We start from the raw sequence: 144,179 nt of genomic DNA, 5'->3' as shown, positions 1-144,179 counted from the left end.
AGTTGAAAACACATTATAGAAGAGTAGTTGCTAAAATGGGATAATATTTTTCTACATCGATAATGAACAAAAAACTAGGGAAATATGCTAAACAGACTAAATTAGTTCAGAGAATGTTCCTGTTAAAGTGTATATGAATAATTTTACTTTTGTGGTGACTTTTCTTTTGTATTTTCATTTGCTAATTTTCGTTTTGTAAATAAAGCAATTTAAAAATGAGACCACAAGGATTATTGTAGTGGAGTCCACTGTGTTTATTCTCTAATATCTCCATGTATTTATTATTTCAAATCACAACATAAGCTATGAGTATCATAACTCAAAGTGTTAAGAAAGACTCTTTGAACAAAACCTTCAGAGGGGCAAGGCTTTTATATTACCTGGTGGAGTAGAAAGGACATACTGGAATATCACTAATATTCTGTGGGGACAGAATATGAGGCCTTCCAGATCCTGCTTCAAAGAAGCATTTGCTGTCCCAGCTACAGGGAGCCAGCAGATAACATACAGCCCCTCGGAGCCTGTTTCCACTGTGAAGAGCGGCCTCATCAAAGGGATGCCCTGTCCGAGGGGCTTACATCCAATAACCAATCCAACTGCCCAACTCGGGATGACTATAGAGCTGCGAGTCCCCCAGCACGTGGTGCCTGATCTTCAACTGCCCGTCTTGCTTCAGCCTCTCAGTCACTTGCGCACGCAACCTCGCCCACGCCCCCGCCGCCGCCGCTGCCACCGCCTACTCACAGCGCAGCGGGCCCGCGGGGATGGGGCGCAGAAGCCGGGGCCGCCTCCTACCCACAATGCAGCAGGTCTGTGGGTAGCGGAGGGCAGGGGAGCAACCGGGGGGCGCGGAGCCAGGGACGGGCAATCATGGTTAAGTTTTTCCTAGGTTTGATAAAGTCTATAAATGGGCAAACCTAAGAAATGGACCCCAATTACAAGAAACATACAGGAAGCTCAATCAAGGTACCAGCTGAATTGATTAATTATAGTGACAGAAAAATCAGAGGAAAAAACTGACACAGAGGAATGAGGACACTTTTCTTGTAGGCAACAACATAGACACAGATTCACATGAAGTATCATTAGTTTTAATTCTAATCTGAGAATTTAAAGTGCACACATTATCTTCACTATGTTTCTAGTCTTCCTGAATGTTTTAACATATTTATAGTATTTTTCAGATTAACTATTAGATATTTTATTCCTGGTTGAAAGAAAATTTTGTGTTCTGGTTTTGTACTACGGTTTCATTTTATGATCAGAAAAGGGTTTGCAAAACTACTACTTAAAACATAAGATTACACAAGCAGTGCAGAAGCATAAGGAAAATGGGATTTTAAAGCAGCTTATCCTATGGTTTCCAATTTTTTGGACTTCCTGTACATAACTCATATATGAAAACTCACCTAAATGCTGAGATTATTAATTTACAAATGTCAACACCGACCTCTCAGAGTAACTGCAGGAAGCTCTTAAAGAATTTAAAGCTATTGGGATTATCTATGTAATTGTCTATCTACTTATCTACCTACCTTACCTATATTTTGAATAAATGCAACAACTCCCATATGTTACTTGCCTGCTTTGAAACACACAAAAGAAACAAGTGAACATGGCGTGTCATTATGGAATTACTTTTATAGCTTTAATTGTGCAAAATATATTAAACTTAGGATATCACATTTGATTGTATTATCACGTGATATTGATGTTTTAATAAAGACTGTAGTTTTTTAGAGCAGTTTAAGGTTAACAAGAAAGTAGAGATACCCCAGATCTCCTCTATCCCCATACATGCATAGTCTCCCCATTATCAACATCCCATACATTTGCTACAACTGATGAACCTACATTAACACATAATTAGGGAAACGCACGTTAAAACCACACAAAACACTACTGTGTTCTGTTAAAATGGCTTAAAAACACACTATCAAATACTGATGAGGATGCAGACAAACAGAATTACTCATACATCAGTGGGAATACAAAAATGGTAAGGTCATTAGCTTACCTCTTCCTGCTGCATGAACCCATACATTCTATGGGTATTATATATCTGACATTAAAATACCACAGAGTATTTCCACTGCCCTAAAAATCCTGTGTGCTCTGGCTATTCATCTTTTTCCTCTCCCTTCCTGTGGGAAACCACTATTCTTTCTATTGTCTCTATAGTTTTCCCTTTCCAGAATGTCAGATAGTTGGAATCATACAGTATGTAGCCTTTTCAGATTGGCTACTTTCACTTAGTAATATGCATTTAAGGTTTCTCCATGTCTTTTCATGGTTTGAAAACTGATTTCTTCATAGTGTTGAGTTCTAAACATTAAACAAAAGCTACAAAATATTCTAAGCTATTCTATCTGTAATGGCAAATGTATTTAAAAAATTTTATGCCACAAATTAGGAAAAGTTATATAATATAAAAAACACTAAATTTCAGAAGGTACAACACTATAATATAGAAAAGTTTTAAAATGGGACTTAACGTTCAACATGTATAAAACTAAAGAGCTCTACTTAGTCCACTAAACAGATAATTTTCCATACTTAAATCATTCTGTGGTAGCCTCTGCAGAGAAGATTTGTTTCTTAAAATCTTATTTTACACCATACTGAATACTAGATATGCTGGAACTGAGGAAGAAAATGAAGCCAAGCGTGGAAGGATTTTCAATCTCAAAAGGATATAGACATGGACTTATATAGGCAAATGGAAAAGATCAAATTAATGCAGCCCATAAAGATTATCATATAGAAAATAAGAATGGTAAATGTCAAAAAATGGAATTGGTAGCATGTAAGAAATGATGTTCTTTGCCCATTTAATAAAATTTGCTGGAAAACTTTCATATGTATCACTTTGCAGAATTAATCTTATCTCTGTACCAATTAGTGTTTAATCTCTGTACCAAGGGTGTTTAATGACTAAGAGACCTGCAAAACCCATTATTTCCAATTCAGCTTCAAACAAGCTGTACAAAAAACTGAAAATGAATGAAAAAACATTTGAGTATTCATTTTGGGCCAAGTCCCTGACTAACCCCTGCATAGCAAATGCGCAGGATGGCTCTAAAGGGTAACCAAGGCTTTGAAAACTTAACTGATATTGGAACCACCCACCCATAAAATGATACAGAATTTGCACTCTCAGCATAAGTGCTCATAATCTTATAATATTGAAAATGAATCAGAAACAGTAGCACTGTGACTGCAAAGGAAAGATACACTGAATCTGAAGGCAAGGAAGTAGAAATCCAATCTGAAAAGAATAAAAAGGAATGAATAAAGTCTCCAAGGCCTGTGGGGCACCCAAAGTTCTAAAACTCATGCAGAAAATATCTGAAGAAATAATGGCCAAAGTTTTCCAAATTTGGGACAGATGCATGTACAGATTCATGAAGCTCAGTGAGTGAGTTTTATAACACATGAACAGGATCTGTATAATAAGAAATGCAAGTACTGATTAAAGAAAGCAAAGACCAAAATAAATGGAGAGAAGTCACTTTCATGGCTTGGACTGCCCAACAAACTGAGGATGTCAGTTCTTGACAAAACGATTTGTGTGTTCTATGTGAACCCTTTTAAAAGCCCAAGATTTTTTTCCACATAAATTAACAAGTTTCCCTTAAACTTTATGTGGCAACACAAAGGAATTAGAATGGCTAAAACACTACTGGAAGAGCAGCAGGAAGTTGTAAGCATCACAGCATCTGCTTCTTAAGACATAGTTACCAGTATCTACAGCAAGCAGTACAGCATGGGATAGACACAAAGATCAGTGACACAGAGTGGCAGCACCAGAAAAAGACCCATACAAATGTGACAAGATGATTTTTTGACCAAGGATACAAAAGTGACTCAGTGGAGGAGGAAGAGCCTTTTTTATAAAATGGTGCTGGGACAAGTGGACATGAGTAACCAAAAATGATCCATCTAAACCTCACACCTCATACAAAAATGAAGTGGATCAGATAAGGAACTACATGTAAAATCTAAAACTATAAACTTGAAGAGAAGAGAGGAGAAAATCTTTGGGACTTAAGAGTTAGGTGACAAGTTCTTAGACATGACACCAAAGGCAGTCTCCATAAAGGAAAAACAGCTGGTATGTCTGGTTCATAAGAATTAAAAACGTTTGTTCTGTGTATGACCAGGTCAAGAGAATGAGAACAACAGGCCACCAACTGGGAGAAAATATCTTCAAATTACATATACAACAAATAATTCATATCCAGAACATATAAAGAGCTCTATCAATAATAAGCAACCCAACTAATAGGCCAAAAGCTTACACAGACAACTCACAAAGGAAATATGCAAATGACAAGTACAGAAAAAGATGCTTAGCAACACTAGTCATTAGGGAAACGCACGTTAAAACCACACAAAACACTACTGTGCTCTGTTAAAATGGCTTAAAAACACACTATCAAATACTGATGAGGATGCAGACAAACAGAATTACTCATACATCAGTGGGAATACAAAAATGGTAAGGTCATTATGGAAACTGGTGAAGTTTTTAAAGAAGATACATTCTTACCATATGACCAAACACTAACACTCTTAAGCATTTGCATGAAAAAGATGAGAACAATTTATGACAAAAACCTCGACACTGTCACAGCTTGACCTATAATCAAAAATCATGTGAAACAGCATAATGCCCTTGAATATATGATACACTGAACTGTTCTACATCATGAAATGGAATACTCAGAAATAAAAGTAGTAGACTATCAATATATGCAACAACCTGGCTGGGTCTTAAGGGAATTATGTTTGAAACAAAAAATGTAAAAATCTCACAAGTTTATATACCAAATGACTCCATTTATATAAAATTCTTGATGTGAGAAGAAAAATAGAGATAGGGAGTAGGCAAGTGGTCACCGAGAGTTAGGGAAAAGAACGACCTATGTAACAAGAGCCACATGAGGCATTTGCTTTGAGGACATCTCTTTATCTTGATTGCAATGATGGGCATATAAATCTATACATGGTAAAATGTCATAGAAATATACATGAAAACATAAGCAGAATGACACCTGCCATAGTAGTGAAATCTGAGGAAGGTCTGTAGTCTGGCCTATGGTGTTGTTCCAAACAACTTCCTTGTTCGGATAATGTGCTGTGATCACGTTGGGGGAGGTGCCTCATGGGGTTTCTGCAACTTCTTGTGAGTTTATGTCATCATTTAAAAGGGTTTCTTTTTAAGTTCAGCAAATCTTAGATAATATAAACTAAAAAAATTAAAGACCCCACGCAGACACATCATGATCAAACTGCTGATTCTCAGAGGTAAGGAAAACAAATCTCAAAAAGGAATGAGAAATTATGTCCAGCCTCCATTTATGCCAGTCACTGTACTAGGTGCTTTTACCTGTGTCTGTGACCTTCACAATTCCCATTATTTTAGGTAACATTCTCTCCTCTTTGAAGACGAGAGCACTGACCCAAAAGTGTACAAAACTGCTAAGAGTTGGTAAAGAATTTAAGCCCAGGTCTACGCTACTGAAGTCCAATTTTTTTGTATACATATGTAAACCTTCTCAACACAGCTTCCTAACTAATCAAGAACATAGTATACATACCAAGTGTAAGTATATACCCCTAACTGTTTCAGTACAAACTCAGAGGACTATAGTGTGCTACTCCTTTCTACCCTATACCATGTCAATGATTAAAAAGAAATTATCATGTTAAAGCTAATTTGTATCCGTTAAGATACATTAGATTACAAACAACAGTAAATGACTGGTTAATTGAGGGAAAATGATTTATTGAAGGGTTAGTAAGGATGCCTAATTAATTAAAGTAACAGCTAAAACAGCCAAGTCCTTCAAAAAAGAGGAGCTGAAAGGGCCAGTAGTGGTGGCTCAGTAGAGGCTGGCCTGCTTCACTTTCACTCTTCTGGGGCCTGAAACGTCTGTTTACTTGCAGGAGGATGTCTTACTGCGAGGACGCTTTTGGTCTGGCAGGTAAACGTTCTCATCCTGATGTTCTCCCAGCTCTCGGGCTCTCTTCTTGTGCTTGCTGATCATCTGAGCAAAGGCCCGGTTGAAAACGTGGCAGCTGAAGCGCTCACGGGCCGCATTTTCCACGTGTGCCTGCAGGACCTCCAAGCTGTGGAAAACCTGGTAGCAGCCCAGGCACCTGAAGCCGCTGTCCAGGGTCCCCAGCCCCTGGGGTGTCTTGGCCCTGGAGCCCTCCTCTTGGGCTGGAGGCTCCCCTGCACCACCAGCTGGCACCCTCCCCTGCAGGGCATTGTTATCCGAGCTGCACTCCATGTCAGTGAGGCGTTTCGGTGGAGACACATAAGAGGGTCTTCTCAGAAAAGTATTCTGGCTTTTTGGTGTTAAAAAGGCCCCAGATGTTTTTTGGGCCACTTGAGAAAAAACACACTGCACCAGTTTGGTCTTTTTAGAGGTGGGCTCTAACACTTCCACCCCACCCCACCAGACAGTCACATCTCTTTTCAGAAAGACACGCCTGTAATAAATTTCCCTGATGGGTGCTGTGTCCATGTGTTGTGGGAACAGAGAGGACTCACCCTGCTGACTCACAGGGACTGGAGAGGAGGTAGAGGAGGAGGTGGAGGAGGAGGAGGATGGAGAGGTGGAGGAGGAGGGAGAGGAGGAGGAAGCTTCCCGCTCCTCCCAGACCTGGGGCGGAGTCATCTCAAGGGCCCCAACACGAGGAACATCTTCAGGTAACTTGGTGATTTCTGGGAAAAGAAGTTTCAAACAAGAAAACTAGAGTAAGTGTGTGAAGTCTGTAGGAGTTGCGATGGTCATGACAATATTCCTATGTATGCACATGGCTCCCAAGTACACATGTATGTGAAGTCAAAGAATGCCGTGTGTGGTATACTTTATCTGAAGTATGTTTGAGGTGTGATTCTGTGGGAATGAGGGTGTGGAGGTCTGTGTATGTTCTGGGACATAGCTGGTGAGTGTTTCTCACATAAGGGGGTGATGAATGATGGTGTACATGTGTGTGTGGTGAGACAATACACATGAACAGGGATGGTACACGTTCTTATTGTGAAACAGTTAAGATGGAGTGTGTTGGAGGAAGTGTGCCTGGGCTCCCCAGAAGCGCAGCTCCCCGAGGGGCTGAAGGCTTTGAGCTGAAGGTTTTATGGGCGAGGTGGTATGTGGAAAAGAAAGACTGCACATGAAAGTGCATTCCCATCAGGGCATTAGGAGTTTTTGAGCGTGTACGCTGGCTCTGAGGGAGCTAAAACAAGCTACCTGTGTGAAAGGGTGTACATTATTATGGGTCAGTCTGTAGACAGCAGAGTCTGAGAATGACTGCGTGAGGAGGGAAGGTGCAAGTGTATATCTGTGTAACACTTGCAGAGAATGGGAAAGACTCATCTGGAATGAAGGCTTGTGCATATTAGAAAGTGAAAAGGAATAATGCGTCTGTACCTAGTATGGAGGAATATAGGGTATGTGTGTGTGTGTGTGTATGTGTGTGTGTGTGAGTTTGTGCTGATTTTAGGGAAGAGGTGGTAACTGAATTCCCACATTGTTATCAGCACAGCCCACTGCCTCACTCACAGCTGTCCCAGCGTGCACATGGGGAACTGTCCTATCCTTGAAAGCACATCCCCAATTTGTCCCTCCACAGAGGCCTCAGTCTTACTTCCTCTGCCCTGAAGCCCTTTTCTCTTTTTGAAGGAAATGTAGGGACTGGGCTGAGCAGCTCAGCTACTCATCCTGTCCAACCTTTGTGAGCTTCCTTATCATCCTCATCAGCAACACGAAGCTTTCCTCTACATTTCCAGTAAATAGATTATGCCTTTAAATTCACAAACTTAAGTAAATAAGTAGGTAAATCATTATTCCTGACAAAATAACAAACACACTCAGCCCCTCCCCTGTTTAAGAACTTCAGTTACACCTGCAGCCCAATGTTTACTTCTCAAAATACATCCACTTTCTTCTTTAGGTGGTTAGGGAGTGTCTGGTGGGTAACGTTGCTGTGGGGAGGGGAAAACTTAGTGTGTGTTGTTTTTTGAGAGAGCTCGTGTGCATACCAAGTTTGGCAAGTATAGTTTGATGTGTATGTGCCTGTCATGTTTCCTCAACAAGTTTAGGTTGTGAGTCTAGAGATGAGATGACCCGGATATGTGAAGGTGGTGTGGTGTGCTGGGTGACATGAAGCATAATTTTGTATTTATGGAGGCAGTGTATCTTGTATGTATTTATGAATAGCCTGTGCTTCATGTGCTGTGCAAGTTTCAGTAGTTACATAATATCTATTTGATTTATAGGAAAGACTGAGAATTTGAGTTACTTTCTGAGATGTGTTGAGACCACAAAAGTGTAACAGAGAGGCCACATGAAGGCTAGATAGAAGGGAGATCACCAGATGGATGGTGGAATTTGAGGATTATGTGAAGGGACTAAGAGCCTGGGAACAGAGAGGAGTTTTAGTGGCTGTTACACATTTGTGATGGTTTCATGCCCTATTAGTGTGAAATACACAGTGCTACAAGAGTGGGATTATCTGCGGGGTCAAAGACCATGGTACTGAAGGAATGAGGTCAGAGCAAATTAGAGGAATGTATGTGCAGAAAAGTTAGGGTGTGATGGTATAACATGTGGATATCAGCTTAGGTGTGTGCATATGAGTGTGAGCAGCTGTGGGTGTGATGGAGTATCGTGCCTGTGTGCTTATGAGGACAGGAGGTGGATGGAGGCAAGAACTGAGGGGCCACATTCAAATCTGCAGCCACTCTTTATGCATGAGAGGACGCACATGAAGGAGCTTTGCTCTCCTCTGTAAGACAGGAGGAAACTATGGGTTCCTGCGTGGGTGCTTCATTCTGGACCTTCCTGGCTCCCTCCAGCTGATTGTGAGAGATTTGTGACACTGTGACCAGTGGAGCACATCTGCTCAGGTTCAGTCTGAGTTAGTCTGCCCATTTCTCTGTCACTCTGTCAGCTTTGCTACCTTTTCCAATACGGCCCTGTCTGATACCCTTGCACTTTTGGGGACTTGTCCTTGTTGAGATTTCCCTTGAATCTCAAGCTTGTGCCTTATGTACATGCATTGACTCTCACCGAGAGCAGAAAGAAACATTGTCATCTTTCTGTGTTCTCTCATGTCTGGACAGGGGTTTGTATCAGCTTCTATCTCCAGTCGACCAGGGAATCTCAGGCTGATCTCTGGGCCATTCTCACACGTCCCTTTCCCGCCTCCAGGTAAAACACCTTTACTTACCGCTATTCTCGTAGTCAGAGAGAGAGGAGGAGTAATCTGAGGTAGAGGTATTTTCTAATTCCTTCTGGGGAAGATTACCAGGCTCTCCAATATGCTTTTGTTTCTTGAAGATCTCTGTTAAATTGAACGAAAAGTAAAGGAATATAGTCACTCTTGTTTTTTTTTGCTTTTCCAAGTTTTTTTTCCTTAGGTTTACCCGACTACATATGTCATTGGGTTAAACACATTATGTTTTCATTGTCACAGTCTGAATAAGGTCCCCCGCCCATATCCTATTCCCCAGAACCTATGAATGTTAACCTTATGAGGCCACTGGGACTCTGCAGATGTGATTAAATTAAGGAAGTATTTGAAATGAACTCCTTTCGATGGCATGGAAACAGAGCCCTAGGCTCCCAAGTTGCAGAGGAGGAGACTGTGACTGGGCCCAAAGTATACCTTTCTCTCTGGCTGAGCAGAGACACTGACCTAGATTTCTACAGGTCTGCTCGGCCTACACTTTAGCAGCTCTTCCCTTTTACTCACCAGCAGAAGAGGCTGAGTCAAGAGAGGAGCCAGACGTGTAGTATTCGGATCCACAGGGTCCATCATTTTTCTCGGGACCCACAGTTTCATCTTCCAAATACCAAGGCGGTGTACCCGATGCCTGGAGCTTTGAGACTCCTGGAAAATGGAGCAAAGTAGCAGAGCAGCTGGTTCCATTCTGTTCCCTCCTACTCTTCCTCCTAATGTACTGTCCCCACTTTCCCTCCCTCATGGAAATACTGATTTTGCCCTAAACATTTACCTTTGGCTTGGACAGAGAATGGGCCTATTACAGCTTTCCGGGTTACTCTCCGGACCCTGTAGTCCAGGCTCCTCACACTCACTCACCTTGCTTAAGACTTTTGGTACCAGTTTCTTTCCTCTACCATTTTTGTGTGTGTGTGTGTGTGCCCTTTGCATTCCCCCTTCTAGATTTACAACCTCACATGAAACAATTGAATTTTTATCTTTCCAGAATTTATTTTATATTATTAGTCACTGTCTTTGTTTTGCTGACCAAGCTCACTTTTCCTCAGTGAATTAAAATGACCTTCATCTCTGATGAATGTCAGGTGTGTGCATCGTGTGCACATTGCGGCAGAATGGTGTGATGAATGTCATGTGTGTTGTGTGCATAAATTCTTAACCTGATGGTTTAAACTAGGTTAGAGTTTAATGTGTGACTGATCTGGTGTTTGCACAGTTGAATTTGGAGTGAGTCCTCTGTGCGTGAGAAGGGTATGTGTGTTTTGTGTCTGTGTTTTAGGTCAGCATGTATCTATGTGTGCAGACTGCGTGTCCTACAATTATGGATTTGTGCGTGCATGTTTCACATGTTGTTAGGTGGCTTAGATGTGCAACAGAATTACTGGGAGTATTCTCTTTGAGACTAGTGGAATTAATGTACATTTGAAATCTGAAGTAGTGAAAGAACAGAAGGATATGAGAATCAATGGCTGTAAGAGAAAGAATATGAGTTTTCAGAATACAGAACTGTTTGATTCCAATGTAAATGAGGGCGCAGGAAAGAGTGTGCAAGAATAAATGTAGAGCAACATGTGATCGCATTACAAAGTAAAATCTTGAAAGATTGAGGTCTAAAGAGTTGAGATAGAATACGGACACGAAAGCTTAGCACTTTAACTCAGAGGCGTTCACCAAACAGACGTATGTCCATATGGCAAAAACATGTAATAGAATTTTCAGAATATCTCCTTTTAGAGTAACCCTAGACTGAAATGTAACCCAAATGCTCATAAAAGTATAATCAATAAAGACACTATATGCCAAGAATGAATGAACTACAGTCACATATAACATGGATGATGATTACAAACACAGGTACAGAGAGTGAAAAGAAGTAGACGTAAAGCATGTGTTGTGCACTCCTATTTTTATAACATTAAAATATAGGGACAACTAATGCAGCACTTTGGTAATCAGAGGAATTATCACTCTTTGGTTGGGACAAAAACAGATTAGAGAACTTAGATGCATGTGAAAGATGACAAGGAAGTGAATGATGAAGATAGGGGGTGCTGATGGGTCTGTATAGGGTTGAACTTGAGAACATCAGCTATGAGAAGGTACCTCTGTGCTGGGGTCTTGGACCAGGTGTGTCTATACTGAGGTCAGGACCTGAGGATCCTACAACGTTGGGCCTGCTTTAGGCTATTAGTGCTGTCACACCTTCTTGGTAAAATAACCTGTCCTTGCCCAGTTCATACCGACATGTTCTTCCATGTTTCTCTGATACACCTCATCCCCTTAGGCCCTCTTCCCCCATTTCCTCAAATAACTCACTGCTCTCCCCTTGTCTCCATGGGCTCGCTCCAATCCTTCTAAGTATTTTCCCTTGGAATTTACTACTTCTGCTGGGGGTTATATTAATGAAGATGGAGAAGCATCTTGAGTTTCTTTCTGTACTGTGCAGCCTGGTGCTGACTGATGAGCAGAATCACACAGTTCATCTCTGGGCTCTGCCTAGATCCCCACTGTCCTTTGTATCCCACTCGATAGTCCCTTCTTACCAGCACCAGCGGGCTTGTTCTCACAAGGGACACAGGAGAGGAACTCTGAAGCAGCAGCAGCAGCGTCCGTTGCTATCGGACCTGGTACATATTAAGAAAGGCATTACGTTAGAAATTACTGTCTTCCCCTTTGCTTATTCATGCTATACATGTGTGTATGTGCGAATTGGTGTGAAATTGTTTTACATGCTTCATAGTTTACACAAAATATATCTCTGAACATGCACTATTTGTACTGAAGTTGAAGACAGACTCACTTTCCAAGCCTCCCCTCAAGGCCCCACTGGGGTGTGCTGAAACCCAAATGTCACGTTCCCTTCATCTTCATGAGCCCCCACTGGGACGCTCGGTCCTGGTCCTGGTCTGTCCCCTCCCGCTGCTGAGCACTGGTTCTTCCTCATAGGATCTGTTTACTTTTTAAACCTCACAGTCACAACTATTTCAGTTTCCTATTTTTTCTAGAAAGAACCGAACTTTCTCAATTCAACCATTGTGGTTAAATGGTATTGCATGTACATATGTGTGCAAGTGGGTGTGTGTGTCCTGCTGGTTTCTTCCTTACATTTCATAAAGGAGCCTCACATTTACATCTCTATGCTCTGAGACAATGAAAGAAAGGTCTTCATGTTGGAGACAATCTAAGAAATCAAGTCATTTTGTACCTGACTTCACACTCTCATCCCCGCACCTCCAACTTTAGGTTCCCAAACTTTTTACCTAATTACTTACCTCTATGAGCCACACATTCTTCATAAACTGGAAAAAGTATTATTGTAAAATGTATAACAATACCCACTTACTTAACAAATGCCCTCAGTTTTGTAAAAAAAGAAATAAAGGGAAATACATTATATAAGAAAAGTTATAGTAATCAATCACTACATCTGTGATACAGTAACCCAGAGCGGCACCATGTCGGGAACACAGGTCCTACGCTACAGAGACAAGGACCTAGTCACAGGAACCTGCTCTTGACCCTCAGATGATCTATTCCCTAAGAAAGACCAGCGCACCCACATTTCTCCCTCCAGCCTTACTGCTCTTTCTCTCCCATAAGTAGGAATCCTTGCTCTTTTTCTTTAGAAGAGTTTTTAGATCCCCAATGCTCAGAGAATATCACAGACACACCTCCTGACATCCTGGCAGCTTTGAGGGAACGTGTGGTTTCAAGATGTTTCCTTTTCCGTTTACGCTTCATGGCTCAGCACTTCGAAGAAGTGTGCCTTCCTCCCTGGAACTCTGCTGCCAGAGGTTCAAGTGATGGCAGCAAAGAAACAGGTCAGTATATCTAACAACAAGCAACTGGAAAGGCTCTCTCCGCACTCACTATCCAAGAACAACAAGCAACTAGAGAGGCTCTCTCCGCACTCAGTCACTCACTGGCCTGGCCAGTGCTTAAGTACACCAGGAGGGCCATTATGATGTGAGACAGGGTTCCAGAGCATTCTGACACGGGCATCAGAGCAAACCAGTGATGGGGGGGGGCCCTTTTACCCAACACAAACTCTTATCAACTTGAATTTTTATCTTACACTTCATATCAAAACGTGGGAACCAATGATGTAGATTAAACAAAAGATCATTACTTCATGTATCTAGGGTAACCACATTGCTAAATTTCCCCAAGGGTGAGAATAAGGCATCACCTGAACCAGACTTAGAACCTTCTTGCCCCATATAACATGGTAACTGTCATATCTTAGCAGTACCATATAACATGTACACATAAAAGTTATATGTGGGGTATATGTGTATAGTGGGTTTGCGAACACCTTGTGATTCCACACAGCTCCAGCATTTATTGAATTTTCCCCACTATAGGGAACAGACTCATGTATTTCAACAACCCACAGTCTCTTTTGAAACTCTTTTCCCCATCACTTCCCCAGAGCCTTCAGGGAAATAGGAAGCCCCTGGCTTTACATCCATGGCCCTCATCATGAATCCTGTGCTTGTCAAGCATGAAGGCTTCATTCGCCAGCTTCTGTTCTAGGCCCCAGTCTCCTGGAAACCCATGGGATCTGCACAGGGTTTGAGCTCTAGTTAGCTCCATTCTACTTCCAACTTCCCACTGACTGTCTGCTCCCTGAGGGGCAGTATGTATTTCCTTCAAACTGAGCAGTTGCTCTAGAGCCAGGCAGTGATCCAGCCAGCTTCAGCCTTCTTTACCTCAAGCAGGTCCTGCCTCACGCTGTTCCACACACATGGGCTTGGACTCTTGCAGCCACTAAACGGTAGGCACATTTCCCAAGACAGTCTCAGCCTTGTCAGCTATTGGATAAACCCAAACCAAAAATTAGATACTATCTTACACATACCATATTGGTAAAAATTAGATCAACCTATACAAATAATTGTAAGGATATGGATTTGAAAATAGTCAATATTTAATGAAACTAAATATACATATGACCTATGAGCCTATAATCTCATTCTATAACATGATCTTTACAAGGGTGATATTCACAGCATTATTTATAATGGAATGGAAGTGGCATTTTAGTTTCTAACTCAGAAAGAATGGATAAGCAACATATGGTTGATAAATACAACAGAATACATTTCCAAGAATAAAAGCCACGCCCATTATACTATATGCCTACAGGGCAGGGCATCAAGAAGGAATTGGAGATCAGGAACAAAAAGAAAATATAAATCAATGAAATAACCATAAGCTAGTGACTAAGGAGCATTCTTAAGTTAGTAGTCAATAATTAACTAAAGACAGAAAAAATCTTTCTCAAAAATAAAATGGTTCAGATTAGGTCTAGAACTAAGAGAAAGAATTATTCTAAACATGCCCTATAGTATGAGCTTCCTATTGCTGTTATAGCAGATTACCACTGTGTAAGGAGCTTAAAATACAAATTTCTCATCTTGCAGTTCTGGAGATCATAATTCCATTATGGGTCTTACTGCCTAAAATCAAGATGTTAGCAGAACTGGTCCCACCTGGAGGCTGTAGGGGTGACTGTGTTCCCTTTTCCAGATTCTAGAGGCTGCCTACATTGCTGGCGCACCTTCATTTCCTTCATCTTTAGAATACATCACTACAACATCCACTTCCACTGTCACATGGCCACTCTCTCTCTCTCTTCCCCCTACCTCCTCCCATAAGGACTCTTATGATTACATCATCCCCACACAGGCAATCCAGGATAATCTGCCCTTTTCAAAACCTTGAAATAAATCCCACTTAAAAAGCCTCTTTTGACACTTGCACTAACATATTCATAGGTTCCAGGGATGAGGAGGTTGACTTCTTTTCCAAGGGGGTGAGTGGAGAGAGATTTTTTTCTCAGCTCCCACACCAAGACAAGCACAGAGTGTCAGAGTAAATTCACCAGCAGTAAAATACAGTAGGCTGAGTGAGAATGGAAATCCCTAATTAAACAAGAGCAATAGGAAAAAAAGAGAGCATAGCAACTAGGTAAACATACTGAGGAAAACAAAGGTGACTGAAATGAAGAAAAAAGAAACCTGTTTGAAAAATGTAACCCAAGGAATAGACAAAGAAGTACATTAGCATTCTTCATGCCATAGAACTGGCAACTGGCTTCAGTACAACGAGGGCGTAAAGACAAGATGACAAGCCAAAGCAAAGAAATAAAAATGGAAAGCGGGGGAGGAGGGGAATACAAAGCTAAACAAGGTCAAAACAGGATGAACAAACAACTTAGGACCAGAAAGAAACAGAATAACAGAATACATCTTTCAACTGAAAAACTGATAGACATATCTACTTGAGAGCAGTTATAAAGGGAAGGACAAATACACAATGAGAAGACAGATAAAAAAAGAAAGGTGAGATGATGTAACGTAACAATAAAAAGGTCAACCAATAAACCAATTATTCAAGATATACCACAGTAAAACACCCCTTGCAATGAAGACCTGAAACCACAAATTCCTAAATTGCAGTTATTTTTTTTCCTTAAAGGATAAAACAAATAAAATTCTTCAGGTATCCTAAGAGTAAAAGCAAGTCATGGCAAGTGCTAAACATCAAGCTGGCTTTACTCTTCCATAAAGCAACATACATTGCTTGAAAATAGTAGAGAAATAGTAGAGTATCTGCAGACGCTGAGAAAAGAAGGTGTAATACTGCAGTATGATCTGCAGACAAGTTGTTTTCAAGTGTAAAAGCAACTGGCAGAAATTGTCAAATGTGCATTAAAAAAAAATATTACAAGAGCCACTCCTGAAAAAGTCACTTAACTCTGCCATAGAGCCAACTCAAAACATGAATGGAAATGCCATGGAAAAGAAACAGAAACAAAACACAAATGCAATGCTTCATGCCAAAATACAGTACAATATTGACAATAAGCACCTGAGGGTGGAGATGGGAGTGGGAACTGATTGACCCAACTGCGTTGCACTAATTCCTATGAAGAAAGTTTGGATCTTGGGACCTCAAGGGCCAATCTAGGTCCCCCTATGTCATCCTTTTCTGTCTTCTCCTGTGCACAGCACTATCTAAAATCTAAAATTCCCTGTGCACCATGTTTGTCATCTCTGTGCTTTTGCTCAGTCAGTGTTCCCACAACTTGTGTAAACCAAGTGGAGAGTATATACACATGTGGCTGCACACGCAGAGCCGGTAACCAGGATGATATACAAGAGCCTGGAATCTTGGTTGTCTGTGAAGGGGAAGCCAGGAACTCAGGGAGGAAGACACGCCCCCTTCTGCAATGCTGGAGTTTTAAACTTACAGGTATGCAATTCCTAGATTTACTAATATTGTAATTTTAAAAAGTAGGGCTTGAAAGAACTGTGCCTATAGAGCCCATACATACGGTCCATACAGGATAGGCTTTGAAAGGTGAACGGTCTCTGCTGTCCCCAGCACTGGGACGCCAGCACTCAAAAGGCGAATGAAGGGGGACTATGCAGGTGGAAGGCAGTGAGGATGCCACGGGCCAGAAGGTGGCGCTACAGAGCACAGGCCGGGCCCCGCCTGTGGAGAGCAGCCGGTTCTCAGAAAGTGACGCTGATAGTTTCCATAAACACTTAAGAGCTGCCGCATCTGACTGCTGTTCCCTTCAGAGCGGTCGGCTGACAGTCGGGATAATTTGGGGAACCCTTGAGCTCAGGTTCAGGGCTTAAAATATGTGTCAGGACCTCCTGCAGGACCCTCAGAGTGCAGCGCGTTACTCACTGGCGGCAAACACTTGCCTAGAAAGAAAGGACCCAAACTTTTCAGTCAGATTTGTCACTGGCCACAACTTTGGTTAGAGAAGCGACAGATTAAGTCAGCCAATCTTCCAGTAAAAAAACAAAGCGTACAACCACAGCAGATGTGTCCTGATGCTTCCTGAAAATGGGCTCTGACAGCGGAGCCCTGCAAGGGCGCCACAGAGGCCGCGCCTGCGCAGCACGGCTGGAACGGGATAGGCGGTGGCAGGGAGCCAGCGCTCCCCGGGGGGCGGGGTCTGTCTGTCAGCGGGGGCGCGCGCGGAGGCCGGGCGGCTTGGCTCCTCGGGCGCGGCCGCTGCCCCGCACGCGCCCAGGGCTCCCCGACGCTGGGCCAGAAGCGTATGTCGCTGGGGGGCCGGCCCGGGGCGCGGCGCGGGCTCGGGGCTGGCGGGCGGCGCCGCGGACGCCCGCGCTCCCCCTCCCAGCGCCCGGCCGCGGCCGGCGGGCTGTCGGAAACCGGAGGTCGCGCTCCGGTTCCGCCAGCGACAGCCGCGGGGCCCTCCGACCTGTCCTCCTCGGCCTCCGGGCCCTCGGACGCCATCCCCGCCCTCTGCCTGTCTGGACCTTGCAGCCCTCCGCCCGGGAGGCCGCGCGGCAGGGCGGCCAGGGCCCGCGCACCGCACCTGCGGCCGGGACGGCCCCTGCACAGTGGCGGCGGCGCCAGGGTGCTCCGAGGGCGGGGATCGGAGCGCATGAGCTCAACGCCTCTGGGGCCGACCCGACAGGCAAAGAAATTCCCCTCCCCCAGTGGGGCCAGGTGGGGGAGGCCTTTACCGCCCAACTTTGAAGAGCAAAATACATCAACAGAACTGTTCCTGTGGCCAAAAATGGAAGTTTATATTTAGGAATTTAAGAATTTTGATGTAAAAGCTTTCTAAATGTGTAGGCTTCTCAACCAACATGCAGAATCTAATTAGGTACCTCAGATATTTAATGGAATTAAGTAAGTTTCCTGGTGCATATTAATTCCTAATCTAACATTTTTAGTGCCATTCCTGATGGAATTCACAAATTGCTTAAAAACATGCAAGAAAGACATCTCCCAGATGAGCATTACTATCTACAGAGAAGAGCTACACTCTGGTAAATTACATCACAAATTTAATTTTAAATAAAACTGAATACCTCCCTCCCCACCCCTAACCACTATAGCTGTTATATTATTGAAAATACTGACTCCTGAAGAAGACACCTTTTGTTCTTAATAAAACAAAGTCTTAAAGTAAAGATCATTTTACACTACATCAAATTGGCAATTAATAAAGTTTGGAGAATAAAAATGCTAAAATGTTATTTCTTTATTGCAGTTCTAATTGAACTAATTGGATAAATCTAAAGGGGACAGGTTTAATGTTTTAATAAGAATTCTCATTTCTTCAGCTATCTGTCATCATCTGGAATTTCTGATGATGACATTTTGTCATTTTTCATAGCTCCCTTTTACTACATTCTGGGAGTGAAATAACGAGATGCTCAGGACTAATGTACTGAATTCGAACTCAGTAATGGAAAAACAAAGTGTTTACAAGAATTAAGCTATGAGGCTACTTTACCAATTTAAAAGGTGGACATCAGTGACACCTGTTTAAAATCACTGTGTGCAATGAAACGGAACAAAAACATAGTATGACAAAGTGACTACAACAGTGACAGAATCCTGATGAGGTCATGATTTGGAATGATTCAGTTCAGGGTCTTGTCAGTAGATGGAACTAAATCTGAGATGGAATTAAATCTCACTGATCTTGAGCAATCCTTGTCACTATATACTCTTAAGTTTCCTCATCTGTGACAGGAGAAAGTTGGGTCAATGGTCTCTAGGTAATTATCCTGCTTTAATGATTTCCATATTTATCTGACAAATAAGAACTTCAATAGGGCCTGTGAGCACAGCAAAACTTAGCTGAGTCTGATTAAATTCTTTCAGTATTGCTGTAGGGAGGCAAATTGTCATAACTCCGTCATAAGAGTCAGAAATCTCAATAAAGTGGTAGCACAATATAATCAACTTACATATTTGGTGAGTCATCCCATGGAATCTATGCTAAAATACACAAACCAATGGAATCCTATTTATATTAATAAAAAATAAAATATCTATTTAAGAATGATCTTAGGAACCACTTCTCTAAACCTAAACCAGTTCAGGAGGAAGGACATGGAGACCCGGAACCGTGAAGAACTGCCTAGAGACAGAGTAAATGGCACCTTCACAGCTCAGATCCTGGCCTTTACATATCCTAAGTCACGCTGCTTTCTTTTTTTCTACTCTATGGTGTTAACTCTACTTTCTTATAAATAAAGCAATACAAGAAACTGAATGGCCCAAATTCTATTGCTCTGAATTGAACTGGAAATTATTATGTATAAAGTATACTACAAATTGTTCATGACATATGCAAAACCAGAACTGTTTAAATAATTTTACTATTTTAAATGAAGTAATTGAAATGTGTTTTTCTCTGCTCCCTCCTTAAAATGCAGTAAAGAGATTTAAGAAACAAAAATGCATAAACCAAAAAGGACAGAGAAGAGGAAAGGTGATTACAGAAATTAAATATAAAATTTGGAAGATGGATATATTAGTATTAGATGACTTAACCGAACTCTAGACTGGCCAGGGAATAGAGAGCAAACACCGAAGAATCAGAGAATAATTAAGGACTTTGGAGGAACAGCCCCCCTGAAACTGGGCTACAGATCCTCTGTCCTATCCTGTGGCTAAAAAATCAATTTTCTCCCTCAGAAGAAAATCAGAATTTTCCTCTTGGAGAGATTTAACAAGAGAGATGTAGAACTGGGAAACACATGGACACCAGTGAGGATGTGGAAACCAGACTGAAAGAGATTAAAGGAAATTCTTCCTATTAAACGGTGAGTTACAATGTCCTTCCTTCTACTTGGCCTGAGAATACCAGCAGCTAAAGTTACACCTTTTAAGTACTAGAGTGGATAATTCTTCTTCAGGGAATCTCACCAGCTCGAAAGAAAAACCTTAAGACATTGAGAGTTGGTATTTGACAATAAAAATAAGGCCCAGACCTAATACCTACAATGAAGACCAGCAAATCTATAAACTACAACCATGCCCCAAATTCCAATGGGCTATTTTAATGTTCCATAGATCTTTCTGAAAAAGTATAAAGACTAGATTAAATGAAGTTGGTGATTAGGTCAAAGCAATGATCAGATGAAAAGTGTTAAATGATTTACTAGCTTCAAGAAAATAGGGAAAGTAACACATCAGTAAAATTAAGTGGTATAGAAGGCTATAAGAACATCAGATTGTGGAAAATAACTTATTGAAAAGTTCAAAATCTAATGGGAAACAATTATATTTAAATGCAATTGCTGGAAAATAAAGTTGAAAAAATCTATAATCCCTTTATTCATTTGTTTAACGCTATTCAATGAACTCCTAGAGATATAGTAGTAAAGACACAAATTTTCTTTTTTGGGGGAAAGATATGATCAAGGTAAACAAAGGAAACAGTGTAAAAATAGTGTTAGAAGCTAAGAAGAAAAAAGAGGGGATATGACATTTTGGAAGAGGGCTGAAATTGTAGATTGGGTAGCCAGGGAAGGTTTCACTGTGACTTTGCAGGAGAAGACCTGAAGGAACCTAGACAATCTGGAATCCCAACATCTGAGATGAAAACATTGTACCAAGAGAGAGAGAAGAGCCAAATATCCCAAGAGCATGGATGGCCCATTCCAGGAACACCAAAAAGAAGTGTTCTGGAACTGAAAAAATGAGAGGAGTATAAACTAAGGGAGGTAATAGAAGACTGGTAAGCTCCTCTGACCAGACGATGAAAGGGCCACACTGAGATGGAAGGAGAGGCAGAGACAGTCTTGCCAACAGCCCTCCTTCCAGGACAGTGACCCACAGTGAGGAGGGAGCTCACACTTGCGGAGCTCTCCACTGAGCAAGGGGTGTGTGCCCCACGTCACGTACCCAATCTTTGGGACCTGTACTGGAAAGATGACCCCCCAAAACATCTGCTTTGAAAACCAATGGGACTTATTTCAAGGAGACTCAAAAGGCTATAGGATATTGAGATTCTGATTTTCAAGGGTTCACACATAAACTCGTTCACCCTGGGACCAGTGCAAAACCAGCAGTTTGAAATACGTCCAGACTGTATGAGATGGAGATTCATTGGGTAACCTCAAATAGTCTGTTGGAGGAGCTGGGGCCTGGTGGGATTCTCTCAGGCAACTGAAAGTAGAGTGTCTTCCATACATGTGCTAGATTAAAAACTCCTCTGGCTTTAACTCTGTATCTGGAATTCTTTCCTTTCAGAAGAGGACACACACACACACACACATACACACGTAGCTTGGCATATATGAATCTCATACTAACCACAAACCAAAAACACATAATAGATAACACACAAAAATAGTGGCAATGTTAGAGTAGGCAGTTAGAGAGACAGGAGCAGGAGAGGAGAGAGGAAGGCAGCCGCCCACCCAGTCTCTGGTCAGAGACCGCCTGTCTCCTTCAGACCAACCCATTCAGTGGTTCAGCACAAACTGATAAACAGAAGATACGGTCACTGGACCTTCCTGATTTTAGAGCATATGCACTTACGAAAGACCTTGTTGTTAATGACCCTGAAGCCACCATATCAGTATTGTATCATTTACATTAAAGTTTTGACCCCACCATGCATCTCTCTTGGATGTTCATGGGAAAAAATGACAAACACAAACTTATACAAAGAGGCTGAAGAGGAGGAAACAAGACATCTGAAAGACAGTGTGAGAATGAAAAAATGGGAGGGAGGAAACCAAATAAACTCCATAAAAGACACAGTGAAAAGCCCAATGAGTGGCTACCCACCCTTGGGGTCAGCCTGCTTCTCTGTCTCAGGAGTAGTACTGTCTTTTGCTGCGCTAAATAAAAACACCCTGCCGATTTAACTGTCTATTGGGTCTTTAAACTGAATTCTTTCCTTCAAGACAAGAACCCAGGAGATCCACAATGCACACTGCCCAGTCACAAAAGGAATCCAGCCAGAGTATTAAAGAAAAACACCAAACCACAAAAGAGCAAGAGAAGAAAGGAACAGAGAAGAACTATCAAACCAATCAGAAAACAATCAACAAAATCGCAGTTAAGTGCATACCTATCAATGATTATGTAAATGTAAATGGGCTAAATGCCCTAATCAAAACACATAGGATGTCTGAATGGATAAAAACAACACCCATCTCTCTACAAAAGATTCGCTTCATATCTAGAGATACACAGAAATTCAAAGTGAAGTTGTGGAAAAAGTTATTCCATGCAAATGGAAATGAATAGGACGATGGGGTAGCAGTAATTATATCAGACAAATTCAAAGTGAAGTTATGGGAAAAGTTATTCCATGCAAATGGAAATGAAAAGGAAGATGGGGTAGCAGTAATTATATCAGACAAATTCAAAGTGAAGTTATGGGAAAAGTTATTCCATGCAAATGGAAATGAAAAGGAAGGTGGGGTAGCAGTAATTATATCAAACAAAATGGACTTTAAACCAAAGACTGTAAAAAAGACAAGGGCATTACATAGTGATAAGGGGATCAATCCAAAAAGAAAGTATAACATTTAAAAATATTTATGCACCTAATGAAGGAGCACCCAAATACATAAAGTGACAGTTAACAGGCATATAGGGAGAAACTGACAGCAATACAATAACAGTAGGAGATTTTAATATCTCATGTCAATAGACAGATCACCTAGATTGAAAATCAATAAGGAAACATTGGCTTTAAATGACACATTAATCAGATGGACTTAACAGATACACAGAGTGCAGTTCTTCCAACAGCAGAACACATATTCTTTTCAAATGCACATGGAACTTTCTTAATGATAGACCACATGTTTGGCCACAAAATAGGTCTTCATAAATTTAATAATATTTAAGAAGACTGAAATCATATCATCTTTTCCAACCACAACAGAATAAAACTGGAAATCAGTTACAGAAAAAAACTAGAGAAAACACAAACATGTGAAGACTAAACCACACGCGCCTAATGAAAGGTTCAGCAAATAAAGAGAAAATTTTAAAAAATACCTGGAGGCTAATGAAAACAGAAACGCAATGATTGGGATACATAAAATCAGTTCTAAGAAGGAAGTTTATAGAAATACCTCAAAAAAAAAAAAAACCAAGAAAGATCTCCAATAAGGAATATAACCCTGTACCCTAAAGGAACTAGCAAAAGGAAAACAAAGCCCAGAGTCGGTAGAAGGAAGGAAATAATGAAGTGCAGAAATAAATGAAATAAAGATAAAAAAAGCAACAGAAAAGGTCATTGAAACTAAGAGCAGGTTCTTTGAAAAGATAAACAAAACCGATAAGCCTTTAGGTAGACTTACTGAGAAAAGAAAGAGGACTCAAAAAAAATAAGAGAAGACATCATAACTGATACCACAGAAACTCAAAAGGATGTGAGAAACAGCCATGAACAATTATAGCCAACAAATTGAATGGACAACCTTGAAGAAATGGAAAAATCCCTAGAAAGAAAAATCCCTAGAAACATACAATCTTCTCAGACTGAATTCATGAAGAAATAGAAAAATTACTAGAAGGAAATTCTGAATCAGTAATCAGAAAACTCCCAACAAAATCAAAGGCCGACGACTTTGTGGGAAAATTCTACCAAATAATGAAAGAGTTAATACCTTTCCCTCTCATATTCTTCCAAAAAACATAAGAGGAGAGAATGCTTCCAAATTCATTTTATGAGATCAACATCACCCTCATACCAAAACCAGACAAGTACACCATAGAAAAAGACAACCATAGGCTAATAACCCTAATGAGCACAGATGCAATAAATCCTCAAGAAAGTATTAGCAAAATGAATTAAACAAACATTGAAAAGATCATGCACCCTAATAAAGGGAGATTTATTTCAGGGATGGCTTGATAAAATGAAGGATGAAAATGATATAATAATTTCAACAGATGCAGAAAAAACCTTTGACAAAATTCACCCATTTATGATAGGGGTTCTGGGGACATAGGAAGACACGCGCTCACCTCTTCCCATAGACACACACTATCTGCAGCTCCTGGTGCAACAATAATTTCTGAAATACACTTGCAGACTAAGCACTCCTAAGTATGGGGCTAGTAAGAGACCGCCGCGTGGACGCGGGCAGGAGAGGCTGGGACACGGTCTCACCATGAACCCACCCCGGGACGGGCAGCCCAGTCAAGAGCTTCTCTCCGAACATGGAGAGTTTGAAGCCCACATCCGCTAAGTTTAGGTCCTGCCACTTCCAGAGGCTGTCACAAAGCCCAACTCACTCTGCTTGGACACAAGCTACCGAGTGACACCTCTCCCTCCATGGGGCCCTCCAGCCAGACCTTGACTTTCACCACTTTCACGCAGAGCCGCCACGCAAACAGGCAAAGACACGCCATTCCGGACCCAGCACAGTCTCCCTGATGACAGCAATTCTGCCCGCGGGCCCCTGAGTGGGTGCCGATCTTGGGCAGAGCCCCTCGGGGTCCCCGGCCCCTCAGAAAGGCTCTCGCGCTGAAGGGCCCGCAGAGGAAGCCCCGGGCCCAGGCCGCCGCCTTCCCGGCTGCAGCCTCACGAACAGGGCAGCCGTCCCTTTCACCGTCCCTGGTCCCCCGAGCTTTGGCCTTTCGAGGGCCAGTCAGCCAAACGCGGGCTGGGAAGCGAGCTGCGGCGGGCAGCACCGCTGAGGACACACCGCCCCAAACATGGCGCCCTGGGAACCAGCCTTCGAGGAAGAGGCTCACAGCTTGGGAAGGCTGCGCGGGTCTCACCCGACCCGGCCGCCAATCCAGGAGCGCTGGGACTCTCCACGGAGGAGGCTCACTGCTCACCCGCCGGGCTCAGTCCGAGCGGCCGGCACCCGAGCAAGGACACAGCCGGGGCCGCAGGCTGGCCACAGCCTCTCTTCCCGGGTGAGCACCATCTTGACCTTTTATGCGGACGGGCTTGATGCTCTACCCGGGCGGGCGCCAATCTGAAGCTCTATCCGGGCGTCCGCCATCACGGTTGTTGTAAAGATGAGCATCTTTTTCCCTTCTTCAGGGAGCATCATGCAAACCCGCTCCCTACGCGAGGCTGCAGCTCGCTGGGACCTCCGGGGGAAGCGCGTACTCGACTGCGGGCGGGGTTTCATTTGCCGCGCAGGGGCCGCCTGGCCCTGGAAGCCTTGGAGGGCTGTCTGTCCAGAAGATGCCGAGGAGACGGTTCTTGGCTGGCTCCCGCCTACTGGTCACCGTGGGTGCCAGGCTGACACCCACCTGGAGCCCTCCAGGAGGCCTATGTGCCTGTCCCGGAGCTTTGCTGAGGGGCGGGTTTCGGAATGGCCGCCGAGCCCCCGGAAGCAGTCTTTGCCCGCCCTCGGCCTTGCTCCGGCTTTTGGGGGCACATCCGGGATTCTGTGGCTGCTGCCAGGTCCACCTCAGAAGGCGTGGCTCTGGGAGCCAGTGGGCTAGGGGGTGGGTCCCGCCGGACAGTGACCGGAGTCGTGACTCGCTCCAGCCTCCAGAGCACAGTGCACTTGGAGCTCAGCCTTCCTAAAAAGGCACCTATTTGCTTATCAGCAGCAACCGCAGGGCAGGCTGCTGACCCCACAAGACCGCTGTCCTCCATTAGCCTTCACTGAGACGGGGACCATGGGCTGAGGCAGAGGGGGGTGAGTGGGGAACAAAGTAAGATGATGCGGGATTTGCTGTAGACTGCTGGGGGGCCCAGCTTGTATTTTGCCTTTACCCAGGTGTTGCTTTTCCTCCTCCAGCCCTAATGAAGTAATTTGCAACCTGGGCAATTGATTTAGCAAGCACCTAGTAAACAACCTAGTAAAAACAGGAAGGACTCCATCCTGAAGGTTGCACTTTAAAACCCAATTTTTAAAGTGACTTTGTTAACATAGTCTTTAACCAGCAGACAATAAGTCAGCTCACCTTGGAAGCAAAGCAGGCCCTCTTGATTGATATGCCCCCCAGAACAGGAAGCTGCTCTCCTGGGAAGAAATAAGAGTAGTACGTTTCTTGTAAATAACTTGTAAAACTAACAAAAAAATGTCTCTTAAAATATAAACATTTTGGGACCTCTTAGCAGGTCTGCATCTCTAGCCCTTTGTCTCTCAACTGCATATAAATCCCCTAAACAATGCACCACCCAGGGCTCTCTTTTCCCCTCTTGGCATGAGCCAGGAGCTCTATCCTCTCACTTTACCTCCAAATAAAAGCCTCTGACTTGCTCTCCTACCTTGAGTGCAAAGTTCATTCTTGGACTCTGCGAACAAGAACCCCGGCATCATCATCACAGCTGCAACCTGAGAGGCAGGCTGCTAATTACACACACCACTGTCCAAACACCTGGGGGGCCTGGCACTACCTTTGTGCTCTCCCGGCTCTGCAACCAAGCTCCATGAGCCTAACTAAAACTGTGTGCGAGCCTAACTGAAACTGTGGTTAACAATACTACGCTCTCTGTGTGAGGGTAGCTAGGAGAGTGGACCTGGAATGTTCTCTTTACAAGAAAAAAAATGTAATGTCTTTTTAGGAATGATTAGTATTATACTGCATAGAAAAGAATACACATGTCTAAAGAAAGTTTCAACCGTCTGGTTCCTGGAAGGTAATTTTTAAGTGTTTTGAACATCTGGTCTAACAGAATTTTTTTTGTCTACCAGAGAATGTGGGGGACATGATAGATAATTCTAACTCTGTGATGTATGCTGAGGACCGTGTGTCTTGTTGCTCTGTGTTTATTAAAGTTCATTTGACACACAACATTATGTTGGTTTCAGGTATACAACACAGTGTTTCAGCAGTCATATATATTATTAAATCTTCACCCCATCTGGTGTAGTGTCTGTCAACATAGAAAGATGTTTTACAACCACTGACTATGTTACCTATCCTATACTTTCATCACTGTGACCAATTTATATTATATTGTGATTCTGTGCCTCTTTATCCCCTTCACCTGTTTCACCCACCCACCCCAAGCCCTCCACCATGGTAACAACCAGTCTTTCCTCCATTTATATAAGTCAATTACTGTTTTGATCATTTTGTTTTGTTTCATTTTTAGATTCCATGTGTGAAGTCATATGGTATTTGTCTTTCTCCACCTGGCTTATTTCACAGAGCATAATACCCTCTAGATCTATCCATGTTGTAAATGGGAGGATTTGTTTTCTTTTTATAGCTGAATATTGTGTATATGTACCACATATTCTTTATCCATGCATCTATTGATAGACACTATTTTCTTCAATCTCTTTGACCAAGGCTTTATAGTTTCTATTGCATAGGGTCTTTCATCTCCTTGGTTAAATCTATCTCTAAGTACTTTATTGCTTTTCAATACTATACCATTGTAAATTAGATTGCTTTTTAAATTTCTTACAGATACTTTGTTTTAAGTTATAGAAATGTAACTTTTCTGTGCATTTATTTAATATCATGTAACTTTACTGAATGCAAATTTCTCTGACAGCTTTTTGGTATAGTCTCTTTAGGGTTTTCTATTCAGAAAATCATGCCATCTGCAAATACGCATAACAGGTGTTAATAAGGATGTAGAGAAATTTGAGCAACCTATCTTTTCAGTGGGTATATGAAATGGTTTTGCCACTTTGAAAGACAGGCTTGCAGTTTCCAAATGATTAAATATAGTTATCATATGACATAGTATTTCCAGTCCTAGGTATATAGATAAAAGAAAACATATGTCTGCAAGAAATTTGTATGTGAATGTTTAAAATAGCATTATTCATAATTACCAAAAAAGTAGAATTAACTAAAATGTTCATTGACTGATAAATTAATAAGAAATCAGAGTATTTTCATGTAATAGAATACTATTGGACAAGAAGGAAAAGTGACTTATTGATACATCCTATAACTTGAATGAAACCTGAAAAACATTACACTCAGTTTAAAAAGGCAATTTATACTGCACATATTGTATGATTTCATTTATATATTAGATACAAATATGCAAATCCATAGAGTCTGAAAGTAGATTAATGATTCCCTAGAATTAAAAGAAGTTCGAGGAAATTGGGAGTAACTCCTAAAGCATGTTGGGTTTCTTTCTGTGATTAGAAAATGTTCCAAAATTGATTGTGATGTTGGTTGTACAACTCTGAATTAAAACAGGAATATATACTTTATATTAATGAGTGACATATGAATTATACATCACTAAGGAACCTTACTTTATAATTGCAAGAGTGGCAACTATTGGGAAGTTGTGTCTCACTTCCCCCTCCCCTCCCCTTTGGTAACTGCTAGTCCATTCTTGGAGTCTGTGAGTCGGCTGCTGTTTTGTTCCTTCAATTTTGCTTTGTTGTTGTACTCCACTTTAGCAAGAACTCACAGTATGGTGCTGAGGGGAGTATAAACAGCTGAAGATATTTTTATTTTTATTTAGGTATCACTGATAGACGCTCTTATGAAGGTTTCACATGAAAAACATTGTGGTTAACATATTCACCCATATTATCAAGCCCCCCACCATACCCCATTGAAGTCACTGTCCATCAGTGTAGTAAGATGTCCCAGAGTCACTACTTGTCTTCTCTGTTACACTGTCTTCCCTGTGAACCCCAAACACACCATGTGTGCCAATCATAATAACCCACAATTCCCTTCTCCCTCCCTCTCCACCCAACTTCCCCCTCGCCTCCCCTTTGGTAACCACTTGTCCTTTCTTGGAGTCTGTGAGTCTGCTGCTGTTTTTTTCCTTCAGTTTTGCTTTGCTGTTATACTCCACAATTGACTGAAATCCTTTGGTACTTTACTTTCTCCACCTGGCTTATTTCACTGAGCACAATACCCTCCAGCTCCATCCATGTTGTTGCAAATGGTAGGATTTGTTTATTTCTTATGGGTTAATAATATTCCATTGGGTGTATATACCAATCTTGGATGAAGATATTTTTAGAAACAAAATTCTTCAGTATGGGAGAATAGCTAAGGTGCTTATGGATAAGGGCATGAATAAATAACGTGTGGCCCATGCTATGAGGTGTAATGCTATAAGAACAGAAGAAACAGATATACTTAGGCAGCTTTCAGTGACCCATTGGGGTTAAATCAAAACAGAAAGTGACACTTTTTAGTAACTATTCTTTGAATTAACAAAACACAGATACATGGATAGACATATTAATATAAATTCAGACCTAGCAGCAATTGTATTTGAAAGAGAAGAGCTGGTGGGTTTTGCTCAATTAGGGTCTGGAACAATGACCACAAAACTTTGTTAATTTTAAGATTTAATTCTGAGATTAGCATGTGGTTATCTATATATCAAAACATCATGGAAATAGTAAACACCCTTTTTCCTAATTATAAATTCCCCTCTACTCCTGGAACAAAAATATTTAACTCAACACTGAAATAAGCATTATACAAGTAAAATTCATCCAGAGTTAAGGCTTTCTAAGATTTTGAGGGGAAAATCTATTTTCTAACTGATCAGGATTGTTCATGTGTGTTCCACTCTGTACTTTTCTCTGTGATATGAATTGTCACTCATTTTACTGTCCTGAATTTGGATTCTCCAAACCCCAGCCATCATATGTTATCCACATTCAATGTACGGAAACATAAGTGACTCCATTCAACTCCCTTACGGCCAGGCTCTCATTCTTCATCCTATAAATATTATTTATGTTATGTATTAGAACATTATCAGAAGTTTGTGTTTCTTATGCTAACGTGTGTTCTCCACACACTATTTGTGTGAATTGTCCATTTTGATTTTTTTATGGCTACAATAAAGTAATTATCTGCTTGTGAAGCATTTGTCCCAAATATCTTCTTTCTCTTTGACGTTAACTCTGATGAATGCGAATTCTGAAATTGATTTTATGTTTACGCACATGAACAGACTTGTTTAAGTAGAGATATTTCTCTCTTCTCATAAAATTATAGACTGTGTTTATGCAAAAAATCCTATACTGACAAAGTATCAAAGAGAAAAATTATTATTCTTTGGAAAAATGTAATATAAGGCATCTTTTCACAATTAGACGAATTTTTATCAAATATTTGTGACCAAATCAATGTATAAATGGGGAAATAACTCATATTGTTCCAGGCCTTTATGACTTACAAAACAGTGGGAATATAAACAATGATTCACTACATGACACATAAATTACATTCAAAAGAGTGGGTGTAAGAAATAATCATTCATTTTATTCAAGCAAAACTTTTGTTCATATGATTACTAGTAATTTATGTATACATCATTCTCCATTTTTTAATAAAAATAAATGAATAATACTTTAACATAATACAGTTTGTGTGGTATAATTATTTTCCCAAATTGATTATTGAAATATTAATTTCCAGTAAGAAAAGCTCTTCCTGGGACCTGCACCTATTTATTAAACACTGTTCCCCAAGCACTTTAATCTCCCTGTTTCTCAGGCTGAATATGATAGGATTTGTGAGGGGGTCTCCGTGGTGTAGAACATGGCCATGAGCTGGGTTTGAATGGTTGACACATTTGAGACAGGACCCTATACGGCAAATAATCCAGAAATTGCAAACAGAATAAAAGTAGCTATCTGTGGGGAGCATGTCAATAGGGCTTTGTTCTGGGCTTCTACAGAATTCCTCTGGAGCATAGCTAAAAGAATGTGAACATATGAGGTGAAAAAATTGACAGAGAATAGTAAAAAAATGACAGCACTCACAGCAAGGGCCACAGACTCAGAAAATTGGACATCTGAAGATGATAAGTGCATGATTTGAGGCACATCACAGATATATTGATGGATCACATTGGACTCTGTGAAGGGAAGCCTAAACATAGCCCCTGTGTGGACAGCAGAATAAACCAGGCCACTGGCCCATGAGACACCTGCCACCTGTGTGCACATATGTGGGGTCATGGTGAGCCCATAGTGTGGAGGGTGGCAAATGGCCACATGGAGATCGTAGGACATGACCACAAGGAAGAAGATCTCTGTGGACCCAAAGAAAATAAATAGGAAGTTCTGAACAGCACAAGCTGTGAGAGAAATCAGTTTACTGCCTTTTAGAGAATTTGCAATTGAACTGGGGACAGTAACTGAGATGTAACCAAAATCTATGAGGGATAAATTGCCTATAAAGAAGTACACTGGTGAGTGAAGGTGTGTGTCCATAACAATGATGGTAAAAGTGAGAAAATTTCCAGCTAAGACTCCCAGGTAAATCATTAAAAACAGTAGACCTTGCAAGACTTGGAGTTTCTAGGAGCTTGAGATTTCCATGAGGAGGAATTCCCTGAAGAGGGTGGAGTTCTCCATGTTCACTAACATGCTCTTGCAACTTGTAGTCTATGGATATAGTGATAAGAGGTTCCTACAAGCAGAACTTTAGAGGACAAAACTCTTCATATGATCTACAAGCCCTGAAATGACTTGATTTATAGACTTTATGCATATCACATGTCTAATGGTTATAGAATTAGGATGTAGTAATAAATTTATAAAATGAAAGGCTTTTATTATAGGAAAACATGAAAATGCTAATAACACTGAATGGTATCACTGTACCTTGGCAGTTTGGTTTTCCTCAATCTGATAAAACAATCAAACTGCAATCCCATAAGGAAATAAGCATGAAGAGCAAAAACAGATATCCCTGAAGAATGAGATGAGAGGTCTCTCTTCCTGCAATGAGCACTTGTGCAGACAGACTGATGAAATGCCCAATTTCATTACTCTTCAGTTCAATTCAGTGAGCATCATCCAGATAGTTCTTTCTTGGAGGTGTGTTTGCGCTCTAAGCACAAGAATACATGTGTCTCAGGACTGTCTGACGTGTTTGGTGAATGCTTTCTGAATTACACAGCTGTACTTGTATCTCTGACCATCCTCAGGGGAAGTAATTGCAGCCTCCCGAAAAGGGGCAGGTCCTCTATGCCTTGTTTTCCATAGGCATTTTGGACAATCCATTGAGATTAATTAGACTGGCAAGAGTATGATTTTTAGGAGATAAATTTAGAGTAGGGATTTGTAAAGTTTAAAAAAGTATAAGCTCCTAAAAATGGCTTATGAATCACTGGTGGCTAAATCACTATATAACATATGGACAATATAAAATATGTGTTAAAAATGTGCAGTAGAACTGCATCAATGAGTTCAACTCTCACTGTAATAACAAGATTAAGAGAAACTTTCTGAAAGTCTCAAAATCATCACAATTAATGGCTCATGCAATAACGTTGAAAATTGGAAGCCACAGAATGAGAAAGGAAACTTGCTATTACAGCACAATTTAAGCTCCTAATCTAATGCTTAGGACAGTGTCTGATGGCTGACCCATGACGAGCTCTAATAAAAAATGATAAACAGACAAAAATGTCACAAAGTGATAGAAATCTATGGGATAAATTTAGAGAAAATAAAGTCACTGTGTGGAAAAGGACATAGGAGAGGGTCTCCAGTGACTCCCTGATCAGGGGAGATGGAGGAAAGTTACTGATGTCCCCAAGCAGAGCAGTGAAGAGAAGAAAGTTTCATTGAAAGATGTGCGGGGTTCAGGAGAAGATCCCCCTTCTTGAATTAATGTGAGGATGAGTTCCCAGGCCCATACAGGTTGTGAGTCTTGGTTTTTACAAACAACAAAACTGAAGAATTCATTTCAGATTGTTTCATATGCAGTAAGGGCTTGGATCAATATTTTAAAATAACTAGACCAACACTGAACATTGCTTCAGAGCAGCCTAACAAGACACAGCAACAAGTACAAAGCAGGTTCAAAATAATTGCCTGTGTCCCAGAAAAATTCTGAAGTCTGTTCATAGGAGTACAAATATATCCAGGACATGAAAATAAAAAAGAATACTTTCTGGAATCCAAAATAACAGGAATGCAGTAAAGCAACAAAACACCACGCATAAAGGAAATAATCAATCAAGCTAAAAGAATAAAGAGTTAACAGTTGTTTCTATTAGAAGCCCAGGCACAAAAATTGTATTGTATATGCACCCTATGTTCCCAAGTTAAGGATACTGGTCATAGCAGCATAGCTGTTTGATACTGCCTGTTGGGAAGCACATGAGACATATATAGAACATCACATCAAACAGAGACATAGTACAAAACCTTCTCAAGCACACATAGAATAAATCATAGGTTAAGTACCTTCTAGGATAAATAATATATTAATTACAAAACAATTCTTAGGAAAATAAAGAAGACTAAAATAATACCAAGTATCTTTTTCAAACAGTGGAATGAAACTACAGTAAATAACAGGAAGAAAACTGGTAAATTCAAAAGTCAATGAAAACCAAATGCAACATTCCTGAACAAAAAATAGACCAAGGAAGGAATCAAAATAGAATAAACATATTTTGAGACAAATGAAAATGGAAATACAATATACTAAAACTCATAGGATGGTGCAAAAGCAGATCTACCAAGGAACTTAACAGAAATAATTTCATAGATAAAGAAAAAAATCAAATAAACAAACTTTATATAACAAATAAAAAAGATTTTAAAAATTAGCAGAAGGAAGGCAATAAATATTAGAGCAGACATAAATTCAGGACAGGAAAAGAACAGGAAAGTTTAACAAAACAGTTGGATCTTGAGAAGGTATACCAAAATAACTTTAAAGTACATTAACCTAGAAAAACAGACAAGAAAAAATATGTAAAATTTCAAATAAATGAGCAATTATAAGTGATACTATAGAAATAGGATCGTGACACTTCTATGAATAACTATTTATGACAAGAAATTAAACAACCTACAAAAATGGAAAAATCCTAGAAATACGTAATCTACCAACAATTAACCATGAAGTAATAGGGAATCTGAACAGATCCATGAGTAAGAGTAATAAAAACTTGCCAATAATGAAAACCCAGGAATAAATAGTTTCACTGGTGAATTCAACCAAACAGTTAAAAAAGAAATAATATCAATTCTTCTTAAAATCTTTCAAAAAATTAAGAGGAGGGAAAGCTTCCAATATCATTTTATGAAGCCAGGGTTACTGTGTTAAGAACACTAGTATAAAAAAATAAAATTCAATTTCTCAGATAAATATGCATGCAAAAATTCTCCAAAATTTATTAGCAGACTAATTCAATAACATATTAAAATGATCATACACCAGGATCAATTAGGTTTGAACCCTAGGGTGTAAGAATTACTAAAGTACAGAAATCAGTAAATGTGATACATTGTATTAATGGAGTAAAACATAAAATCTTATGATCATCTCAAGAGATGCAGAAAAAAATCACTTTATAAAAGACAAGATTCATCCATAATAAAAACTACTAATAATGAAATAGAGAAGAAATGTACCTCAACATAATAAATACCATCTATGACAAGCCCCAACTAAAATCATAATCAGCGGGGAAAGTTGAAGCTTTTCCTCTAAGAACAAGAACAATAAAAGAATGTCTACTTTCACCACCACTATTCATGATAGTAATGGATGTCCTAGTCAGAGCAAGCTGGAAAGAAGGAAGAAAGGACTTTAAATCAGAAAAAAAGACAGGTAAAATTGTCTTTGTTTTCAGGTGACATGATTTTATATACAGAAAAGCCTAATGACTCTTCCACAAAAGTGTTTATCTAATGAAATAATAGAGTAAAATTGAAAGATATAAACCATTCAATTAAATCACATTTCTGTATATCAACAATGAATTATCTGATAAAGAAAACTACTCCCACTGTCAATAGTAAGAAAAATCATAAAATATTTGGAAGTTAAACTAGTAGGTCTGTCACTCTTATATATTACATATAATTTATTTATTGTATGTAATAATTTATATATAAATAAATTATAAATTATTTATTATAGACAATAAATTTAGTATACACAGGATATGGATGATGGTAGGTTATACACTGAAGAATGTAGTACCGGAACCTGAAGGCATATGAATAGAAACTATACAAAATAAGACATAAATCATTTAGGAAACTAGAAAAATGTCAACTGAATGAAGATATATAGTTATATATGTATATATATATATATATGTGTGTGTGTGTGTGTGTATATATAGACATATCATTGTATATAGATATGTAAATCTGTAGTTCAAAAAAAAGAAGAGTAAAGAATAATGGCAGAGATATATTTGAAAAATAATGAACAGATTTATACAAATGTGATTATGTTAAATTCACATTTCTAAGAACAATGCATTGCAAATACTAGAAACAAGAAGAAAATTTCACCAATTCAAAAAATAGTGAAATGATTCAAAACAAGTGATAAAGGGAAAGTCGAAAAGAGAAAAGACACAAATAGAAGAAAAAAGAAACTGCTATACATATAGAATAAATATAGAAGGAAAATATATTTCTCATTAAAATAATACAAGCTAGAAGACAGTTCTTTCATAAGAATTTTGTATTTTTACATATCTTCACAGTAGATAAATAAGTAAAAATTATCCCTGGAAATATATCGTGAAAAATACAAAGCAAAAGCTATATCATGGAAGACATTAGAGTGAAGAGCCCCAGGAGTCAGTCCCTCCACCAAAGAATAAATATTCAGCTAAAGGCGTTTGTTAGAAATAACTATTTTCAAGCACCAGACCCTAGTCGACCACTTGCGGCATTCCGGAACATGCTTGATGAAGAACAAGGCTGGTAAATTTTGGTGAGTTTCATTTTTTACATGGGGGCAATCAACCCCAATTCCCCATCCCATATCAGGTAAGCATGGAAATATGATGTATGTTCCTACTGTAGGCTGTAGATGCCAAATTAGGTAATAAGGACTGTTCCATTCAAGAAACACGAATATATGCTTTGTTTGACATTTGTGGTTCACTAGTGGACAAGCTTGGTGTAACCACTGTTTTAATAACTACTCTTAAATAACTTCTTGGCCAGCATGTGATGAAAAATGTGCTTAACTTCACCAATCCAGTGAGAAACAAGGAACATTATTCTGGAGTCAATACAGTACAATGTTCAAAATATCCAGATATCAACAAAACATTATAAACATTATCAATCACAGTCAGAAATGTACACCTTAGTCACAAGAAGTACAAAACACGGTCCTTCCTGGTAGAGCTACATCTTTGGATTCTTTTTTTAGTACAAAAGCTAGTATTATTTTGTTGACTTATAATACATTATTTGTGTCCTATATTATTTAAATGACAAAAGCATAAAGCAATGGCAATAAATGTATGTTAATGACGATACAGTGTGTAAAGTTTACTTAAGACAGTAATAACACAATTATGGGAAGAAGGAGCTGGATAAGAAGATAATTAATTCATGCTATTGAAACTGTTGATATAAGTTCAAACTTCCTTGGTATAAATTTAAGACATTATTTGTAATCCCCTTTGTAAACATTAGTGAACAATTTGAAAATATGCAGAATGGAAAATGAAAAGGAAACAATAAAAATAGTATACTAAAAAATTTATGAAACACAAGAAAGGCAGTATTGGAGGACTCAAGGGGGAGAAGGCATAACAAGTACAGAGAACAAGTAGCAAAATAATAGAAGTAAATTCATCTCTATTGAAAATTATTTTAAGTATAAAAGAATTAAGCTACACAATCAAGACAGAAATTGGAATAATAAAAAGTTAAAAATAACAGGAACTAACCATTCACAGTTTATAAGACATTCACTTTAGACCTAAAGATACAAATAGGTTGAAAACCAATGGATAGAATAAGATATACTTTGAAAATAGTAACCAAAATTGAACCTGAAAGTCAATACTAATATCAAATAGAATCAAAGTAAAATTGTTATGAGAGAAAACAGTAAATGAAATGTTGATAAACATTTTAATTCATCAAGATATGAAGATTATAAACTTTTCTGCACCACATAACAGAGCCTAGAAAAGAATGAAACAAGTATTCACAGAGCTAAAAGGAGAAATAGACAGCTGTACATGAAAGTTGGATATTTCAATATACTATTCTCAAAAGTGGATAGAACACCTAAATAGAAAATCAACAAAGAAATAGAGGGCTTGAACAATATTATAAATGAACTAGACATGAGTAATGTAGACATAACTTTCCATCTCCAAATAGAATACTTCTTTTTCTCATGAACATGGGACATTTTACATGATTTATCATATTTTATACATTAAAACAACTTCAATATTTAAATATTATTTTTGAAAGTATCTTCTCAGATGACAATAGGATAAAATTAGAAAGAAAAAAGAAGTAAATCTCAAATATTTATAAATATATGACAATTAACTACACTCTCAGGAAAACCAGTGTCAGAGAAGAAATTACTAGTGAAATTAGAGAATAATTTTATAAAAATGAAACTAAACAGCCTGTCATACTCATGGGATTCACTTAAAGCAAAGCTCAGAGAGAAAATTACAGCTTTCAAGAACTATATTAAAAAGACAAGAGATCTTTTATCAATAAACTGAAGTTATACCTTGGAAACTAGGGAAAAGAAAGAAACAAATAGAGCTTAAAGCCAGAAGAAGAAAATAACAAAGATTAAAGAAAAGATAAAACAGTGAATTGAACAATAGAGAAAAATCAGTAAGACTAAAAGTTGATTATATACAAAAATTTTTCTAAAAATTGTGAAAAACATAAATACAGAATCTAAAAATATTTTTTAAATTCTCTTCAAAAAATGCCAAAACCTTAATGGCAATGTCTTTGACATTGGCAATGATTTGTGGAAAATGACATCAAGGCAAGGACAACAAAGAAAAAAAATCCACAAGTAAGACTTCATGAAAAATTTTTAAATTTTGCACATGGAAGAGAATGACAGCAGAGTAAAAAGGCAAGTACAAAATGGGAGAAAATATTTGCAAATCAATATCTCACAAGGGATTAATGCTAAGAATATGTAGATACTTCCAAAAGTATACAACAGAAAGAACTCAGTCAAAAATGGGCAAGCGATTTGAAGAGCCTTTTCTTCAAGAATATAAACAAATATAAGTAACAGAAAAGATACACAACATCACTTGCCATTAAAGAATTACAAGTCAAAGTGATAATGAGCCATCAAAGCAAAAATTACATAATATTGACTGTTGATGAGGCTGTGGAGAAATAAGGAAATATATCCTGTTAGCAGGAACATAAAATGGCACAAACACCATGGAAAACAGTGCAAGACTTTATCAAAGGTTATTTATTTTTTTAACAAAAATACAAAAATAGAATTACCATATGATGGAACAATTCCCCTTCTGGGCATGTATCTAAACAATGGAAAGCCAGGTCATGAAGAGAGATCTGTGTGCATGTTTTCACCAGCATTATCCACAACAGCTGAAACATGGAAATGTCATGTGTCCCACAGATGAGTGTATTAAAAAATGTGGCACATAACTAAAATGGAATACTCTGTAACAGTAAAAATGGAGGAAATTATGTCATAGAGTACGACATGGATAAACCTCGAGAATGTGATTCCAAGGGAAATAAGTCAGTAACAAAAACATACACTACATGAATCCACTTATACGAGATACTGACAGTAGTAAAATCACAGACAGAAAGTAGGCTGATGATCGTCAGTTGTCAGGGCCAAAGCATGGGAGTCAGGGCTGAATGGGTTTTCAGTTTTCCCAGATGATAAACGTAATGGGATGGATGGTGATGGTTTCCCTGCAGTAGGAACGTTGTAGGAACTCTGACCTATGCAGTTAAAAATGGTTAAGATATTAAATTTAGTTATGTGAATTTTACTACATTAAAAAATGAACAGATCAACAAAGTTGACAAACTCTAATTGGACTGACTAAAAAAGGAGAGAGAAGATGCAAATAACAGCAAAAAAGAAATTGGGGGCACTACTGCAAGTGGGCGGGAAATTAGAGAAATTCAATGATTACAAGAGAATGCGATGAACACACAACTGCCAACACATTTGATAATTTAGATGAAATGGACAAATTCCCCCAAAAATGTATATTACTACTATAGGCACAAGAAGACTTATAAAATATTAGTGAAAAAAAAATATTAGTGGACATATAACACAAGAGATTGAGTTAGTACTTAAAAACCTCTCTACCAAACTAGTGCAAATCAGATATCTTTGCTGGCATAGTCTAACCAATAATTCAGAATTAAGATCAATGGTGCTCTACATCATCAAAAAGAAAAGAAAAAACAAAAGATTGACAAGAACTCTTCCTAGTTCTTTGTACAATGCCTGAATTACACTGACAATAAAGATAGAAAATGGTATCAAGAGAAAAGAACACAGCAAAGTAATATGTTTTATGAATGTTAATATGAAAATGCTCAAAAAATACAAGTGTTTGAACCCAAGAGTATACACCATAAGACAATGTTTAGGGATTTAGTTTAGGATTGCAAAGGTTTTTCAAGGCATTAAATCAATCAATGTAAAACACAAAAACAGAATGAAGGGAAAAAAATTCAACACATTAAAAAAATGAATTATATAAAATTACACACTATAATAAAAATAGTCAATAAGCTAGAACTAGAAAGCAAGTTCTTTAAAACAATACAAGACATTTAATATACCCAAGGCAAATTTTTTATAGTATTTCTAATTTTATTTTGTATTTTTATTGAAATATAGTTGATATACAATCTTATATTGTTCTCAAGTGTAAAACACACTCATTCAGTAGTTACCCATATTATTAAATCCTCACACCAACTAGTGAATTTACTGTTTGTCAACATAGGAAGATGTTACACAATCAATGACTATATTCTTCATGCTGTACTACCAACCCTGTGATCAGCTTTTGATCAAGAATGTTTGTGCTCTTCAGCCCCCTCACCTTCCCCACCCACCCATCCAAATCCTTCCACACACAGTAACCACCAGTCATTTATCAGTGTCTATGAATCTACTGCTATTTTGTTCCTTTTTTGTTGTGTTTTTAGATTCCACAAATAAGTTAAATCAGAAGGTATTTGCCTTTCTCTACCTGGTATATTTCACATAGCATAATTACCTCTAGATTCATTAATATTATCTCAAATGGCAGGAATTCTCTCTTTCTTGGCTAAATAATATTCCATGGTGTATATGTACCGCCTCTTCTTTATCCATTCATCTGCTATTGACACTTTGGTTGCTTCCATATTTTGGCTATTGTAAATAATGCAGTGATAAACATAGGGGTGCATATATCTTTTTGAAATAAAGATTGTTTTCTTCCTGTAAATTCCTAGAAGTGGAGTTACTGGGTTATATGGTATTTCTATTTTTAATTTTATGAGAAACTTACATACTGCTTTCCACAGTGGATGCACCAATTTACATTCTCACCAGTGTCATAAGAGGGTGTGCTTTTCTCCACATGCTCACAAATGTCTGTTTTTTCTTGTCTTTTAGATAGCAGTCACTCTACCTGGTGTGAGGAGATATCTCACTGTGGTTTTCATTTGCATTTTCCTGATAATTAGCAGTGTTGGGCATCTTTTATGTGTCCGTTGTCAATATGTATTTCTTCTTTGGAGAAATGTATTCAGTTCCTCTGCCCATTTTCTAATTGCTTTATTTTTTTTAGGTGTTGAATTATATGCATTCTTTATACATTTTGGAAGGTAACCCCTTATTGGATAAATCATTTATGAATATACTCTGCCATAATGCAGGTTATTTTATTGTTCTGTTGATGGTGTCCTTTGCTGTACAGAAGATTTTCAGTGTGTTGCAGTCCACTTGTTCCTTTCTGATTTTACTTCCCTTGCCCAGGGAGTTATGTCCAGAAAGAGAATGTGCATGCTTATGTTGTCTTTTAAGAGTTTGTTGGTTTCATCTCTCATATTTAGGCTTTTAATAAAATTTAAGTTTACCTTTGTGTGTGGTGTTAGACAGTAAACCCAGTTTCATTTTCATACAATGTAGCCCTCCAATTTTCCGAAGCCAAGTTATTTAAGAGACTGTCTTTTCTCGTACATTCATGGGTGGTTTATCATATACTGATTGAACACATATTCATGAGTTTATATCTGGGCTCTCTATTCTGTTCCATTCATCTATGGGTCTGCGCTGGTACAAAATTGTTTTGATTACTGTGACTTTGTAGTAGAGCTTGAAGTTGGGGAGCATAATCCTCCTAGCTCTGTTCTTCTTTCTCAGGATTGCTTTGGCTCTTGGGTCTTTTCTGATTTCATATGAATTTATGTTTATTTGCTCTAGTTCATTGAAAAATTCCATTGGTATTTTGACAGTGATTGCATTGAATCTCTAAATGCATTGGATAGAATGGCCATTCTGACAATATTTACTTCTTTCTATGCATCATCATTCAATAGATTTCCATTAGCTTGTGTCTTCTTTAATTTATCTCATGAATGTTTTATATTTTCCATATTATAGGTCTTTTACCTCCTTGGTTAGGTTTATTCCAAAGTATTTTATTCTTTGTTATGTAATTATAAGTGGAATTGTTTTCTTTTTCTGCTACTTCATTCTTAATATATAGGACTAGAACAGATTTCTGCATATTAATTTTGTATTCTGTAACTTTGATGAATGCAGTTATTAGTTCTAATAGTATTTTGGAGGAGCCTTTAGAGTTTTCTGTATGTAGTATCATGTCAATAGTGACAGTTTTACTTCTTCCTTAGCAATCTGGATGCCTTTTAGTTCTTTGTGTTGTATGATTGCCATGGCTAGGACCTCCAGTACTATGTTGGGTAAAAGTGGTGAGAATGGGATCCCTGTCTTGCTCCTGATTTTAGAGGAAAAGACTTAAGCATTTTACCTTTGAGTATAATGCTATCTGTGGGTTTGTATAAAAGGCAATCTTTATTATTTTAAGGTACATTTCCTCAATACCCATTTTGTTGAATTTTTTTCATGAGTGGATGTTGAATTTTTTTGTATGCTTTTTCAGCATCAATTGAGTGATCATATGCCTTTATCCTTCTTTTTGTTAATGTTCTGTATGATAGTAATTGATTTACAAATATACAATCCTTGCATCCCTGGAATGAATTCCATTTGGTCATGGTGGATGATCCTTTTGATGTGTCTTTGAATTTGCTTTGCTCATATTTTGTTGATTATTTTTTTATCCAATGTTCATTTGGGATATTGATCTATAATTTTCCATTTTTAGGGTATGTCTCTGGTTTTGGTTATAGAGTGATGCTGGCCTCACTGAATGAGTTTTGGAGTATTCTCTCCTCTTCTACTTTTTGGAATGCTTTAAGAATAATGGGCATTTTTCTCTTTAAATGTTCGATGGAGTTCAGCTTGGTAGCCATAAGTTCCTGGAATTTTGTTTGTTGGGATTTATTTGATTATTAATTCAATTTTGTTTATTGGTAGTTGTTTTGCTAAGAGTTTGTCTTTCTTCCTGGGACAGTCTTCAGAAGGTTATTGTTTTATAGGAATTTGTCCATTTCTTCTGGGTTCTCCATTTTATTGGCATATATTTTTTCATAGAATTCTCTAGTTCTTTGTATTTCTGCATTCAGTTTTGCTTTTTTTTGTTTCTGATTTTGTTTATTTGTGTTTTCTCTTTTTTATTGATGTGCTGGCTAGGGGTTTCTATATTTTGTTTATGTTTTCAAAGAATCAGTTCTGTGTTTCACTGCTTTTTTCTGTTGTTTTATTATTCTCTACTCAATTTCTTTCTTCTTTGATATGCCCCTCCTTCTAACTTTGGGCTTCCTTTCTTCCTGTTTTTTTTTTTTTAGTTTATGTTGTTGTGAGTTTAGACTGTTTATTTGGGATTGTTCTTGCTTTTTGAGGCAGGCCTCTACTACTAAGTACTTTCCTTTTAGAACCATTGTGGCAGCATCCCACAAAATTTCCCACAGTTATATTTTCATAAACTCTCACCAATTTATCTGAATTAAACAAAGAAATAATCAAATTTGTTTTGTAGTAACATTTATTAAAATTAACAGAAAACAAAAACACATACAAACAGCCACATTCAATATGAATAAATGTAATTATTGTATTTGAAGTGGAATTTCTTGTGTGTTTTGCCTATGTGGTGCCTCAAATCATAAGGGTTATAGTTGATCCTTAATGAATATGAGTTTAAACTTTCCGAGGGGAAAGTCTCGAGGCAAAATATCTTTGAAACTGAAATCAGTCAAAGGGAGAAATAAAGTGGGAGAAACCCATTTATTACTAATAAGCAGTCATCCTTTCTGCTTGCCAGTGTCTCTTGTGGCCTGGCTGCTGAGGAAGGGTGTCCCACCCAACCTCTCTGATCCAGATATTCGTCACTCCATCTTGTAATTACCTACTGATATGGAGATGGACTACTACTTGGAAACACCTTTTGGTATGGAGATGCACTACTATGACCAGGCGAGATATTCTGGAAATATTGCAGTTTTACCCACAACTTATGTGAAGATTTCTTTCAGTAAATAAAATGGAAAATACTTTTGACATTCATATCAATTGGATTTTTTTCTTTTCTCTAGCATACTTTACTGTAAGAATACATATATAACACATATAATACAAAATCTGTGCTAATTGACTTCACTGTTACTGTCTAAATTGGTAAATCTTTGGGTCAACAGTAAGATAATAATTAAGTTTTCAGGGAGTCAAAAGTTATGCATTGATTTTTCGATCAGCACCATTAACTTACATTGTTCACATAATTTTTTCAGTTTTCTAGGGATACAATTCATAGGCTATTGTTTAAGGTTCACAATATGTTGATTGATGCATTTATATATTTTTAAATCATTGCCACCATAACATTCACAAACACCTCCAATGCATTTCATAATTATCCTTATTTCTTTGATGAGATCATTATTATTAGCTGCAATCACCATGATGTACATTACATGTGCAGAACTTGTTATAGATAGAAACTGTGTACCCTTTAAACAATATCTGCCCATTTCCCTTCCCCTGAGCTCTGGTAACCACCACTCTCTATCAGTTCAGCATTTTTCAATTCCACATATAGGTGATATAGAAAATGTTTGTCTTTCTCTGACTTAGCATAGTGCCCTCACGTTACATCAAAGTTATTGCAAATGGCAGAATTTCCTTCATCTCATAGCTGAGTAATAATCCATTATACATGTATTGTTTATCCATTCATCTGCTGACGGACATTTAGGCTATTTCCATGTAGTTTCTATTGTGAAAATACTGCACTGAATATGGGGGTGTGGATATTCTTTGGGTTCCTCAAGAGTGGGACTGCATGATCATTTAGATCTATTCTTAATTTTTGTGGAAGTTCCATACTGTTATCTGTAGTGTCTACTAATTTGAATTCCCATGAGCAGCACACAACGGCCCCTTTTCCCCTCACCTGGGCCCACATTGGTCACCCCTTATAACTGTGAGACGGCCCTTCTGACAAGCGTGAGGTGACGGCAGCAGGTGGTCCTGTGTGCATGTCCATCATGGCTAATGATGCCGAGCACCTGTTCATGGATCTGTGGGCTACTATAACTGTGGCAAAACATGTCTATTCAGTGGTTCTGTCCTTTTTGTCCTGAAGTACAATTGATGTACAATCTTGTGTTAGGTTCAAACATACAACACAGTGGTTCCCCCGTTATCACATTGTTATATCCTCACCCCAACTCATGCAGTTACTATCTGTCAACAGAAAAATGTTGAAAGTGGAAGTATTGAAGTCTCCTGCTATTATTATTGCTTGCCTTTCCCCTTCTGATCTGTTAATATTTTCTTTATATGTTTGGGTGCTGTGATGTTGAGGTCATACATATTACCTTGTTATCTGTTATGTGAATCACTTATACTTATTTCAGTAGGTTTGGTTTATGGTAAATTACCTTGTTTTTGTGTTGACATATATTCCCTAATGCGTTCATTTTCCCTTCCTCATTGTTTTGCTTTTTGTGCATTAAAAAGAGCCAACTCTCCCTGCCTTGAATGCTAGCATGGTTTAGGATAAACTTCACCATTCAGCCTGGCCCAAGATTATAGGTACCTATGAAATTTGGCATATGTCCAAACCATTGTCTCCTTTTTTCAAACAGTTCCCAGGAGATTAGGGTGTGCCAAAGTCTGTCGGTGCTCAGAGGCAGCATAAATACCTATACATCCATTCAGATTCCAGAAGGTGTGATAGTGGCCTGCTCCATGGGCTCTCTGATGCAGGCTTATTAGAAGCCTGATGGTGGACAGCCACTGGGAAATTCAAGACATTAGGGCACCACTCTTGCTCCCAATGTGAGATACTATGAGCTAGGTGATTTTTGCTACTCATTCTGTAACGATCTATGGGAATAGCCCCTAGGAGCACTTGCGCATCTGTATAAAACCACCTCCTTGTTCTCTGTGGTCTTGGAGTCTCATGAATCCTGAGCACCGTCAGCTGGCTAAGATAGGGATACAGGATCCAGGATCCAGTCTTTGGTCTGTGGCCATTAACGCTGGTTGGTAGGTGTTGGACAAGTTCATTTCAAGAAGAATATGGAGACTTTATTGCTGGGTGAGCTGGAAGGAAGCTCCCACACAGTGGACCAAGTTCCTGGAGAAATAATTATATGCCCCATCACTCCCAGGTGCAGTTTAGTTAGAAATTTACAATCATGCATCAGCTTGGAAAGTGTGCAGCTAATCCTCATCCAGGGAGAAATTGTTGGCCTTATGTTTTTGCAGCTATTTCTCTGCTGAGATGGAGAATAACTGTACAAGTTGTTTCTACTTCTCTTTTATTGCTATCATTAATGTACAATTACATGAACAACATTATGGTTACCAGACTCCCCCTACCATCAAGTCCCTACCACATACCCCGTTACACTCACTGTCCATCCATGTAGTAAGATGCTATAGAATCGGTACTTGTCTTTTCTGTGTTATACTTCCTTCCCCGTGTCCCCCACACCTACATCATACATCACACTTCTCTTTGAGACTGCCTTATATTTTGATGTGGTCCCAGGGCACTTGCAATTTCAGTACCCACATTCAGCCTCAGGAATTGGTGATTTGGAACCCATTTCCTCAGTTGACAGCCATAAAATTGGAGCACTAGCTGTGTAGACAAGCTCCTTACCTTGGAAACTTTTCTTTATATCCACAGAGCATGCCAGCAGGAGGAAGTTTGGAGAAATTTCCACAGGCCTCCCAGGTTCCTAGAGGAGCCCAGTAACCTCTTCCATATGGGCTGTAGAACTGTCTCCCTCTGGGACACCTGGGAAAGCAGGCAGTCAAAACCCTTTGAGGGAGAAGCTGGGGGCTGGGCTTTTTACCTCCTATCCTTCTGAACAGCGCCTGTGAGGACATCTAAGGGAAGTGCCTGCACTTCCGCTAACAAGGGCCTCTTTGTAGAAGGTAGTCCTGGGACACTCAAGAATGCCAAGCCCATTGGCTCTCGGAGCTGGATGGTAAGGTGGCAGCTATAAAGGTTGGGCTTCTTGATATTCAGACAAGCTCCTTTAAGGGAGAAGCTTGGACTTGGTTTTGCTCTTGGAATAGTCCTGGGTGAGGAGGCCTGAGAAGAAGATATCACAACCCTTTATGGCTCCAAGGAGGATTGCAGTCAGCTTCAGAATGCAAGATAATTAGAAACCGACCCTCAGGAAGTAACTGGGATAATAGGCCATCTAACTTGTCCTAGGGAGAAACTGGGAGCTGAGCATTTTTGCCTGCTCCCTCTGCACTGAGCCCAGGACAGTAGTCGCAGGATGTGTTTACGTGCGTATTTAAAGACATCCCTTTTTAGTGTGGTCTTTGGGGCTCATGAGTGCTTAAATACTCGGCTCTTAAAGCTATGGGGTTTGGAAGCCATTCCTTTCATGTGTAACTACATCAGTAGGGACACTGACTGTGCGGCCCTCAGGCAGAGTCGGAAGATGACAGTTCCCTCTGACTATAATGTGCTCGCTGTTTGACATGATTATGCCTCAGATTTCCCCACCCATTTTTATACTGGTATTTTCTCATTTGCTGAAAGTGTGAGGGTCCCTCAACTAGAGTCTGGGTTTATCTCAGAAATAACAGATCTTTGTGTCACTATATATTTAGTGCATCTCTACGAGGAAGGAGGCGGGAGGCCCCTTTTCTACCATCTTGCAGGTGTTACAACCACGTAATTTTAGTGTGCTTTTCTGTAGGGTCATCCTGAGTGAGGTGGCCGAGGACATCCTAGGCTGTGCTGCCTGTGTGATATGCAGGCTAATGAATGAGACAGAATGCAGAACAGATATATTTATATCCTAGAAAGATGTGATTATAATATTGTTTTGTTTCAATTGGCAGTTTTATTTTTATTTTTTAACTTTCTGAATTATATTATTTCCATTATATCATAAAAGTAAAAATTTTTGTTTTAGAATTATTTTTATATTGACTCATGTTTTGACCTGTGTATACACTCATGTAACCTTCACCCAAATCAAGATTTCACCGATTCTCATTCATTTTCCCCCTTTCAAGATTTAATCCATCCCCCCTCATGGCAGCCACATTCTGTCCTTTATGTGAGACTATTCCTGTCTTATTTATTGATTTGTTTTAACAGTCCACATATAAGTGAAATCAAATAGTAATTTATGTTTCTGTCTTTTTTAAGTTAGATTAATACCTTCTAGGTCGCTCCATGTTGTTGCAAATGGCAAGGTTTCATTCTTTTTTATGACTGAGTAATTTTCTCTTGTATATATGTTACACATCTTTCTCCATTCATCTATTGATGGACATTTAGGTTTAGGTTGCTTTGTATTTTTGTACAAATACAATAGTATTTTGTACTATTGTAAGTAACACTGCAATGAACATAGGAGTGCATATCACTTTTGAAATTAGGGATTACCTCCTCAGATCTATTCTCAGAAGTGGAATTGGTGGATGGTGGATCGTATCATATACGCAGTTTGAGTTTTTTGAGAAACTTTCCACTGTTTTCACCCATGTGCATTCTCACCTGCAGGGTACAAGGATTCCATTTCCTCAACATCCTCTCCAGCATGTTATGTTGTGTGTAGGTGGTGTTAGCTGCTCTGACTGGTGTGGTCTTATCTCACTGTGCAGTTGGCCTTTTGTGACCACATGGACGGACCCAGATTTTATTTTGCTAATTGAAGTAAGTCACACAAAGAAAGACAAACACCACAAGACTTCACCTATATGTGGAATCTCAAAAAGAAAGAAATGAGCAAACACAACAGAAAGAGGCTCAGAGACATAGAGAACACATAGGTGTTCTCCATTGGGTAGCTGAGTGAGGGAATGGGTGTTAAAGGTGAAGGAGGAAAAAATTCTGTGAGATTATTTCATACCTTGATCTTGGTGATGGTCACATGAATGTCCTCACATAGAAACGTTCACTGAGCAATGCACTGAGATTCATGCATCTTTTTGTATTTACCACAGAAACAAAAATGACATAAATAAGAACCAGAAAATCTTTTTGACAAAATTTTTATCAGTAAACGAAATATGTAAACTCACATGAAATAAGCCTTCATACAAAAATTAATTGCATCTTTATACACTGATAATGAACTATGTATAAGAGAAATGGTTCCATTTATAGTAGCCTCAAAAATATATTTAGAATACATTTAACCAAGGAGGTGTAAGACCAGTACACTGAAAATTATAAGATTGCAATGAATGACATGCAAAAAGACACCAATAAATGTAAAAATATCCAATGTTCATAGACTGGAAGAATTCGTATTGTTAGAATGCCCAGACTACCTAAAGCCATCTATAGACTTCTTCTGTTGAAAGTATTTTATCTTTTAAAGTTTACTCTTTATGAAAATAATAACAGATGAGGTGAGGTAGTAAGGAATAGAAAGAAGGAAAGATGATGGAGAAATGGAGATTAAGAAAGAATAAGAAACAAAATCAAAGAAAAGAAAGGTGGAGGGGAAATATGTAACGAGTTAAAAAACTGGAAATTTAGGAACAGGGTCTAAAATTTTTTTAACAACAAACCAATGAACCTGTTGGTAGTTTTACCAATTTTCCTATTAAACCACATATGATAGATGTCTGTTATTTTCCAACATGAATTATCTTGGTCACATTAAATTCATCTGAGATTCTCCAATGGGGATTTATTCATAAATCTGGTTGGCATCCCGGCACTTACTGGGCTAAAGCTTATGCCTGTAGAGGGTGTGCGGAAAGATGGTGGAGTTGAAAAGTACGGCAGAAACACCCCTGCATGCACACTCCAAGGAGGCAACTGCGGAAGATACAACTAAACTGAGAAATGACCTGAAGACCGCAGAAGCCGTCGTCTACCTCCAGTGTGGAGGAGAGGACCCACTGCAAAGGGCAAAGGGCCAAAAAGGAACGGAGGGAGAGCGACGGGCCGGGAATCCCCCGCGGGGCCGTGCGCACCGCCGCCGCCGCGGCCAGCGGGCTCCACGACGACGTCCCGGGCGGCGCCGCCGCGCCTGCCGCCCCGGCTCGGGGGGCGAGAACCGCGCTATCGGCCCCGCGGCGGTGAGCCGCCCGCCCCCGGCCGCCCCAGGCCGCCCCAAGCGCGCGGACGGGACCCCTGGCGCGAGGTGGCGGGAGGGCAGCCAGGAAGACCGGGCGGGGCGTGGGGCGCGGGAGGAGCGGGAGGGGCGCGGCGCGGCGCCGGGAGGGGCGGGGCGCGGGAGCTGCGGGAGGGGCGGTGCATCACCGGCGCGGTCGGCGTCCCCGCGGTCGATGCCCGGGTGAACAAGACGGGGCCGGAGCAGGGCGGAGAGAACGGAGACGGGGGCGGCGATTCCACAGCAGGTCGCCCTGCGGAAGGAAGCCGGGAGCGTGTCAGACCCGGGCAGCTCCGGTCCGTTACAGGAGCGTCTGCAGCGGTTTCAGGCAGGTGCAAAAGCGTAGCCACGGTCTCAGGGGAAGACCCGTAGGACTCCCCGAACAGAGAGAAGTGGGTGCAGCAGATACAGCCGGGGTGCAAGCGCCTCAGGTGGTTTGATCTCAAGTAGCACATTGGGCAAGAACATGGAAGATCGTGAAAAGGAAGTAGTAAGAGAAAGGCAAGAAAATTGAAGACTTGTGGGACTAATGCAAGATGAAGAGGAAATGATCGGAAAACTCAAAGAAGAAATTGATTTGTTAAATAGAGACCTAGATGACATCGAAGATGAAAATGAACAACTGAAGCAGGAGAATAAAATTCTTTTGAAACTTGTTGGGCAGCTAACAAGGTAGAAGATTCAAGGCTCAATGTGGAAAAAATTTTTAAAACTACTGATTGAATGTTATTGTTAGTGGTAGGACAAAATTCCTATGCTGCCATACATTAAGTAAGTATATTTATTTCTAGAAAATAGTGGATGTTTATTTTCAAAATATTTCTGTTTCATTATTAGTTTAGAAAACTCATCACCCTATTTCACAAATAAATAACATCTTTCAGTTATTAAAATAATAGATTATCCATCTTTTGGTTTCGTGTGGTATTCAGATAACATATGGTTTTCACAACCGTATGAATATATTTTATCTAAGGTAATGTATTTTCTCCCATAAGGAATATACATAGTCTTTGTTTACATAAATTCAAATAATTGTGGGGAGTTATCTGCAAATGCCTTAGTGCTGCTGTGAACAACCTTTTATGTAAATATCCCATCATGTATAAGAAGAATTCATATTGTTAAAATGTACACACTACCCAAAGTTATCTATAGATTCAATACAATTCCCATCAAACTTCCAATGTCAGTTTCCACAGAAATAGAAATCAAAACTCTTATCATATGGAATAAAAAAGAACCTAAAGTTACAAATACTACTGAAAAAAGTACAGAGTAGGTATCACTCTTCTTTACCTCAAACTATATCATGAAGCTATATTATGCAAAAGAGTGTGGTACCAGCCAACAAAACCTTATAATAGACACTTAGACCCATGGAATAGAATTAAAAGCCAGAAGTAAACATACATATATGGGCAGCTAATAACTGATAAGGCAGCCAAGAAACACAATGGAGAAAGGATAGTGTCATAAAATAGAGGTGGTAGATGTGTTAACCAACCTTATGGTGTCAAATATTTTGCAACAAATATATCAAACTATCATTTTGCACACCAAAACTTATACAACATTATATGTCAACTCTATCTCAGTAATGGTGGGGAAAATGATACAATTATAAATTATGTGTGTCCATTTCTCCATAATAGTTACTATATCTAAATGAGAGACTAGTTTCAGGGATTTTAGTCCCTGTAGCTGGAGAATACTGATACTAAAAATACACAGCAACTGATAAGGAGTGTTTGTGGTGTGTGTATGTGTGTGTGTGTCTGTGTTAGAAAATGGTGCTTTCAGTTTTGATCATGTTGAGAGTAAGATGAGAGTACTTTACTGAACTAAATTAGATAACTAAACCAGAGACAGGTAGGTCTAAGAATGTACAGGGTCACAGAAAGAGGAAGAAAAGCAGATAAAAACATAGTAAGTAGAAGCAAAAAAAAAGACAGAATGAGCAAAAGCATAATTTTATGGAGAGAGCACAGGCATTCAATCACATGAGGAAAAGAAGAAAAACAAAGATCTATGAATAGACATTTAGATATAGATGTAAATGTAGATATAAAAACAGGTAGTATAGGTTTAGCTATGGATATGGATATGGCTATGAACATAAATTCTAATTATCTTAAAAGAGGCTCAGTTTATTCTTATATACTATAACTAGTATTCTCTGCTACTCATGAAAAGGTTTATTTTGGGGTTATATACTTTAAGTTCCCCTTGGATTGAGATACAACATATGCATATATAGGAATGTAGGCTTTCAGATAAACTAAAATCATGTGTATGTTTGCATGTTTATAAATTTCAGTGTGCGTAAGTGTATTCTATGTGTCAAATAAAATTATTGTCTATGAATTCTCCTTATAAATGTGTTCTAAAATGAGTATGGACTTTTTCTGTTTTACTCTTACACTCAGTGTAAACATGCTCAGTGACATAAGACCGTGCCAAGTGCCCCTTTCACCTCTGTGTTCCTCAAGCTGTAGGTCATGGGGTTTAGCATTGGGGTGATAACCCCGTAGAGCATGGCGATGAGTCTGTCCCTGTCTGGGGAGTGGTGACTTGAAGACGAATATAGGTGAAGATGGCTGTGGCATAGAACAAACAGACCACCAGGAGGCGGGAGACACATGTGGAGAAGGCTTTGTGCTTCCCTTCCACCGACTGGATCTTTAGGATGGCGGATATGACAGAAACGTAAGAGATGAAGGCACCAATTCCCGAGACACCTCCTGCCACTAAAACAAGCATTTCTGCCATGTAGGTGGATGAGCAGGAGAGGGCCACCAGTGGGGGGTCGTCACAGTAGTACTGGTTAACCCGATTGGACTTGCAGAAAGACAGGCAGAAGGTGGACACTGTGTGGAGGAGGGAATGGAGAAACCCTGCTGCCAGCTGGGCACAGCGAACCTTTGTCATGATGAGGGTGTAATGGAGGGGGAAGCAGATGGCCACATACCGGTCATAAGCCATGGCAGCGAGAAGGAAGACCTCAGTCCCCGCCAGGGTCACCAGGAAATAAAGCTGCAAAGCACATCCCAGGAAGGAAATCTGTGATTCCCAGTCAGGAGGTTGTCCAGCACCTTGGGGATAGTAGCTGATGGGCAGAACATGTCCAAGAGGGACAGACTAGCCAGAAAGTAATACACGGTGTGTGCAGCTTCTTCTCCATCCAGATGGCCAAGAGAATGGCCCCGTTTCCCACCAAGGTGACCTGGTAGGTGATGGCAAAGACCACAAAGAGAGGATAGTGCACCTCGGGGAGGTCAGAGAGCCTCGTGAGGATAAAGTGAGTCACGGGGGTGAGATTGTAGCCATCCACCCCTCTCTCCACATGATACTCAGCTCCCATTCTCCTTAAAATAAATATTTCAACGTGTCTAATTGTTCAAAGAAATTTGAGATCACAAAAATTAGGTGTGATGGAAGCTCTTGGCCATTGTAACTCCTTTAATGTCTCTCTGGAGGGAAGGAAGGCAAAAACTGGGTTAGAGAAAAAAGCCAAGGGAACTATTGATTAGAAATTTATCAAGTCATTGTGTGTGGTTGATGAGGAATATGTTACTTATATTTTAATTAAAGATTCCATTTATTAGACCTATTGTTAAAAACATCTCCTGACTTCATGCTCTTGCTTGGAATACTCATCCTCAGTTCCTTACCATGAGGAAGCCCTCTGAGACTAGAGATGTTTAAAAATTCACCTCCTCATTAAAACCATTGTGGACCTTTCACTAGCATTTGAAGTTTCATAACTCAGTGATATAGCTGTTTTGGATTCTTGAAACTAATGGGAATTTACCTTATTTTGCTTTTATTATTTCAATGTTTACAATTTTATGCACTATCTCAATTCTAAGTATCTCAAAGGCAGTAGCTATATATTTTACAATGTATGTAATTTTGGGGGGATATTGTTCATGTACAACATTGTATTGGTTTCAGATGTACAACAAACATAGTGACTCAGTACTTACCCACATTCCCAGCGAGTCTTTCTATGGTCCATGTACACCCCGCTACCAACCACCGTATTACTGTGTTATTTTTTATAACCCTTTCTTTCACTTCCATTCCTATGCCCAATTCATTTTATAATTTGAAGTCTGTACCTCTTTATCTGTCACCTTTTCAACCATCTTCACACCCCCATTTTACTTTATGTACAAAAAAACAATGAAAACAAATACATGGTAAATTATTTTAATAAATTTTACCAATGAACATACAATAAAAGAATATTTTACTTTTTTGTATAGGTGCAGATGAATAAATGGTGCATCTCCTGGTTAGACAAATTGTATCTGTTGTTAAGAATAAATATGGAAATGTTTTTTATAATAGAATCACAATAATTTAAGAATGAATTTTAACAGGTGTTCTCCAGAATTAGTATAGCTTGATAAATTGATGCAGCATACAAAGTATAAACTAAACAAGCTAGAAAATAGAAACAGACTCATAAACACAGAGAACAGACTGCTGGTTACCATGGACAGGGGCAAATGAAATAGGTGCATTAGATAAAGAATTACAAATTTCAATGTATTAAATAATTTAGTCACAGGGATGGAAGTAGAGCATAGGCAATAGAACTAATAATATTGTAATATATTTTTGGTGACATATAATCACTACACATTATGATGAGCATTTGGCAATGCATACAATTATTGGATCACTTTGTTCATCTAAAACAAACATAATATTGTGTATCATCTATTTCAATAAAAATTTTTAAAGAATAAAGGACAAATAAAATGTTTGATAGTGCCTAAGTATGAAGAAAATTAGAAACAAATATATTCACATGATACTCAGCTCCCATTCTCCTTAAAATAAATATTTCAACGTGTCTAATTGTTCAAAGAAATTTGAGATCACAAAAATTAGGTGTGATGGAAGCTCTTGGCCATTGTAACTCCTTTAATTTTTAAATTACATTTGTATGTATTTTAAGTCCTCATAATCATTTTGAAAACTATTTAATAAAGAAACCTAGCTGAAGGTCTAAAAATCAGTACTTCTATGGGTGGTTCTGTCACATTGAAAACTACTTTTTTAAATATTGAATGTGTATGACAGAGAGGGAGATGATTAGCTAATAAAATATAACCATCATTTCAGTGCTTCTGCCTCCACATTTATTTTGTCTGCTGGAGATTACTGATGATATATTGGCTCAGATAAAATATACAAATAATGCAAATTTATATATAATGATTTATTTTTACAAATGGAATAAAATTTTCTACCACCTTTCTTTAATGCAATATTTCATTATTTCCTTCTTATCCGTCTTCTGATTTCTTTGTTTCTTTTTGTCCTTCCTTCCACCCATTTGTCTGTCTTTTGAAAACTACAGAAAACATTCAGTTGACAAATTTTTCTATTTTATTATTTCTCTTATGTTTCATTAAACTAATACTCTTGAATATCTTCCTGAGGGCTACTACCCTTAACTTTAATTGAAATAAAGTTAATTGAAATATAGTTAACGTACATATTATACTGGTCTCAGTGTACAACATAGTGATTTGAGAATTATACACTTTGCTAAATGCTCACCATGATAAATGTAGATATCTGTAGATAATATCATACAAATATTCCACAATATTATTGACTATATTCCCAGTGCTGTGCTTTCATCCCTGTGGCTTCTTTATTTTATAATGGGAAGCCTGCACCTCTTTGACCCCTCCTCTCACTTAGGCCATCCTCCCGTCCCTCTTCTCCATGTGATGTATATTTAAGCAAGAATCACTGATGTTACTTGGATTATTTTAGCTTTTATATTCGCAAACCACCCCGGGTCTGTATCATGCTTTGGAGGAAAAGACAATGTATTTTTGTGATATTAAAGTCATGATATTTAGGAAAGAAAATTACAACACAGACCAGAAAGTGTTTGGATATAATTCAATCAACAGATGTTTAGTGAGCAAATGAAAATGACTGAACAAAAACACCCACTTTCTCAAATATCAAGGTTCTGTAAAGCTGCACAATTTCAGTTCTCTACATCTTTACACACTCACTTTTTTTGGTTTCATTAATCTACAACTACATGAAGGACATTATGTTTACTAGGCTCCCCCCTTCACCAAGTCCCCCCCACATACCCCTTCACAGTCACTGTCCACAGAGTCACTGTTTGCCTTCTCTGTGCTTCACTGTTCTCCCTGTGATCTCCCACACCATGAGTACTAAACATAATACCCCTCAAACCCCTTCTCCCTCCCTCCCCACCCATCCTACCACACCCCTCCCCTTTGATAACCACTAGACCCTTCTTGGAGTCTCTGAGTCTGCTGCTATTTTGTTCCTTCAGTTTTGTTTCATTGTTATATTCCACAAATGAGGGAAATCACTTGGCACTTGTCTTTCTCTGCCTGGCTTATTCCACTGAGAATATTGTCCTCAAGCTCCATCCATGTTGTTGCAAATGGTAGGATTTGTTTCTTTCTTATGGCTGAATAGTATTCCATTGTGTGTATGTACCACATCTTCTTTATTTATTCATCTACTGATGAACACAAGTTGCTTCCATATCTTGGCTACTGTAAAAAGTGCTGAAATAAACATAGGGGTGCATATGTTTTTTTGAATCTGAGAAGTTGTATTCTTTGGGTTAATTCCAAGGAGTGGGATTTCTGAGTCAAATGGTATTTCTATTTTTAGTTCTTTTAGGAACCTCCATATTGCTTTCCACAATGATTGAATTAGTTGACATTCCTACCAGCAGTATAGGAGGGTTCCCCTTTCTTCGAATCCTTGTCAGCATTTGTTGTTCTTAGTCTTTTTGATTCTGGCCATCCTTACAGATGTGAGGTGATATCTCATTGGGGCTTTAATTTGCATTTCTCTGATGATTAGTGATGTGGAGCATCTTTTCATGTGCTTTTGGCCATCTGAATTTCTTCTTTGGAGAACTGTCTCTTCATATCTCTGCCCATTTTTTAATTGGGTTATTTGCTTTGCTTTTTGGGTGTTGAGGTGTGTAAGTTCTTTATATATTTTGGATATTAACCCCTTGTTGGATATGTCATTTACAAGTATATTCTGCCTTACTGTAGAATGGCTTTTTGCCTGTTGATGGTGTCCTTTGCCGTACAGAAGCTTTTTAGTTTGATGTATTCCCATAAGTTCATTTTTTGCTTTTGTTTCCCTTGCTCAAGGAGATGCATTCAGGAAGAAGTTGCTCATGATTATATTCAGGAGATTTTTGCCTGTTTTCTTCTAAGAGTTTTATGGTTTCATGACTTACATTCAGGTTTTTGATCCATTTTGAGTTTACTTTGTGTATGGGGTTAAGCAATGATCCAGTTTCATTCTCTTGCATGTAGCTGTCCAGTTTTGCCAACACCAGCTGTTGAAGAGGCTGTCATCTCCCCATTGTATATCCATGGTTCCTTTATCCTATATTAATTGAGCACATATGCTTGGGTTAATATCTGGACTCTATTCTGTTCCACTGGTCTATGGGTCTGTTCTTTTGCCAATACCAAATTGTCTTGATTACTGTGGCTTTGTAGTAGAGCTTGAAGTCAGGGGGCATAATTTTCCCTCCTTTATTCTTCCTTCTCATGATTGCTTTGTCTATTCGGGGTCTTTTGTGGTTGCATATGAATTTTAGAACTATTTGCTTTAGTTTGTTGAAGAATGCTGTTGGTATTTCAATAGGGATTGCACTGAATCTGTAGATTGCTTTGGGCAGGATGGCAACTTTGACAGTATTAATTCTTCCTATCTATGAGCACAGAATGTGAACCATTTATTGGTATCTTCTTTAATTTCTCTCATGAGTGTCTTACAGTTTTCAGGGTATAGGTCTTTCACTTCCTTTGTTAAGTTTATTCCTCTGTATTTTATTCTTTTTGATGCAATTGTGAATGGAATTGTTTTCCTGATACCTCTTTCTGCTAGTTCATCATTAGTATATGGGAGTGCAACAGATTTCTGTGTGTTAATTTTGTATCCTGCAACATTGCTGAATTCAGATATTTGATTTAGTAGTTTTGGGGTGGATTCTTTAGGGTTTTTTGTGGTATGTGATCTATTCTTGAAAATGTTTTATGTTCAGTTGAGAAGAATGTGTGCCCTGTTGCTTTTGGGTGGAGTGTTCTGTAGATGTCTGTTAGGTCCATCTGTTGTAATGTGTTGTTCAGTGCCTCTGTCTCCTTACTTATTTTCTGTCTGGTTGATCTGTCCTTTGGAGAGAGTGATGTGTTGAAGTCTCCTAAAATGAATGCATCACAATCTATTTCCCTCTTTAATTATGTTAGTACTTGTTTCACATTTTTGAGTGCTTCTTTGTTAAGTACACAGATATTTATAATGGTTATATCCTCTTGTTGGACTGACCCCTTTATCATTATCTAATGTTTTCTTTGTCTTGTTACTTTGTTTCCTGAAGTCTATTTTGTTGAATACAAGTACTGCAATGCCTGCTTTTTTCTCCATTACTTGCATAAAATATCTTTTTCCATAACTTCAGTTTTAGTCTGTGTATGTCTTTGGGTTTGAACTGAGTCTCTTGTAGGCATTATATAGGTGGGTCTTATTTTTTGTCCCAAAAGACTCTATGTCTTTTGATTGAAGCCTTCAGACCATTTACATTTAGGGTGATTATCAATATGTATGTACTTATTGCCATTGCAGGCTTTAGATTTGTGGTTACCAAAGGTTCAAGGGTAACTTTCTTTCTATCTCATAGTCTAACTTAACTCATGTAATGCTATTACAAACACAATCTAAATGTTATTTTTTCCCCCTCCTTTTCTTCCTCCTCCAGATTTAGTATATTAGGTGTCATAATCTGTACTCTTTGTCTATCCCTTGTCTGACTTTGGGGTAGTTGATTTAATTTTGCATTTGTTTAGTAATTAATTGTTCCACTTTCTTTACTATGGTTTTGTTTGTTCTTGTAACAGCTATTTAGCCGTAGGAACAATGTGGAGACAGTTTGTGGAAGAAGGTAAATTCTCTCAATTTTTGCTTATGTGGAAATTGTTTAATCCCTTCTTCAAATTTAAATGATAATCTTTCTGAGTAGAGTACTGTTGGTTCAAGACCCTTCTGTTTCATTACATTAAATATATCCTGCCGCTCCCTTCTGGCCTGTAACATTTTTGTTGAGAAGTCTGATGATAACCTGATGGGTTTACCTTTGTATGTGATCCTTTTTCTCTCTCTGGCTGCTTTTAATATTCTGTCCCCATCCTTGATCTTTGCCATTTCAAATATTGTATGTCCTGGTGTTATCTTCCTTGGGTCCTTTTTGTTGGGAGATCTGTGCTCTTCCATGGCCTGTGTGACTTTCCTTCCCCAGATTTGGGACATTTTCAATGATTATTTCTTCAGAGACCCTCTTTATCCCTTTTCCTCTCTCTTCTGCTGGTATCTTTATAATGTGAATATTGTTCCTTTTGGATTGGTTACATGGCTCTCTTAATATTCTTTCATTTCTAGGGATCAGTTTTTCTCTCTCTGCCTCAGCTTCTCTGTGTTCCTGTTCTGCAATTTGTATTCCATTGAGTCTCCTGTCACTCTTCTAATCTGCTTTTAAATCCTTCCATTGTATCGTTCAGTTCAGCTATTGTATTTTTCAAAGTCTCTACATCTGTCTTGAATTGTCCCTGAGATCTTGAATATGTTTTTGTAGCTCTGTGAGTTCATGATTTTTACTTTGAAATCTTTATTGAGAAGATGGTTATCTTGGTTTCACTCTCCTCTCTGGTGTTTTAGGGATTTTGGATTGAGCCAGGTTCTTTTGACATTTCTTCCCTACTTGAATCCTATGAAATGATAACTTTGTGTAATTCACTCCCACTAGTGACCAGGATCTTTACTCTCTGGGGTGTTCACATTGGTTGCAGGTATGTGGCACTGGTGCCTGCCAGGATGATGGAGCTCTTTCCTGATTCATGGCCACAGTGTCTGCCTGAACTGCGAGGGCCAGTTAGTCAAGCATGCAGGGAGCAGCCTCTGCATAACACCCCTTTAGCCACTGTATTGGGTGCTGCCCTCCTGCTGACGTGGTGCCATGGAGGGTGTAACAGCTTTGTGAGCAGGTGCTGGCCTGGAGGAAGGAGTGTCTGGCTGCCTGTGATGGTGGGGGTGCCTCAAGGCTGCATTGTCAGCCAGGGGGATGGAGCTCCTGAAACTCCTGAAAGTTCCCATCCTGATGGGCTGAGTGTGCTGGGACAATTTTGTCTACTTATCCTTCCTCCTTAGTAGCAAGCTCTGTGTAATCCTTGCCCCTTTAGCAGCCCTCTCACTGTTGGAAAGTCTTTCAATGCATCTGCGTTTGTTTTGTCCTGTAGTGGCTGCTTTTGGGTACTTGTTCTATATAAGTGGCTGGAATCTCAGTCTGCCCAAGTGTTCCACCTGTCCCTGCTTTCCAACCCCTTTAATTTCCAGAGCACCATGCAATGTGGGTTCGTGGTCCTAGAGTAGATCTTCACGGCTGGGTATTTAGCAGTCCTGGGCTTCTACTTCTTCCCTCCTCCGTTTCTGTTCCTCCTGCCTGTGTGCTGGGTTTGGGGAGAGGGCTTGGGTTCTGCCCAGTTGTGGCTTTGCTACTTTACCCTTTTCCGTGAGGTATTCTGCTTTCCCCAGATGCAATGTCTGTTGGTGTTTCCTTCTGGTCACTCTTTCAAGATTAGTTGTATTTGCTGTGTTTTCATGTTATATGTGGTTTTGGAGATTATTTCTACTTCACTTCTCATGCTACCATCTTTCCTGCTCTCCTGAAGGATATTGTTTTTATAACCACTGAATACCATTATCATATCAAAGAAATTTAATAATATCATCTATTTTTATATTTAAATTTTCCCAGTTGTCCTAATAATTTTTTTGTAGAGGATTTTTTTTTTTGGTCCAAAAGCCAAGAAAATAATCATGCATTACATTTGCTTGTCATTTCCTTAGTCCCCTTTAATCTAAAACAGTTTTTGCTACCTCTTCTTAAAAAAATTCAAGAGTCCAGTTCTGTACCATGTCTCATTTTCTGGATTTGTGTGATTATTTCCTTATCATTGGATTCAAGTTAAATGCCATTACCAGTTTTGGTAATGGCATTGGATGATGTTCCTTCCCATTTTGTCATATCAGAGGTCTCATAGTGCCAGTTTGCCATATTGTTGGTGATGCCAACCACGTCTGATTACTTGGTTAAGGTGATAGGTAATCTATATGATGATACTCTATGTTTTGACTCTAATAATTTATCCTTGCCCCCTTTTACTTGGAATCCTTGCCTGAATTAGTGAATATATTATCTGTTATTATCATTATTTTTAATGCTCAAATTTTCTCAAATTTGGCTAATTGAAATTTCTTTAGTGCCCTGACCACTCCGTGTTTGAATACTTCCTTGCTCTTTATTACACACAATTATAGTTCACCTTGTGCTTCTCCCCAGTCCTGTACTCAGCTTTTTCTCCAAGGATCACTGTTTCCTGTTATTGAGAAATAATATACTTAGGAAGGAAGTTTATTTATACTGGAGAGTCATAACTTCTAGATTTTTTCAATGGACAGATTTTGGAAACCATCGTCAGTCACTCCATACATCCATCTATCCATCCTTCTTCCATCCATCCATCCATCCATCCATCCATCCATCCATCCATCCATCCATCCATCCATCCACCCATCCATCCATCCACAGAGTTCATACTGATATTTTGTTATTTTTAAAAAATTGGTATATTTGAAGCTTTATTTACTGTATAGAAGAAAATTAGAATACCACTTTAGGTCTTTAAAAATATTCTAATAGTGGAAAAAATTAAAGTAGCTGGAGGTAAATAACAACTTTTCTTGGTGACTCAGGTATATAAGTTTGTTATTTAGTGAGCACTTATCTCTGTTGTTAATGTAATTTTGGGGAAATGCTGTGACAACATTGAGTCAAAAAAGCTGCCTGTCAGTGAAGAGGAGCAGATTTACCCTTGGGACACATGTGCAGCTGTTCATGACGTGAGGCTTTCATTATTACAGCATTATTTTAAGGATGTAAGTACTCTTTTTTTCACATGTATTTTTTTCTGAAAAATTGATGGTTATTTCTCTCCAGAGTGTTATTCTATATTTTTTCTTATACAAAATATTCTAATTTGGAATCTAGATGTTTGTTAGAAAAAACTTAATGTGTGGATTGTAAGGAAATAGAAATCTTTAAAAAGTAAAAGAAATGGATTGTAAACAATAAATGAAAATTTCAGTTTATAGGTGTTATACCTTTGTTTTAAATGTTATTTATTATGAGGCATACAAATTCAGTTCAATGGAATGTAAATATTTACAAAAGCTTTTGATATACAAATATTTTATGAAGATTTTTGCCTTCTTTCACTTTTATTTAAAGATACATAGTATACTGTCATTATGATACTTCTAAAATGTAAAGTAGGGTCAGATTTAATTCATGCCTTTCTGGTTTCCTGTGAACTTGTTTTTTTTTTCCAGCCCTTTGCACCTAGGGGCTCTAGCATTCAGGCATCCTAAACCTCGGAAGATCAACTTTATTTATTTAGTAGCAATAGCATTGTTAACTTCTTTGTAAAATTTCCATACCACTTCTAGTGTTTCCTGAGTAGATTATTAAATGAAGTGTTCTTTCATCTGGTTTTTTTTTGAACTACTGTGTTTTGAATTAAGTAAACATACAATAATAACTTAAAATGCTTAAAATACAAAGTGCAACATTATTTTTGGTTAGCTAATGAGATTCGTGCTCATAATACACTAGATTAATTAAAAGAAAGTAGTAGTACAGGTGGAAGAAAGATTACTTAATCAGATAACCAGTAATTGGCCTAGTGATGCTAACAGTCAGAGTAATACAGTTCAGTTAGGTGGACAGAGGAGAAAAATTTTGGTGGATTCTTGAGGAGATGATGTCTCTAGTTACAGAGGTGTTGTATAGATTATAAGGAGTCCCAGATCAGAAAAAGTGGGTTGTCATTCTGATTCTTCGATTTCTTAGCAATATGAGCTTGGCTATATAAACACTCAAAGGCTCAATTTCCTTATCTGTAAAATAGGGCATATAGTGGTCTTTGATGCAGTAACCCACCAGGTTAGAAATTTCTTTAGATCACTTTATACATAATAAAGGTCAGTGTAAATGTAAAGTGTTGTTTTTAATATTCAAGGTAGCCCATTTAGGAGGGCTCAGGTTAGGCTTTATAATGCAGTTTGGGTTAGGTAATGAGGATTATGCTTCCACGTATTTTCAGAAGCTTTTAAATGAAATTTTCATTATTTTGAAAAAGGATGTCTTTCATACATTTGTTGCAGGTTGAGTTCATTCTCCTGAGTCCTTGTCCCCACTTGCAGTAAGAATTGAAATGTGGAGACACAGTAGCAAAGCAGAGGGCACGTTTTATTTGAATATACTCCAAGGGAGGAGTGGGCCAGAGTCAAGGTAAATGAAGGCCTTGATTTGTTAGGTGGGAGGCTTGTCTATTGAATTCTGGTTAGGAGGTACCTGTTTGACTGGCAAGGTGGGATTATTTGATTTATAGGTCCTTGTATACAGTCACCCCTCTCAGAGAGCATTTTTAGTCTATTGTGATCTGGTTGGGGAGGGGAGGAAGTTATCTCCCTGCAAAACCTTTGCTGCCTCCACATGGGAACCCCCCCCCTCCGGGCAGAGTTTGGGTGGCTTCTTCTTTGAACCTTATCTTCCCCTTTTCTGGCTGCTTGTGTCTGTCTTTCCACCTAACATTCCTAACACTTTTTTCTTGATTATTCCTTTGAATTTTTGAAAGCTTATATATATTATTTTATTATTCAGACACTAACAGATATCTTCATTTTAAAGATAATTGTACAGTTGTGCTAAGTTCTGCTTTTGCAGAAATTTACTACAACTTTCATTTAGATTTTAGTGTCCTGCCACACACTAGTTTTAGTTTTATCATTTTGAATCACTTTATAGTAAATGAGTAAAAATGAATCCTAAAGCCAAATAGAAAGAAATATAAATTGATTCAATCAAAATATGATCCAGACCTAGGAGTGAAATAATTTTGAGGGAAGGATTGATCTAATAACAGAGAGAAAAAGTAGTATCCTTTTTTGCTTCAAGGATAGTTACTCATTTTTAGAAAAAAATCTCTTTTGTAAAAAGGCTCTGAACTTGTCTGATTCTCTGTTATATTTCTGCTAGTGATTGTGAGTCTATTCTTGTATTAATACTTTTATGTACTTTCATAATGGTTATTGTATGTATACATGGTGTGCTCCTGGACTATATACCTCTGGACATTTAGGGCCATTTCTTATATTGGTTTTATATTCCATTCAGAGAGTAGCATATGCTACGTGTGTTATAAATGCTTACTGGATATCTTCCTGAATTACTCTAGCATAGATTACCAGAGTTTTGTAGCCAGAGATACTGCTCAGAGCAGAAAAGAGTACAGAGCAGTACCAAAGGGCACTGGTACTGATTATGGGATTACACTGTGTAGATTCTGCTTTCCTCTGATCAAATTTTACAAAGTTGACATGTAGAATTTTAGTCATGTAAGACTGTGGATTTATGGTCGACACTACAAGCATTTTATATGAAAGAGGCGATGTAGTAGCAAGGGAACCTGAACTTTAGAGTCAGATAGACTTGGGTTTGAAATTGGTCTCTATCACTTATAACTGAGTGATCTGGATAAACTTTTCATTCCTTTTTTGTAAACAACGATAATACCATCAGGTTTTAATAAATATTGAGGTTGTGAAGATGTAGTGTTAAGCAGTTAGCACAGCGGCAGTTGGGCATATCATTGAAATCTTCCTAAAATATTTGTCTCATGTTAGTGTTTTCATGCTTTTTTTGAACCTAGCAGATTACAAATAAGAAATGTAAAGCTGCATAGACAAATGACATTGTATTTTCAGTTTTAGAAGTTAACTGCTTTAATTAAAAAGATTAATTACATTTTCATAAGACATTGTCAAAGAGAACAGGTTGTTTATTAACTGACTACCAACTATTCTAAAATGAACTAATACCAGTATCTGCTTCTACTTCAAGCAGCTCCGAAGAATAAAGCAGAGATGAACAGGTCTCCTGTTGTTTTTCTGATTTTTAACATTAAAAGCTAGCGCACCTGCTGTGAGGATTTGATTTCTGTGGCTGCACATCTTTAAATCAGCCAGGAATGCATTTTGCACTGTGTAATAATTTCAACTCTCAGATGCTTATGAAGAGCCTTGATTTAATGTTGGAACTTTGTTTACTATTGTTTAAAGAAGATTTGGTCATCTTACATTACCATATGTTCCTTTTCAACATAAAAGTAAAATATAAAGGTTTACTCAGTTTTGATGGCTCTCAAATCTTTCTTCGTGTGTGGTCTCATGTCAGACCTTGGGCCTAATGCTGCTCTGGCTTCGCCATGTACATACTACAGACTCAGGGAGGTGAGGTCAAGTTCAGGCCCAAATGCTGTTCAACAGAGGCTAAAGGAAAATTCAAAGAAAATTATTTTAGGAAGAAAAATTTTAGCCTGTTCATAGGTTTAAAGGGAAGGAATTAGCAGGGAAGGAGGAGAAGGCAATTAACTCTCAAAAGGCTATGTATTTTGCTTACATAATCTTGGTTTCCTTTTTGTGCATATTATATGAAACCCTTGTTAATGTTAAGATACTTTTTAGGGTTATTCTTATGAGCACATTTTTACTTTAGAAAGATGTGTGGAGGACACATCATGGAGAGCAGAAATTGGAGTCAAGGAGACCAGTTAAGGAACTTTATTTTAAAGAAGTCCCTCCCCCACAACAAATGATACAGACTTGAATGTTATAGTGGGAATAAAGAGAGGTCAAAATCTGTGGCTTGAGAACTAATACATATAGTTGTATTAGTGTAAGGAAAGGATGTGATTATAGAAAATAACTCTTAGTTTTCTGATTTGGTGACTTAATAGATTGTAGAGTTTTTAAACCAAAAGGAAAAGAAAGATGCATGGAGAAAATGACAAGTTTTTGACCCACTGGTTTTATATTATCTGAGGGACATCAGAGGGGAGATTTCTGGTTGGCAGCTGAGGTTTTTTTTTGAGTTCTGGAGAGATCTAGGCTTGGAAGATAGTTACATTTACTGATTAAATCACTCAGGGAGAATAGTTTGAAGGAGAAGGGAGCAGCACTAAGAATAGAACTTTGAGGAATATAAACATTGAAGGGGCAAAGAAAGAGTCTTAAAAGGAGGTGTAAACTAAATGGTTAAAGAAATTGGAGAGAAGCCAAGAGAGCAGCACTGCAGAAGCCAGAGGGAAACAGGCAGGCGAAGGAAGCCGTTCGTGTCAGCGGCTGTAGAGAGGTGAGTACCCTGCAGGCCATGCCAAGTGACCAGCAGCAGCATAGTCCACACTGAGCTGTGGTATAACATTGGGAGCTTGTATTTTATGCGGTGGAGAAAGACTAATTCAAAATTTTTCTTTCATTATGTACAGAGATATTTGGAAGCTAAAACTTCATGAAGTTTCAAGTTTAAAGATACTGGCTTAGGGCTGTCAAGTCAAGTGTTCTGTCACAAAAATACAAAGTTCACAGTATTATAATAAAAAATCATTCAGGGGTTTATGTGGGTATATTTAGGTTTGTTTAAACTTCTTTAAAATTAATTGTATTTTTCTTTTTTCTTTTTCTTTTCTTTTTTTTTTTTTTAAGAGTTCTTGTCTCTTGGCAGTATCAGTTGGCTGGGAAGGAGGTGTTTATGTACAGACCTGTGGCCACACATTGCATATAGGTTGTCATAAATCTTACATGGAATCTTTACAGGTAAGTAGAGTGAAACATTTCTGGTGGTGTGTATCTTTCTAGGTATCAGATATTTTTACAGCAAATACATCCCATTTCCTCTTGAGTGATTTTTCACTGCTTGAACCATCCATCCCGAGAGTTCCTTGCCTCTACAACTTCAGGGATTTCAATTTTTTACTTCACTTTTGCAACTGACTTCCGTAACTATAATTTTAGACTTTGCTACTCTAGCTTTGAAATACTGTTTTAATACCCTACCACATCCTCTTATTATATTATTCTTCACATTCTCATTTTCACTGTCAAATGTTTGTTTTGCTTCTGACATGAAGCTCTCTAGTCCTTTAAACCCCTTTGCATTTTTCCTAGCATTAGCTGTTCCCTAAACTTACTTTCTTGTACTATCCCCATCCTGTTCTTAATACTGATCATTCCATCTACCTCCTTTGATTCTAGACCCAGGCAGCTAGTCCTGCTAGTAAAATTATAAAACTAGGTGAACTGGTACCTCTACAAGTTTGTAGTTTCCTATAATAGTAGCTTAGACTAGGATCCTGGCCTGTAGATACTACTTATCAATTCATTTGCCTGTCTTTGATCAGTTCTCTCTTCTATTTCCTCAGCAGCTATTGCAAACCTTTCCCTCCCTCATCCCAGACTCTTTGCCTAAACCCCAGAAAAGATTGTTGTCTCTCACATACTACCTTAGCTTCTTGCCTTATTTTTCTGTTCTTGATAAATGTCTCTGCATCCCAACCAAACCTTTCCTTTTTACTCCTTGAGGCAGTATTCCTTCTTCTGTTCAGGAATAATTTTTCTGCTATTGCTCTACTACTACTTTTTCCCCATCACCTCAGAGGCCTTTGATCTATCAGTAGGTAACTTATTTTTCTTCTGTATCTCCAGTTTCTGCCTACTCTGTCCCTCCTTTTCAGCTCATAAAGACACTCAAGTCCCTGCTATTCAAAATTACTTCGCTTGACCTCACATTTCCTTGTAGCTGCAGTCTTTCTCCTTCTCTCAGATCATCTTTCTAACAGCATTGTCTACTCTGATTTTAGATCCCTAACTCAGAAACAGTGAATTTCTGCTTTTCTCTCCCTAATTCTTACCTCTCACATTCAGTCACTTACCAAGTTCTATTGATTCTATCTCTTAAATTTTACTTGATTATATCATGCCTTTGTTATTCCCACTTAGGCTTTTTGTATATGCCTTCATCTCTCATTTTGACTTTTGCAATTTCTTTCTTACCAGTTTCTTTACTCCAAGTCTAATTTATTCACTACATTAGATCTTTCTAAGATGTAAATCTGATGACATGTCATTGGCTTAAAAATCCTTCGCTGACTTCTTCCTGACACAATAAAAGTTCACTCTTCTCTGAATGACATTCACAGCACTCCATGATCTGGGCTTACCTATTGCTTTCCTTTATCTTCCATCAGCTCAGCATTAATAAGCTAATTAATAGCTCACTAAGCACATTATGCATTTTTCATACCTTTGTATCCAATTTGTTCATTTAACAAATATTTATTCAGTGCCTGCTGTGTTCCAGATACCATGATAGACACTGGGAATACAGCAGTGAAAAGACAGTTTCTTCCTTAAAGTAGTTTAGTATGTATTACATGAGACAGAAATAAACAGTTGCAGTGTATGTGCTAAGTATTATGAAGTGTGCACAGGGTCTTATTAGAACATCTGCAAGTGTTGGAACCTTTGATGAAGTAAGGTGGTTGAGTGATGAGAGAGAAGACGGGGGAAGTAAGTAGGGGTCATATTGTAAAGGGCCTTGAGGTCCCTGTAAAGAATTTGGAATTCAGACAGATTATTTACAGAGAGCTATTAAAGACTCTTAAGCAGAAATAAGATGTGTTCAGAAAAGCCATTGCGGCAGTTGTATAGATTGCAGGGGTGTTGTGGGATTGCAGGAGAATAAAAAGAATGTGGTGATATCATTTACAAGATAAGAGGTGTTGGTGGCTCGGGTTTAGCCAAGGCAGTGGAGATAGTGAAGGGGTTAGAGATTTGAAATATATTTAACAGTAGAGTCCTCTGGACTTGGTGAGAGAATGCATGTGGAGCATAAGAAGAAAAAGTAGTTACTGTGAGAGACAATGGTGATCCTTGAAAAACTGTGATGAGGAAAAAGAGTCTCACATTACATAGATCATATTAGCAGTTGTATGGTTGGGAGACTAGTTAGGAGATAACCAGCAAAGGGGGTAGAAAGAAAAAGTGGATGGAAGGGCTGATGGGATTGATTAAGTTCATATTTGAGGAATCTGAAGGAGTTGCATGACTTTGTTCTTTCTGAGGTGGGAAATGTAGGTTTATTCAAGTAAAAAGGGGCAAGGCTTGGGTAGGTGAAGGGACTTGACAAGTCAAGTGGTTGGAAATGGGGATTAGAGGGTGCTTCAGAAGATGTAAGGAGAGATTGCCAGGCAGTATTCATGGCTTAGTTGAGGATGGAAACAGGTTATAACAAGGAGTTATTTCAATTTCCTCTAACAGCACTCAGTTCGCATGCAGAATTGAAGTCATACATTGGATTAATGCTGTGTGAAGGTTTTGTTAGATACATGTGATTAAAGGACATATGGATGGGGAATGAGAAGCATTGACAAGAGTTTTTGAAATGGTAGATCATGGTGTGTAGGCAGGATGGGAAAGTCCTGATAAACTGGGAGAAAAAGGAGGGACTAAAGGTGGTAGGGAGAGTTGGCAATCAGAATGTAAGATGTTTGCATTTTGTATTTCCAGATATGGACAATTTGGGGTCATTGCAGGACAAGGGGATGGTCATGGTAATAGGTTCTGGAGTTGGACGTCACTGCTATAGAATTTGGTGAGGTCAAAGAGCTGACTGACTAAGATACAAGACTGACTGACTACATACAGACATACATACATGCACAGGAGGATAGCAGGTCTTGGAGTGAAGAGGAAAACTGATCTAGGCACCAGAAGTCTTCAGCGATTGAGGGCAATGGATTTCAGAGAAAATGAAGGAAAAGTGTGGTATCGTTAAATAAAATGAGCCACAAAGACAGAAGAACGCAAGAGTAATAATCTCCAGCCTGCACTGGAGATGAGAAGGGCACTCAGGTGTAACAGATGTGGGGGAGTGAGTAATGCCTAGTTTGTGGGGAGGCTTCAGGGAACAACCTCATGTCAATCAAGGCAAAGAGGAGGATCTAGCCTTCTTTGAAATTAAGGCCCTACGGAAACTTAACACAGAATGTCCTTCAGTGACCAGGATCCTTGCCCCAACCTTCTAAAAACACTCTTCTTGTGTATTTTTAAAACTTAGCTCACAAGTCTCCTTCTCTGGGAAGCTTGCTCTGTTGTATTTATTACACTCATTAAAATATTTTTGTTTCTGTTTGCTTTTAACTGGTTGATGCTTTATGTGAAGATGTGTCTTCCCTTTTTATGTCATCACTGCATTTGACACATGAAAGGAGCTTAGTAAATGTTTGTATAAGTGGATTTAAAAAGACATGGTGTCACATTTTTAAAGATTTGAAAAAATGTCAAAAGGTAAAAAAAAAATAAAATTCAGTTCTTTTTAGTCAAAGTTTTTGAGATCCAAAGTATAGTCAAATGAGCACCTAGTTAAGAGTTGGGAAACCTAAGTTCATCCTGATGTCACTAACTACCTTTGTAACCATGGGCAGTAAATGCATTTTCTTTTCTTTGTATCACTTTCTCTCATTATTTTTGTCTTGTTAGTAGTAATGCTCATATTGTAGGATTCATACATATACATTAGTGCATTAAATACAAATTTTGAGACAAAGCATTGGGCTAGTGGTAAAATAAGAGACAGACTACTGGGAAAAGATTTATATAGTAGTTAGGACTACACAATAGCAATATTCTTAAATTGCAAAGTAGACCTGGGGTGGTGTCAGGCAAAAGAAAGGAACAGATGTAGCAGGCAGAATTCCTGCCTTAAGTTGTCTGTTTAGTCAGCATATATTGTTGTCTCTTATGAGCAAGAGTTTCCTCCTAAGTGTGTGCACATTATATATCTGTCTCAAAAATTATTTTTCTTCCTCTTCCTATCAGAAGCATCTGAAGTAGAAGTATTAAATTAATTCACCTCCTATCACACTTATGTTCTGAGTAATTTAACTAAATCTTCCTGCATCAATTAAACCTAAACCCACTGCATAAAATTCAGTCAGTTTTGTTCAGCAATTAGACACCTTAAATGACACAGCACATTGTTTAGCCTTAATTTACTCTCAAAAACTGCCTATCCTATATCAAAGAATATGGGTCCTGGGAGAATCTTCCCAGTAGTGATTACAGACTGTGAAAACAGGGGCATGTAGTAAGAGGAAAGAGATCCACTTTAATGTGGCCTACTTTTTGACTTATTCTTTATCTAAAATCCACATTTCACATTGATTGCATGATGATTTGACTGTCTTATCCTGAATGAAGAGCAACTAAATAAGAGACTTTGTTTGTGTTTTTATGACATATATTCGATATATCTTTTTTTGTGTGATTCATTTTATTTACTATAAAAGGTAGTAGTGTCAATTTTGTTTGTGGAATGGTGTTCATCTTATATCTGTATGTTTATTTCATTTTTTAGAATGACCAGGTTCTCCAGGGCTTCTCGGTGGACAAAGGAGAATTCACGTGTCCTCTCTGTAGGCAGTTTGCTAACAGTGTCCTTCCTTGTTGTCCTGGAAGCAATGTGGAAAATAACGTCTGGCAATGTCTTAGTAACAAAAGCATCCAAGATCTCATAAAGGAAGTGGAGGAGCTGCGGCGATGGCCGGGAGCCTTCCCAGTAAGCATCAGTGTGAGGCCGAAATATCCTGGTTGACTCAGCTCTGCTTTTCAGCTTTCATTTTCGTTCTGTTTCTAAATTACTGCAGAACTTTGTACATTTAGTAGAAATTGCTTTTAGGGGCTTTTCTCCTCTGTTTGTGGTTATTAAAAACAAAAATAAGAGTAACAGAACAAATTATAGAACCAAAGGCATTAGAACTAAAGGATGTACTTTTCCATAGTCTGAATTGTTATAGTTTTAATATGTATCTTCCAGATCATAAAATCCTATCAGCTTAGATATGGTTACACTCTTTTAAGATTTTGAAATATTTAACAACAAAGCCAAACAAACAAATTACATACATGTATCTTGCAATGTAAAGCACAATCTAAATACATAAAAATATACCAATTAGGCACATTAGATTTAGATGATATATTTCCACACACATGCATACTTTATGTGTGGGCAATTATAGATTTACACACGTGTGAATGCATATCTTTGTATTGGAGAAATAATTGTGTACTTGATTGAACCATTCACCATAAGTCAGTCAATTTTACTGTGGGATCTGGTGTAAGTGAACTCCTCTTTAATCTCATCCAGTCAGATTTGTTTATTTGATTTAAATTCTTAAATATTTCACCTTCATTATAGATCTATGATATGGTCGCTGAGAGAAGTGACAGCTGTGTCTGTTCTATGGAGTAAATTTATGAAAGCTATGAATATTTGACTTTTGAAACAGAAATTCATCATTGAAATCTGCTCAGAAAGCTTTCTCTCCTGGCATTTCCTTTTCTCAGTTGAAGACTGTTCTTATTGTGTGTGTGATTATTTTCTTTATAAACTGAAATTTTTGTGTTAATAATAGGCTTAAAGTAAGGGATATTGATATTAGTCTTTGAAAAATGTATTCAAATGAAAGTGCAGTTTTTTATAAATATGGAAACTGTTCTAAAATATACTTTTAAAAACATCCACTTATTTGTTTAGGATATAAATTTATGTGGTTAGTTCATGGTTGGATTATAGTGTTACCAATCACAATGTAGAATTATAATGAAAGATCTCTAAAATAAGAGAAAATGTTTCTTGATCTGTTTTACATTTGTGCACTAAATATAGTAGATAGCTAATGTACATTTGACTTTTTAATTTCCTAGTGTGTTTATATGATAAACATTGTACTATTAAACTATTAGAGAAAATGAATATAAATAAATTTTACATGTATGTTTGCATTTTTGGCAGTCAGAAAGCAACTTAAGTAAAAAAATGGAATCTGTAATGAAAGACATCAAAAATACCACTCAGAAGAAATACAGAAACTATAGCAAGATCCCAGGCTCACCAGACAATGATTTTCTCTTTACATATTCTGTTGCTAGGTAGGTAATAATAGTATACATGTCTGTATTTAGTTATTAGAAGTAATTGGTTTTATTATTGTCATTCATATTTATTTGAAGAAAGGATGCCTTTTTTAAATGTTGGTTGACATTATGGCTAGTTTTAAAACCTCCTAAAAGTATGAAAGTGTAGTTTTTCTTCATTTTCTGAAGTTTTTATTTTAATGAACTATTAGGTTAAGCTTTATTAAACATTATATGATATGTGGGAAAAAATATAGTAGCATTTGGGGACAGATACCTACCTCAATGCATGTGAATATTATATATACAGCATGTTGTTAAGAAATCCCTATTGAAGTACTGCCCAAAAGTGGTAATACTGAGAATTAAAAGATTGTAATATGTAAACCACTTTAATTTATTTAAAAAAAAAGTAAGAAGATCTTACTTTGTTTCATTTAAGCTAATGAAAGATCTAGTAATATCCAAAAATACTACAGGTAGTTTAGAAAATCAGGTAAGGGAGAAAAGCAAGAGAACTGGCATGTTCTAAGCCTCTGTTAGTGGCCAGCAGCAGGCTCAAGAAAACAGAGGTGAGTACTTTTCATTTTTCAGATCCAGTAGAATTAGTCTGATTGACTGAATATGTGTTCAGTACCTAAGAAACAGTTCCAAATAGGAATTTTAGAAAACTTAATTGAATGAGAACCATAACAAAAATGAAACTGGGGAGAAGTAGGTACAATTAAGAACTTAAAAACGCATTTTGCCAGCATCAGCATTGTAGACCCTGGATATCTCTAGATACATACTTAATGTTTTCTCCAAGTACTATTTATTACATAATAGGTAAAATGTAGAGAGATAATGTGATTTGAAGTCATGCAGCAAATTACTGGCAGAATAGGACTGGAATTCAAATCTTGAATAAAGGTCTAAAATATGTGGAAGTTCTTCTATTCTGTCCTAAGAAGGAGGAGTTAGCTTGAGCTGACTCTGGTATGGATGAAGATATTTTTTTCTCTGAAAACCAGTAACTTGTTCAGACAGTAGGTGGTAAGCTATACCAGTATGTGTTTGAGTGTCTCTGTGTATGTATATATACCCATTTCTTTTTCAAATTATAGCTCTAAAAATAGAAGTTAGTGTCGACATGGGGTAGAAGGGAAAGGCAGACCCTGGTCATGTAAATAGAAGCTGGGACATGGAGGAGTTTTTGTCTGGGATTTCCAGGTGGCCACTATGGGAATCTGGAAGCAGTCCTTCTCATCATTCTTTCCAGTGTAGAGATTTTCTCTTTTTTCCCCTTCCAAACTAATTTGAAGGTATTTGTGTTAGAAAATACAGAAAGTAGAGTCTGTTTTTCTCTGAGAACAAGAAGGCCCAGAAAACTCCTGCTGCCAGGGCATCTTATTCTTACAGCATCCATCCAGGGGGACAGGAGCAGAACACTGTGCTGGGGTTTTCAGCAGTGAGGGAAAATCAGACGTGGGGCATGTGCTGCAGTTGTGTTGTTTCTTTCCTCCAGGAAGTGTCAAAGGAACAATTTTGATGAAATGAAATATGGGCAGGCTGATGGTTAGGGCCTCTGACATATGGATTTTTATCCTTTGGATAGGTAGTTTTTGTGTTTTTAACTCACGTGAAAAGTTGTGTTGGAGATCTTCCAAACATAATCAGAAATAATTACATTTAGTAGTTTTCTTTCAGTTATTCTTTAAAATAAAATTCTTGGTAACATGTTTGTCATCCTTTAAAATATCTTACTTGATGATTAAATAAACAGAATTGTTCTTGTATTTATATTTTAATGAATATTTTGTCAAAGTATGTTGAAATAAAGGTTGGTATTCTGGTTCTAACATTCATTTATAGTAATTGATCATGTTTCTGTAGCTCTTTTAAAAGTACGATTTAGGAAATCTTAGTTTTAATAAGAGAATATAACCATTAATTTTTTTCTACAGATTAGGCAACAGAAGATTTGTGAAAACAAAATGTGTTGATCTCATTTATGTTCCCCTTGATGAAGGAACACATGCTGGTCTCCGCTCACTTTCTGTCCACTGATGTGAAATCCTTGTCCCTGCTTCCTTGCTGGTAGGTTTTTAGAAGTTCAGTGAGCAATGCAAATCGCCTGAAGGGTGGAAAGTTCCCTAGTCACACAGATGCCCTTATCAGCAGCAACCAGATGGAACTCTGAGCAGGAAGATTATCAATATTAAATTGTCCCCCCCACCCAGTACAGAGCATTAAAGCATTCCTTCAGAAATGGGTGGCAAACATACAGACTTAGGAATATTATTTTTAACAGTTTGTATTTTTAAGTAAATACATGAAAATAACATTTCAGACATTGTGTATTCAAAATAAAATGAAAACAGTTCAAAATGTTTTGTTTTAAATCAAATAAGGTATTTTTCTTGAATTCACTTGCCAAGTGCAAGCTTGAAACTGCCCTGTTTTGTTGTTAAGATGGGGGAAGTCTAACCACGAGTGTTAAATGCATATCTTAGATATAAACTAGCTTATTCATCTTTAATTGTGGCAACTAAATGTGTGTTTTTTATTAGTTGAAGTAAAAATACAACTTATGTTTCTGAATTTTCATTTATTTTGGCAAAATTGGCTATTTTACTGTTACTGTTTTTGTATAAATCTGTGAATTCTGCATTAATTTGATTTTTGAAATATCAATTTAACAATTATTTCTATCCTGTAAGCTAATAATCACTAAGTACTATAAATTCAGATCTGTATGAATGGTACTGATGTTTAGCAGTGTTAATAGTTACACAATATATTTTAATTAAACTGTAATATTAGAAGTCCATGAAAGAGACTGCCGTTAATTAAATGTGTTGTTCATAGCTGCTTTAGTGTTAGTGATTTTGTTTCTTAATACTGATTTCTAGATACCATCTAAGCTCCAACGAGTGACAACCATTTCTCTGCTAGGAAAATTGGTATGCCTTTGTGTCTTATATGACAGAAACTACCTAATTAGTGGCTTACAGTTGGAGTGCAAATGCTTTCATCAGATTCATATGCAGGTTTATGAAATGTGTTACAGTATTTTTCTTAAGGCCTACATTCTAGTATTTGCCAACAGTTGAGGTTTTGCAACAATTACACCATAACGTGTGCAGTTATGCAGGTGGAAATATGAACATGTAAGTAAGGGTAGATGAACTGTTTCCCTTTTTAGTTTTAAATACATAAAACATGATTATTACTGATATTGCATATACTATACTTTAGCAAATAATAAAGTTGAAGAACTTTACTATTTGGGTTGATTCAGACATATCAATAAAATAAATTTTAAAATATTGCTTCAGCCTAATGACTAAGATATATTTTAATGTTTTACTTACAGAACCAATTTGGAACTTGAATTAATTCATCGAGGAGGCAATTTGTGCTCAGGTGGTGCAAGCACAGCTGGCAAAGGGTCTTGTTAAGTAAGTATTAAAGAGAGCTACCTTCTTAAAATGTCTAATTACATCATTTTTGAAGTATATACAGGCAAAGTATTTTTTTTTGGTATATTTTCTACTTACCTTTATGTTATAATCAGTTTTACTAGTGATTCTATGCTTTAAATGGTTAATCTTGTACTTAAAAGAGTCATATGAATATTTAGCTCTTTCTATACTATGATTACTCAGTAAATTGATGTCATACTAACTAATCAGATTTACATTGGTTCAAAATAAAAAATAATGTAGCATTCTCAGCTGTAATTGTCCTCAAACTTAAGTTCTTTTGAAGAATTTTTAAATTGTGTGGATTTAAGAATATCTTTTTATAAAGACAATGTCTGTTCCCTAAAAATTCCTGTAGATTAGCTGCTGTTAATTAATGAAAGTGTACTGTATTTTGATGTGCACATTAAAATATATTAAAATTGTGCATGTTTGCTTTTGTTTATGAGTATATATTATAAAATAAGCATGATGATTCAATACTTTTTGTAAGGGTAAATTTGAGAGAAACGTCATTTAGTACTTGAAGTAGATTTTTCATGAGTATGGTTTTGATAATATCACTATTTATTCATTGTTTAGAGAATTAGTGTGAATACTAGGAGTAATGTTATTCCATGTCCTATACAGCTAATTACTGGTCTCAAATCACTGACATTAAAATATTACCTAATGTGACTGTGTAGGATACAAAAATTATTTAAAACAAATAATGTATTCTTTCTAAAAATTGAATATGTTTTCTTAAGTATTAAATTATTAGTTATTAAATATTACTAGTAATTTTTTAAATTAGTATATTTTTAGAAGATATATATCTTTTAAATTTTGGAATGATTTCAAAGCAAAAGACTGATCAAAAACATCTTGCATTTTCTAACATAAAGATACAGACTTCTGTGCGATTTCAACTGAGTTACTTTAAAATATTTAATCAGTTGTATTAGATTTTGATATTTTATTTGGGGTTATCACTTGATTCCTACAAGTTTAAGGTTTTGGAAGTTATTTTTTACTGAGTATTCAGTATTTTTTGATCTTTTGATGTATACACTTAAACTCTGCTTAATCAGTGATTTAATATTATTTTTTAAATAAAGGGGAAGGTGCTGACTGCTAAGGGCTTTAGCTTCAAAGTCTGTTTGAATTAGCTGAAACTGTCATTGCACTTACATAAGTTATTCTTTTTTGTTGATTTATTCATACCTGATGTTTTGCATTGGATGATAATATTCCAGAAAATGTTACATTAGGAAGCATTTAGTAAGGGAATTTCAGTTTTATATTCAAACACTCTTTCATATTTATTTTCTCTGAAGTATTCAAATTTACTCAGAGGATTGTAAATTATTAATTTATTCAGAATCCTAAAGTAGTGGTAAAATTCTAGCAGCAGCCACTTCAGTCATCATCCTCAATTTTTAATTTAAATTATTAAATTGATAGTTATTTTCAGATTTCTTCTTTTTATTTTCCCCTTAGGTAATAAGAGATTACAGTGTACCAATATAGAAAAAGTAGTGATGAAGCTCATTCTAAATATAAGTTAATACTGTTTTTAGTTTTCTTTTCTTTTCTTATTAACTAATACTAGTTCTTTTTTTCCCCCAACTTTGTTGAGGTATGATGGTCAAAGAAAAGTTTATGTGTTTAGGTTTCACAACATAATGTTTTCTTTCATTTTCATCTGATTTATTGTTCAATAGTTCATGTGTTATTTATCCTAATACTTATAAAAGCAATCAGGTATGTAGAATATATTGTATAAAATCCCACTATTTTTTTGCAAGTGTATAAACTTAAGCACTTGTTTTTCACTCCTGCTTAACTCAAACCTCATTTACGTTGAACACCAGAACTTAAATGGATGGTGTTTCATAGGATGCTAGGTCAAATATCTCATTTTTTTCATCTTCCAGTAGAACTTTAATGGTATTATTAAACAAAAATTTCTGTCTTTTCCCTAGAGAGTCATCATATGTCAGTATTTTCCTTTTCCCATTCATTGCTCTCCATTACCTTTTATTAAATATCTCATTTTAAAAGTGTCTTTTTAAAATTTCATATTTTGAGGAAAGACCGAAAATGATCCACTAATTAAACAAATGAAAGGGAACTTAGATTTTTTTGAATACTCCACAACTTTTGATGAAATTGAAGATTAGTTTAGTCAAGGTAAGATTTAATAAATTTTGTCTGGCATGGCTTCAGAGGCCTGACAGGTAATTAATACACGCACACACATGTCCACAGGGATGGGGTGGTGAGGGGTCAGAGGTGGACAGGAGATTGAGGCTTGTTCTTTCTACACAATAAAAGCAGAAAATATAATGGCTGAATTCATACTGAGAAATCAAATAATGTTATAGTGGAACAATACCCTTCAACACATTTATATTCAAATAGATTTTTTAAGTTTTATGGTAAAATTATCACTATCCAATCACTAAATATGGGTCTGCAAAATTTTCCACATTAAAAAAACGTGCAAAATTAATTTACACAGCAGAATACTACGGTATTTTAATAATACCTTACATTTGTATTCTCAAAGTTGTAAAGTATTTTCACATAAATTATTTATTCTTTAGAATGACTATGTGAACAGGTGTTAATTTCTTTTTTGTGGAAAAGGAAACTGAAGTTCAGAGTGATGCCTTGCGAAGTCATACAGCTAGAAAATGTCAAGTTCATACTTCACCCCAGGTCTTCTACTCTAAATTCACATTTGTAAGACATATTCCTTCCCCTTAAGTGTTCCAAAGGATGCAGAACCTTTAGGGCCTTAGTCAACGGGCTTGGTCAAGGACTGAGCTACACTGTTGCCATGGGATCTTTCCAGGCTCTGCCATGCTAACCCTCCTATTACCTCCTCTGTTTTCTCTTACCAACCTTTCTCTGCGGATCCTATTTTTGTGTTGGGCCACTCCTTCAGATATTTTCTCAAGTCCTGATTCCTTCCTCCTTGAATACCAGTTTGTTCTTATTTTTCACCAGTTTGTTGACTGGTCCTTCCTCACTTCTGCTGTGCACCATCTGTGTCAGTTCCGACATATAGCTCTGCTACTGAGTCCTGCTTCAGAGGCCTAGACCTCCTGCTTATCCACTAGCAGATCAGATTTAAGGACCTTGGGTTCAGTAGATAATGCTGGTTCTAGATCATTTATTATAAGGTAGAAAGTGTTACGTTCTAAAGAGGGATATGCATAAAGTTCCAGGAAGTTTGGAGGTTTAGGATCATATCTAGCTGGTAAAATGAGTGAAGATTATGGTAGACATGGGATATGAACAAGACTGAAATATAAGGGAATTTAGAGTTTTTGTTAAATATTGGTGTATATGCTGGTACTACCAACTTGGTTAGCAACTGATATAGGACAAAGTGATGGAAAAACTGAAGGCAAAATTTTTGTTAAGAATAATGTCTTATGGGGATTAAACAAGATGGCTGCGTGAGAAGTGAGGCAGAAACCTCCTCCCAAAACCATGTATAACACGAAAATACAGCAAATACAACTAATCCTGAAAGAACCATCGGAAAGAAGAATGCAACAGACAGCTTACATCTGGGGAAAAGAGAAGACCTCATGGAAAGGGTAAAGAAACCTGTGATCCTGTGTGACACAAGCCCTCTCCCACCTACACTCACCAGCGGGAAGAAGAGAAATGGAGGGGGGAGTGAGTAGAAGCCCAGGACTCCTAAATACCCACCCCTGGAGATCTGCTCTGTGAGCAGGAACCCACATTACATGATTCTCCTGAGATTAGAGGGGTTGGAAAGCAAAGACAGGCAGAATACTTAGAAAGACTATATTCTACCTACTTGTGGAAAACAGGTCCCTACAGCTAGCTACACTGGGACAAAAGAAAGGCAGGCACTTTGAAAGACTTCCTAACAATGAGAGGGCTGCTAAAGAGATAAAGATTATACAGAGTTTGCTGCCAGGAGAAAAGACAGGTGCACAAAATCATCCTGGCACACTAGGCAGAGCAGATTGGGAACTTTCAGAAGCTCCATGCACTTCATTCCCCTGGCTGGCAATGCAGTGCCAAGGCCTACCCAGTGCAATAGGCAGCCTGTGGCTCCTTCTTCCCAGCCAGCATCAGTTCACAAACCTCCTGACCCCAACATCATCCCAGGCCAGCCAGAGGCAGACCCACCTACAGCACCAACAAGGGTGTAGCGTAGAGAATCCATCCTGCCCTCTTGACCCACTGGCCTTGGCATTGGAGGCAGGCACTGTGGCCAGGAAGATGGGAAAGTGCTCTTTTTTCCCAGAAGGCACTGGCCCTGTGCACCTCTGACCCCCGCCTTTGCTCCAGGGGCTGGACAGCTCTGGAGAGTAGAGCTTCTGGGCACTAGAGGCCAGTGCCTACACAAAGTTACTATTCAGTAGGATTCATTAGAAATATGAAATGGCAAAAAGCCTGGTACAAACCAAAATCCCTCAAATACCAGAAAGAAGGCTAAGTAAAACTGAATCACCAATCTTCCTGATAAAGATTTCAAAATAAAAATCATAAACATGCTCACAGAGCTACAGAAAAATTTTCAAGACCTCAGGGAGGTTTTCAACAAAGAGACAGAACTTTGAAAAATATAGCATCTAAATGAAACGTACAATGGAGGGATATAAAAAGCAGATAAGATGAGGTATAGCAGATGATAAATGAAATAGAAATTAGGGAACAGAAATGCAAAGAACCTGAGGTGGAGAGACAAAAAAGGATCTCTAGGAATGAAAGCATATTAAGAGAATTGTGTAACCAATCCAAAAGGAGAAATGTTCATATTACAGGGGTACCAGAAGGAGAGAAAGAAAAGTAAAAAAAGGAGAGAAAGTGTCTTTGAGGAAATATTTGCTGAAAACATCCCAATCTGGGTAAGGAAATGTTCTCTCAGGCCATGGAAGTGCACAGATCTGCCAACACACAAGGGACCCAAGGAAGACAACACCAAGACAAATAATAATAAAAATGGCAAAGATCAAGGACAAGGACAGAGTATTCAGAGCATCCAGAGAGAGAAAAACACTAGATGCAAAGGGAAACCCATCAGGCTGTCATCAGACTTGTCAGCTGAAACCTTACAGGCCAGAAGGGAGTGGCATGATACATTTAATGCAATGAAACAAAAGGGCATCAAAAGAAGAATACTGTACCTGACAAGATTTTCATTTAAATTTGATGGAAGTATTAAACTGTTTCCAAAAATGCAAAAGTTGAGGGAATTTACCTCCCAGAAACCAAACCATCTCTCTGGTGCATTTCGGAGGGACTGCTCTAGATGAGAGTGCTATAAAGACTAAATAGCTGTCACCACAGAAAATAAAATCACAGTAAAGAAAGTAGACCAATTAATTGCTAAGCAAATGGGAAATTAAATCAACTACCCTCAAAATCAGTGAAGGGATACACAAAGAGGATAGAATATGACACCTAGTATATAAAGAGAGGAGGAGGAAGAAAATGGAGAAAAAAATTCTTTAAATTGTGTTTGGAATAGCATGATAAGCAAGTTAAGTTAGACTGTTAGATGCTAAAGACGATGCCCTTGACCCTTTGGTAACCACAAATCTAAAGCCTGCAATGGCAAAGTACATATCTATCGATAATAACCCTAAATGTAAGGACTGAATGCACCAAACAAAAGACATAGAGTTACAGAAGGGATAAAAAAAACAAGACCCATACATATGTTGCCCACAAGAGTCTCACTTCAAACCCAAAGACCTACACAGATTAAAAATCAAGGGATGGAAAAAGATATTCCATGCAGCTAAATAGGGAGAAAAAAGCAGGAGTTGCAGTACTTGTATCAGATAAAAAAAGACTTCAAAACAAAGGAAGTCACAGGAGAAAACAAAAGAAGGACATTACCTAATGATGAAGGGGTCAGTCCAACAAGAGGATGTAACCATTGGAAATGTCCATGCACCAAACATAGAGCACCCAAAAATGTGAAAAAATGCTCACAGAATTGAAAGGGGAAATAGAAGGCAATGCATTCATTTTAGGGGACTTGAACTCACCACTCAATACAAGGACAGATCAACCAGACAGAAAATAAGTAAGGAGACAGAGGCACTGAACAACACGTTAGAACAGATGGACCTGAGACGTCTACAGAACATGCCACCAAAAAGCAACAGGATGCACATTCTTCTCAAGTGCCCATGGAACATTTTCAAGAATAGATCATATACTAGGCCACAAAAAGAGCCTTGGTAAATTAAAAAGGATTGAAATTGTACCAAACAGCTTTTCAGACCCCAAGGTATGAAATTAAAAATAAATCCTGCAAAGAAAACAAAAAATCGCACAAACACACGGAGGCTTCACAACATGCCCCTAAATAACCAATGAATCAATAACCAAATAAAAACAGAGATCAAGCAATATATGGAGGAAATGAAAACAGTAATTCAGAACCCCAAAATCTGTGGAATGCAGCAAAAGCCATGCTAAGAGGGAAGTATATTGCAATACAAGCCTACCTCAAGAGAGAAGAACAATCCCATATGAACAGTCCAATCTTGCAATTAATAAAACTAGAAAAAGAAGAACAAAGGAGACACAAATTCAGTACAAGGAGGGGCATAATAAAGATTAGAGCAGAAATAAATAAAATTGAGGAGAATAAAACAATACAAAGAATCAATGAAAGCAAGAGCTTGTTCTTTGAGAAAATAAATCAAATAGATAAACCCCAAGCCAGACTTATCAAGAAAAAAGAGTCTACACACATAAACAGAATCAAACATGAGAAAGGAAAAATCATGAAGGACACCACAGAAATAGAAAGAATTATCAGAGATTGCAATGCAAAATAACATGCTAAAAAACTGCATAATCTAGAAGAAATGGACAACTTCCTAGAAAAATATCACCTTCCAAGGCGGACCCAGAAAGAAACAAAATCTGAACAGACCAATTACCAGCAATGATACTGAATGGGTAATCAAAAAACTACCTAAGAAGAAAATCCCTGGACCAGATGGCTTCACTGCTGAATTTTAATCAAGCGTTTACTGAAGACATAATACCCATCCTCCTTAAAGTTTTCCAAAAAGTAGAAGAGGAGGGAATACTTCCAAACTAATTCTATGAGGCCAGCATCACTCCAATACCAAAACCAGGCAAAGACACCACAAAAAGGGAAAATTACAGATCAATATCCCTGATGAACCTAGATGCAAAACTACTCAACAAAATATTAGCAAGCCGATTTTAAAAATATATCAAAAACATCATCCACCATGACCAAGTAGGATTTATTCTGGGGATATAAGGATGGTACAATATTCGAAAATCCATCATCAGACACCACATCAACAAAAAGGACAAAAACCACATGATCATCTCCATAGATGCCTAAAAAGCATTTGACAAAATTCAACATCCATTCGTGATAAAAACTCTCAACAAAATGGGTATAGAGGGCAAGAACCTCAACATAATAAAGGCCATATATGACAACCCACAGCCAACATCATACTTAACAGCGAGAAGCTGAAAGCCTTTCTTTTAAGTTCAGTAACAGGACAAGGATGCCCCCTCTCTACACTTTTATTCAACCTAGTTCTGGAGGTCCTCTCTACAGCAATTAAACAACACAAAAATAAAGGGCATCCAGATTGGTAAGGAAGAAGTTAAACTGTCACTGTTTGCAGATGACCTGATACTGTACCTAAAAAACCCTAAGGAATCTACAGCAGAACTACTAGATCTAATATCTGAATTCAGCAAAGTTGCAAGATAGAAAATTAATACACAGAAATCTGTTGCATTCCTGTACACTAACCATGAACTAGCAGTAAGAGATATCAAAAAACAATTCCATTCACAATTGCATCAAAAAGAATAAAATACCTAGGAAAAATCCTAACCGAAGAAGTGAAAAACCTGTACTCTGAAAACTACAAGACTCTTATGAGAGAAATTAAAGAAGATATCAATAAATGGAAACACATCCTGTGCTCATGGATAGGAAGAATTAATATTGTCAAAATGGCCATCCTGCCTAAAGCAATCTACAGATTCAATGCAATCCCTATCAAAATACCAACAGCATTCTTCAACGAACTATAGCAAATAGTTCTAAAGATCATATGCAACCACAAAAGACCCTGAATAGCCAAGCAATCCTGAGAAGGAAGACTAAAGCTGGGGAGATTAAACTCCCTGACTTCAAGCTCTACCCCAAAGCCACAGTAATCAAGACAACTTGGTACTGGCACAAGAACAGACACACAGACCAATGAAATAGAGTATACAGTCTAGATATAAACCCAACCATATATGGTCATTTAATATATGATAAAGGAGCAATGGACATAGAATGGGGAAATAACAACCTCTTCAACAAATGGTGTTGGCAAAACTGAACAGCTACATGCAAGAGAATGAAACTGTATTATTGTTTAACCCCATACACAAAGGTTAATTCGAAATGGATCAATGATTTGAATGTAAGCCGTGAAGCCATAAAACTCTTGGAAGACGACATAGGCAAACATCTCCTGAATATAAATATGAGCAACTTTTTCTTGAACCCATCTCTTCGAGAAAGGGAAACAAAAGCAAAAATGAACTCATGGGACTGCATTAAACTAAAAAGTTTCTGTAAGGCAAGAGTGATCATCAACAGAACAAAAGGCATCATGCAGTATGGGAGAATATATTTTTGAACAGCATACCTGACAAGGGATTAACATCCAAAATATATAAGGAACTCACACATCTCAACACCCAAAAACAAATAACCCTATGAAAAAATGGGCAGAGGATATGAACATGCAATTCTCCAAAGAAGAAGTTCAGAGGGCCAACAGGCACTTGAAAAGATTCTCCACATCACTAATCATCAGTGAAATGCAAATTAAAACCACAATGAATTATCACCTCACACCAGTTAGGATCGCCACCATCCAAATGACAAACAACAACAAATGTTGTTGAGGATGTGGAGAAAGGGGGACCCTCCTACACTGCAGGTGGGAATGTAAGCTAGTTCAATCATTGTGGAAAGCAATATGGAGGTTCCTCAAAAAACTGAAAATAGAAATACCATTTGATCCGGGAATCCCACTCCTAAGTATTTACCCAAAGAATACAAGTTCTCAGATTCAAAAAGTCATATGCGCCCCTATGTTTATTGCAGCACTATTTACAATAGCCAAGAAATGGAAGCAACTTAAGTATCCATTCAGTAGATGAATGGATAAAGAAGAGGTGGTACATATACACAGTGGAATACTATTTGGCCATAAGAAACAAAGAAATCCTACCATTTGCCAGAACACGAATGGAGCTGGAGGATATTATGCTCAGTGAAATAAGTCAGGTGGAGAAAGACAAGTGCCAAATGATTTTCCCTCATTTGTGGAGTATAACAAAGAAGCAAAACTGAAAGAACAAAACAGCAGCAGACTCAGACCTCCAAGAAAGGACTAGCAGTTACCAAAGGGGAGGGATGTGGAGGGCAGGTCAGGAGGGACACAGAAGGGGATTGAGGGGGATATGTTTAGTACATTGTGTGTGGGGTCACAGGTAAGGCAGTGTAGCACAGAGAAGGCGAATAGCGTATCTGTGGCATCTTACTACACTGATGGACAGTGACTGCAATGGGGTATGAGTGAGGACTTGATGAATGGGTGAATGTAGTAACCACATTGTTTTCTCATGTGAAATATTCATAAGAGTGTATATCAATAATACCTTAATGAAAATAAATTAATATGGAACAACAAAAGACTCCGAATTGCCAAGCAATCCTGAGAAAGAAGAATAACGATGGGGAAGTTACGCTCCCTGAGTTCAAGCTCTACTACAAAGCCACAGTAATCAAGACAATTTGGTACTGGCACAAGAACAGACCCATAGATCAATGGGACAGGATATACAGTGCAGATATATACCCAATCATATATGATCAATTAATATATGATAAATGAGCCGTGTATATAGAATGGGGACATGATAGCCTCTTAAAGAACTGGTGTTGGCAAAACTGGACAGCTACATGTAAGAGAATGAAACTGGATTATTGTCTCACCTCATGCACAAAAATAAACTTGAAATGGATCAAAGGCCTGAATGTAAGTCATGAAACCATTAAACTCTTTGAAGAAAGCATAGGCAAAAATCTCTTGAATATAAATGTGAGCAACTTTTTCATGATCATATCTTCTTCGGCAAGGGAAACAAAAGAAAAATGAGCAAATGGAACTACATCAAGCTAAAAAGCTTCTGTTCAGCAAAGGACACATCAGTAGAACAAAAAGGCATCCTATAGTGTAGAGGATATATTTGTAAACAATGTATCCGTAAGGGGTTAACTTCCAAAATATATAAAGAACTCACATGCCTCAACACCCAAAAAGCAAATAAACTGATTAAAAATGGGCAGAGGATCTAAATAGACAATTCTCCAAAGAAGAAATTCAGATGGCCAACAGGCACATGAAAAGTTGCTCCATATCGCTAATTATCAGGGAAATGCAAATTAAAATCACACCGGATGGCCACCATCCAAAAGAAAAGGAACAACAAATGCTGGTGAGCAGGTGGAGAACTGAGAAGCATCCTACGTTATTGGTGTGAATGTAAATTAGTTCAATGGTTGTGGAAAGCAATATGGAGGTGCATCAGAAAACTAAAAATAGAAATACCATTTGGCCCAGGAATTCCACTCCTAGGAATTTATGTGAAGAAAAAAGATCCCAGATTCTTAAAAACATATGCACCCCTGTTAATCACAGCACTATTCACTGTAGCCAAGATTTGGACGCAACCTAAGTTTCCATTAGTAGATGAATGGATAAAGAATATGTGGTACATAATACACGATGGATATTTTTGAGACATAAAAAGACAAGAAATCCTACCATTTGCAATAACGTGTATATATTTAGATGGTATTATGCTCAGTGAAATAAGCCAAGCAGAGAAAGACAAGCACCAAATGATTTCACTTTTTTATGGACCATAACAATGAAGCCAAACTGAAGACATGAAGCAGCAGCAGACTCACAGACTCCAAGAAGGGTCTAGTGGTTACCAAGGGGAAGGAGGTGGGATGGGTGAGGGGAGAGGGATAGAGAAGTGGATTAAGCGATATTATAATTAGCATACATAGTGTCGTTGGGTCACGGGGAAGGCAGTGCACCACAGAGAGAACAAGTAGTAAATCTCGCATCTTACTATGCTGATGGACAGTGACTGCAATTGGTTTTGTGTGGAGGGGGACTTAATAATATGGGTGAATTTAATAACCACAATGTTGGTCATGTTAAATCTTTGTAATATTGTATATCAATGATACCTTAAAGAAAGGAATATCTTATTAAAATTACTCAGTTAATTTCTTCGTTCAAGTAATTTCAACGTGGACATGAAACTCCATAGATTCGTAGGCTTTCAACACTTTTTTGCTATAACATTCTTAGTGTATTTCTCATGTAGTAATTGTTGAAACCAGTGGTTGGAGGAAAGATATGTCATTTGGTAAATTATTAACATTAGAGGATAAGTTTTAAAACGTTATCTTTAGATAAAAAAACATCTTTGCATATGGTTGGGTGAGACTTTCTGCTTTTTACTGTAGTTTTAAGAAGTCTTAATTTGTATCACAAATGGATTTCATGGTTTTATGCAAAGATTTAGAAATGAAACTTTAGTTAAGACAGAGTAAGCAATCCCTCTCTTTGACATTTTCATTTGAGGAGCTCTAACTTATTTGGGATATAATTTACAATCTTATCAAGAGATGATGCAAATATGAAAAACTGACCCCTGTATTTGTTTTTCATGGAACACAAATCCATCTTAAATGTGTGCAGGCAAGTTAAAGTAGCTTTACTTGCTCAAAGAGTGAATTTTTTGTGAGTTCAGAGTATGGGAGATTATTTTGATGTTAATTTCACCCTGCAGTAAGGCTGTATAAAGGTCTTGTTGAGTAAAATCCCAAAATTGCTCTTATGTAGTCTGACCTTATTCTTGAACACTGGTAAAATTCTGGTATATATGGTTTACTAAGTTTTTGTTTTCAGATTTAAAAATTATGAATTCTGCAAATATGTTTAATCACAACTTCTGTTCTTCTTGTTACCCCATAACTAGTGGAGAGTTTGTTTCCCAAATTTTATAAGTCAGTGTGCATAAATTAATAGAAAAATGTGGAGTTTGCCTCCTGACACAATTATTTATGGTAGACATGGTTTAGGTGCGAGCTTTTTCACCTCATTGATTCTGTTCCTCATGATCCTCAACCAAGAAAATCATTATATAAGACCTCAATTTTACAGTGTATATTTGAGTCTTCATAGATTGTAATCTCGACCATTACTATTTCTGCTTTTTCAACACTACCATCATCAAATTAGTGATGGTGGTGGTGGTGGTGGTGATGAGACCAGAAGCAAGATGAAAGTTAATTTTCAACTTTTTTTTTTTTTTTTAAGATTTCCACTGTCTCTCAATCTGTTAAGAGATTATGTTAGGACAGAATGGGATTTATTTCCAAAGACTGATATAGCTCATCTGTTTGGTTAATTTCAGGGAATTTTAGCTTTAATATTTGGGATCAGAGTTGTGGCTTTGACAATTCTTTAGTCTTTCTGAAGGTCCTTTGCTTTGTGGCCCAGGAAGCCAGGACTCCCTGCATTCATCATTCATGACTTGCATATTCTGGGACCTAAGTACCACATATAATAATTTCTGATGTCAGGGCATAGGCACAAGGCATCCAGCTCCTTTTTTCTTCAGTGTGAGTAGAACTCTATTCTCTGTCCCTCAGTTTTAAATGAGGTGCTCCAATTAGACCTAGATTCATGAAGTGTGCCCTCTTTGGTAAGAAGTAAATTAGGAATCCTAAGAACTGACCTGTTTCTTTACACTTCCTGGGGCTACCTATATTTGGAAGCAGAATTGTGCTCCACCCCACCCCTAACATTTTACCTTATTGTGAAAATGGGGATAATGATACCTGTGTTGATTATCTAACATGCCTTGATTAATAAAAGGTTCAAATGGTATTATCTAATGCTATATATCTTATGAATTAAAGTATTTTATATATATTACTTTATTATTATTACTATTATTACAAAAATTTTAACCCTTTAAAATTCCTAGCATGACTGCCACTTTATTCCCCGCCCTGCCCTGCCCTGCCTGGAGTGGGGAGGAGTGGCATGGGGAAAGTTCCTGCCACTCAGTGGTATGAGCTGCAGATCTTTCCTCCTTAGAGTTGTTCCCAGACCTCAGTTGAGGAGCTCTCTCCCATTTTTCCGCGGCTGATTTCTCATGGGCGTGTAGAGGAACCAGGGGAAGCTGACCCTGCTCAGAGAGGATACCCATACCTGTTACATTCACCTTTTGGATAAATGGATCAGAACCATTTCCTCACTTTCATTATTCAGTTACAGAGGAACTGAGATTTTTTTCCCTCATAGTAATTCAGAAAGTCATTTGGCTACTTGAGATTTTTTTCACTGACAATTATTTAACCAGTGATAACTATATTGATAGGACTAAAATCCTGAGTGGTCTGGAAATGCAACCCAGTTAATTTTACCTTAAGTAAATTTTAACAGTGGTACAACTTAAGATGTAAAGCTAAGTGAGCACTCAGCTGAGTAATCCATCTGAGAAGTGATGGTCACAGTGGAGTGGAGCAGAGGATGGATCATAGGATGCAGGACCAGTAGGACTGGTAACCAGTTGGCTATGGAGGATAAGGGCGCGGAAGACGCTCCCTCGTTTTTCCTTGGATGTTTGCATGGCAGTGATGTCATTAGCTTGAGTAGGGCCTATAGAAGGAAATGAACATTGGAGCTAGGTTGGGCTATTTAATCAGTCTAGTTTTGGGTATATTCATTTTATGGTACCTATTGAACATCTGAATTGCTAGAGAAATTTGTGAATTGTAGACTTATAGGTAGAAGTAGAAGTTGAACTTACGTGAAGTAGTGTGTGTAGAGTAAGAGGGAGGGGGGACTAGGAAGAACTTCCTTATCCTTTCTTACAGAGAATGCCACCTTTTCGGGTTCAGTAGAGGAAGAGGAGTTTGTAAAAGTAACTGAGAAGGAAATGGGGGAGAACCAGGGAAGAGTGGTACCAATATTTCCGGGGAGGAGTGAGAAAGAGTTAAAAAGGCATGTTAATATTTTCTGTGGAGTGGTAGTTTTATGTGGACACCTGATGTTTCTACTGTAGTTATAATCTCTAATTTTAGTTGTAATATCTCAAGTTTATAAGTATTAAATTTACTACTTGGAATTTAATCTCAGAAACCATATGTATATACATGTATGTAAGCATACCTGTCCATACACTGCAAATGTATGCTATTATGGTAATCGCTCTCATATGTAACAGGCCAGAAAGGTGATATTATCCCCATGGGACAGATAGTAAGACTAAGGTGATTTTCCCTAGGACACATAGGGCCAGTACAGAGCTTGGATTCAAATCCAGGACTTGCTGGCTCCTGCTAGACAGTGGTGCCTCCTATACGTGTGTTGAAAGCACAACACACCCATAAGTTAATTTAATAATGTTTCTTATTTCCAAACTCTATTATAAATATAGATCTAACTTTATAGTTTTAAAATGTGTCCTTCCAGAGAAGGAGTTATCCTTTTATTTTACTATTGTTCAAATTTCAATAATATGCTTTCTTGATGTGATGATTTTCAGCTTTTTAATACCATGCACATAGTTGATGTTTAATACTTCTCATTATTTTTTAGTTTTTAACTTTTTGATTATGATCTTAGGGTTTTCCTTATCCTGTGTGTACTACTGTCAATATTTGTTTAGTATTAAAGATATTTTTGCAGCTAACTGAATATTAGAGTTTAGTCTTACTAATAGGTCTCAGGCTAAATTTTGAAAACAGTGCATTGTATAAACATAGTAAAAGGTATTGATTGTTACTTGGCCAATTCTGTTTCCTACTGAAGTTATCTGCAATTTCTAGGAGTGTTTTTGGAAGGTAAATATAACTTGTTAGATATGTTATTCTTCAGTTCTAGTTAAAGCCAATACCAAAGACTTTTGTCATATATTGTTTGAATAGGTTTAGAAGATGCCTCAGGGTTTTCATAGGAATAGAAAGGTGTGTGCATGTGTGTGTGTGTGTGTGTGTGTGTGTGTGTGTATGTGTATTAAAAAAAGAATTTTGTACTATTCTTTCAATTATAAAACCTCCAAGGAGAACTGGACTGGGAGTGGTACAAAGAACTAGGAAGTAGCAAATCTTGAATTCTATTTTTAAGCTTTTCCTATAAATACTATGATAACTTGGCAAGGTACTTCCTTTCTCTTGGCCTATTTCCTCACCTGCAGGATGATGGAATATAAAAAGGTAAAAAGTTTCCTTCTAACATTATTGTTCTTTAATTATGGTGGAGGCTAGGAAAATAGGCAGATTGCAACATTATTTGTGTGCCGGCTGTGATTTTCAGTGTGAAACAGGTTAATAAAACTGCAACTTCTATGCTTCTGATTTAATTAGGTACTTTAAGGTAACTGATCTTGAAAGGAGATATTTTTCAAAGCTCGTTGATTTTGTTAACATTTATATAAAGAAATTGCAATGCTCCCCATCTTGCAACTTGAGTTAATATTTTTCTGCAAAAGGAATTTAGGGATTTTAAAAATACTTTTAGGTTTTAAGACACTTTAAATAGTATATGCTTGATCCAAGCAGTCTCTTACGTGTAATCGAACTGAAATAAAATAAAAATGATGAATATATCTTTCATTGTATTATTCTTTACTAAAAATGACTCATGTTCTCAGTGTTATCAGTGGAACCAATGGAACCAGGTTACTGGAAAAACTAGAAATTTGGGAGACTTGTCTCACAGCAGGAGATAACACTATTACTTAACCTGGTAGAATTTGTGTGAAAATTAATTGAGATAATCAGTGTAAAGTGATTATTAAATAGTGCTTGGCACATAATAGATGCTGAGCTATTGTTAGCTGTTAATGGGATAAAGACATTTTAAAAGATGGTTATAGACTATACACTGACTTAGAGACAGAGGTGAAGCACGGTGAAGTATTTGGATTTTTCTGTTTGTTACAGAGAGATCAGATTGAAACTTAAATTTGTGTGTAGAGTGTTAAGATTCAGCTCTCCCGCCCACCTCCTATGTCCTCTACCATGCCCTACAGAGTGGAAGAACATTTATTTTGTTCATCTTAGAGCTCTCATATGCCTTACAATAGCTTCCCAAAGTAACAACTACTGCTACCACCACCACTACCATATACCACCAACATAGAAGAAGAATACTGATGGATCTTAAGTTAAACCAAAAAATAGTTGATTTCTAAGTTAATTGCTCAGAGAAACAAAATCTTGTTTAGTTTTGATTATTTTAATTTAGATAATAAAGGACAATAAGCTTGTGCCATATGGCTAAATTTTTCCTGCTGGTTTTAAGAATTAATTTCAGTCGTATGTCAAGAACTGTTTGTTATCTGACATTCTAAAAAATGTCTTTTGATTCAGAAATATTTTTGAGTATTTGTGGTAAAATAATTTAATTCATCTTGTCCTTTATACCAAAAAAAAGATGTGATATGAAAGCAAAATTCAGGATTTTTTTCCTGAATAATTAAAATATTTTAATAAAATTTTTTCTTCTAAATGATGTGAGCAGAATTTTGTTGAAAGTTAAGACAGGTAGATTATTATGGTTTAGCTAGAAGAAATGAAAATAGCCAGAGAAAGTCCTCCTAAATACTTTTATTTCAATTATTTTTTTCTTTATGTTGAATCAAAAGATGAAGTCACAATTCAGTCTAAGGAGGATTTAAGAGAAAATATTAGGTAAAAAGAGAAATTCACCTAACAGTGATTTATATGGATGTTATTGTCCATATAACTTAGGGTAGGGTATTGAAAATAATAGTAATATTGCTTATGAGGTGACCATGATAGTAAGAGCTTTTGCAAGTTGTCAAAGCTGAACCATAAAGCCAAGGAAAAGTAGGTCTTTGACAGGAGATGAGAAAAACATTCCTGTGTTAAGATTGAGCATAAGGACAGTTCAGATTCTAGTAGAAATTATTTGGATCTATATTTCAGTTTACTGTAAAGAGAGCATGAAGTAATTTGTACTTAAGAACTTGATGAATTATAAAGATAGGAAACATTTCCCTATGAATTAGCTAGAAATTGTATCTCAATTTTTTTCTGTAGGAATTGTGTGCATTTTACCTTTTCTTCAATTTATTTAGATCAGCTGTTCCATGTATTAGACTTGCACATGCGGCTCTATAGTATTGATTCTGAATATAATCCCTGGAGAAAGCTTACACAGTTCCTAGAAGACATGAATTCACAGTAAGTATTATTGAAAAATTTAAGTAAATTAAACTGTTTTTGAAAAATAAGTATAAAAATAGATCGAAATTCTTCATAAAAGTATGAATTTTCCTTGTAAACACAGAAATATTTAATAAAAGTTGAAAGCTATTATACCTTTTGTAAAAATTGCTTAAAAATTCCTATCAAGTGAGAAAATCTTTAAAGAATCCCAGTGGTTTTTATCCAGAGAAAACATTCAAATGAAGGCACATAATGGCTTGTTGGCTCTCTTTTTATGTCAGAATTAAGCAGCGGGTTCAGGTAGCCATGGTCTAATCCCTCTACTGTAAAGTTCCGCATCAGCCTTTCACCTAGTGAGTTTTGCAAGCCCTAATGATTCTTGTCTAAATGCAGTATTTCATTAGGAGCAACAAAATAAACAACAAAAAGGCTTCTTTCTGAATTATTAGCTAAAACGTTTTTATAAAGAAGAGTTGTCCATAACAACTATTTGGTTACCCTGAAATATATTGGCTTAATTATTCCCAATTTATGAATTTTCAAAGAAATAAGTTGATGCCCTGTTAGTCGTCTATATGTCTTCTTTCGAAATATGCCTATTTGGATCCTCCTCCCATTTTTAAATTGGATTTTTTTTTGCTGTTGAGTTATATTAGTTCTTTATATATTTTGAATCTTAAACCCATATCAGACATATTTTAATATTTCCATGGCTTCAGTTTTTACATTTAGATCTCTAATCATTTGGAATTTATCATAATGTGTCATATAAGGAGTGGATACAATTTAGTTTTTTTCCATATAGCTAGCTATCAAATGTCCTACTACTTTGCCTTTTCTACAATAGTAAATTAAAACAGAACTAAAAGAAAAGAAAGGTGAGAAAGTACTTTGTACATTGATATAGAAAGATCAACACCAATACAATGTTAAGAGAAAAATCTGGGAGCAGAAAATGTGTACTTTATGCCACTACTTGTATAATCAAGGGAGGATGAAAAAATAAATTGGTATAAACACGGAGAAGACAAGTAATGACTCTATAGCATCTTCCTATGCTGATAGTGACTGCAATGGGGGAGTGAGGACTTGATAATATGGGTGACTATTGACACCACAATGTTGTTCATGTGAGGCCTTCAAAAGATTGTATATCAATTATAAATTTAATGAAAAAATGAAACAAAATTATATTTACTTGTTAAGCTAGAACAAACCAAACCCACACATATCTGAATATATCATAGATGACACTGAGGAGCTGTGGTGAAAGCATAGTCTTTATAATGAATGGTGATGAGTTAATTGGATATTTATATGAGAAATAATTAATACTGACTCCTACCTTATACAGAATATATTCAGATCTTGTCAGTTGTTTCTGTAATGTCCTAAGAAATGCAAAGTCAATGGAAAGAAAATTCAAGATTGAGCTTACATTTATTTACTATGTTTTATTTCCTTTGTTCCTGACTTTATCTTCTCTTTCAGACATCGACACTTTTTTTTTGAAGAGCTCAGCTGTGAATTTATTTTTGTGTGATATTTTCTTATGGTTACATTCAGATTATAAACTTTTGGCAGAAATACTATGGAAGTAATGTTGCATTCTTTTTAGTGTATCATATCAATAGGCCCATGTTACTGATTTGTCTTGTTATTGATGAAATAACTCCCTTCATTTGTCTAACATGGTATCTGCCAGGATTTTCCACTGTAAAGTTATTTTTTCCTTTGTAGTTAGAATCTTGTGGGGAGCTACTTTGAGGCTATTTGTATACCTTCTTACTTCTCAAAAAAAAAGCCAAAATAAAATTTCACGTGTGTTTTTTCTTTATACACAAAATTGGCAAGCTATGAGTATTTTGCATGTTATGGCTAAGGAAAGTCACTTTTCTTCATATTAGTGATTTTCTTTTCTCTGTAGACTATAAACTCAAGGATAGGGATGGTTTGCAAATAACATATGAGAATGCCTAACTCTGAGTCTAAAGATAATCAGCAAACAAAAGGTTTATTAAGTGTAGTATCGGTGAATTAAAGTTTAAAGAACAGCATAGGTCCTGTGCTCTCCATGATACTGATGGCTGGGTTGTATTCTTCTCAAGTCCTGAGATGTAGTACTCAATGGGGTAGTAGTAAAGCTGTGAACACGTACCCAGTCCTTACTTCATGCTAAGCATTTTTCACCATAACTGTATGCCCCAGGTACCATTATATTCCAAGTTTTACATAAGAGGAACCTGAGGTTTAGAACATTAGTTCACATGTTCTTTGGGGGCACAAAGCTGTTAAGAAAGAGCTGGCATTTGTATCAAATCTTTCTCATTCCAGAACTAATTTCTTAATTTTTACTGGGTGCTTCCTTTCCTAGAATGAAGAAATCAGGAATTTCAAGAAAGTTTGGTTGATTTTTGAGCATAACTCCCCCCCGCATTTGTTCTCATTTTATAGTTCATTAGTTCTCTACCTTGTAATATAATTTATTGTAATATGTCATCTGTGTTTCACATCTGAATCTTAGATTCTTAAAAAATTAAAGTATCTTTTTCAATTTTCTCACTTAATACTTTTCCAACATAAAATTCTATGTCTGATAATACAAGTTTATCATATATTCTTTTTCCAGTAATCCTCAAGAAAATTATTTCCTTATTTCCTTTTAATTTAACTGTATGGATAATCACTTTTAAAATGTAATGGTAAAATTAGGCCTATTTACACTAATCTGTCCATTTCCTCTTATCATCCATAGAGTTTACTAGTTTACAGTTTTTAGAGTCTGGGTTTTAAGATTACCTAAAGATTTAAGAGAAGGAAACAATTTTATATTTTAAAATATTAAACATTTTAAAGGATAGTATCACAATGATGGCACTAAATCCCACTGTCAAAATCTTTGGTTCTTTTCTCTACAGTGGGGTATATCCTTTCATTCATTTATTCTGATTATGTGCCTACCATGTGCCAGGAAAGATCCATTTCTGTGTCCTCAGAATGGTTGTTTTTATCTTAGTAGCCAGTAAGCTCTAGGTTACTGTTTTTGTAAATTTTTCTCTGATAATAAAAATTGTATTTATTGTAAAGTGTTTAGAATATACAAAAATATTGAAGAAAAAAGTGAAATACTCTATAATATTATAACCTACATGTTACATATAATTTATTATAATTTAATAAACAAATGAACCATAAAAGTGAGAGCAAATATGAGGGAAAAACAATCAACTATATTTTCCAGAATTCTGCTAATATTGTTAACATTTTCATAAATTTCTGTCCAGTCCCTGTTTTTTTTGTGTGTATATTGTGGATTTTAAAATACTATTTGAATCATACTATATGTTTTAGAATCTGCTTTTTAAAATTCACACATATCAACCAAATTCTTACATCATTAAAAATTCTTTAATGTCCTTGTTAATTGACTTAAATTGCTTCTCCTTTTCCAGCATAATATCAGATGATGTGTTAAGCAGTTCTTAACATTCAGATGTGACCCCAGAACTTACAGAATAACATGAAAGCATATAAATGCTTTATATTTTCAGTAATTAATTTTATAAATAGTCACTGAGTGTCAAGAGCTGTGTTACATAGTGCTACAATACTTTCCAGAAATATGGTATACATAAACTTTCACAGGCAGTGTAGGAATGTCTCCATTTGTCAATCTGCATATTACCAGCTAAAAAAATTTTTTAGAGGCTAATTAGGTTGGTAAAATGGGATCACAAAATAAATTTATTTAATTTCTGGTGAGGTTAACTTTATGCAAATATTTCATGTTTATTAGCTATTTGTATATACTTTGTGAATGATCTATTCAGAAAATATATCCATTTTCCTGTTGGCATTTTATTTTAAAAAATTATTTGATTGATTCTTTGTACCTTAAAAATATTAAACTATCATAGGTGTTGAGATTTTTTTCCCAAAAATGTTTTGCTTTTTAATTTTATAGTTATTTTTCTTGACATATTAAAGTTTTAAATTTTCATGTAGCCAAACCAATCAGACCTTGTATTTCTTGTTTTTCCTGATTATTTTGATACTTAAGATGCCTATCTATCCCTTCCAAGATAATGATGTTTACCTTCATAACCAGTTTTATAATGTTTCCCATCTTAGGACTTGTAATCTCTACCTATATGTTCTTTGTAGAATTTTCTTATGGGATGATTTTTTTTAATGCATAATCTACTCAAAGTTAGTTTTCATCAGTACTAATGGGTGAAGATTTAATATTTATTTAAAAATATCTAGCTAATTTTTTAGCAATTTTATATCTTACTTTTTTATATACTAAGTGTGTGTTTATTGTAGTTCTTATTAGAGACTTTTCCCTTTGTTCTATTGACCTACAAGCCTATTTCTGTGACAAAACCATGCTGTTTACTTACTGAGGAAATATGTGTATACCTCTAGTTGGGCTAGGTTCCTCTTATTCTTTCCTTCATCTCCCAGTTTTTCTTTGCTATTCTCACTTATTTTTCCAGGTGATCTTTAGAACCATTTTCTAAATACTTGTGATTTTAATTGAAAGTATTTTAAACTGACAAATTAATCTGGGAAAATTAGTTACCTTTATAGTAGACAGTCTCCTCAAACTTTTCCCATTCTTTCATTTTTGGTGTCATTGTAGTTTGAAACACTTGTTAATTATACATTCTTAATTGTATTTAATATAAAAGTTGCTAAATTTTTAACAAGGAGTGTATGAATAATCATAATAGGATATCATTTTTGTATAGGTTTCCACGCATATGGGGATTTAGAATGATTTTAAATGAAATTTGAAGGACACTGCAATAATAATAAAAAGCAAATAATCCACCTCCAATTTTGAGAAAGATTGATTCTATTATAAAAAACTGTTGACATAATAAGAAATGAAAATGTAGAATTGTTAGTCCTTTAAGCTTTTCAGTTTCTTATAATATCCCTGTTTTAAGAAATTATATTTAATTTACTTGTTTGGGGATGCTTTTCTGTATCTGAAAGCTCTGTAATTTGTTGGTCTTTAGGTTATGATGCAAGAAGTTCTCAAGCCTCTTTGATTTTTGTGCAGTAAAGTGGATCCTTGTGTCAGGGTGAGATTGGCCTGGTTTAAATGGATCCATACAGTTCCTTATAAATCTGAGTCTTAATCAGCTGTTAAATTTATAATGTAGGATTTGATAATCCAAAATCATTTTTATTCTAAGTAGTTTTTAAAGGACCTGTTTATTATTACCATTTTCTTTTTTATCCATAGTACAGCAAGGGTTTTTCAATTTTACTTTCCTCTTACTCTTTTCGCCCCTTTGTTCGGGTCTGGTTTCACCCTTTCTGCATATTTCCTTTTGAGTCATTTAGTTAATTTCGTTAAAGGGACTGTGATAAAACCACTGAAATACAAAAATGTGTAGAACTTATAGGCCCTGATATCAATAAGGCTGTAATTTATTATGATGTGTCTTCCCTTGGTTTATTTTGTCAGTCTCATTAGCTCTAGTGTAGCTAAGCTAGTCTAGTTTTTGTTTCTTTTGCCACCTGTTTGTTCTTTTGTCCATCCATCCATCCATCCATTTTTCATTTATTTGTTTATTCAGCTAGTTTTTATTAATTGTTTTAATCTGGGCATCTAGGAAATAACAGCAAACAATATACAGTTCCTATGGGGGCTTTTTTTTCAGGGTACTAACAGTATAAAAGATGAATTGGAGGGACATAAAATTAGGGGAGATTGAATACTTAAACAGCCATAAGGATGCAGAGTCATTAGGACTTACTGCCAATTAAATATGGGGCGAGTGAAAGGAGATGGGTTTGGGATGTCCCAATTTCTAGCTTATTTATTCATTATACTTTTATTACATTTCAGGCATATGCTGAATACTAAAATATGTAATAAATAAGCCACATCAAGACTAAGACTATAGCAGGGAGAGGATATTGATTATGACTAGGATGGGATTGCATGTGTGGATAAAGTGGAATCATGATGAGCTCAGTTTCAGGCATGTTGAGGTTAAGCTGTCTGTCAAATGTACAAGCAGATATTCAGATAGAGTGTTCAAGAGAGTCATGGCTAGAGATACAGACTTGGGATACAGCTGGTGACTGAATTCATGGGCTATGGGTTCTTTCAAAAATAGTCCTTCACACTAAACTAGAGTGAGAATTGGAGCCTTGGGCAACAGCACTATTTCTACTGGTCAGAGGAGAAGAGGAGAAGAACCTATTAAGAAGATTAAAGTGGAGTAAACATAAAGGTAGAAGGGAAGCTGAGAGAGAGTTTCACAAAGCCAAGAGAATTTTCCAGACAAGAGTGTTCAGCTATATCCAAAGTTGAGGATCAGTCAGATAAGGATTGAAAAATGTTCACTAAATTTTTAATTATAGGATCGTTGTTGACCATGTGGAAACCCATTTCTGTGGGGATCTGAATAACAGCTGAAGAAGTGGTGCCCCTCCATTCAGATTCTTTTTTAAAAAAGAACTTTTGGGCTTGTAAAGAAGAGATGCTAGAGAGACTCGAAAGGCAAGAAAGAGTAGGATCCATGAGCATTAATGGAAGGTTGGCTTCAGAGAGGAAGACAAGTAAATTAAGTGCATATCTGTAGAGAAGAGAGGTATTCAGAGAGCTGTCTTCCTCCCTCTGGCAGTTATGAACTTCATAGCAAGAGGTTTTAGTTTATTCGCCAGTGTATTCAGTGCCTGACATATAGTAAGTAATTTGTAAGTATTTGTTGAATGATGGACCTAATAAAAAGAGCAATTTTTGTTCATCCCAAGTCTAGTCAGAAGTGTAGCTTTAGAATTTAGCTAAATCTGGAAGCTTAAGATTTATTTTTGTTCTCTGATATTAAAAATTAAACCTATGATCAAAAACTTTAACCTTCTAAAGAAGTTTAAAAAATTTGAGAACAAAGTATGCTGCATTACATTATATCCTTTGTTTTCCATAGTACGACATTCCTAAGGTTTAATCCTTTGTCTTTTATAATGTATTTTAAGTTCTGCCTTGGTTATTATTATCTTTTTTGAAACTTTGAAGATAAATGTTATAGATTTTATTTGAACTTTATGTTAATTATAAAGTTGAAACAACTTTTAAACAACATATTAACGAAGACTTTTCAGTGTAACTTCTTTGTGAATTGTACTTGTTCTTTTCTTATAATGTGAAATTTACTCCTTAGTGTGAAGTTTATGATAGCAAGCATCTTATGTGCCACCCCATTTGTGGTGAAACTAATTTTAAGTTCCATTTAATGCTTCATTTGATTTCTGTAATATAAGAGATTAGAAAGACTCAAGTCAAGGTAAAATATTCCAGTTGTTTACTTTAGTAAGACCTAATAAATTTTCTATGCAGTTTTTTTATTTTAGGGAGAATCAAAGAAATAAATGGGTCCAAAAGATTATATTTTGAGGCAAAAAATGCAGACCCTAACTTTTTCTTTTGAGAGTTTTCAGTTGCTCATGAAAGTTTCATTTCAGATCCATAGGCATGTATGTGAAATATAAAATGAAATTAGAAAATATGTACAATACTATCTAAAGTGGTTTTGAATTTTTCTTTTAGGCAGGGAAATGAAGAACAACAGCCTGAGGTTCCAATTCTTTACCATGATGTTACATCCCTCCTGCTCATCCAGATCTTAATGGTGCCACAACCCTTATGCAAAGGTATGTCTTTGTAATACAGGTTCTTAAATTATATAGTATATATGCTGAATATTCTAAAAATGTTGGGGACCAACATAGCAGTCAGTCTGATAGAAATGTTTCAAGGACCAATATAGCAGTCAGTCTGATGGAAATGTTTCAAGGACCAATATAGCAGTCAGTCTGATGGAAATGTTTTGAGGTAAATGACATTATTGTTTACCTATTATTAGTAAATAGTAATCATATATATCAAAAGAAGATGACAAGTAAAGGTTTTTTTTTCCCTTGTGGGTCTATTCTTTTCACCTTTTAGTCAATAATAAGGAATAAGGAATAGACATGGGGAAATGACTCTGAAAACCTTTGTTTAAAAAAAAGTGGTAATACAAAAATGTGAAAAATAGAGCAAACTGTTAGCCTTAATGCCTCTACCCTGTCTACATACATACATGTTTTGATATAGTAGTAGTCACAGTTATTTAAAATGTGATATCCCATCATTTTTAGTTATCATAATATTATGATGTTATTATATTATGACACTAACAGGATTAACATTATATTAGCAACATTTGAACTATTGCTCCATAGTCTTTGTAGTTTTCATTTTGAGATGCCTGAAATATTGTATCATTTAGCAAACTTGCAGGATACAAAATTAATACACAGAGGTCTGTTGCATTCCTATGTACTACAACAAATTAGCAGAAAGAGAAATCAGGAAAGCAGTTCCATTAAAATTGCATAAAAAAGAATAAAGTGCCTAAGAATAAACCTAACCAAGGAGATGGAAGGCCTACACTTTGAAAACTATAAGCTACTCATGAGAGAAATTAAAGAAGACACAAATAAGAGATAATCTATGCCAAGCTCATAGATAGGAAGAACTAATATTGTCAAAATGGATATCCTGCCCAAAGCACTTTACAGATTCAGTGTAATCCCTATCAAAATATCAATGACATTTTTCAGTGAACTAGAGCAAATAATCCTAAGATTCGTATGAAACCACAGAAGGCCCTGAATGGACAAAGCAATCTTGAGAAAGAAGAACAAGCTTGGGGGTATTATGCTCTTTACTTCAAGCTCAACTACAAAGCTACATTAATCAAAATAGTATGGTTCTGGTGCAAGAACAGACCCTAGATCAATGGAATAATATAAACCCCAGAAATAAACCCATGCTTATATGATAAAGGAGCCATGAATATACAATGAGAAAAGAGTCCTTTCAATAACTGGTATTAGGAAAAGTGGACAGCAATATGCAAGAGAATGAAACTGGATTACTATCTAAGCCCATATACAAAAGTAAATTGGAAAGACCTAGATATAAGACATGAAACCATACAACTTTTAGAAGAAAACATAGGCAAAAATATCTTGAGCATAAGTGTTAGCATTTTTTTTTCTGGATATGTCTCTCCGGGCAAGGGAAACAAAAGCAAAAGTAAACAAGTGGGACTATGTCAAACCAAAAAACTTCTGTACAGCAAAGGACACCATCAACAGAACAAAAAAGCAACTTAGAGTATGGGAGAATATTTTCATAAATGATTTATCCAATAAGGAGTTAACATCTGAGATACATAAAGAACTCATATAACTGAACACCAAAAAACCCAAATAACCTGATTAAAAAATGGGCAAAGGGCATGAACAGACATTTTTTCCAAAGAAATACAGCTGGCCAACAGTCAAATGAAAAGATGCTCCACATCGCTAATCATCAGGGAAATGCAAATCAAAACCACACTGAGATATCACCTCTCTCCACTACGCAAAAGACAAGAAATAACAAGTGGTGACAAGGATGCAGAGAAGAGAGAACTCTCCCACACTGTTTATGTGAATGTAAATTGGTACAGCTACTACAGAAAGCAATATGGAGGTTCCTCAAAAAACTAAAAAGAACCATACAATCCAATATTCTGCTTCTGGGAATTTACTGGAAGAAAACAAAATCCCTGATTTTAAAAGATATATGCACCCCTGTGTTTATTGCCATATTATTTACAATAGCCAAGATATGGAAGCAACCAAAGTGTCCATCGATAAACAAACGGATAAAGGAGGTGTGGTTACTATACACAATGGAATATTATTCAGCCATAAGAAAGAAACCCTGCTGTTTGCAACAACATGGATGGACCTAGGGGGTATTATGCTCAGTGAAGTAAGCCAGGGAGAGAAAGACAAATACCGTATGATTTCACTTGTTTGTGGAATACAAAAACAAAACAAAATGAACAGAATGGCAGTACACTCAGAGACACTAAGAAGTGACTGGTGGTTACCCTGGGAAAGGGTTTGGAGTGGGTGGGAAAGATAGGAAAGGGCACAGAAATCTCAATCATAATATGTTTTTTTCATGAGGATGGAAGTGCATCATGGAGAATATAGCCAGTGGGTCTGTAGCATTGTTCTCTGTTGACAAGTAGTAACTACCCTAGTTGTGGTGAGGATTTAATAATGTGTGTAACTGTTGAACCATGGTGTGATATACTCAAAACCAACATAATAATGTGTATCAACTATGCTTCACTTAAAAAAAATTCTAATGTGTATCAACTATACCTCAATGAAATAAAATTCTATCAAATAACCATTCTTCTTTAGTGGAAAACTATGTTCTTATGCTACATTATAAGTTACATCACAAAGAACATCTGTGGGTATGTAAAGGATCATTTATTTTAAGTGCAGGAAAATTGATATGCAGATTCTGGTATTCTGTAAAGAGTTGAATAATGTCATTAGTAAACAAGCATAATTATACTATAGCTGTGAATTTTGGATTAATATTTTTAATTATAAAATTCATAAAACATAAAATTCACCATTTTAATGATTCTAATATGTACGATTTGGTACATTCACTATATTGAGCAACCATCACCATTATCTAGTACAGGAACATTTTCATAATCCCAAAGAGAAACTTTGAACCCATTAAGCAGTCACTCCCCATTTCCTTCTTCCCCCAAGCCCTGAAGCCCCTAATCTGTATTCTGTCTGTATGCATTTACCTACACTGAATATTTCATATTAATGAAATTAAACAATATGTGGCCTTTCATGTCTTGCTCCTTCCACTTAGTAAAAGGTTTTCAAGGTTCATCCATGTTGTAGTATGTGTCAAACTTCATTCCTGTTTATGGCTGAATAATATTCTATTGTATGAATATACCACTTTTGTTTGTCTTATCCATTCATCAGATGATGGACATTTGGATTTTTTCTACTGTTTGGCTTTTGTGAGGAGTACTGCTATGACACTCATACGTAAGTTTTTGTTAAAATACCTGTTTTCAATCTTTTGTGTACATAGCTAAAAATGGAATTGCTGGGTCATGGTAATTCTATGTTTAACTTCTTGAGAGACTGCTAAACTTCAGATATTTTTTAATGTTGCCTTTTTGGGATTTGACTATGTGTATTAATTTCATCATTTATTTTGCAGACTTGAAAGTATAAACTTATCAAGGGGCCTTACTGAAATTCATCTCTTTGCAAAATTATGAATTGTTTAGGTTTCTTGTGTCACCCTGCTTAGTTTTCCTTAGTTTAAGGAAATAGTTGCTTTGGAGTTATGCTGGTTTACCTTGACTATGTTCTTCTAATTATACTAGTAGTAGTAACATTTTGAAATATAAAAAGTATTGCTTTGCTTTATAATGTCTTCAAAATAGTTAACTATTTTATCTAAATATACATTTTACTTGTAAGCATAATTATTACACAAACCTGAGAGGCTAAAGTGAGAGAAACTTGATATATAGAAGTAATTTTATTTCTATAATCAGTATTTATCTAAAGAGAAAAATATTTCAGTTAATTGTAAAGGACCAGTTAATTGTAAATTTCAGTTAATTGTATTAGTGTTTGAGATCTGTAGCTGGTGTATCTTTCCCATCATTAGATAACTGTTGGCACTATGTCTAAACAGAAGGTGAAGTTAATGCCGAAAGTGGGTATAATACATTGAATTAACTGAACCTAGTCAACTAAATTCAGTAGGAACACATCCTAAAATGATTTACTAAAATAAAAGTCAAGAAAATTGATTTACTTAATTTAATAATAGTTAAAAGAATAGATCAGATTCAGGAAAACATACATCAATGTTTATAGTACTGTTAGTAACTATAATCATTTAAAAAGTGGTGGGCAGATTTAATCAAGCAAATATTTATTATTATTTATTTATTTTATTTTTAAGATTTAAGTATCATTAATATACAGTCTTATGATGGTTTCAAATACACAGTGGTTCCACATCCCCCCGTATAATCAAGTCCTCACCCCCTCTATTGCAGTCACTATCAACATATTAGAAATTAGAGTCATTAATTGTTCTCTGTACTGTACTACCATCCCCGTGTCCTACCTATATTGTGATTGTGAATTACAGTGCCTTTTCATCCCCTTCTCCCTTCCCACTCATCCTCCCCAGTTCCTTCCCTTTGGTAACCACTAGTCACTTCTCGGTGTCCATGAGTCTACTGCTATTTTGTTCCTTCTGTTTAATAGCAAGTATTTACTAGTTGGTTGTAAAGTCATTGCTTGATCCAAAAAATATTTAATGAGTACCTACTATATGCCAGGTGGTTATGCTTGTTTGCCAGGTGGTGGAGATACAAAGCTGAATAAAACATGGACTTTGCCTTTGGGGAACCAGAGAGCTAAATATTTAGCAGTGATTAACTTTAGTCAAATTAGAATTACTTCTAAAAGCCTATGATTTATATTATTTCTTAAAACTTCATAATGATTGTAGATTGGATGATCTGCATTTTTATAGAACAACTTGAAACACATTGTGTAATATGTCACTTGCCATCATTGCAGTGACAAGCACTTTTTAAAAATATAGGAATAGAAAAAAAATTGCCATTCTTTATTAAATTTTTTCATTCTGTCACATATTGGGAGCTGGATAGAGACCATTATTTTAACTTTATATTTAACTGGTATAGATCTATTTTTGATTTCTAGGAAGTTCAGAACTTGATTATGTTAAGTTATTTTAATTTTCCTCAGATAACTTTTTTTCTGAAGGTGGGTATTTGTAGATTAGGGAAGGTAGAGTTGTTATGTAAAATGTTCTTTTCTACCCCCTATTGACATGAAGTTAACAATTGGTGGTCTTTACTGTACCTGTGTTTTTATTTTAAGAATATGTATTTGGTTACTGGTATTTATTAGAAGAGGAAAGGAAAGAGAAGGAAATATTACTGTTTGTATATATTGGAATGTTAAATGCTTCCCTGGTTTTATCTGAAACTAGGTGACGCAAAAACCTACCTTAAGCTTTGCAGTGTTCAGTATCATGTTCAGCTTTTTTTACACCAATTGTCTCATTAGAAGCTTGAATTAATATATTAAAGACAACTATTTATTTTCCTTTGATCTCTTTTTATGTCCTTGTACCTTCTTCATTATAATACCCATCACATTACTGGCTTCCAAAGAATAAGCTTTTAAACAACTTCTGATACATTACTGTTTTTCAGGTATTCATGTTTTTTTTTTTTTATAACTTCGGGTCAAGTTTGGCTGTACATAAAAGAGAATAAAGCCCAAATAACACAGTAGCTTAAGTAAGTGAGAAGTTTATTTCTTTCATGTGGAAAGAAGTCTGAAGGTCAGGTCCTTCTGTGTCACGGCACCGTATTCCTTATGGTGCATCTCTGCTTCGTGTTCCTAGATAGTTGCTAGATTTCCAGCCATCACAGTCTTAAAGCAGCAGGATGGAGAGGCGAAAGAGGAGCTTTACCCTCTTTTTAAGAAGCCCCCTTGGAAGTTCCACATAAAATTTATATCTCTTTGGCTAAAACTCTTCCTTCTTTCTGAACCTCCAGGATTTAAAATATAAAATCATCATCTTTTTTGGGATGGGCCAGTTACTCTGGTTCAGATCATGTTGCTGGTCTTTCCCACCTGTCACTGAGGAGCTTCATGATTCTGTTCAAATAATGCCTTGTAGGGCAGAGATTCCAACATTCTGTGGAACAACTGGTACTGGTGATTATAGATTATCTTCTGTTTCCAAGCCCCCGTAAGCTAGAAGGATGCTTATTATTTGCCATTCACTTTAATAAAGGAAACATCTCAGTTTTGCTTTCTTACAAACCAAGGTTTTAAAAAGAAACTTTATTTGAATATTTCAGAGATATATGTATAACAATAAAGAACAGCATTTAATGAGTCCTCATGCACCCACCCATTATCAACTCATGGCCAATCCTCTCTTATTTATGCCTTCGCCTAGTCTGTCCTCCTTCCTACCCTGGATTTTTAAAGCAAATTTCAGACAAGATAGCACTTTATCCATAGTCTTTATTTAGTATATATCTGTAAAAGAGAGAGATTCTTTGAATAAACATAACCACAATACTATGAACCCTTGTAAAAATGACACGTTGCCTTAATATCATTAAATGTTCAGTCAGTGTTCAGACTTCTGTAGTTGCTTCTTATAAATGATTTCTTACAGTTGGATTCAAACAAGGCCCGCACATTGAATTTGGTTGTTTCTCTTTTAAAGCTTTTGATTTTCTCCCTGTGCCTCTTCTTCCCTTCCATCTTATTTGTTGGAAGAACATGGGTCTTTTGTCTGCATCTTGCTAATGTATCCCCATGGTATCATGTAATAGCATGACCTGCCCCCAGTGTTTCCTATAGACGTAAATACATCTAGGGAACTGGATTCATTTTTGTGTCTCTTTTTGCAGAACTGTCTCAGGGATGGTGACACATACTTTCATCAGGAAACAGTTTCCAGTTTCTCTCTTTGTGACATTAGAGGCTATTGGTGATTGCCTGGATTTGTTCTTTATTTAATTTGTTAGGTGGAATTCTTAACAAAGAAATTTTTCTGTATCACTATTTGTTCATCCAGTGGTAAAGTTGGTATAGGAAAGCAGTTTAAATATTTGATTTTTTATTTACAAGTTCTCGAAAAGTGAGTGATTTTTAAAGCATCCTCCAAAAGATTGCTTTTTTGTGTTTTAGCTGTATTACAAGTGCATGGATTTTAACAAATTTGATGTCTCTCAGCCCCAGTGTACAGTAACTATTTAAACACATGTGTTTGGTTTGTGTTGGCCCCACAGCCCTTAATAGCTTCTTTCAGACCAAGGCTTTTTAAAAATCTGTGGGTTTATTAGTGAGTTTCAAGGAATCTATTTATCTTCTAAAGTAATATAGGAAAACTTGGTATGTGTATGTGCATTTTTATAACTCCGTAGCTCTGACCAGATTTTCAAAAGGATCTTAACCCTTAGAAGTGAGTTATTTACAAATTGTCCTGAGGATTTCTGGTTATGGACAAATAAATAGTTCTGTAATAAGGAGTAACAATAAGAAATGGCTTTGTGTAGTTGTACAATCAGAAGCAGATTACAATGGGATGGAAAATGAGAGGAAAATAAGAAAACAGAGATAGAACTGTCAAGAATGAACGTGGAGTGAAAGCAGAAGCTATATGGATATATTCAAAGGGGTTATTTTTTGTTTTTAAGGTAGAAATGTGAGATGTTTACCATTTCTCTATTATTTCACTTAATAACTCCTGGTGGCACTTTTACCTTATATGTTACCCTTTCCTAGAAGGCTTTTGATTAATTGTCCATTTTTTCCTTTCCCAAAAGTTGTCCAGACTTCTATTTTTGATACTTGTCTCACAGTCAAAATAGTAGATTTTCTTTAATAGCTATTTCTCTAAGCTACCAATTCCCTAGGATCATTTTATGTGTATCCCTAGTGCCTACCTGGTACATAAATATGCTCAGTAAATGTTTCCTGAATGGATAAGTTAAATGTCTAATTGTCTTATTTTTCTGGTAAATTGCTTATTTTCTGTTTTGAAACTCAAGAAAGCTTTTGCTTTTATTTGAGTCTTTATATCTTATATTGTGATTACTTCTATATAATGTTTTTTGAAGACGTTGACAGTTTATCAGACCCAAGCCATAACTGCCCTGAAGTACACCCAAAGGAACAACTTTAACTATCATATTGTTAGATGGACTTGGGAAATTTTCACAGTTCTGTGTTGATTAAGGCAAAGAAAGTCTTTCTAAACTGACTGGGTTTTTCACTCATTAAAGAGAAAATAGACTTGAGCATATCACACAAAACACACCACAGATTGACTATTATTGTAGACAAGACTTTTTGGAGAGAGTCAGAGCACATGTAACTCAGATCATAAGAAGGAAGACTAAGAAGATTTGATGTTTGCATGGATATGTGCAAATTGCCTTATGGAAATGGAGGCATAGTAATTTTTTTACAAAAATTTTTCATGGTAATTTTAAAAAAACAATGTCTAATAACATCCTCAGATGATATCCAATTTACTCACCTGTTTTTCCTCTTAGGGTTTTATTATTTTACATATACTCTACCTTGTCCTAAAAGAAACCTGGAGCATTTTGTATTGCATTAAACTCTAAAACATCTTATGGGAAAGGAATTTATGCAAGCATCTGAATCCTGTTTGTCTTCTTTTTTTAATCACCAACACTAAGCACAATACATATAGGCAAGCTAGTAAGTAAGTTTATGTTTGTTGAATAACTGCCTCCCCAAGGAGACTCTAGATTCCTTGGATTACTTTTGAAAAATCCAGCGGAAATGCTATTGTATAAGGAGAGTGCTTACTAAACATTTAGTTGCCCAATTTTTGAAAATTTCTCATCATGTTTTTATGCCTTACCGAAGAAACTCTGGTTTACTCAAATTTTGTTGACATCATTCCAGTCGTGGTGTTGTGTCAGTTTATGTCAGTACCCTTTGACATTTTTATTCCTCTTTTTAGGATTTTATCTTGATGAAAATTAATAAAAAATATGGTCAAATTTCATGAGTTATAGTATTTCAAATTTTTTAAAATGATAAATTGCATATAAATAACAAAATTCATGACTTGATCTTCTGAAATATAATGACGTGGATGTGGCACCTAAAATATTTAGTAGTTCAATCCTCATAGCAGTTTAGAATAGGAAGTAAAAAATACAATTTTCATTTGTGTTTCTCAGGAAAAATTTACTTGTTAACAAGCCATATGCTGATATTTCTACTGTGCCAAACTTATATATCTTACATTATTTGTTTTATTATTACTGAGCAGCCTTGAAAGTACAATGCTTCTCCCCCCTCCCTATCCTGCCATAGTCGCCTTATACAGCTTAGAATCGGTGCCACTGTTTACAGCCTGTTTGCTTCTAAGGCGTTTCAAGTAAGCAGTGATCTGCCCATGTTCACCCTCAGGTGGTTTGATAGTGGATGTTTTATTTTGTTGTTTTTTAAAACACTATGGCTGAGAGTAGATGTCCAATATTTTTCTCCTTTTTAAATTCTGATAATTTTATTTGAAGGGCTTTGCTCCTTCGCAGCCTTGAAAGATAGCAGCCTGTTGACCTAATACACACCTCATAGGAGTGATTCTTTGGTTTTTTAAAGTCCCTAAAAGGTACTGATTTCATGCATTGTAAGCATTCAATAAATAGGTATTTATTAAATGAGTGGGAGAATTTGAGAACTTAAGTTGTGACTTTAAACTGCCACTTGAAATACTTAAAAAGTGATGATAAAGTGACTGAAAACAGAAGTTAGTACTTTGTTACAATGAAAATCTAAATTTATGCCTCTGGTAAGTATTATTTCTTTAAATGCATTAACTTTGTTTTAATTTAATAAAGAATTTGTATAGTTTGCAATGAAAAGAAGCTACATGAGTGTTTTTCCTCAGCAACATTAAATGACTTCCTGATTAAGATCATTTTGTTTGTGCTTAGTATTAGACAAATTCTGTACTTTTCTCATTCTACTAATACATTTATTTATTTACTTATTTATTTATTTTTATTTTGGTATCATTACTCTACAATTGCATGAGGAACATTATGTTTACTAGACTCCCCCCACCACCAAGTTCCCCCCACATTCCCCATTGCAGTCATTGCCTGTCAGCCTACAAGATGTTGTAGAATCACTGCTTGTCTTCTCTGTGTTATACAGCCCTCCCCGTGCCCCCCAACATTATACATACTAATCATAATGCCCCCTTTTCCCCTCCACTCTCCTTATCCCTCCCTTCCCACCCATCCTCCCCAGTCCTTTTCCCTTTGGTAACTGTTAGTCCATTCTTGGGTTCTGTGAGTCTTCTGGTACTTTGCTCCTTCAGCTTTTCCTTTGTACTTATACTCCACAGATGAGTGAAATCATTCCATACTTGTCTTTCTCTGCCTGGCTTATTTCACTGAGCATAATACCCTCTAGCTCCATCCATGTTGTTGCAAATGGTATGATTTGTTTTCTTCTTACGGCTGCATAACATTCCATTGTGTATATGTACAACATCTTCTTTATCCACTCATCTACTGATGGACACTCACATTGCTTCCGTTTCTTGGCCATTGTGAATAGTGCAGTGATAAACACAGGGGTGCATATGTCTTTTTAAAACTGGGCTGCTGCATTCTTGGGGTAAATTCCTAGGAGAGAAATTCCTGGGTCAAACGGTATTTCTATTTTGAGTTTTTATGAGGAACCTCCATACTGCTTTACACAATGGTTGAACTGGTATACATTCCCACCAGCAGTGTAGGAGGGTTCCCCTTTCTTCATATCCTCGCCAACATTTGTTCTTGTTTGTCTTTTGGATGGTGGCGATGCTTACTGGTGTGAGGTGATATTTTATTGTGGTTTTAATTTGCATTTCTTCGATGACTAGTGAGGTGGAGCAACCTTTCATGTGTCTGTTGGCCATCTGAATTTCTTCTTTGGAGAACTATCTGTTCAGTTCCTCTGACCATTTTTTAATTGGATTATTTGCTTTTTGTTTGTTGATGTATGTGAGCTCTTCATATATTTTGGATGTCAACCCTTTATATGATCTGTCATTTATGAATATATTCTCCCGTACTATAGGATGCCTTTTTGTTCTATTGGTGGTGTCCTTTGCTGTACAGAAGCTTTTCAGTTTGATGTAGTCTCACTTGTTCATTTGTGTTGTTGTTTCCCTTGCCCGGGGAGATATGTTCAAGAAGAAGTCACTGATGTTTATGTTCAAGAGATTTTTGCCTATGTTTTTTTCTAAGAGTTTTATGGTTTCATGACTTACATTCAGGTCTCTGATCCATTTCGAATTTATTTTGTGTATGGGGGTAGACAGTGATCCAGTTTCATTCTCTTACATGTAGCTGTCCAGTTTTGCCAGCACCATCTGTTGAAGAGACTGTCATTTCCCCATTGTATGTCCATGGCTCCTTTATCATGTATTAATTGGCCATATATGTTTGGGTTAATGTTTGGATTCTCTATTCTGTTCCACTGGTCTGTGGCTCTGTTCTTGTGCCAGTACCAAATTGTCTAGATTACTGTGCCTTTGTAGTAGAGCTTGAAGTTGGGGAGTGAGTTCCCCCTCCCCACTTTATTCTTCCTTCTCAGGATTGCTTTGGCTTTTCGGGGTCTTTGGTTTTTCCATATGAATTTTTGAACTATTTGTTTCAGTTCATTGAAGAATGCTGTTGGTGATTTGATAGGGATTGCATCGAATCTGTATATTGCTTTGGGCAGGATGCCCATTTTGACGATATTAATTCTTCCTAGCCAAGAGCATGGGATTAGTATCCATTTGTTAGTGTCCTCTTTAATTTCTCTTAAGAATGTCTTGTAGTTTTTAGGGTATAGGTCTTTCACTTCCTTGTTTAGGTTTATTCCCAGGTATTTTATTCTTTTTGATGCTATTGTGGAACTGTTTTCCTGATTTTTCTTTCTGTTAGTTCATTGTTAGTGTATAGGTATGCCAAATATTTCTGTGTATTAATTTTGTATCCAATTTTGCTGAATGCTGATATTGGTTCTAGTAGTTTTGGACTCGAGTCTTTAGGGTATTTTATGTATACTTTCATGTCATCTGCAATTAGTGACACTTTGACTTCTTCTTTACCAATCTGGATGCCTTATGTTTCTTTGTTTTGTCTGATTGCCATGGCTAGGACCTCCAGTACTATGTTGAATAACAGTTGGGAGAGTGAGCATTCCTGTCTTGTTCCCGATCTTAGAGTAAAAGCTTTCAGCTTCTCACTGTTAAGTATGATGTTGGCTGTGGGTTTGTCATATATGGCCTTTATTATGTTGAAGTACTTGCCCTGTATACCTATTTTGTTGAGAGTTTTTATCATGAATGGATGTTGAATTTTGTTCAATGCTTTTTCAGCATCTATGGAGATGATCATGTGGTTTTTGTCCTTCTTTTTATTGATGTGGTGGATGATGTTGATGGATTTTCGAATGTTGTACCATCCTTGCATCCCTGGGATGAATCCCACTTGGTCATGGTGTATGATCCTCTTGATGTATTTTTGAATTCGGTTTGCTAATATTTTGTTGAATATTTTTGCATCTATATTCATCAGGGATATTGTTCTGTAATTTTCTTTTTTGGTTGGGTCTTTGCCTGGTTTTGGTATTAGAATGATGCTGGCTTCATAGAATGAGTTTGGGAGTATTCCCTCCTCTTCTATTTTTTGGACAACTTTCAGGAGAATGGGTATTATGTCTTCTCTATATGTCTGATAAAATTTAGCAGGGAATCCATTTGGCCCAGGGATTTTGTTTTTGGGTAGTTTTTTGATTACCGATTCAATTTCTTTGTTGGTAATTGGTCTGTTTAGATTTTATGTTTCTTCCTTGGTCAGTCTTTGAAGGTTGTATTGTTGTAGGAAGGCTTTCAAAAAGCCCTTGCTTTTCTTTTGTCCCAGGGGAGCCGGCTGTGGGGACCCACTCGCAGATTTTACTTTTCCATTTCTCTAGTATCCAGCACACCATACAATGTGTGTCTGTACTTCTGGTGCAGATTGCTAGAGCTGGTTATTCAGCAGTCCTGCACTTCCACTCCCTCCCCACTGCAACTCCTTTCTTCCAAACAGGGAGCTGGGGTTGGGGGAGCGCTTGGGTCCTGCCAGGCTGTGGCTTGTATCTTACACCATTCGTGAGATGCTGAGTTCTCGCAGATGTAAATGTAGCCTGGCTGTTGTACTGTATGCTCTGGTTTCTCTTTTAGGAATAGTTGTATTTTCAAAAATATATATGGTTTTGGAAGGAAATTACCGCTGCCCTACACACGCCACAGTCTTGACTCCTACTCCTGTTAAAACATTTAATTAAGCCATGAGATACATTTTTTGACATCAGTGATACCATCTCCTTTTGTGGTTCTCTTCTTCTCTCTTCTCATTCTCAAGGCTCCTTTTCATTCACCTCCTCTTCTCACCATCCTTTGAGTCATTCCTCAGTTCCTGTCCCCTTCTCAATTTTGTCTTCTTTTCCATAGCTTCAACTCACCTATTCTCTGGTGAGTCCCAAGTATCTAGCTCCAGTCTACAATTCCCTGGTGAGCTCCAGACCCAAATACCTGTATACACTTAAAACTCAACATGTAAAACATTAATTCATTTTCTTCCCACTCAGTCTTGTCTCTTCCTGTTTTCCATTTTAGTCATTGCTATTGCTTTCTTTTGTGCCCAAAGTCGCGAATTCCAAGGAGACCACTAAGGAGCCAACACGGATGCAAAAGCAAAAGAGCCTTTATTCGAGCTAGCCCGAGCTCAGTCTCACACCTATGCCGACACAGTGGCCAGGTGCCAGAGAAAGAGAGCGTGTTTTCCCCCGAACAAAGGTTTTATAGGTTTCCAGGGCGGTTTAGGGGGGTGATGGCCATGGCTCTGGCTGATTGGCTGGGCCTGGGGGTAGTTGGGGGGGTGATGAGTCTTGGCTTTGGTCAGTTTGCAGGGTCTACGGGTGGTGGGTGTACTTCTTGCTGACTGGAGAGAGAGACTAAACTCCAATTGGCTGAAATAGGATCTGGGAGCTTGCCCTTTCACTTTCCACTCTTTTTAGCAATAAGAGACTACCATCATCCTCTATCTCCAAAGGTCTACTAGATTCTATACCTTCTGTCATCTAAACATTTCTCTAATTTGACCCATTCTCCATCATCATTACTCCTCCTTAGTCTTGGCCATCTAATTTCACATATATAGTACTTTTGTTATCTGCCAATAGGTGTCCTTCCCTGTACAACTGTCTCATTTCCTTCCCTTTCTCCTAGGAAGCAGCAATGAATATTTTAAATTATAAAGCTCATATTATCACTGTCCTGCTTAAAATGCTTCAGTGACTTCTTATTGGCCAGTCTAGATGCTAGTCTACAATCAAATGCCTGTAGATATCATACAACATAAATAGTAATAACAACAACAGATATTTATTGATTGCTATTCAATCACTGTTTGGCCATTTAAGGGTTTAAACCTTATTTTACTTAATCCCTTTAAGGTAGGTGATATTATTATTTCCATTTAACAGATGAGGAAATAAAAGCATTTTAGTATTTTTGCCAGCTTGCCTAAGATCTGAAGCGTCAGGATTTAAATCTAGACAGCTTAGCTTCTAACCTAAATTCATTCTTAGCAGTAATGTTATATTCTGACTCCTTGTGAATAGTCTTTGGTTTGAAATAATTAGGAGTGGGAGATTGTGACATGCTGGAGAATATTGCTTGATCAAAAAGGCCAGTTACCACTCAGCTCCAGATACCTGTTGGCATATAAGAATTTGAGCCCAGGATAGTCCACATCTTCCTGTTTTCCAAGAATAAGTGGAATTCTGGTCTTAAGAAATTTCCAATTTTTTAAATGTCAGTAATTAAAAAAAAAAACAGGATAAAAGGAAACCAAACATCTGTTCAGGTTACATTTGGACAGTTAGCCTATAGTTTGCAACCTTCGGTTTTCAGCATGATGATTATTTTTCTAGCTTCATCTCTCAAAAATCACTAACTCATATTCTAGTTCTAGTGGACACCTTACAGTTCCTGTAAGCCTTAGGCTTTTTCTGTGCCCTTGTACAAATGTCTTCCTCTGTCTGGAATTCCTTTCCCTTACCTCACCCCATCCCTGCCTTCCTTATTATCGTTTATTTATCTTCATCATTCAAGACTAACTCTCCTGGTTGGGGCTGGAAGCTTTTTTCTGTCCCCATTGTGTCTTGCCTTTGGTCTAGATTAGTTCCTCCTCCTATTTGCTTCCATTACACTCTCTCCATGCTTATAGCAATTTGTCTTTTTCTCTACCCAGACTATAAGTTCTCATTGTTTATATCCTGGCATGTGTTAAGTGCCTGGGTATTAGGACATCTAGATATCTGTGAGTCCCTCTCATCTGACTCCAGATGGAATTGTGTATTTTTCCCCTACATATATGTATAACAATAACAACATTATACACAGCAGTAATAGTAAGATAACTTCGTTCAGGTTCCTGGACCCGATTCCAATGTGTATATGTATGTGGGGGGCGGGGGCGGCTTCCCACACATACTAATACTAAGCAATTCTTGAACACCAGCAGGCTGTTGGAGAACTCAACTTAATTCCAATGCTATCTGCACAGAGACAGCACCAGATTCCCAGGTTAAGGGCTTTGTCCTACAAGACTTCCCCCCCACTCCCAACTCCAGATGCCAGCAACAAGTCCCAGGCAGCTCCCTGTGCTTCCGACCCACTGGCCTCAGATTGGAGGTTTCCACGATCTCCTCTGTTCTATTGATTTGCTAGATTTCCTCACAGACCCAGGAAAACACTTATGTTTACCAGTTTAGTAAAGGATATTTCCATAAAGGATGCAAGTTAACAGCCAGATGAAGAGATACACAGGGCAAGGTCCCAAGTAAAAGAGCTTCTGTCCTCTTGGAGCCTGGGGCCTGGCTCCCTTATGCGTGAGGGTGTTCTGATGCCACAAGTACAGAAGCTCTCTCCAACCAAGAAGCCAGATCCAACTGAGACAAATAGAGAGAGCAAAAAGCTCTTCTCAGGGGTTTTTGTGAGGGCTTCCCTGTACAGTCATGATGGACTAAATTATTGGCCATTGGCTGATTCAGCCTCCAGGCCTGCCCACGGGTAAGGAGTGCAAAAGTCTCTCATTAACATGACAAAACACCCATTTCACCTTTAAGTCTCTGCAGTGTTTTCAGGAACTGTTGATGAAGAGCAAATAGGCCTGGGAAATAGATATTTGATCATATGAATGCCCAAAACTGTATTTCATGTAACTCAGTATATAACACTATCGATTCAGAGCTAGCTTTGAGTACAAGGGGAGGGCAGTGATGGGCTCATGACCAACCTGTAGGAGTTGAGGGTGGCCTCAGGGGTAACAGGAACCAGGGCTTTGGGTGCTGGCAGGGTTTTTGCCATCCTGGGTCTCTCCTCTCTGTGGATCTTCTCCATTCAGTCTTGCTTTAGAGTCTCTCCCATAGATCTGGAGTGTGACCTCTGACACTTCCAGACACATCTTTAGACTCTCCTTTTACCTCCAGGTAGAAAAATCCCAGGTAGGTGCTCTGACTGGCTCAGTTTATGTCAACTCCCCATCTCAACCTATCAACATGGATGAGACAGACAAACAATTTAAAATAAGGGAAGATTTTCCTTAGGAAGGGACTTTTAAGATGTCATCTAATTTAATAATTATTCAGGCTACAAGGAAGCAGGAAATGTTTCAGCTTATACAGAGACCCAGAAGAAGGATGCCAAATTAAAAAAAAAAAGAATCAACCTGGCTGTAATAATCATAAAAAAGTAGATTGCAAGGGGCTAGAAGGTGATGTAGCTAATCCACTGTGCAGGAAGAAGTTAACAGAAGACTTGACTGCTAACCTGCTTAACAAGATGCCTTGACTTTATGGTTGGTGAGGGTTTCCACCATCACCAGAACTGATAAGAATGGCTCCCTATGTGTATACTGTACAATGTAGTTTATGCTGAACACATCTGCTTTTCTCCTAGGAGTCTAGAAGTTGGGTATGTGCTAAGCAGTGGGTGCCTACCAGCCCTGTCCTCAATAAAAACCTTGGGCACTAAATCTCTTAATGAGCTTCCCTGGTGTATATTTCATACATGCTTTCATAGTTCATTACTGGGGAATTATTATGTACTGTGTGACTCTTTTGGGAGAAGACTCTGGAAATTTAATCTGGACTACACCCAATGTGCCTTTTGAATTTACTGCTTTTACTTTGTATCCTTTTGTGGTAATAAATTATGGGACTATATGCAAAGTCTTGTGAGTCCTCCTAGTGAATCATCAAACATGGGAGTGGTTTAGGGACCCCAACACAGCTGCTTAGGCTGGGATTATTGATGTAGGCAAGAAAAGATGGAAGTTTGGTCCAGGGTGTTGGACTGACTTGAGAAATATTCTAAAAGTAGGATTGACAGGACTTGGTCACTGTTTGAATGTGGGGAGAAAGAGACAGCAAAGTTATTAAGGACGTCTGTAAGTTTCTGACTTCAGCAACTGATTAAGTGGTGGTACCCATTTACTAGGGGAGCAGCAAATATAATAGAAGGAATACTGAATCCAAAGTAAAATGATCTGTGTGGAATGAAGTTCAGACTTGGTTGCTTATTAATCTTGTTATCACAAGCACATTCTTTTGAAGCTCAATTGCCCAACTGATATTGTTATGAGGATTAAATGAGGCATTTGAATGAAATTTTCTAAATTATTAGGTACATATAAATGTTAGTTCTGATTGCTAATCTACCACTTGGTAGGTACCTAATATGTACCAGAAGCCTCCAAGCATTTTCCATATTGCTACTACTGTGCTTTGATTCATAAGAGTTATAAGTTCAGAGTACCTAAAATACTGGGATTCTTTCCTTTTCTTTTTTACTGTAGAAGTTCTGATATATGATATGATATTATTCTTTAAAAGATCTCTATCATATTAGAAATAGATGAAGTATTGATCTTTAAATATTCAGACTCCCAGACATTGTTATTAAGCACATGATGTCCAGTAAGGGCATTTGCTAAGGTTACATAGCTATGCTGAGGTTGAATGACATTAGCACTCTGGTCTTCTAAAATAGAGCATACTTTGCATTGTGTTAAATGCTTCTCATTTACATATTCTGTGGATGAACATGGGAACTTTGCTTTCTTAATTCCAAATCTGTTGAGTAGCCCGTATTACATTATAATCTCATTTTATTACCTGTTGAATGAAAACCAGTTACACATGCAAAGAAAGTGTATATTCGTGAACTAGCTTGAGTACAAAATGTCTAGATTCCAAAGAAATAATGATGTTCTCTTTCTCCTCTAGACCACTTCACCTGCATTGTGAGGGTGCTATTTAGCCTGTGTACACACAGGCTCTTGTGGCACTTTCAGTTAAATGCCGTGAAGAAGATAGTTCAGCCTGGAAACACACGGGAGCCCTTAGAAAGGTGAGTGTGTTGGGCTTGCCTGAATTTATCATTCAGTAGTTTGGTGAATTAATATAAATTGGGGATATGAGTGAGGGAGATTAAGTGTTTGAAAGGCAAAATGAGTTATTAACAGTATTTCAATAGAAAATACAGCACTTTCAGGCTAAAAAAGTTAAAAATGTTTTTCCTGCACAGTGAGGTCTTCTACATCTGTCTGTAAACCTTGGCCTTTTTCCCTTTACATTCAGACAGATTTATTTTGCTTTTGCAGCAAACTTTCAACTTAGAAAAGTTATAAAAATTGGGCTAACAAAGTGAATAAATAATAAAATGTCTGCAATAAAATGTCTTACCTATTTTACTTATCTGCCATCTGTTCTTCTTGTTCTTGCCTCCAATCACAATTCAAAGGTGGCTTTTGAGTCACCACTTCTAAATGTAACAATTCTAGCCTTTTCTCAATTTTGCTTCTCTAAATACTGCTTTTTTCCCCATGTTAAAACAAGTGTGTGTGTGTGTGCATATATATACACGCACGTACATATATATTCTTAGCAAATTTAAAGTTCTTTTTAAGTTAAAATTGTGTAAATATGTTAGAAAAATTATGCAAGTTTAGTTAAATGTTAGGATTTTCAGGGACTTGAGGATAAATGGGATAAATGGTACCAAAGGATTGACTGTGTGGGTTGGCTTAGAGAATGATAAAGTAAGAAAATTACTTCAGTGTTTATTTGGGAAAGTTGACAGGAGAAAGTGATAGGTGTGGTGTAAATTGAACCTTTTGATTTATAAAGACTTTTAAAAAAAGTTTTAAACCTCACTGAAAAGTTTTTGTTAAAATCATATCTTCTTTTACAAAGAAGAGAAAACCAACTATACATACATGAAATGAATTCAGTAACCTTTACTTTTTTTCACAGATTTACTTCCAAATCAGTTATGTGTGCACAAATTTAGGAAGTATGATCACAAAGTGTGTTATGTCTTAATTAGGGATATTGGTTTTTGGCCATTGAACCTGAGTACTAGTCCAAGTTCATGGTCCCTAAACAGACATATTCCTTTCTTGGTCAAGACATAAAAACTCTGAACCTCACCTTTCTCAAAGGTAAATGAGAGGTTTTGAACGTAAGATTTATAAGTGTCGTTCTGTCCCTAAAATTCTAAGTTCTCAAAATGGATTTCTATTATTTTCCTTTAATGATTTTCCCTCCTTATTCCTAGTTGATTCTTGGATAATTTTGCTTTCTGCAATTATCTTTTTTTATCTAAATGTTACTTCAGTTTCTCTAAATGTACTCTAATCTGATATTTGAACTGTTTGTTGTCATTTCAAGTATATATTAGATTTCTATGCTGTGTCATTGTTTAAATATGTTTTCTTAATTAACTAGTCTAATCATGAAAGAGTAACACATTTAAAATATTTTCTGATGTAATTTGGGTCTAAATTTATACATCTTACTGTTTGCTATGATGAGACCTAATGACAGAAAATTAGATAACTGTCAGTCTATGATAGAAGGATCATGAATTAATTTAGGTAACTGTTCTGTCCACTTTCTTTCTCCATTTGAAAATCATTAGCTATTTTTAAAAGTACTTAACATTTACCATAAGACAGATTGTTATCAGAACATAAGTTAGAAATGTATAGCCATATGAATCATTTCAGTGAATGGAAATGATATTCTCTAGGTTGGTTTGTCTCATGTTATGAACTTTTTCTACAGTAGATCTAAATGTTAGGTAAATAGCAGATTGTAAATAATGGCAACCACAGTATTTTTGAGTAATGAAATGTATCACTGTGGTTTCTATGACTATTCTGTATTGTTCATTGCTCCTTTTTCTCATTTCCTTCTTCCTTCCCTTTTTCTCTCACTTTTTTTCTTCCTTCTTTTCTGTCTTCATTAAGCCTCACTCATTCATCCAATCCCTATGATTCCTTATCCTCAGGCACAATAATTCCAATGAAAACAGACTTTTGCCAGATTTAATCTCACCTAGGGCAATAAAAATATGGATACTTGTAGTTTTTTAAAGGGATATTAGAGTTAATTTGATAATGAGGTTTAGGTGTGCTGGAAAAAAATCATCATTACAATTAGTGTAAATTTTAGTTAGCGGAATTTCTGTTAAAAAAGTCTTTATATCAGGATTTCTTAATCTGTGTTCTTTCCCTCTATTTTTTGTTTTGTTTTGCTGAGAAATAGGATGGTAGCATCCAGCGTATACTCAAACAGCATGTTCCCCCAAAAGTTTAAGATGCACTATAATCTAGACAAAGCAACTATCCTACACAGCTTCTCTCACCCTTGACTCTTTTCTTTCTTTAACCCACATACCTTTTCCACCTCTCACATAGGAATCTTTTTTTTAATGGTATCATTAATATACAATTGCATGAGCAACATTATGGTTACTAGACTCCCCCCATTATCAAGTCCCCACCAGAGACCCCATTGCAGTCACTGTCCATCAGAGTAGTGAGATGCTGTAGAATCACTACGTGTCTTCTCTGTGCTACACTGCCTTCCATGTGCTGCCCCACTACATTATGTGTACTAATTGTAATGCCCCTTATTACCTTTCTCCCTCTGTTCCCACCCACCCCAAACCTCCCTTTCCCTTTAGCAACTGTTAGTCCATTCTAGGGTTCTGTGAATCTGCTGATGTTTTGTTCCTTCAGTTTTTGCTTGGTCCTTATGCTCCACAGATGAGAAATCATTTGGTACTTGTCTTTCTCTGCCTGGCTTATTTCACTGAGCCTAATACCCTCTAGCTCCATCTATGTTGTTGCAAATAGTAGGATTTGTTTTCTTCCTATGGGTGAATAATACTCCGTTATGTATCTGTACCACATCTTTGTTATCCATTCATCTACTGATGGACTTCCATTTCTTCGCTATTGTGAATAGTGCTGTGATAAACATAGGGGGGCATATGTCTTTTTCACACTGGGCTCCTGCATTCTTAGGGTAAATTCCTAGGAGTAGAATTCCTGGGTCAAATGTTATTTCTATTTTCAGTTTTTTGAGGAACCTCCATACTGCTTTCCACAATCATTGAACTAGTTTACATTACCACCAGCAGTGTGTAGGAGGGTTTCTTTTTCTCCACATCCTCATCAGCATTCGTTGTTCCTATTCTTTTCAATGTTGGCCATCCTAACTGGTGTGAGGTGTTATCTCATTGTGGTTTTAATTTGTATTTCCCTGACAACTAGCGATGTGGGGCATCTTTTCATGTGTCTGTTTGCCATCTGAATTTCTTCTTTGGAGAATTGTCTGTTTATATCCTCCACCCAGTTTTTAATAAGGTTATTTGCTTTTTGAGTGTTGAGGCATATGAGTTCTTTATAGATTTTGGATGTTAACCCCTTGTCAGATATGTCATTTACAAATATATTCTCCCATACTGTAGGATGTCTTTTTGTTCTGCTGATAGTGTCCTTTGCTGTACAGAAGCTTTTTAGCATGATGTAGTCACATTTGTTCATTTTTTATTTTGTTTCCATTGCCCGAGGAGATGCATTCAGGAAAAAGTTGCTCATGTATGTATTCAAGAGACTTTTGCCTATGTTTTCTCCTAGGAGTTTTATGGTTTCATGACTTACATACAGGTCTTTGATCCATTTTGAGTTTCCTTTTGTGAATGTTGTTAGACAATAATTCAGTTTCATTCTCTTGCATATAGATGTCCAGTTTTGCCAACAACAACTGTTGAAGAGGCTCTCATTTTCCCATTGTCCATTGCTCCGTTATTGTATATTAATTGACCATGTATGCTTGGGTTTATATCTGGGCTCTCTAGTCTGTTCCATTCATCTATGGCTCTGTTCTTGTGCCAGTGCCAATTTTTTTTTTTATTACTGTGGCTTTGTAGTAGAGCTTGAAGTCAGGGAGCATAATTCCCCCACTTTATTCTTCCTTCTCATGATTGTTTTGGCTATTTGGGGTCTTTCATGGTTCCAGATGAATTTTAAAACTATTTGCTTTAGTTCACTGAGGAATGCTGTTCATATTTTGATAGGAATTGCATTGAATCTATAGATTGCTTTAGGCAGGATGGCCATTTTGACAATATTAATTCATTCTATCCATGAGCATGGAATGTGTTTCCATTTATTGGTATCTTCTTTAATTTCTCTCATGGGTGTCTTATAGTTTTCAGAGTATATGTCTTTCACTTCCATAGTTAGGTTTATTCCTAGGTATTTCATTCTTTTTGATACAAATGTGAATGGAATTCTTTTCCTGATTTCTTTTTCTGCTAGTTTATCATTAGTGTATAGGAATGCAACAGATTTCTGTGTATTAATTTTCTATCAGGCAACATTGCTGAATTCAGATATTAGATCTAGTAGTTTTGGAGTGTATTCTTTAGGGTTTTTTATGTACAATATCATGTCATCTACAAAAAGGGATAGTTTAATTTCTTCCTTGCCAATCTGGATGCCTTTTATTTCTTTGTGTTGTCTGACTGCCATGGCCTAGAACTCCAGACCTATGTTGAATAAAAGTGGAGAGAGTGGGCACCCTTGTCTTGTTCCTGATCTTAAAGGAAAAGCTTTCAGCTTCTCCCTGTAAACTATAATGCTAGCTGTGGGTTTTCATCTGTATGGCCTTTATTATGTTGAGGTACTTGCCCTCTATACCCAATTTGTTGAGAGTTTTTATCATGAGTGGATGTTGAATTTTGTTGAATGCTTTTTCAGCATCTATGGAGATGATCATGTGGTTTTTGTCCTTCTTTTTGTTGATGTGGTGGATGGTGTTGATGGATTTTCAAATGTTGTACCAAGCTTGCATCCCTGGGATGAATCCTACTTGTTCATGATGAATGATCTTTTTGATCTATTTTTGAATTTGGCTTGCTGATATTTTGTTGAGTATTTTTGCATCTATGTTCATCAGGGTTACTGGTCTCTAATTTTCTTTTTTATGATGTCTTTGCCTGGTTTTGGTATTAGAGTGATGTTGGCCTCATAGAATGAGTTTGGAAGTATTCCATCCTCTTCTACTGTTTGGAAAACTTTAAAGGGGATGGGTATTAGGTCTTCACTAAATGTTTGATTAAATTCAGTACTGAAACCATCATGTCCAGGAGTTTTGTTCTTGGGTAGTTTTTTGATTACCACTTCAGTTTCCTTACTGGTAATTGGTGTGTTCAGATTTTCTATTTCTTCCTGGGTCAGCCTTGGAAGTTTGTACTTTTCTAGAATGTTGTCCATTTCTTCTAGGTTATCCAGTTTGTTAGCATATAATTTTTCATGGTTTTCTCTCATAATTCTTTATATTTCTGTGGTGTCCTTCATGATTTATCCTTTCTTATTTCTGACTCGGTATATGTGTTTAGACTCTTTTTTTCTTGATAAGTTTGGCTAGGGGTTTATCTATTTTGTTTATTTTCTTGAAGAACCATCTCATGCTTTCATTGATTCTTTCAATTGTTTTATTCTTCTTGATTTTATTCATTTCTGCTCTAATCTTTATATGTCCCTCCTTCTATGGACTTTGGGCCTCATTTGTTCTTCCTTTTCTAGTTACATTAATTGTGAGTTTAGACTGTTCATTTGGGATTGTTATTCTTTCATCAGGTAGGCCTGAATTGCAATATACTTCCCAGATTTTGTGGTGTTGAAATATTGTTATCATTGGTCTCTATATATTGCTTGATCCCTGTTTTTATTTGGTTATTGATCCATTGATTATTTAGGAGCATGTTATTAAGCCTCCATTTGTTTGTGGGCTTTTTCATTTTCTTTGTGTAATTTATTTCTAGTTTCATACCTTTGTGATCTGAGAAGCTGGTTGGTACAATTTCAATCTTTTTATATTTACTGAGCCTCTTTTTGTAGCCTAGCATGTGATCTATTATAGAAAATGATCCATGTGCACTTGAGAAGAATGTGTATCCTGATTTTTTGTATGGAGTCTTCTGCGCATGTCCGTTTGGTACAGCTGTTATAATACATTGTTCAGTGTCTCTGTCTCCTTATTTATCTTCTGTCTGGTTGATTTGTCCTTTGGAGTGAGTAGGATGTTGAGGTCTTCTATAATGAATGCATTGCATTCTATTTCCCCCTTTAATTCTGTTAGTATTTTTTAACATGTATGTGATCCTGTGTTGGGTGCATAGTTTTAATAGTTATATCCTCTTGTTGGACTGAAACCTTTATCATTATGTAATGTCCTTCTTTGTCTCTTGTTACCTTCTTTGTTTTGAAGACTAATTTATGTGTTACAAGTTCTGCAACTCCTGTCTTTTTCTCCTTGTTAGTTGCATGAAATATCTCTTTCTATCCCTTTTCTTTCTGTCTGTGTATGTCTTTGGGTTTGATGTGAGTCTCTTGTAAGCAGCATATAGACAGGTCCTGTTTTTTTATCCTTTCAGTAACTATGTCTTTGGATTGGTGCATTCAGACCATTTACATTTAGGGTGATTTTCAATAGGTATGTACTTATTGCTATTGCAGGTTTTAGATTCGTGGATACCAAAGGTTCAAGGGTAAGTCCCTTACTATCTCACACTCTAATTTAACTCACTTCATATGCTATTATAAACACAACCTAAAGGTTATTTTTTTTTTCTCCTTTCCCTTCCCTCTCTATTCTTTATATATTGGTTATCATATTGTGTACTCTTTCCCTGATTGACTTTGGGGATAGTTGATTTGATTTTGCATCTTAGTCATTAATTGTTCTACTTTGCTGTGGTTTTATTTCCCTGGTGACAGCTATTTAGCCTTAGTAATACTTCCATCTATAGTATTCACTCCAAAATGTATTGTGGAGGTAGTTTGTGACAGGTAAATTCTCTCAGCTTTTGCTTATCTCAAAATTGTTTAATCCCTGCTTCAAATTTAAATGATAGCCTTGCCAGGTAGAGTATTGATGTTCGAGCCCCTTCTGCCTCATTGCATTAAATATATCATGCCACTCCCTTCTGGCCTGTAATGATTCTGTTGAGAAATATGATGATAGCCTGATGGGTTTTCCTTTGTATCTGATCTTTTTTCTCACTCTAGCTGCTTTTAAAAGTTTGTCTTTATCCTTGATCTTTGCCATTTTAATTATTGTATGTCTTGATGTTGTCTTCCTTTGTGTTGGGTGATATGTGTACCTCAATGTTCTGAGAAACTATCTTGTTCCCTAGATTGGAGAAGTTTTCAGCAATTATCTCCTCAATCACACTTTCCCTTTTTCTCTTTTTCTGGTACCCCTATAATGCAAATATTGTTCCATTTGGATTGGTCTCACAGTTTTCTCAATATTTTGTCATTCTTAGAGATCCTTTTTTCTCTCTGTGCCTCAGCTCCTTTGTATTCCTCTTCTCTAATTTCTTTTCCATTTTCTGTCTTCTACACTATATCTAATCTGTTTTTAAATCCCTCGATTATATATTTCATTTCAGATACTGTGTTCTGTAATGATTGAATCTCGATCCGGAATTCTTCTTTTAGTTCTTGAATGTGTTTCTTTACCTCCATGAGCATGTTTATGATTTTTATTTTGAAATGTGTTTCAGGTAGATTGTAGAGTTCAGTTTCACTTGGTCCTCTTTCTGGTGTTCATGGGATTTGGGGTTGAACCAGTTTCCTTTGATGTTTCATATTTGTAGGTGGTGACCTCTAGTGCCCAGAAGCTCTACTTTCTTGTGCTTCTCAGTCCCTGGAGCAATATCGTGTCACAGGGGATTGGCACTACTGCCTGGTGGGTGGAAAGAGCTGTTTCCTGCTTCCTGGCTGCAGTGCCTGTCTTCACTGCCAGAACCAGTGGGTCAAGAACAGAGGTGTAAGCCTCTGTGCTTTGCATTTGTAGCTGCCATAGGCGGGGATTCCCTCTTACTGGACTTACCTGAGGGCTGAGGCTGCTGTTTTGCGAGCCGGTGTGCGCTGACCAACAGAAAGGTGCAGCAGGCTGTGTATCATGGGCAACCTTGGAGCTGTGTAGTCAGCCAGAGGGATGGCGTGCCTGAAGGTTCTGAAAGTTCCTAACCTACTTGTACTAGTTCATCAGAACAATTTTGTCCCCCTTTCCTTTCTCCTGAGCAGTAAGCTCTGAGCAATCCTTGCCCTTTTTTCAGCCCATTCACTGTAGGAAACCTCTCAGACTACCCACCATTCTTTTGTCCCAGAGCAGCCAGAGGTGGATCCCTGTTTTCCACAAGCAGCTCAGTCTCTCCAGGTATTCACCTGTTTTAGCTTTCCAACCCTACTAATATCCAGAACACCATGCAATATAGGTTCATGCTCCCAGAGCAGATCTCCAGGGCTGGGTGTTCTGCAGTTCTAGGCCTCCACCTCCCTCCCTGCTCAATTTCTCTTCCTTCTGCCCATGAGTTGGGGTGGGGGAAGGGCTTGGGTCTGGCTGAAACACGGCTTTGGTATGCTACCCTGTTCCTAGAGGTCTGTTCTTTTCTCCAGGTGTATGCAGTCTGGTGCAGCCTTCTTTCCTGTTGCTCTTTCAGGATTAGTTGTATTAATTATATTTTCATATTATATGTGGTTTTTGGAGGAGGCCTGTTTTACCTCTCCTGCCACCATCCTTAATCTCTCTCATACTGTTAATCTTTTACTCAAAAGACTTTATTGAATTTAGGAAACTTCTAGGCTGAATTTTATAGTTTCAGAAACCTAAATATGTCACATTGATTAATAAGCAGCAATATCATGGTAATATTTTCTTTTGAGTTTTCTACATTTTGAGTTCAAGTAAACTCTGTGTATTACTGTGGTTAATCCATTTTAAAAATATAAATATGCTGCTGTTTTGATATTCAGCAGGATGTTGATTTAATCAGGCAAGGGTGCGGTGGATCACATGACAAAGTGAGCAGTTGTAGAGTCAGGGACATTTTTAAAGTTTGGAATTCTGACATGATAACACATCATGGCTGAGTTGATTTAGCAGAAAGCAGAGAAGTAATTTAAATTAATTCAAAGAATTAATTTTCAAAAGAGGTACATCCAGAAATTTCCAGGCTTAGAAATTCCAACATTACTGAATCAGATTTCATTAGTTAGCAAGTATTTATTGCTCAGATTTTTGTTATGCCAAAGGACACATGAAAAACACAAAGCACAGTTCCTGATATTTTGGAATTTACAGTCTAGTTTAAGAGGGCACAATAACATGTGAGGAATAATGAGAGGTTGTAGAAAAATTAGGTATCATGAAATCACAAACTACTGTGGTCCAGACTATCAATGCCTTAAAAATTCAAGGTACTCTTATATCCCACAGTGTTTACTCAATTTTTATGTTTTACTGTTTAAAAAGTATAGTTAATGAATGAATGACATCATAGCAAAATTACTACTTTATCCCAATTCATACTTTAATTTGCAACAACCCCTATGTTGTTGTCAGTGACTGAAAAAACAGGCCCATTTCTTTTATGTGTGAAATACTATTGATAAGTTTGAATTTAGAAAAGTATAGAATCATAAAGTTTAATTTGTAAACTTATTTAATGTAATTATCAGTACATTCTATAAGAAACATAGTCTGATTTTTTATAGTAAATTGTTTTAACAAATCCTATTCTAGGAATTTGAGGGAAATTGTAAAAGAAAATATTTGTGGTCCATATTTTCTTCTTCTATTTCATTCATGTACTATTTAAACCTCTATAATAAGTATATATACTTCAATTTACTTTTTTCACATCATATTATTAGAAACTTTTTCATATAGCTCATATTTGTCATAATTTAGGTAATTGCTCCACTTTTGTTGTTCATTTCTAATTTTTCATCATTATAATGCTGCAGTGAATGTCTTGGATGTATAGCTATTTTTTTCCTGTTAGTTTACCAGGAAGAATTTCCAAGCCTGGGAATTAATGGGTCAAAAGTGATGATTTACATATGTTCACTTACACATACATTTTGTAATTTATATGCTGTCTTTTCAAGAACTGTTGGAATGGCTTTAATCACCTAACCAATTTCATTGTGAATCTAGAGGTATACTGTTGTACACAGATTTTGAGGAACTGAAACTTACATGCCTGAAAAATGGCATACTTAATTATACTCTAATGAAAAGTGTTTTTTCCAGTGTAAATTATTTTGTAATGTTCAGTGACTGATGAAACTAATTTTTTATTTTTTCCAGAATACATGTGATGTAGAAAAGTCTTATGAAGTGTAATTAAGCTTTGTGATAAGTGAACTATCTAAAGGAAAGTTATACCGTGAAGAAGGGACTCAGGAGTGTATAATGGTATGCTCTAAGATCAGATATAGTAGTTAAAGTTTGGGTTTTGTTGAAATTATGAATATAATTTTTTAAGCTATATCTATTACAGAATCAATTGTTAAAATTTCCTTCTTTAACATTAGGTTAGCCCTATTATTTGGACTACTGAATCTATGGAAAAATACTTAGAGGATTTCTGCTTACCTTTCCTCAGAATCACCAGCTTTCTTCAACACCACCTTTCTGGGGAAGATTTACCTAGCTGTCAGGTATAATTTGGGGTAGAGAGTAGGAAGCCTTTTTTTACAGTTAGCTAATTTTTTTTGAAACATGCTGTGTTACATAGTATAATACTTAAATCTTTATACAGAACTGTCATACAAGTATATGTCATAGAAGTATATAAGGACATAAATAAATTATTATTCTCAAATGAATAAATACTTAGAATATTAACAATTTTTGTATTTATAAGCATCCACCCATTTTATGATAATATTACTAATATTTGATATTTGAGCAGTTTTGGATTAGATCAGTGATGATAAATACTCAATATTTTAAGAGGATCAGGGTACTCATATATTTATTTATTTTTTTCGTATTGCCATTTTTACCACTAATCATCATCTATTTTTTAATCCTTTTAAAAATTATGTTGGTCAGAAAGCTGGTTTTTGAAGGTATTATGGCATTTATGTAATTTTAGAATAGCAAAATGTTCGATTTGTAGCCAGTTATATTACAACTTGGATAAATGAACTGGCTTAATCTATTTCATAAAACTGTGGGTCAATGTCAGTAGGCAAGAAAATAACAGGATAGGAAACCAGAAGGTAAGTAAATCAAACTGTGCTTATAGGACTGTGATCCTGACTTTATATGCCATTTGTTTCCAGGGAATTTGATGTGGGAATTAAGAAATTTATCATATTTATGGATCTTTGAAGCCTGCAATATATCAGAATTAAGCAGTGAATTGCTCCTTAAGTAATTAACCATTGCATCAAATAGTTTGGAGTCTGTTTTTTATCATTTGTACATTTGTCTCCAAAGTATTCTATTTAGAATTATAAGATATTGAACAAATTCAAATATTCAGTCATTAAATATTTTCTTCAATAGTTATTTATTTTTAAATTTCAAGTTAGTTATTTATTTTTAAATTTCAAGTTAAAAGTGTTTTTCCTTTTGGCATACAGTAGTTCTCCCTTATCCACAGGGGATGCATTCCTAGACCCTCAATGGATGACTGAAACTGTGGATAGTATGAAACCCCTATATATACTATGTTTTTTTCCAACACATGCATATCTATGATAGATTTTTTTATAAATTAGGCACAGTAATAGATTAACAACAATAACTAATAATAAAGTACAGCAGTTACAACAATATACCATAATAAGAGTTATGTGTACGTGGTCTCTCAAAGTACCTTATTGCACTGTATTCACCCTTCTTGTGATGATGTGAGATGGTAAAATGCCTATGTGATGAGATGAAGTGAGGTGAATGATGCAGGTATTGTGATGTAGTGTTAGGCTACTACTGACCTTCTTACAAAAGGTGAGAAGGAGGATTATCTGCTTCTAGACCACAGGTAACTGAAACCGCAGAAAGGGAAACACAAGTAAGGGAAGACATAAGTATGACCATCCTCAAGCGTGGAGAAGGTTAACCCCAAAAGCACTCCACTACTTTCTTAATCAGCTGTGCTTTCTTCACATGTAAAAGCCAGAGGCTGTGGTTCTTTGTGTTCTTATTACCCTGTGGTTCACTTTGTCATTAGTTTTTATTGGAAGGTATTTTTCTCCCATAAGCTGGAACTTACCTGGAGGCAGAAGATCTGGAACTGGGCACGAAAAGTCGGTCTGGGGTTTGGGTGTACAGCGATGCCTGTATTGCTTTAACCAAGCAAGAAATTCATTGATTTGGAGGCATGAAGAAGAACAGTGCAACATAGTGTCAGAAAGATAAAGGTGAAGGTGTAGTGGATCTTGAATTCACCATTGATGTGGGACAAAAATGTGGCATGATTCAAATTTTATTTCAGAATAAAACCTCATTCTAATATAAAATAGACTATGGGGTGTGAGGAATGGAGAGACTGGAAACAGAAAAGCTAGTTGGGGAAGGACATAATTAGAAACAGGAGGATAGGAAGCAATTAGAGCTTTCAGAGATGGAACAGTGTCAAGATGTGACAGCTAGTTGAACATGTGGGAGCCACGGGAGGAGAAAGAATCATGCTGTACTTGGATATTGAGCCTGGGGTGCTTGAACCTTTGTGGGACAGTTAACAGGAGGAGGAAATAGGGAGCAGATTTGTGGGGGCCTGAAAATATTTTGCATTTATTCAAGTTGAGGGGTTGGTTGGACCATTTAAGTGGATGTATTCAACTGAAATGAGAAAAATAAGATTACAGCTATAGGTAGATGTTTGCTCTGTTTCTGTTTAGATTTCTGTCATCTGTGTAATCTTTTTTATTTTCACATATGTATGTAATATATAAAGTAGATACATAATGTAAAATGTGTAATATATAAAAATATGTAGATACATATTTTTTGCTCTTACACTTTATTCACAGCTGTTTGTTTCTATTAATCATTGTATTGTATAGATGGATGTAATATTACACTAACTTTTGTGGATTTGACATTTTTCTTTATGTCACTTTCATGCAGAGTATATTTTCTGGTTAGCTGTATATGGATCTTTATTCTCAGATATGTATTTTATAATCAATTTGTAAATTTTCATCCAAAATTCTTCCAAAAGATGTTAGATGAGAGTTGGTTAGAATATATGGTGTTAAGGTATTGAACACAGTGTACTGTGTGTGCCTTTATTCATGTCTTTTTTAATACTTTCATAAAATTTTTAAATTGTCATCTTAACATCTGGAGCATTCTTTATAAAGCTAATACTAGAGGCTTTATGGTTTTAGTTACTATTTAAATGGTATCTTATTTTCTGTAATATTCTCAAATTACCTCTTCCTGGTTTAGAATGTTACTATATGTTTGTGTGTTCCTGTGATTCGCCACTTGCTGAACTCCCTTATCAGTGCTGATAGTTTGCCTGTTGATTGTTTTTAGGTTTGCTGTGTCATTATGATCACAGCATCTGAAAATAATGACAGCATTGCCCCTTCCTTTCAGATCCTTGCCTCTCCGTCGCTGCCGTGATGCGCGCCCAGCGCTGTCTTGAGCAGTAGGATGGGCAGCACCCTTTTTTGTGCCCCAAGCCAAAGAGAATTCTTCTTAAGTCTCCTGTGCATGTCTTTTTATTTGTTTATTATAAATAAAAACCACTTAGAAATTATATTTCTAATGTATAGATAAAATGTAAAAATCCAAATTTTAATTTTTGAACATTAATCTTCTACATTTAGCCACTTTGCTAATAAAAATAAATCCAGTGTTTGTTTCTTAAATGAACTGAAACCAGGAGATAGCCGGGAGACTCCTGAGTTTCTCAATACATTTTTGAATCAGACATTTTGTTAAGGATGGGAAGTCACTGAGAATGGTCCCTGGTACATGTGTGACACCGCAAGCCTGCTCTCCACAGTAATATATTAGACCTTCCTAACTTAGTTACAAGTCTTAGTCCCACACTGTTTCTACTACCATATTAGGGCTAAATGTGCTAACCTATCCAGTTCTCTCATCTTTTCTCCTACTTATGTGCATCCTCTCTTATTTGTCCTATAACTCTGGAATTCTTAACAGAGGGACTTCAGGTAATTTTTAAATTTTATTGCATTATTTTAAAATGTTTGTGTATATATGATTTTGGAAGAAAATAGTTTTCAGATTCTTATAGGGAACCGTGATTATCCACTCTCCCCTGAAGTTGAAAACCACTACTCTAATATAACTCCTTTAACTATTTTTTCTTTCCTATATGTCAAAAATAGTTTCCCTATAAATATACAATGAAATCTAGCATTAATTATACACTAGCTACGTGCAAACCACTGTTTTAAGTATTAACTATGAGGTAGCTGTTAAAATCCTCACTTTACAAAAAAAAAAATCCTCACTTTGCAGACAAGTAAACAGGCACAGAGAGATTAATAACTCGTCCAAGATGCACAGCTAGTATATAAAGCAGCTAGGATTTGAGCACATTTAATCTGGATGCCAAATATGCACTATTAACATCTGAACTTTACTACTGCTTGCTACACGAAACACTTTTTTGTGGGGCACAGGGGATTTTCTTCCAGCATTAAGTCTATAAAAACCACTGTAATATCACATATTGTACTCTCTTTGATCTTCATATAACTATACTCCACCTATAAACATTTCTTATGTGATAATATGGTGATTGATTTATTGATAGCTGAATAGCATACTGGAAGTGTAAAAAACAAAAAAAAAAAGCACCTCAAGTGTCCATCAATGGGAAACTGGTTAAATAAACTGCGGTTTATGCATACAATGCAATAATCTGCAGAAAATAAAATAATAGAAAGTTTCCTATATGCTAATATGAAAAAAAATATCAAAATATATTAAGTAATTAAAGGCATGGTGTACTTGTATTAAATGCAGATGGGGGGAAATAGTGGTATTCGTGTTTGCTTGTATATATAGTGGACCTGTGAGCAACACAGTTTTGAATTTCACAGGTCCACTTATTTGGGGATTTCTTTCAATTCAAATACTGGAAAAATTTTCTGCAACAATTTGAAAAACATTTTCTCTAGCTAACTTTGTTGTAAGATCAGAGTATATAAGAACATATACAAAATATGTGTTAATTGACTTTTCATTATTGGTAAGGCTTCTGGTCAGCAGGATATTAATAGTTGAGTTTTGATGGAGTCAAAGTTTCATGTGGATTTCTGACTGTGTAGGTGTTTGGTGCCCCTAACTCTCATGTCTTTCACGCATCAGTTGTATATAAGATACTCTGGTCAGTTCTTACCTAGGAGTTGAGGTGGTGAGTTTGAGACTTGGATAGAAGGGGAACAGGAATTATGGAGAGACTTTTTTTTAAAATGATCTTTTCATACTTTCTAAATTTTAAATAGTGGAAGTATGTTAGTTCAATAGTTAAGATTACGGAGAAGATAAAAAGGTGTTTATTTTCTGAACTGGTCATGTAGTCCCATTTTTCAGAATTCAAAAAGTGCTAAAACAGCTCTGTGAAAAAGTTTGCTTGTACCCCTTTTTCTAGCCACTCAGTTGTTGGTGCTGTCAGTTTTGTCTGTATTATTCCAGAGACATTTTATGTGTATACCACAAAAAGCATGTGCAGGAGTGTTTTTTTTTTCTTTGAGCGTTTTATACATTGTTCTACAAATTGCATTTTTTTTCACTTAGGAGTATATCTTAGAGATCATTTCACATTCAATACATGAAGACCTTTGCATTTTGTTTTACAAATTCAGAGTATGCACCAGGATGTATTTAATCAGTGCCCTATTAATCAATATTTGGGTTATTTCTACATTTGCTACTTATAAACAGTACCACAATGAATAATACTACTACAAGGAATTTTGTATGGTTTTGGTTGTATTTGTAAGATAAATTCTTAGAAGTGATTTACTGTGTCTGCACTTTAAATACATTTGTAGTTTTGATGCTTATTACCAAACTGCCCTTCATTGAAATTGTACCAATTACATTAACACCAGTAATATATGATAGTTGCCCTATACTTGTGTCTACTTAGTGTGTTATAAAGTTATTTGATTTTTGCCTCTAGATCTTTGTCTAGGTAAAACAGATCTCAATGTAGTTTTAATTTGCATTTCTCCTAATTGTGCATTTTCCATATTTAGGAACCGTTTTATTTTCTTTACTATGCATTTCTTTACTAAGCATTGTTACATAATGCTTCTATTGAAAATAATTAGTAAATGAAAACAATTAGAAAAATTATTTATCAGATCTTAAAAAAAGTATCTCATGAGTTTTTCATTGGTTAGAATAATCTGTCACTCTTGTCTGTTTTGTCTAAGTCATATGATAAGGAGGAAAAAAAACTTTTCTTTAATTTTTGTTCTTCTTTCATAGATTTTCCTCAGTTCGTTTTTTTTTCATTTTGGTGACTTATATTTGGACTCAACATCTGCTTCATAAGAGTTGCCACATAATACTGAAGTATCCTATGAACACCAGGAAAAAAATCATATTTATGTACATCTTTGTTAATTTTTATCCATTGTTGGTTTTACTATCATAAAGATGAAAAAATGTTATTTTTCTACCATTAGTTCCCATTCTCTCAAGTTCATTAGAAAATAAATGTCCTCTCTCAATAGAGCAGGAAGATGTAACAATTGTAAATAATATATACACAAAACAACAAAACCTTAAATTATATAAAGCAGAAATTGACAGAATTAAAGAAATAGACAAATCCACAATTATAGCTGGAGCTTTCAAAGTTCTTTCTTAGTAGTCAATAACAGGTAGACAGGAAATCAACTAGATAAATGGGACCTGAACAATACTCTCAAGTGAACATCACATAATTGACTTACATAGACTACTTCACCAAACAATAGCACAATGCATATTTTTTACAAGTGCACTTGCAACATTCACCAGAATATACCATATGACAACCCATAAGCAAGTATCAATACATTTAAAATAATTGAAATCATACAACATATTTTCTGACTATATGGAATTAAATTGGAAATCAGTAACAGAAAGAAATATGGAAATTCCCAAATGTGTGGGAATTAAGCAACACACTTTTAGATAACTTATTTATCAAAGCAGAAATCATATGGAAATTAGAAAATGAAAATGCAACAGTAATATTGTGGGATGCTGCTAAAGTTCTTGGATAGATAAAGCTTTAAAATGCTTATATTTAAAAAGAAGAGTCTAAAATCATTTATCTCATTTCCATGTTATGAAGCTAGAAGTAGAGCAAATTAAGTTCAAAGCAAGTAAAAGATAGAAAATTATAAAAATCAGAACAGAAACCAATAAAATTGTTACAGAGAAATAGAGAAAATCAGTGAGTCCAAAATCTGGTTCTTTGCAAAGATTAGTATAATGGAGAAACCTAAATGTCAGGAGCTCAGCTCTCCGCTGGGAGAGATAAAAGAACAGAGCTGCCTGGTGTCAGAGTAGCTAATTGAAGTAACAAGTAAAAAATTTAACAGAATAAGTCCTTTAAATCACTGGCTGTGGTGGTATTATCAAGAGGCTAAAACCAGAGGAAACACCAGCTCCCCGTACACCGTTTGCCCTTGTGGATGAAATGGCGCACTTGCTGACGATCAGGTGGATCAGTGCAGACACGACATGGGGATCTGTTGAGGGAACTCCAAATAAAAGACTCTGGCAGTTTTATGGACTCATGAGGTGGAGAGGGGATGAGAGGGATAGATTAGGAGTGGAAAAGCACTGGGTACTGAGTCAGGGTAGGGAAAAAACTCTTCGAGGTTTTCCATTGTTTCCTGCATAACATGGCCTGGGCAGAGGTGTCCAAGAGAACTTTTTCCAGGGCCTCAGGTAAAGAGACCTAGGAATAAAGACACCACGACTAGGAAGAGCCTAGTTAAAGAGCATCATGGGCCAGGGGGTGCTTGAGGTCTTGACTACAAGTGCCGTCAGAGACTGCAGTGCATTGTTTGTGTGCCAAGTCTGGCATAGGGAAGGCAGTTTTCGTCCACGAGGCTTGCAAAGTAAAACCTTCAGTTAGGTCTGAAAAATCACACATAGGTTTTTAACCAGTAACCAGACTCTTTACTAGATTGATAAGAAAAAAAGATGGTGCAAGTTACCAATGCCAGCAATGAGGTAGGAAATATCCCTACAGAACCATAGAGAATATCATGAATAACATTTGCCAACAAATTTGATAACATAAATGAAATGGGAAAATTACCTGCACTGACTCAATAATAAATAAAAGTTCTTGAATAGATCTATACCAACTAAGAGAATTGATATAATTACAAAACTTCTTTAGAAAAGAGAAGTCAATAGCTTTATACTAACAAATTACACCATGGTGAATTCTATGAAACATTTAAGGAAGAAACTGTAGCAACACTATACAAACTTTCAGAAAACAGAGGAAGAGCAACACTCCAAACCATTGAGGCCAGTTTTACACTGACTCCTAAATCAGGCATCTTAAGAAAACTGCAAAGCTGTGTCTTTCATGAACATAGAGAAGCAAAAGTCCTAGCAAAATATTAGCAAAGAAAAAATAATACACCACAACCAAATAGGTTTATCCTAGGAAAGCACAGTTTGTTCAACACCAAATAAATCAATAATTCACCATATTAACATTTTTTTGGTATCATTAATCTACAATTACATGAAGAACATTATGTTTAGTAGACTCCCCCCTTTGCCAAGTCTCCCCCACATACCCCTTCACAGTCACTGTCCACCAGCGTATTAAGATGCTGTAAAATCACTACTTGTCTTCTCTGTGTTGTAGAGCCTGCCCTGTGCCCCCTCCACATTATACATGCTAATTGTAATGCCCCCTTTTCTTTTCCCACCCTTATCCTTCCCTTTCTACCCATCCTCCACAGTCCCTTTCCCTTTGGTAACTGTTAGTCCATTCATGGTTTCTGTGAGTCTGGTGCTGTTTTGTTCCTTCAGTTTTTTCTTTGTTCTTATACTCCACATATGAGTGAAATCATTTTATACTTGTCTTTCTCCTCCTGGCTTATTTCACTGAGCATAATACCCTCTAGCTCCATCCATGTTGCAAATGGTAGGATTTGTTTTCTTCTTATGTCTGAATAATATTCCATTGTGTATATGTACCACATCTTCTTTATCCATTCATCTACTGATGGACAGTTAGGTTGCTTCTATTTCTTGGCTATTGCAAATAGTGCTGCAATAACATAGGGGTGCATATGTCTTTTTCAAACTGGGTTCCTGTATTCTTAGGGTAAATTCCTAGAACTGGAATTCCTGGGTCAAATGGTATTTCTATTTTGAGCTTTATGGGGAACTTCCATATTGCTTTCCACAATGGTTGAACTAATTTACATTCCCAACAGCAGTGTAGGAGGGTTCCCCTTTCCCCACAACCTCGCCAACATTTCTTGTTGTTTGTCTTTTAGATGGTGGCAACCCTTACTGGTGTGAGGTGATATCTCATTGTGGTTTTAATTTGCATTTCCCTAATGATTAGCGATGTGGAGCATCTTTTCATGTGTCTGTTGGCCACCTGAATTTCTTCTTTGGAGAACTGTCTGTTCATCTCCTCGGCCCATTTATTAATTGGATTATTTGATTTTTGTTTGTTGAAGTGCATGAGCTCTTTATATATTTTGGATGTCAAACCTTTATTGGATCTGTCATTTATGAATATATTCTCCCATAGTGTAAGATACCTTTTCATTCTATTGATGGTGTCCTTTGCAGTACAGAAACTTTTTAGCTTGATATAGTCCCACCTGTTCATTTTTGCTTTTGTTTCCCTTGCCCAGGGAGGTATGTTCATGAAGAAATCACTCACGTTGATGTCCATGAGATTTTTGCCTATGTTTTTTTCTAAGAGTTTTATGGTTTCATGACTTACATTCAGGTCTCTGATCCATTTTGAATTTACTTTTGTGTATGGGGTTAGACAGTGATCCAGTTTCATTCTCTTACATGTGGCTATCCAGTTTTGTCAGCACCATCTGTTGAAGAGACTGTCATTTCCGCATTGTATATCCATGGCTCCTTTATCATATATTAATTGGCCATGTATGTTTGGGTTAATGTTTGGAGTCTCTATTCTGTTCCACTGGTCTGTGGCTCTGTTCTTGTGCCAGTACCAAATTGTCTTGATTACTGTGGCTTTCTAGTAGAGCTTGAAGTTGGCAAGTGAGATCCCCTCCACTTTATTCTTCCTATTTGGTGTCTTTGGTGTTTCCATATGAATTTTTGAACTATTTGTTTCAGTTCATTGAAGAATGCTGTTGGTGATTTGATAGGGATTGCATAGAATCTGTATATTGCTTTGGGCAGGATGGCCATTTTGATGGTATTAATTCCTAGCCAGGAGCATGGGATGAGTTTCCTTTTGTTAGTGTCCTCTTTAATTTCTCTTAAGAGTGTCTTGTAGTTTTCAGGGTATAGGTCTTTCACTTCTTTGGTTAGATTTATTCCTAGGTATTTTATTCTTTTTGATGCTATTGTGAATGGAATTGTTTTCCTGATTTCTCTTTCTATTAGTTCATTGTTAGTGTGTAGGAAAGCCACAGATTTCTGTGTGTTAATTTTGTATCCTGCAACTCTGCTGAATTCTGATATCAGTTCTAGTAGTTTTGGAGTGGAGTCTTCAGGGTTTTTTATGTACAGTATCATGTCATCTGCAAATAGTGACAGTTTGACTTCTTCTTTAATAATCTGGATTCCTTGTATTCCTTTTTCTTGTTTTATTGCCGTGGCTAGGACCTCCAGTACTATGCTAAATAACAGTGGGGAGAGTGGGCATCCCTGTCTTGCTCCCGATCTCAGAGGAAAAGCTTTCAGCTTCTCGCTGTTCAGTATGATGTTGGCTGTGGGCTTATCATATATGGCCTTTATTATGTTGAGGTACTTGCTCTCCATACCCATTTTGTTATCATGAATGGATGTTGAATTTTTTCGAATGCTTTTTCAGCATCTATGGAGATGATCATGTGATGTTTGTCCTTCTTTTTGTTTTGTGGTGGATGATGTTGATGGATTTTCGAATGTTGTACCATCCTTGCATCCCTGAGATGAATCCCACTTGTTCATGGTGTATCATCCTCTTGTATTTTTGACTTCAGTTTGCTAATATTTTGTTTAGTATTTTTGCATCTATGTTCATCAGGGATATTGGTCTGTAATTTTCTTTTTTTGGTGGGGTCCTCACCTGGTTTTGGTATTGAGAGTATTTCCTCCTCTTGTATTTTTTGGAAAACTTTAAGGAGAATGGGTATTATGTCTTCTCTGTATGTCTGTTAAAATTCCATGGTAAATGCATCTGGCCCAGGGGTTTTGTTCTTGGGTAGTGCTTTGATTAACGCTTCAATTTTGTTGCTGGTAATCGGTCTGTTTAGATTTTCTGTTTCTTTCTTGGTCAGTCTTGGAAGGTTGTATTTTTCTAGGAAGTTGTCCATTTCTTCTAGGTTTTCCAGCTTGTTAGCATATAGGTTTTCATAGTATTCTCTAATAATTGTTTGTATTTCTGTGGGGTCCGTCATGATATTTCCTTTTTCGTTTCTGATTCTGTTGATGTGTGTTGATTCTTTTTCTCTTAATATGTCTGCTTAGAGGCAAACTCTGTAAGGTTTTAAATTCTTCCATTTACCTTACCCATTTGATAGTCAAATTTTAACTATTTCTCAAATGTATATATTTTATAGCATATTAAATCTTTGTACACACCCACTTACTTAGCTTAAGAAGTTCAGAAAATACTATACACTTTTATTGCCATTTCAGTCTCAGAGTACTCATTTCGAATAAAAAAGATTCAAAAAAGAAAGTGAAATGGTCTAGCCAAGAAAAGAAGCATAAAATTAAAACTGAAATCACATGTATATATAGTGTGAATGCTGTCATTTATTCTATAGTTGATATTATAGCCACTTATCCCTTAGGGTGTAAAAACAATAATAAGTACTCTAGAGAGAACATTCTTGTCTTCTTCGTAAGTGTAAATTACTACCAACCTAGTAATACATATTTACTAATAATAATACTGGACACTTATTTTGTATTTAGTTATATTAAAGTAAATTTTAAAAAGCTAAGTTTGAGAATGAAAATTTTGTTTCTTGGAACTGTGCAGGGAAAGATTAAATAAGGGATGTTCAAGAATTGAATTTCAAGTCAAAGTAAATAGTAAAATAATGTTATATTGTTTCTGTAATCAGCTAAATCAGTCTTTCAAGGTAGGATTGTACCACACACAGTTGTAAAAATTAACATTTTTCATGCTAGACAAGTAAACTTTAGCACAATCTTTATACTTTATTAGTTAATGTTTTTATTAAGACTATCCAAATGAAAAATTTTTTGTTACAACCCTTCATTCTCAAATTGAGAGCAATTTCAAACTTATTTCCACCTGTAATTGCTAATTTTTTCCATCAGAATAATGGATTAATATAACTCTAATTTAGGCTTGGGAATTTAAAAAATGGATATTTATGCAGAGCAACCAATATATGTGCATTTAGTGAGTTCAAGTGAAGGGTTTACAGCTGTTTATTATACCATTCCAATTCTTCTGGAATTGTGTTAATGTTCAAGATAAAATAGTAGGAAAAAGCAAACATGAACAAAAAAATGGCACTGAGAAAATTGAGTTTAACAATGCAGCCGCATGCCTACATTTCTATTCAATCTCCCTGTGACTCTCTATGACTATGAAACTTTTCGCTTTACCCAATGTTTTCATTGGAAAACATTTTATTTCTATTTATCCTGAAAATCCAGCTGTGTGAGCATCTATGTGAGCCATTTTTCAGTTAAAAAAATTTTTTTACTGATGCATCAGATTTGTAATCTCTTTTTAAGTCTTTAAATTGTTTCTATTGTACTTTGTGAAATAGATTTATTTTCTCTTGGATACCCTATTAAAATCAAGAAATGCCTATATGTTTCTTCCTATATCCTCTCAAATCCACTTTTCCTCTCCTCTGCTATAATTTGCTTAATTATTGTGTTATTTAGAAATCATGATACCTTTGAATCAAAGAATACACTCAAAAATGTTGCTTAAACACCAAGAGAATAGAGTCAGTAGTTCAGTAGCAATTTCTACATCGATAGTCAGTACACTAGTTGGGTGAGGACTTAATAATGCATGTAATCATAAAATTATGTTGTGTACTTGAAATAAATGTAATATTGTATATCAACCAAACTTCAATTAGAAAAATATCAAAAAGTGTTGCCTAAGCAAAATTAGAGATATTTTTCTTTCACACCAAAGAAATTAATGACCACACAGCTAGTGCCTCTGAATTTAATCCCCTCTGACATAAATGGATGGTAAATTTCAGCCTTGCTTTGTACACTCAGTAAGTTCTTGAGGCAAATAATGTAAGTGGGATTTATGTCTAGTAATGGAACACTTTTAATTGAAATTTTAACGTGCATAGATATGTATAATATATAAAGAAAAGCACAATATATAAAGGTGTCTGTAAAGCCTATGATCAAACTTCTGAAGATAATTAGCCCTGATGTATTATTTACTACTTCCTCAATTCTAAGTTGCACTTCTTTTTCCACATTTAACATTTCTGAAATCAGGCTGGTCTTGTTTTTGGTGATTAAATTTAGTGCTCATAATTTATTTTTTCTCTAAGAAGCTGCTATTACCCTGGTAATATATCTAGAGAAATAAGTGATTATTGTATGTAGAGGGGTAGGAAATTTGTGTTTATCTAAACTAATTTGGCAAAAATAAAATTACAAATCTATTACAAAAAAAAAGAAAAAGAAACGCGTGAAATATCACCATCATACATGACCCTGCACCTGGGCTCCCTCAAGATTCTCCTCCGCATCCTGGTCACGTGGCCCTCATTCTCAGGCATCACAGCGAGCATGGTGGCTGCACCCATCCATGCGGACACCCACGGGAGCCCCAGCCGGGTGCACTCAGTCGACTGCAGCCCTGGTCACCGCGTCAGGGTCCTGACACCCAGAAAGAGGAAAGGGCATGGGTGCTGCAGTGAACCTTTTTGAAAAATGTTTTGTGAGAAAAGTTTTTAAAATACCCAAATACTTTGCATTTCAAAGGGTTGAGCCCGCTGGGCTCTCTCAGGTGGCAGGGAGTCCCGAGCCTACCGTTTGTATCTGAGACAGATCGTTAAACAGCAGCCAGCAGTGTCAAGGGCTGTGTGTGTGCTGAGTTCTTATAGTTTAGTTATTATTTACTATAATTACCTCTAAAGTGTACATAAGGACACCCAGACTGAAGTATTTGTGCAAACATCAGGCTTACGTAACACATTATAACCTCCTTTAGTCTGACTTTCTTTTGTTATTTTGGTAAATTATGAGTTGCCACTAATACTTATTCTCTTTTTAACAATGAGTTTAGGATTGGAAGATAAAACTCCCTATTCAAACATCATCAGCAAGAACATCTTCCAGACTAATGATTACAGTTGTCACTCTCTCTTGTATTTAGATGGATCGATCTCAGAAAAAGTTCAGTTCCAGCAATATGGCAAATTTGATGTATATATATATATATATTCCATGTTACAATTATAAACAAGGTAGGAAATTGACCACTACATTCCTACTTGTAATAAGAAAATATTTCTATTGTCAAATCAATATCTTTTATAAGTCTATGGTTTAACATTTTACTTTTCAGAGGTAGTTCCTTACCTGTGATTATACATTCATTTCTTGGGTGGTGTACCTGCTTCTCTACACTTCTCCCTCAAAGAAGAGAGTATTAAAGTCATAATTCTTGTTTTAAGTATAACAATTAAAAATAAATATTTTAATTATTAAAATCATTATTGAAGTAAATATTCATAAAAATAGCATGGAAATCTAGCTCATGGAATCTTCTTAACTTCTTTTAATTATGTATCTTAACATTGTTATAAGAAAATTAATATTCTTTTTTGATATTTGGTTCCATGAATTTGTCACTGGTTTAGATTCTGGTAAATACCACTATAATCAGAATCATAATGGTTTCCCCTAATCCCTCTGATATTCCTTGGTAGCCACACCCTCACTGAACCCCTGGCTCCTGGGAACCACCTGTCTCTTCATCATTACAGTTTTGCC

At 36.7% G+C, this 144,179-nt stretch overlaps 1 protein-coding gene and 3 pseudogenes across 1 annotated transcript; 2 read left to right on the top strand and 2 right to left on the bottom strand.

The window, feature by feature from the left end:
- Positions 1-5,763: 5,763 nt before the first annotated feature.
- Positions 5,764-13,246, bottom strand: LOC140846129 (uncharacterized). Its single transcript, XM_073221600.1, has 5 exons — positions 12,930-13,246; positions 11,802-11,882; positions 9,772-9,909; positions 9,247-9,360; positions 5,764-6,736 (listed from the first exon to the last, which is right to left on the bottom strand). The coding sequence occupies exons 1-5, from the start codon at positions 12,997-12,999 to the stop codon at positions 5,943-5,945; spliced, it is 1,197 nt and encodes a 398-aa protein (XP_073077701.1). The 5' UTR covers positions 13,000-13,246; the 3' UTR covers positions 5,764-5,942.
- A 22,250-nt stretch (positions 13,247-35,496) lies between these two features.
- Positions 35,497-50,557, top strand: LOC118973202 (PRKC apoptosis WT1 regulator protein pseudogene; annotated as a pseudogene).
- A 1,334-nt stretch (positions 50,558-51,891) lies between these two features.
- LOC118973203 (olfactory receptor 5V1-like) lies at positions 51,892-60,609 on the bottom strand (annotated as a pseudogene).
- A 10-nt stretch (positions 60,610-60,619) lies between these two features.
- Positions 60,620-132,617, top strand: LOC140846026 (E3 ubiquitin-protein ligase UBR3-like; annotated as a pseudogene).
- The last annotated feature ends 11,562 nt before the right edge of the window (positions 132,618-144,179 follow it).

Source organism: Manis javanica, chromosome 14 (assembly GCF_040802235.1).
Source record: "Manis javanica isolate MJ-LG chromosome 14, MJ_LKY, whole genome shotgun sequence".
In the NCBI taxonomy this organism is placed as follows: domain Eukaryota; kingdom Metazoa; phylum Chordata; class Mammalia; order Pholidota; family Manidae; genus Manis; species Manis javanica.
The sequence above is the reverse complement of the archived record's forward strand: the minus strand, read 5'-3'. Positions and strand labels throughout refer to the sequence as shown.

What these genes read in the sequence shown, in the direction of transcription:
- LOC140846129 (XM_073221600.1), bottom strand. Translation starts at nt 12,999, where the DNA reads ATGAAGCGTAAACGGAAAAGGAAACATCTTGAAACCACACGTTCCCTC. An exon ending in AGCTGCCAGGATGTCAGGAG is followed by an intron (nt 11,883 to 12,929) that starts GTGTGTCTGTGA and finishes AATATGTACCAG; the next exon opens with GTCCGATAGCAACGGACGCT. An exon ending in TGACTCAGCCTCTTCTGCTG is followed by an intron (nt 9,361 to 9,771) that starts GTGAGTAAAAGG and finishes TCAATTTAACAG; the next exon opens with AGATCTTCAAGAAACAAAAG.